Source organism: Mus musculus, chromosome 5 (genome assembly GCF_000001635.26).
Source record: "Mus musculus strain C57BL/6J chromosome 5, GRCm38.p6 C57BL/6J".
In the NCBI taxonomy this organism is placed as follows: domain Eukaryota; kingdom Metazoa; phylum Chordata; class Mammalia; order Rodentia; family Muridae; genus Mus; species Mus musculus.
Window position 1 is genome coordinate 147,002,409 of NC_000071.6, and position 144,179 is coordinate 147,146,587.

General features: G+C 47.0%; 2 protein-coding genes and 1 pseudogene across 10 annotated transcripts; 1 reads left to right on the forward strand and 2 right to left on the reverse strand.

The window, feature by feature from the left end:
• Nucleotides 1-14,246: 14,246 nt before the first annotated feature.
• Nucleotides 14,247-74,164, reverse strand: Lnx2 (ligand of numb-protein X 2). Of its 2 annotated transcripts, none has more exons than NM_080795.4 (10): nt 74,010-74,164; nt 39,623-40,090; nt 30,871-31,112; nt 30,467-30,666; nt 26,679-27,047; nt 25,645-25,782; nt 24,799-24,976; nt 21,944-22,175; nt 17,599-17,757; nt 14,247-16,648 (listed from the first exon to the last, which is right to left on the reverse strand). In NM_080795.4, exons 2-10 carry the CDS (start codon nt 40,030-40,032, stop codon nt 16,513-16,515), a joined length of 2,064 nt encoding a protein of 687 aa, NP_542985.4. In that variant the 5' UTR covers nt 40,033-40,090; nt 74,010-74,164; the 3' UTR covers nt 14,247-16,512. The 2 variants fall into 2 exon arrangements, with proteins under 2 accessions (NP_542985.4, XP_006504863.1); XM_006504800.4 differs by lacking the exon at nt 74,010-74,164 and adding an exon at nt 56,934-57,014 and having other exon boundaries at nt 14,253-16,648.
• Nucleotides 74,165-74,306: 142 nt separating this feature from the next.
• Nucleotides 74,307-108,953, forward strand: Polr1d (polymerase (RNA) I polypeptide D). 8 transcript variants are annotated; one of them, XM_030254228.1, is made up of 4 exons: nt 74,307-74,493; nt 74,925-75,285; nt 98,821-98,895; nt 108,240-108,952. In XM_030254228.1, the coding sequence occupies exons 2-4, from the start codon at nt 75,260-75,262 to the stop codon at nt 108,517-108,519; spliced, it is 381 nt and encodes a 126-aa protein (XP_030110088.1). In that variant the 5' UTR covers nt 74,307-74,493; nt 74,925-75,259; the 3' UTR covers nt 108,520-108,952. The 8 variants fall into 8 exon arrangements, with proteins under 8 accessions (XP_030110088.1, XP_030110091.1, XP_030110090.1 ...); XM_030254231.1 differs by having other exon boundaries at nt 74,307-74,489; XM_030254230.1 differs by having other exon boundaries at nt 74,346-74,809; nt 74,928-75,285.
• Nucleotides 98,113-98,685, reverse strand: Rps10-ps4 (ribosomal protein S10, pseudogene 4; annotated as a pseudogene).
• Nucleotides 108,954-144,179: the final 35,226 nt, after the last annotated feature.

The following is a 144,179-nucleotide window of genomic DNA, read 5'->3' on the forward strand; positions in this document are numbered from 1 at the left end:
TCTGGGTTTCATAGTCTCTTTTGAGAAGTTTGGTGTAATTCTGATAGGTCTGTCTTTATACTTTTTGGGAGACACACCATTCAGTGAGCCACCTTGAATGGAGAGTGCCTAGCCTGCTGGGTCCTTAATTTCCAGCTTGCAGAACTGTTAGCTGATGCTTCAGTCTATAGTATAGCGTGTGGCACTTTATCACAGGACTACAGAGCAAACCGGTATACCTTTTTCCTCTCCAGTCCTCGACTCACGAAGACTTGTCAAAAAGATCCCATTTGTGGCCAGGGAAACTGAGGCCCACAGCGCAGGGCTGGGTTTGGCCCCAACTATATTTTTTTTTCTCAGCTCTGTCTGGTTCCTCTGGACATCCCCCTCCTGCCTCCCCTCTGAGTTCACAGTATGACTACTTCCAGGACAAAACAGAGGGCAGAGACAAGGAGTCTGGGAAAGGGGTAAAAAGAGCAATGATGGCTACCCTCAGTGAGCTCACAACAGTGTGGTATGGACACACACACACTGCCAAACCTCATAAACTGTGTCATCTGGTCTTTCAGTGTTTCCACCCAGCTTTTTTTTTTAATTAGGTATTTTCCTCGTTTACATTTTCAATGCTATCCCAAAGGTCCCCCATACCCACCCCCCAATCCCCTACCCACCCACTCCCCCTTTTTGGCCCTGGCGTTCCCCTCCACCCAGCTTTGAGTCAGTTGGAAATCAAAATTTACTCAGGATAACCCAAGAACACAGCTCCGCCCCAGGCCATCACATCCTCTCAGCTCAGCCCGGCTGACTGTTGGTTCTTAACCATGTTTTGACATCTGTGAATGTCATAATTCCATTCCATACTCTACAAATTAATTTTTTGAGACAGGTTTTCACTCTGTATCCCTGGCTGCCCCAAAACATGTTATGTAGACCAGGCTGGCCTTGAACTTACAGGGATCTGCCTGCTTCTGCCTCCTGAGTGCTGGGATCAAAGGTGTGTGCCACCACAACCATCTTTTTTTTTTTTTCTTCTCTTTTTGTACCATTTTATTTTATGGGCTTGTATAGAAGCAAACCACATGCATGCAGTGCCCACGGAGGCCAGAAGAGGGCATCAGACTCCTTGGAACTGGAGTTGTGAGCCACCATGTGAGTACTGAGAACAGAACCCAGGCCCTCCCTTTGAAAGCAGCTTGTGTTCTTAACCCCTGGGCCATCTCTCTATCCCCAAATTTATCTTTCATAACCCCCAAAGGATGGGCTTTCAGGTAATTTCATGACCAGCTCTGACAAGCCAAGGTGTCAACTGTGCTGACATGTCTGCATTGTACCAAATGCCTCCCGCCCTGCGTTCATCACCACCTGTCACAAGTTCCTTTCATCTTTACTATTGTCTGTGGGATTACCCCTCCCCACTCCTGCTCTCAGCTCTTCTCCTTCCTTTTATTTTCTTCTTTCTCTTTCTCCCTTTGAGATAGTGTCTTAGTTTGGGTTTCCATTGCTGTGAAGAGGCACCATGACCAAGGCAACTCTTATAAAGGACAGCATTTGATTGGGGCTGGCTTACAGCTTCAGAGGTTCAGTGCATTATCATCCTGTCAGGAAGGATGGCAGCAACCAAGCAGACGTGGGGCTGGAGAAGCCTAAAGTTCTACATCTTGACCTAAAGGCAGCCAAGAGAAGACTGTCTTTGAGGAGGCTAGAAGGAGGGTCTCTTCCACAATAGGCAGAGCCTGAGCACAGGAGGAGACTTCTCAAGCCCACCCCCACAGTGACACACTTCCTCCACAAAGGCCACACCTCCTAATAGCATCACTTCCTGTGGGCCAAGCATACTCAAACCACCGTAGACAGTATCTATCTCACTTTGTAGCTCAGGATGGCAGTACCCACAGAAGCCAGACGAGTGTATCAGACCCCCTGGGGACTGGAGTTGCAGAGGTTGTCCTGTGGATGATGGGAAGCCAATGTGAGTCTTTGGAAGAGCAACAAGTCCCCTTAACCTGTAAGCCATCTCTCTAGATACCCTTGCAAGAAAAAGAACTTGGGGGTTTTGATGTGGGACACATTGTCACTATGCTATATATCACGTTTGGCGGCACTAGCCTTGTGGTAGAAGTTTCCAGTCTATGGACAGGGCTCTCTTTCTTGATGTCTTTTCCTTGGCCTCTGGTGCTCTTTGTGGCTTTCTGCAATGCATCTCTTGCCTCCTTGGCCTCTTTAGTATTAACCAGCTGTGCTCATCATGAATAGTACGTGCTGACTGGGGCGTGGTTACTGCTTTGTTAACTAGTTCCATGTCTGCAGCGGAGGAACACGCAGTCCACATGGAAACGTGGGGCGGGTCTGCATGAGTTATTTTCCCATCTGAAAGCCAGACTTTCACTCAGGTGGCTTTGCAACCCATATTGTGCTGAAGTATCCTATTTGTTCCATTAACTATCCACAGAGTCAACCGGGGAGACATTGTTATTAATTTCAACGGAGGGCTAAAATGCAATTCTTTCTCAGTAATTGCAGGCCCGTGGTCTAAAGAGCCCGTGAAAGCTTTTAATCTGGGGCTGTTTTAGAGGAGAATGATCAGAATTACATTGGGCATCTTTTGAAGGTGCATAATTATCAGAGCCTCAATGACAAAGGCATTCAGACAGCCCTATACCATGGATGCTAAACTCCCATACAAGCATCAGGCAAATTGCAGTCGTAGCTACTCAGAGATGAAGACATGGCCAACAGTGTCTTGCTTTTCTGTTTGATTACAGATCTGAGGCTCCTTGTACCACACAGGACATAGTCCGTGTCTTGGGGTTTGTTATCACGGTGCTAAAGATCGCAACCAAAAGCAACTTGTTGAGGAAATAGTTTACTTGGCTTACTTCTCTCAGACAGGGTCACTGCTGGAGGACGTCAGGGCAGGAGCTCAAGCAGGAACCTGGAGGCAGGAACTGATGCAGAGGCCATGGAGGAACCTCGCTTACTGATTTGCTCCTTATGGCTTGCTCAGCCTGCTTTTGTTTTGTTTTGTTTTGTTTTGCTTTTTTTCGAGACAGGGTTTCTCTGTATAGCCTTGGCTGTCCTGGAACTCATGCTGTAGACCAGGCTGGCCTCCATCTCAGAAATATGCCTGCCTCTGCCTCCCGAATGCTGGGATTAAAGGCGTGCACCACCACTCCCGGCTCAGCCTGCTTTCTTATACATCTTATACTCCTGCCTAGGGGTGGTGCCACCCACAGTGGGGTGGCCCATCCCACATCAGTCAAGAATCAAGAAAATGTCCTATAATCTTACTTACAGGTCAATCTGATGGAGGTATTTTCTCGGCTAAAATTCCCTCTTCCCAGATGACTCCAGCTGTGTCAAGCTGACAAAAGAAACCACAAACTGGACAGCCCTCCCCCCTCTATGTGAGGCCTTTGTGGCCCCCGGAGGTCTCAGCCCTGACTCTTCACCCAGATCCTAGGGCTACAGATTAGAGGTAGAGTTAGGGGTGGTATTTGCCACCTCCCCCAAGAGGGTGCTTGAATGTGTTGGCAGTTAATGAAGATGTCCCCAGGTTAGATCTTGGCCACCGGCGTTCCCCAGCGAACTCCTGGCTTCTGATCTCAGGGGAGAGATGCGGGAAGGGAGAAACCAATCAGCTGCCCTTCTTGCTGTCTGCGCACAGGCATGAAGCACATGGCCAGGGCTGCTCCCTTATGGTCAGATTCCACCAAAGACAAAGGAGGAAGGGCAGTGGCAGAAGAGGCCTAGGGAGTGACACGGGACATTGACAGCCAGGACACCTCATGCCAGGAACGCAAGGTCACCATCACCACGATTGACAGGAAGCTTGGGAAACTGCATGAAGCCCTGCACAGAAGAGAGATGTCCACTTCCATTCCAAGCTGAAGGGAGAGTTAGAAGTGAGCATAGGACATCCAGGGCCACAGAGTAAGACCCCGTCTTCCAAAAGAAAAGAACACAACGGCATCCGGCGTGTTCTTAGCTGTGACTGACATGCCTGACCAAGACAGAGGACTAGATGATGCTACCACAAAGTTCCAACAGGACTTGATAGAGTCAGCAGCCAGAGCAGGAGTGGGGAGGGCAGTTAATCCTAGTGAGCCCTGCACCTCTGCAGGGCAACCAGCCATCTGCCTGTGAAGACCATCAATCAAGCACCACGTTAAATACATTCTAGACAAGCGCTTACCCCGTAGTGCGGGCTGGTGCCAGACTCACCATGCGGCTCAGACAAGTCTTGGACTCTGGATCATTGTGCTTTGGCCTCCCAAGTGAGGAGAGATGTGTGCATGTGTGCACAGACACAAGAAAACAAACCAGTAAGTTAACCTTTCTCTATCCAGAGGGGTAAGTGAGCGCTCCTACTTCTTCCTGAAGCAGCAGTGACTAGGGAGGAGCGAGGCGCCCTGCTTTGGTGGGGCCACATGCCTGGACTTCTGCCTGTCCCTGGGTGCACCTGGCTATGCCTAGGGTTAGTGAGCATCTGACAGAGAAGGCTGTGCTGGGCACCCACCAGGTCTGATGGACCATATGGTCCATGGGACATGACTGTGCTCTGAGACCTGGATCTGGAGGCATCGCAGTAGCTGCTTCTGCCATGGTCCAGGGCCTTCTCTGTGGCAGGCAGCAGGGAGGACCAAAGGCATTTAAACAGCAAAGCCGGAACCTGTCCTGAAGGAGTACCGTCTCTTCACTTATTAGAAGGGACATAGCAATATGGGCAATGTGTCCTGGGCTACTCCTGCGCTCTTAGCTGCACAGTAAGGGGTGGAGGCTAGTGTTAGGACTCAGAGTCAGCCAGCTTGGGTGATGGACGTTTGGGGGACAGACAGGGCCTGGCCAAGTATCCGGGTCCAGGTTTCCATGGGGAGAGACTTCTCTGAGGCACTGGAAATCCAGGCTGAAGCAACATGAAATCCTCGCCAATTCTAGAGAAGCCGTGGCAATGAGACAGTTCTGGAAGGTGGGGTGGAAAACAGTGTGTTTTCCGGTCTGAGAGTGAAAGACAGACAGAGCAGCAGGAAAAGGCCGAGTGACAGAGACAAGGAGGGGCAGAAGGAAGATGGAGCCACAGAGGAACCTGTGCTGGAGAGCAGGCCAGTGAGGCAGCCTGGGAGAGCCCTTCTGTGGCCTAGTCATCCCTTGCTTCTTGCAGACCCTGAGGTGACATGTGCGTGTGCACCCTGCAGAGACTGAAGCCTCCGTAGACAGCCAGCATGTGTGTGCATCGTGTGCGTGTATGTGTAATCGGATGGCTCTGCAGTTAAGAGCACTGGCTGCTCTTCCAGAGGACCCAGGTTCGATTCCCAGCACCTCATATGTTATATGAGGTTATATGGCCACTCATAACCGCCTGGAGCTCTAATTTGAGGGGATCTGGCACCTTCACACATACATGCAGGCAACACACTAATGCAAATAAAAAAAATACATCTTTAAAAAAAAAAGAAATAGGAACTCCATCTGTAGGTCAGGTGGAGAGAAAGGCGCACTTGAGCCGGTTAGCGAGAAGCCGATTACAGCCTGGCACACCGGGAATTCTTTCCAGGGAGGGGCTGCTTCGGCTGCAGAGCCCTCTCTCTCTAGGGTACCAGCCCAACCCCCCCTCCGCTGCCTAGGCAAGTCTAATGGTGGCAAGATCTTGAAAGATATGGAGGCTGAGCAGCAACGGGAAGGCTGGGGAGGTGGCAGACTGTGACTGTACTGGCTGGTTTTGTGTGTCAACTTGACACAAGCTGGAGGGAGCTTCAGGTGAGGAAATGCCTCCGTGAGATCCAGCTGTAAGGCATTTTCTCAATTAGTGATCAATATGGGAGGTGCCATTGTGGGTGGTTCCATCCTTGGGCTGGTGGTCCTGGGTTCTATAAGAAAGCAAGCTGAGCAAGCCAGTAAGTAACATCCCTCCATGGCCTCTGCATCAGCTCCTGCTTCCTGACCTGCTTGAGTTCCAGTCCTGACTTCCTTTGGTGATGAACAGCAATGTGGAAGTGTAAGCTGAATAAACCCTTTCCTCCCTAACTTGCTTCTTGGTCATGATGTTTTGTGCAGGAATGGAAACCCTGACTAAGACAGTGACCAACCAGTTGACAGCAGACTCTCCGGCTAGTTTCACACAAAGTCAATTAAACACAGGATGCCCTGGAGTGGGCGCTTCAGTAAAGCCTTGGGCTGAATGTAGCAAAGGGCACAGGGTTTCAGAATCCTGGACGTCGCTGGAGCCCAAGCTCTGTGTCACTGGGCTAACTGCACACTCATGCTTTGGGAGATTGCAGGGAGGGGCACCAGCATGCCTGCATGGGAACAGCGCTTAGCACATACTCAGCTCTCTGCTGGACCACTGAAGCCAAAGGACCCTTGCCCACACTGAACAACTTAACCACTTGAAGCATGCTGCTGTATGCTCGGGGTTTACCACCAAGGGATCTGACTTCAGAGCTAAGAGGAGGAAGCCAGAGGACAGCTCCAAGGAGGTGAGTACACTGTAGCTGTCTTCAGACACACACCAGAAGAGGATATCAGATCCCATTACAGATGGTTGTGAGCCACCACGTGGTTGCTGGGAATTGAACTTAGGAAGTCTAGAAGAGGAGTCAGTGCTCTTAACCACTGAGCCACCTCTCCAGCCCCGCCATTTCGATTTTAAAATGGGGGCTGGAGAGATGGCTCAGGGGTTAAGCTCATCGGCTGCTCTTGCAGAGGACCACAGTTCAGTTTCCAGCACACACATGGGAGCTCACAGCTATCTGTAATCCAGTTCGGAGGGACTCTGACACCCTTCTTCAGATCTCCTCAGGCACCACGCATGCATGTGCAGGCATACATGCTGGTAAAACACACACACACACACACACACACACACACACACACACACACACACATATATATATATATATAATAAATCTTTTAAAATTAGATAGTAAAATGAAAAATTGAAAGTAAATAGCCTGGGTAAAACGAATGGGTGAGGGTGGAGAGTGGTGACCACATCTTTAATCTCGGTACTTGAGAGACAGGTGAATCTCTGTGAGTTCAAGGGTAACCTGGTCTACATAAGTGAATCACAGGCCCAGGCTAGGCAGGACCCAGTGAAATACTGAAGAAAAGAAAAAAAAAACTGCAAAAGAAGCTGGTTTGACACTATGAATGAAGAATGCTAAATTTGTTCAAAGATCAAGAATGCTAAATGTAAGATAAAGATCAAAGATAAAAATGGAATAAATCAGAAGGAGCCATGCATCGAGACATTATGTTCTACTCAAGACACGCAGGAGATTGATGTAGGAAAACTGAGTAGCTGGAGGCCAGCCTAGGCTACACATGTGATACAGTCTCAAAAAAACACCCCAAAAAACCCCCCCAAAACAAACAATAACAAAAACCCCACCTCCCATCCCAAACCCACAAATCAGAACACAGATTAGATTCAGGACAGCTTACAAACTAGGGAAGTTTATCTAAAGTTATGTACTCGGCATAATTCCCACAGAGGTTAATAATACGATTTATTGTGTCTATGAATGCCACACCCCAGGATTCAACCAACCACAGACAGATAATAGTACACAGGAAGGATCTGATTGGAACACATACAGACTCATTTTTGGCCATGGTCTCCTAAACCATCCAGCATAGTGACTGTCCCCTCAGCATCTGTGTCACGCTAGGTGGTTGTAAGCAGCCTGTAGGGATCCCGAGTCTTGTGAAGATGTTCTGTTGCCTCCCATAAGGGATCTATGCACACATGGGTTTCTGTATCCAGCAAAGGAGTATGGGAGACAGCCCCCTGACAACGATATGCACTCCGCTCTCACTTCCCTTAGGGTAGTGTGGATTAGCAGGGCTGGTCTCAGACCATCTATCTGGAAGGATGTTGAAGGGAACAGTGTTCTCCTCTTGGAGAAGGGTATGTGTAAGAGATGGGTTAATGACTGCCCCTATTTAGGTGTGAGGTGTGGTCAGGATGTGGATGAAGGGCAGAGTGGGGGTTCTCCTTCTCAGTCTTTTGTGGGCTGGTTTTGTGCAAGTGAGTCACATGACCAAATCCCCACACTCCTTATAGATCAGATGAGAACAGTATACCTTTGCCAGGCTGCTCTGAGATCAGGTGAGGCACCTGTGGAGAATACCATACTCGTGGGCATGGGCGTCTTCAGAGTAGTGCATATCACCAGCCAAAATCATGGCATCTCGGGGTTAGTCGCCAGCCAATTGCACATATTTATTTTGAGGCAGGGTCCAGGCATGTAACTCGCTATCTAGACCAGGTGGGTCTTGAATTCAGAGATCTGCCTCTGCCTGGCTCCCAAGGGCTGAAAATAAAGTCACTCACCAGGGCACCAGCTGTATTTCTAGAATGCAGTAGAAACTGCATATTTGCCTGGAGGTGATGTGGGGAAATCAGAACTAAGAGCAATCTTGTATCGCCCCGGGGAAGACTCAATGCTGCCAATCTCCGACTCCAGGGCTTTGTACATGCGACACCCCCCTCCCCCCCTCCCCCCAAACACTTCTGTTACCATGCTGCCACTGTAGTTTGTCACAGGAAAACTGCCCTGCCCTGTTCCTTTCCTCTCATCTTTCATTCTTTGACGGAGAGTTTGAAGGCGGTTCCATCCATCACAAGGCTCCTCCCACTAAGGACTACCCCAACTCTGAAAGAGTGCCCTAAACATTCCCTTTTCAATACTTTGTCTTCTCAAGTGGCCCTGCTGTGCATGGAAACCAGAATCATGTTCCTCAAGTCTCACCCCAACTTCCCAGTTCCTGGCACTGTTAAAGTGGGCATCAGGAGACACTCTGTGTGTGTGTGTGTGTGTGTGTGTGTGTATTCCAACACCCAGACCCTGGACAGCTCTTGGTAGTGGTGCAGACTCTACAGGGACAGTCAAGGACAGGGTGTACTTCCGGTGTCCCAGCTACTTGGGAGGCTGAGGCAGGAGAGCTTCAAGTTTGAGGTCTGCCTTGGTGTAGCCAGCACTTGACTGCATTGAGGCTCAACAGGATTGGACAGGCTGGAGTCAGACCAAGGAGTCAGGACAAGGTGCCCCTGGAAGCCCGAGACAGTGTAAGAAGGAGCCTGGTCACGGGAAAGTCCAGGGTGGGGTCTGGGGAATGTGAATCACTTGCGTGATTAATGCTCACGGGAATCCTGACGATCAGAGTCCTGTTTAGGAACACAGACACGCACTGCTGAGAGAGAACAAAACATCATGGCCACGGCAATCCCGAGTAGTTTTCAGATGGGTGTGGTGGCTCAGACCTACAATCCCAGTGTGGAGGCGCTAAAGTTGGAGGACTATTCCGAGTTTGAGGTCAGCATGGGTTACAGTGGAGATATATACCCGCTGTATACACACGTACACACACCAGACTGGCTATGGTGGTGCGCACCTTTAATCCCAGCATTCTAGAGGCAGAGGCAGGCAGAGCTCTGAATTCAAGACCAGTATGTTCTGGGTCAGCCAAAACCAACATTATTTCTTTTCTTTTTTCTTCCCTTCTTTTCTTCTTTCCTTCCTTCCTTTCTTCTTTCCCCATCAGATAGTTCAACAACTTCACCTGGAAACTGATGGATTTAAAGGTCCTAGGACAGCGCCTGGTATAGAGTAGATGGTAGGAAGTTACTGAGGGTCTGGAGGGATGGTTCACGTACTCTTCTTACAGAGGATCCAGGTTCAGTTCTCAGTACCCACATCAGGCAATTCACAGTTTGTAGCTCCAGACCCAGGAGGTCTGACACTTCTGGTTTCTGTGGGCACTTGTATTCATATGCACGGATATTATATGTACATTTAAATAATGAATTTTAAACAAAATACTGAGTTTAAAAAAAAAAGATGTTTTGTGTCTTGTCTTTGCCTAAATGAGATAGTGGTCTCTCTGCCACATCCTTCAGTCTGACTTACCCAGTTTTCCTTAAGTGTATGCTAATTGCCCACAGGGTCAGTATGGCTGCGTGGAGCAAGTCCACCTGCCATGGATGCCTACTTACCTCAATATGGACGCAGTATAGCTCACAGCCACCACAACTAGTGAGCGTTTCTATTCCTGCACAAACATCATGACTAAGAAGCAAGTTGGGGAGGAAAGGGTTTATTCAGCTTACACTTCCACATTGCTGTTCATCAGCAAAGGATGTCAGGACTGGAACTCAAGCAGGTCAGGAAGCAGGAGCTGATGCAAAGACCATTCAGGGATGTTACTTACTGGCTTGCTTCCCCTGGCTGCTCAGCCTGCTTTCTTATAGAACCCAGGACCACCAGCCCAGGGATGGCACCGCCCACCATGGGCCCTCCCCCCTTGATCATTAGTTGAGAAAATGCCTTACAGCTGTATCTCATGGAGGCACTTCCCCAACTGAAGCTCCTTTCTCTGTAATAACTCTAGGTTGTGTCAAAACCAGCCGGTACACAGGGGCACAAGCCTACTCTCGTGTCATTTCCCTAGGGCATTAGCTCACAGCAAACATATATTTTCATGGCCTTAGAACACAATAAAAACTTGATAAGATGAAAACTTTTTTTTTTTTTTTGCCAGACATGGAGGCTTGAGCTTGTAAGCTCAGGCAGTCAGGAGTCTGAGGCAGGAGGATGACAAGTTTAAAGCCTGCCTGGACTACAAAAGTTCAAGACCAGCTTGGTCGATTTCTCAAGACCCTGTCTGGAAAGGAAGAGTTAAGCTCCCCCAAGGCTCAGGTATCAGGACACAGGAGTGCTGAGTGAGCGCGCAGGGAGGCGCTGGTGGCTGCCGTGGACCACGGTGAGATGCGTCCTCCAAAGATGATGGGCTGGTTGTAGCCATGAAGTCAGTGTTAGTGGCTATCTGCACGAGATGGCACCCACTAATGTCCCATCACAAACAGGGGAAGTGGAAGCCCCCGCACCTCCCTGAGAAGTGGCACTTTGGTGGCTGGGGTGGGAGTGGGGAAGTCATACTGCTCAGTGTGTGGCCACAGGTAAGGTGAGCTCTGCTCATGTAAATGGTTCCCATGCCATCGACCCTAATTAATGCAATAGGGAATATTCACCTCTAAAAACATGAGAGAGGGGGAATTCAGTGGGAAGTTCAGTGAGAGGTGGAAGAGAGATAAGAAACAATAATGCAAAAAAAAAAAAAAGAAAGAAAAACAATAATGTGGGTGGGCAATATAATCAGAGCACACACACACATACACACAATTGTTAAAGTAATTTAAAAAGTCTACTATACAACAAAGACTAAGAATGGAGTTGGCAGTGTAGTTCAGTGGTAGGGCACTTGCCTAACATGTGGGTCCCAGTTTAATATCTGCAGTGATGCAAAAAACAAAACAGAACAAAATTAATAGCCGCAACCATTCTCCCAACCTTGCCATTGGACATTTGTCACTTCTGGTGACCAGAGCTGAAGCCATCAGTGCTTCTAACTTAAGCACTCTTGGTCAGTCTCAGAGTGGCACAAAGGAAAAGGGTTGTGGTTTGATTCGCTGAGTTAAGTGGGAATGTCCTGACTCAAGTCTGCAAAAACAGCCTGTGGGGCACCCTGAGGAGCTTGGAGCTGCTGCAGCTTCAGGCATGAGGGAGCCCAACTCTTGTCTCCCGGCTCACATCGGCATACATCTTTCTTCTACATGATTGACAGTTTCGCTTCTCTTTCTCAGGCACTTTGTAGCTATTAGGCATTGCACATAGAGGTACAACTTTACTTCTAAAGAGCTTCTCTGTTGCCATAGAAATTAATTGGTGGTGTAGTTAAATGGAACAGATTTACGCTACAAAGTGACAGAAGAGCTTTTAGATAAGAACTCCCAAGGGCTGAAACCTTTCCTGCAGGCGGGGAAAACAGACTCAAGAGACAAGTTCAGTCATTGAATTCCCAAATCCCCTGCGCTGCTGTGGTCTGTATGGCCTGATCAACAAATTTGACCAAATGGGGGGGAAAGCTGAATTATAAACATCACTCCCTGTGAAGGCCATACAGAGCAGGCCAATCTCTACAGCATGCACAGTAGGTGCGAAATACATTCTTTAATGACATAAGGCATTGACTGTAGGGAAGGGTATCACATACCTTAAATACTCTACCTTTCATATTTTATGCTTATTATTTGAGACAGGGTTTCTCTGTGTAGCCCTGGCTGTCCTGGAACTTGTCATGTAGACTAGGCTGGCATCAAACTCAGAGATCCTCCTGTATCTGTCTCCTGAGTGCTGGGATTAAAAATGTGTGCCACCACATCTGGCCACCTGTAATTTTGAATTCTGTATATAGTGGGCTGGAGAGGTGGCTCTGTGGCTAAGGGCATTTGTTGCTCTTGCAGAGGAATGAGTTCAATTCCCAGCACCCACACGGGGCAGTTCCCAGATGCCTGGAACTCCAGCAAGGAGTGGGTTTGGGGCAGGGGCCAGACACCCTCTTCTGGCCTCTCTGGGCACCAGCACACATGTGCATATACACATATAGACACAAAAATACACACACACAAAATCTTAAAAACAAAAATATCCTTATTGCTTCAAGTCTGAGCTTTTCAAACCACAACCCAGCTAAATCTAAATGGGGCATTACTGACTGTAACGTGGGCCCATTGCTCGAGGAAAGGGGAGAGAAACGCCCTTGGAGGCGAGATCCAGGTGTGTGAACTTTCAAGTTTAACCATCCGTTTATCCAACGACAGCTTCAGCTATCCGAGGGATCGTACTGCAGCCTGCTGTAAAACGCAGAGGACCAGAAACCAAGTTCTGAAGTTCCAGAGTTAGAAAGTAAAGAGTTGGGATGGAGAGATGGCTCAGAGGTTAAGAGCACTGACTGCTCTTCCAGAGGTCCTGAGTTCAATTCCCAGCAACTACATGGTGGCTCACAACCATCTGTAATGGGATCTGATGCCCTCTTCTGGTGCGAGAGCTACAATGTATTCATATACATAAAATAAATAAATCTTTTAAAAAAAGGAAGTAAAGAGTTGGCAGCTGGAGCAGCAGAGGGAGGATTTGGCCATTCAAAAACCAAGTCACACTGCACAGTACTCTAAGAAAATGAAACCCTCTAAATCAACTGCTGTAGCTTGGGCAAGCGTCCTCGGAGGGTCACGTGCCCTTAGCCGCTTGGCGCCTGGCTTCTCCTGCTACTGTGAGGTAGCACATCAAGGAGGCGGGCATTGGTGGGACCTGGATGCTGGGACTTTGGTCCTGTCCCTTTCCTGCTACCATCCTGAGTGAAGCAAGCAGCATCATGCCACCATAATAACGATATGCCTGCTTTAGATGCCACCTTAACACAGGCATCAGAGCAACAGCCTAACCTACCACGGCTTGAAATCTGGGACTATGGGCCCAAATCAACCATTCCTCTTTTAAGGTGGGTGTGACTTGGTTATCTTTTTTTTTTTTTTTTAAAGATTTATTTATGTATGTGAGTACACTGTAGCTATACAGATGACTGTGAGCCTTCATGTGGTTGTTGGGAATTGAATTTTTTAATTATTATTATTATTATTTTTTATTTAGGACCTCTGTTCGCTCCGGTCAACTCCATCCCTGCTTGCTCCAGCCCAAAGATTTATTTATTATTATACATAAGTACACTGTAGCTGACTTCAGACACACCAGAAGGTTGCTGGGATTTCAACTCAGGATCTTCAGAAGAGCAGTCAGTGCTCTTACCTACTGAGCCATCTCCCCAGCCCGCGGATCTTGTTTTATGAAAACACAAGAAGGCTGACGACACCTGCCAACTCCTCCACCCAGTTCTCTGCGTGGCTAATGAAATGAAAAAGCTGGTGTGCACAGCCTGTTCAACTACTTGTTCCCCTGCTAGAGAAGGAAAACGTATGCCAGTGACTCTCTGCTCTTAGAACCTGGGCAACGTGAGGCTGTGGTTGTATCCTGGGCTTTTATGAAACTGCTCCTTCAGGCTGGAACACAGTCAACTCCTGGACTGCCACCGGTCACTCTTTGCAAGGAGAGTACTGGTCTGCATCCCAGCCGGGTCACACTGTGGATTCCCCACAGTAGGAGCTGTAAGAGTCCAATAGGCTGTCCCCCAGACACTTCCAGCGCGGCCTCACCAGAACGGGGCAAGTCTAGAATGAAGGCACAGCAAGGTGCAGCGTCACCGTTCAGTGACAGACCCGATCGTCAGACAGCACACATCCTCAGTGTGAGGATATCTGGTAGTCAGTCACCCTCCCCAGAGCAAGTGGGCTAACTAGTAGAGGAAACAGAAGCCACCACGGGTCAGGACTGACTGACGAGGCGAATGCTGTGCCGAGGAAACATGAGGCGGGCTCCCGATGTCATTACAATTCAATTATTGAAAGCGGTTCTAGTAAGTAACACGAGAAAAAGTAAGAGAGAAACCGGTAATAACATATTCTATGTAACCCAATACAACCCAGTGCATCCAAGACTCTGTCAGCTCAGCACACCGTGGGGGCCAAGCTTCAGGGACAGCCAAGGGCTGGAGGTACTCTGGATGGGGAAGACATAAGACAGCATAGGCTATGGTGTGTTCTGTCTGCAGGAGCAGGGGCATCATGGGTGTGTGTGTGTGGGGCTCAGGCACAGCAGGCAGTGACTGAGGGCAGTGGCTCTGTGAATAGGGACACAGCTCTCGGATGAATGCCTGCGCTGCTCCGAAGCGGATGGCATTTACCTCCACCCAGAACGGCCGTTGCACCGCTATGTAAACATCTGAGAAATTCTGGAAGAATGTAAGCTGAAGGCACAGAACAAATCAAAATATTCAGTTATTAAGTGCTTAGCTGACAAAGTACAAATACATCAACACTAACAGATCAGGGAGAAATTCCATTACAGAGACCCCGGAACAGCCAGTGTCCTCTGAGATTTTCATAAGAAAAATAATATTGAAAGAATCCTACCCCCCCCCCCCAAATATTCACCAGACCACCAGGTTGGACATATTTTTATGTATAACAAAGTGGCAGTTATGATTATCTGTTGGATGGCCACTCCCCAGAGAAATGACAGGTTTTACAAAGTCTTTAAAAAGTAGCAAGGCTGGTTACAAAATTGTACCTGGGGAGCAGGACACACTGTTTCACGTCAATTGCACTTCAGGATCAAATTGCTTCATAGGTGATTGGGGGGGGGGTGCTCGGGCCGCATCCCTCTCTGGGGGTCTGTGTGTGTGTGCTGGCTGCGTGGTGACTGGGGAGCTCGGGGCTGAACAAGCCAGTAGCAACCACCATTGCAACCCTTATCTACCACAGAGAGACCTGTTTGGCTTCTTACTATGAATTTAACTTGGAAGAACCAGCGACAGGGATACAAAGCCCAGCAATACTGGCTGAGGAGGTGGCTCGCCCAGCGGCACCGCAGCCTGTACGATTATCGATGCCATCTGTCTCTGAGCTCACGTGTAAGTTAGCTCTGACTTTGAACGAGGTTTCTAAGTGGAATTTTTCAAGTATAAATATTAACCAGGCAAAGGTTGTTTCCTCTTATTTACTTTCTCATTATGCCGTCTAAGGGTCATCTGTGTTGAATAAAGGACAAACAGCTTTCTAAACATTAAAAAAAAAAAAAGATAAAGAAAGTTAAGTGACCAACAGCTGAAGACACTAACATCTAAAATCTACTATTTCAGATTAAAAAAACAAGAACAAAAACAGAGCTTTTTGGTCTCTTGGGGGAAACTAAGGATTTCTAAAATACACAGGAACAAAAATCAAAGGCTCCCTTTCAACTTAGCTGTGGTGTGTGTGTGTATGTGTGTATGTGTGTGTGTGTATGTGTGTGTATGCGCACTCATGTTTAAGAAGTAATGTTATTTAATCACCTAGTTCAATTGCATAAATCACAAAAACTTCTCCAGACAAGATTGCTGATAAATATAAACTCTAGAAATGACTTTTAGAAAAACATCTCCAAACTTTTCCTACGCAACAAAGCTTTCCTTTTGAACAGAGTCTTCGTGCTTCTGGGCTGTTCCAGGCAACATAGCTTTGCCAGTTCCAGAAGTCGCCTCCCAGGTTGCTCTGTCCCTTCAATAGCATTATTCTTGACTCTCTCCTATTTTAACCGCAGTACATTATTTAAGTCTCATCAGTGGTGTTCGGTTTATGTCTTCAGTTGAGGACTGAAGATCAGCCGCAGTAGAAACGAGCCCAAAAGTCACTTTATAAACGGTATAAAAATCTTGAAATGTTGGCACCAATGGAAAATGAGGAAAACCTAAGATGCGCCCCTCCGCAGCTCTGTCTCCGGGGCAGGGGGTGCTGCGGACGCTGCAGCAGCGAGGTGCTGCGGATGGAGGAGTTGCGGGTGGAACTCGCTTCATGACTGAGCTGCTGCAGGCTGCTGCAGGCACAGAGGCCACTTCCGTCCAGCCAGGGACAGTCGTGGCAGCCACCGAGAGCATCTGAAATGAGCCCCTGGGGCTGGTGGGAGCCGATTCCGAGCCAAGGGGAAACACAGGATGATGTCAGTATTGCTGTCCTGTGTCGCTGCCCAGCAGATATGCCACCCTGGAGGGGCTTCCTTCACGGACCTGCAGGAAGAATTGAGACTGGAGTCTGATGTCAAGACTCTATACGAGGCTGCCTGGCCAGCAGATGACCGTCAGCGTGACCTTGTTCCTCTGTTCTTTCAACATGGGCACCAGAGCAGAGTGACTCATGCCCACAGTCGACAGGCCGTTTACTGCTACGATCATGTCTCCACACCTGAACAAAACACAAACAGGGGCAGAATTAGTGCCATTATCTCAATAGCATCACAAACACAGTCCTGGTGGTCCAGCATCGAGATCAGTTTGCTCTGGCTAACTGTCACAGGGCAGGGGTATTACCAACTGAGAAATGTCTCAAGTCTCTCCCTTGGCAATCAAAAGTAGCCGAGTCAACCTTCCCACAACTGGTGGGGACTTAAGGGCATGAAGAATAACGTCATTTGCGAGTCCTCTCTCTAAACAGTACCAAGTTAAGGCTGAGGAGACGGCTCGTGGTATGAGCGCTTGCTCTTTCAAGGGACCTCGGCTTGGTTCCCAGCAGTTCACAACTGTCTATAATTCCGGTTCCAGGGGATCTGATGCCTCTATGGGCACCCGCACTCCTGTGCACACACCACACACACCCCATTGACTAAATGAACACACAGACCCCAGTGTTGTGCCTGCCAGCACATTCACCCACATGTGTTGAAACCTCACTACACATGGGGCCCACAATGGGGCTCTGGTTGCCATTCATGGATCTCACAAAGTCAGGCAGACATCGAGCCTCGGGAAATATCAACTGGCAGGATCAGACCTGCACGAGCTGCATGGGAAACGCTCAGAGGCCACTGCCATTCTGAGGCACACTCAGAAGACTCGGGTTCAGATCTGGTCTAGACAAAGGCAGTATAGCTCCAAGGGGCAGGGATGGTACAAGAAATGGCTTCAGGCTCGCTCAGGGAGTAGCAGACCTTTCCTGTGATGAGGCCCCGTGGCCCATCCATAGTCTCCAGTACAGAAGAACTTAGCTTTGGAGTGTAAGTAGGCACATACAGCGAACACATGAGTGAGCATGGCTGTGTAGAAATAACACTACGCAGAGAGCAGAGCCGAACCCTCAGTTAGGTCAGGTCTGGTGTGACACATGCGATCTGCACCGTTGACGAGAACGAGACTTACTTTAATCTTCCGTCATAGTAAGCAGGGGTTCCTAAGACGATGGTCTTAATGAAGAAGGGCTGATTGGTGTGGTTCTCTTCGTACCCACCCACGATGCTGAAGCCCCAGCTTCCCAAGTAGCTTCTGCGTAAGACGATGTCGTGACAACTGTGAAGGGCACTGTAAAACAGCAGAGAGTGCTGGTTAGTTCATACTGTTGTTAGAGCTCGTGTCTCTAGCTGCACATGTAGCAGAGGATGGCCCAGTCGGCCATCATTTGGAAGAGAGGCCCCTTGGTCTTGCAAACTTTATATGCCCCAGTACAGGGGAACGCCAGGGCCAAGAAGTGGGAGTGGGTGGGTAGGGGAGCAGGGTAGGGGGAGGGTATAGGGGTCTTTCGGGATAGCATTTGAAATGTAAATGAAGAAAACATCTAATAAAAATTTGAAAAAAAGACAATGATACAGACAGGAAAAACAAACAAACAAACAAACAGCAGAAAGACTGGGCATGGAGGCTTCCCGCTCACACGTGTGAAAAACAGGCTAGTGTAACCCCTCTGACTACATGATTAGTGTGTGTGTGTGTACATGGGCACTAGGGTCAGACCCAGGGTCCCACATGTGCTAGGCAAGATGTACTGGCCCTGTCTGTACTATTGTCTGACAACCCATTCTCCAGCACGGATGTATCCCGAGGCAGGCTTGCTTTCTCCAGCTTTCCTTAGGTTTCTCTTGCCAAGTGAAGACATGATCACACGGAGGGAGATGAAGTCAGCCCAGCTGCCAAATATACTTTAGAAATCTGCACAGAGATCGTGTACTGGGACTGCTTACAGCACTGTCAACGGCACCTCGATTCGAGAGCTGCACCTACCAAGGGCGTAAGGGAGGCAGGACAGCTGTTCACGGCAGAGGGGTGGCAGGTGGCAGGTGGCGGGGGTAAGGGGCTGTGCAGGTGTCATGCTACAACCACGAGACCCTAGGTGATCCTCAGTGCCCCAAAAATAAGAAAAGGAGGAGGAAGAGGAAGAACGGAAGGGACAGGAAGAAATTTGGACGGTGGCCCTTTCTGGAAGCATGCTACAGGGTGGTGCTTTAATTTAGAGGAGGGGCTGATATTGTCCCTTCCCCTGGACTCACAAGGACTCACACCTTTCTGGGAGACTCTAACGGCAGCTCGGCCTGGAGAACACCAACAAACACATTGTTCTCCATGAGCACAGAGATGCTACAGGCAAAGTGCTGCCTACTCATGGCTTGGAGGATGCTAGCCAGGGAGGGAGGGGGCACACTACACTTATATGTCCAGCGGTCTATGAACCTGGGAATAAGCAGCAAGTAAGATCTTAAAAACAAACAAAGTGAAATCCTTTTAATAAAAGTCCTCACTGGGAGCCGGGCGTGGAGGCGCACACCTTTAATCCCAGCACTTGGGAGGCAGAGGCAGGTGGATTTCTGAGTTCGAGGCCAGCCTGGTCTACAAAGTGAGTTCCAGGACAGCCAGGGCTATACAGAGAAACCCTGTCTCGAAAAACCAAAAAAAAAAAAAAAAAAAAAAAAAAAAAAAGTCCTCACTGGGAAGTGAAATCGGGTATGCAGTGATCTTCATCATCAACCTGACTGGGTTGGGAATTACCTGGGAGACTCACCTTTGGGAAGATGCACCCTGAGTGTGGATACCACCACCCCAGAGTCCCACACTGAATAAAAAGGGACAAAGAGGAGGTGTGCTGAGCACCAGCTGTCATCTCTGCTGCCTCAGGATGTCATGTGACCATCTGCCTCAGGATGCCGGTGACTAGCAGTTGCCTCAGGCTCCATCCTCAGAGCCAGCCCTCCCTCTCTGCCTTGATGGCCACAGCCTCAACATGTGAAACAAGCCTTCCTCCTCCTCCTCCTCATGTTGCTTGTGATTTGTTTGTCCCCACCGGAACTAATACAAATATCAGAGACAAGGCTATCTGGTTTCTAATCTGCTACAAATGACAAACAACCTCCAGCATGGTGCCACAACCCTTAGCTCAGGGGTAGGGACTTCTAAAGAGGCTCTGGCAAGCCGGAAGTCTCACCCCTGGCCCAGATCCTCAGGCACAGTACAGTCACCTTCATAGCTCTGCATCCTTTACAGCAAGCAGGCCAGCATCCGGTGTAGCAGGGCAGTGCAGGGGAACTCAGGCCACACAATAGCCTATATGTATAGGCATCCATTCAGGCAAGCTCAAAAATGTATCTCACTATACTGTCAACTTGTGACAACTTGTCTAAAACCCTTTCTGAGCTGAGGGGAGGGGCTGGCTCAGTTGCTAAAGTTCTTGCCTGGTAAGCTACAGGACCCACATAAAAAAAGCCGGACATGGGGCAACTTACATCTGTAACCACAGTGCTGGGCACGGGGCGGGGGCAGCAGCGCTAGGCAGACCCCAAAAGCTCACTGGCTACCAGCCTAGCCAAACGGTTCAGTGAGAGATGCTGCCTCAACAAGCAAAGGTGTAGAGCCATCAAGGAAGACAGCGGATGTTGATCTTCAGCCTACACACACACACACACACACACACACACACACACACACACACACACACACTCACTCGTGGACGGGGACACACACACACACACACACACACCCTCACACCACACACACTGATGCAAACAGATACAAACACACAGATACATACAAACACACACACACACGCACACACAGATGACACAAATCCTTTCTTGCTATGCCTGGCGTGCCATAAAATGCAATGCACAACAGTGAGAACATGCAGCCCCCAAACCAGGCTGGCACAGAGCCAGCTAAAGGCAGCACCAGGGTCCCGGGATTTCCTAGGAGGTTGCTATTCTGACCGATCCCCCATTGTCCGGGCAAACAGCTTCTAACCTCTTTATTGTTGTTTTGTTTTGTCGTTGAGACAGCCCTGGCTATCCTGTATCTCACTATGTGGACCAGGCTGGCCTCAAAATAACAGAGATCCACCTGCCTGTGTCTTCGGGTTCCATCCTTGTCTCCCAGCCACTCTGGGATGAACCTGACTACCCAGGTATCAGCTGAACAAGACTCCTGAGTTCCCTGGTTTAGACAGTAGCTCTTGCAGCAGTGGGATAGTAATCATTTGCGCCCGGTTTTCAAAAAGGATCCATTCTATGTGAATGTCTGTTTCCTACATGTATGTATATGTGCACCATGTATGTGCAGTGCCAGCGGGGACAGAAGAGGGTGTGGGAGCCTCTGAAACTGCAGACAGTTGGGAGCCGTCATGGGGGTGCCAGGAACCATACCAGGGGCCCTTGCAAGAACGCCAAGTGCTCAGATCCACAGAGCCATCTCTGCAGCCTCTGACTCCCAGGGCTGATGCCCTGATAAACATGCAGGACACAAGAAGGTCACTTTCCCATCATCAATCCCACTCCACAAGGTCCTGCCACGTCTGCGAGACATCACTTCTAGGCCTTGGGATTGAAAACCAAGAAACAAAACCACCAAGAGCTCCCGGGAGCCAGCCAGAGAGCTGGGGCAGGAGCGAATGAACGCAACCCCTCGGAGGTACCTGCTGTTCCTCATGAGAGAGTTCTTCACGGAGCGCACAGCGTGCGGGAAGCGCTCCTGGCTGTACACTACCTTACCCCACATGAGGCAGATGACTCAGAAAGTGGTGCAGCGTTCTGGTTTATTTTTATTTAGGAACCAGCAGCTTCGTACTTGGCTAATAGTCAAACATGCTTCACCATGCTTTTTATAGATAATGAGAATCTAAATTACTTTAGACACAAATAAGCACAGTAACACACGCTCTTCCTATCTCAGCACCAGCAGCAACCATCTGGAGAAAGGCAAGCACCCCAGGGTGCCAGGGAGGTTCCAACGTTTCCCTGGTCCCTACCGGCCAGCCAGAGAGCAGCTTGCTGGTCACGTCTCCTTTGTTCAGTACAGACTCAGTTCTAACTACCTTTTTACAAAATGATTCTAAGCTCTTGGCTAGCCTAGGCTACAGAGTGAGACCCTGCCCCAGAAACTCTCCTGTACAAGTGTGAGGCCCTGAGTCTGGATTCCCAGAGCCCAAACAGAAAAGCCAGGTGTGGTGGTGTGTGCCTGGACTCTCAGCCCATGTACAAGGGGGAGACGCAGTGCCGCCCCCCCTCAAAAACACTAAACAAAACAAAACCCCCAAAACAACAACAAACAAAAATCCCTCCTTAAAGGGAATTGTCTTCGTTTTACAAGAAGATACACTTTTTTGCTTTTATAATTTGGTGCACTTTACCTAACTAACGCCCTCTCTACGCACTGGGTGAGTTAACCGTGTAACTGATAAAAGTTAAAACACGCTCACTCTGAGACATCAGACCGAGAGAGCTCTTGGTACCTTGGCAGCCCGAGCCACATGACCCAGGACGGGGACCAGCTGGCGTCGTACTCGTTCTCACTGAAGGCGCTCGGCTGCTCCTCGGTGGCCTGGGCTGCTTCCTCGGCGATCTGCACTTCCAGGGCCTTGAGGATGACGGCCGGAGACGCAGCGCTGGCTTTCAGCATGGCCACAGCCTCGCTGTGACTTAGGTTGGTCAGGTCAATGCCGTTGATGTTCAGCAACACGTCACCTGTGCCGTTGGGAAGGCCAGGAGAGTGAGTGACCCTAGTACCACGTGACTCCCCGAAGCTCCTGCTTGCCAACTAATTGATGGGGCGGTTTCAAGAGCTTGGATGGGTGGAAGTGGGGTTTTACAAAAGCATTTGTGCTTTTCTGTGCTACCAAGGACAACTCGTAGGAAACATTTTAAAACAGCTTGGAACTCAAACAAGGTCAGACTCCAGAGGAGCACACTGTGGCTTGAAGCACCTTGTGAGGCCCCCGAGTCTGAGTCACCATCTGGGTAGCTGTGTACAGGATGAGGGTGACAACTTCCCTCTTGAGCTTCTGAGAGCTCTACAGTTCTTTCTGAACACCAAACCATCTGATCCTTTGCTTTTAGAAATCACTTTTTTTTTTTAACAGATTCTATTTAATATTACACAATTTTATACATACAGGGCACACATCCCAGATCATGAGAGCAGCCACTCTCGGGACACTTGGTGATATGAAACATCTTCCCTTGCTTGAAGGGGAGCAGCATGTTTGTTGGTCTCCCAAGTTAGATGAAATAAAATAAGATAAAACAAAACAATAAAAAGGAGACACGGGGATTATTAAAGGATACAAGTGTAGGGGGTTGGTCTGACGCTGCTATATATTCAAACGTTAAGTACTGCTCCCCAAGACATGGCTGCCTCCATGAGCAGATCCTCCCATATACCAAGTGATGCTACGAGAACCTTGCTCCCCAATTGGTCAATAAAAGGCTAGAGCCTGTGACTGGGCAGTGGAGGGAGAAAGGTAGAACTTGAGGACCGAGTGAGGAGTCTCAGGTGAGGCCAAAGGGAGGAGAAAAAAGAACACGGAGGTGGTGGCTGCCGCCATGAGAGGAGACGGACCATGAACATGTGGCCAGGAGAAACAGCAAGTAACGAGGGACATAATGGCTGGGATGTAAGTTAGAATCGCTCCAAACCTGCCTAGGCTTCTGGCTTATAACAACCAGACTGTGTCTTTTGTGCAGGCTAGCTACAATGTTTTCCTCCTCTTACATAAAGGGGCTGAGAAAGGTTAGAGTTGTTCAGATGGTAGTGGTAGCATGTGTGTACAGAGAGAACATAAAACTGGGAGCTTGTTAAGCTGGGAATCTGCAGGTTTTTTTTCCTCTTCATTGCACTTCCTGTGTGAATCAGGTATTTGGCTTATTTTTGCTGTTGTGTAGAACAACATTTTGCTCCGTGAACCTGTGCTCGGAGCCCACTGCAGGTTAGGGGACGGAGGCCCCTGTCGGGCTTCATTGTTTGCTGCAGCATGGAGTGGTGGCAGGGCTCCTGCAGTAGCTTGACTCGGGAGCCACTATTTATGGAGGAGTGGCTGTCACAGAAACAACCCTTTTGTATAGTTCTTGAGGAAAGGTGGGGTTTGGATTGTTGTTTTGTGTAACTCAATTTCTGAGAGCACTACAAAAATAAACAAATAGCTGTGGAGTCAAAAAAAAAAAAATCTCGGGAAGCCCTTGTCCCATGTGTGCTCAACAACAAAGCCAAAACCAACCAAAACCCAAGAAGGAACTGAACTGTCACCAAATTCTATAATTGGCCAAGTACCTTAAGAAAAGATAGTAGCCTTGTTGAAATACACGCCCAGCACTGTGGGCTTTGGTCTGCCCGCCGCAGAGCACCACCACCGTGCCCGAGAACATTTTACAGCAGTCTGAGGGCATCAGAACCCTGTCTCTGGCAAGCAGTCGGGTGAGCTGTTTTCCATGCAATTGCCGCCTTAGGAGAAATGTCTATTTCTGTCCCTAAATTAGGTAATGTATGGTTTTAACTGATTTGGAAAAGTTCTGTACAATTCCTTGCTATGGCACGTACACATACATAAATGTATGATTTGTTACTGTTCATCCCACTCTGCAGGTTACCTAAGACATCACTGCCTAATTACAGGCCATAAGACTTGGCCTGTGGGCTCCTCACAAGGGCCTTAGTTTTTACACGGGGTCTTAAATTCATTGTGAGCTTGCTTGTGTGAGGTTGGGGAGGGAGCCCACCTTCATTCCTGGGAAAATAACTTTTCAGCTTTAATTTTCTTCCCATGTGAACCTCACCATAGAGACGGCTGCTCCGTCATGGCAACAGTGCTCACTTATATGGTTTCCCTTGTGCACATTAACAGACTTGAGGGGGCCATGGTGTGAAGGAGTCAAATCTCTGAACTAGCTTTGTCCTCCACACACGCTCTGCAGTGTCAGAACCCTGTCTTCTTTGCTGAGTTCTGGGCTTGGACGGCAGGCGCTTTTCCCTGCTCGGCCATCACACGGGTCCTGGGTGCTTTACTGTACCCAGCGCTGTATTTCAGGGACATGGTCTTCAGCACTATCTGCCAGGGCCGGGGGCGCAAGAATCTCAGAGGCTCTTTTCCAAGATAAAAATCAGCCGATGGTCCGAGTAACTGCAGAGTCTCGAACCACGGTCAGGGTTAATTCCTAACCTTACAGGAGAACACGACGTTTTCTATACAAGGACCCTTTTAAAAGAGTTTTAAAAGTCAGGTTTAACATGAAACACAGTAATTACTCCTTAAAAATGTGACTGTACTTCTGAGATTGGACCTTGCAGAGCTTCCAGGACTCTTGCCTGCCTTACCTCTCTTGATCCTGCCGTCTCGAGCGAGGCAGCCGTGGGGTGGCACGCTGGTCACAAAGATGGGCAGCTCACCACTCTTGCTCCCTCTGCCCCCAGCAACCGTCATCCCGAGGGATTCATGCGGCTCCTTCTTTACAGTGATGTGCTTCTCCTGGCACGTGACGCACCGGGTGAGGTCCTACGGTTCGAGGGAAGGCCTTGCATTTACCTGGAACTCACTCTGGCTGGCCTTGAACTCACAGAGATCCGCCCGCCTCTGTCTCCCGAGTGCTGGCACTGCAGCCTGTGCCACCACTGCCCAGCCAATAGATGGGGATTTTAATACCATGAAACCACACACTATCCACGTGTCTGTCAAAGCCTGCGATCCCCAGTCTCAGTGTTCGCACAGCTAATTCTCTTCCCGTAGGCAACGTGCCTAGCTGCTAACCACGGACTTTATCATGTTCTCACGATGCATTTTTCGTGGTAAATCTGATGATCACATCTGAGCAGGCAAGCCGAGAACCTGCTCCCAGGTAGCACTAAGCACAAGGACTGTCCTGGAGGGTCACTTCTTGTCACTCACCAGACAGATGAGAAACTACAGTGGCTGACGTGGGAGGAGACTCTCGGATTGCGAACCCCAAACACCTAGGCTCAGACCCCCAACAGAATGACAGCCTGCATTTCAGGCTTAAAACAAAAAAACAGACAAAACCCAACCAACCAAACAAAACCAAAAAGACCTGACTTTACGTTGTGTTGTGACTGGCAGGCATACACAAGGCCTACGCTTACACCTTTTTCGGGGTAACGGTGATCCTTAGAGGGCCACAGGGGTTGAAGGAGAGACCCGCCCCTCACCTTGTGTGAGCCCGGTCGGCTGTGCGAGGGTGGCTGAGCGTGGTTGCTGCTGCTGTGTGCTCCGGCCTCACGGCTGCCATTGCTGGGCTGGGGCTTCCCTGGTCTGGCAATTGTTAAGTTCACCCTCTCTCCACTGGCCTGGGGAAGACAGTTCATCAGTACCCATCACGGATGATTGCTTAAAGATTGCCAGTGGAACCCATTCTCTTCTCTCTCATCAAGGCAAGTTCTCACTGAGTAGCCCAAGGCTGGGGGCTCCAGCCTCAGGCCAGTGAATGCTACCACTTCGCAGTGCCTGGGATACTGTGATTTTCTGTGTACCAGTTAGTCCCTCAGCAAAGCCTCATGGGCAGTCACTACCTGGTGGCAGGAGGGTCACAGGCTAGTATTTTCAAACCTTTTACACGGAAACACACAGTCACTCTCACACACACACAGTCATACAAATATACACAGACACACACACACATGCAAAATTAAATTTAATATAAAAATTGCTGTGTTTTCTGCTCTTCAGTTGGAAAATAAGTGACAAACAGCTTTGATACTGCACTAAGCCATTCACCCACCAGCAGCAGCTCCAGGCTCTGAGAGGCAGATGATTGCTACGTCGCACGGTGGGGAGTGTCAGGTGGCTACTGGGCTTTCTTATAATACACGCTCATTGTCATTACTGTTCATACCCAGAGCTCCAAACCAGCATTTCAGCCGTCCTTGGAAACTGCTTTGACAAGTTTACTGGTTGACGTGAACCCTTGCTTTTCTTGAAATGAGGTAAAACTGAGGTGTCAACACTGTACAAACAAGTGCATGGGACCACAGGCTCTAGGAAAACAGTCCACAACACCCTAAGCAAGTGGCACACACACAAACACAGCTCTGTTTAGGGAGTTATATATAACAGTGTAGATTCTGAAGGCTGCTTTTTAGATAACCATGTCTGATTTTCCAAAGAACCATCGCTGGTCCTGGTTATGCGCCAGTGAAAACAGACACGGCCGTGTGAGGATCCAGGCTCAGGACAGGGCATTTACCTGAATAATCTGGGCAGCGAGCTCTGGGGTCCCATGCTTCAGGTCATGCCCGTTGATGGCCAGCACCCGGTCATTGCTGTTGAGCCTGCCGTCCTGTGCTGCCAGCCCCCCTTCCAGGAGGTCAAGAATGAAAACGCCCGGCTCATCTGTCCTTCGGACTAGTTTAATGCCGAGCTGCTCTGTCGAGTCTCGCTTGTGGAGCAGCACCTGGAAGACCTCGTCCCGTGGCGCGCTGCCGTCCGCGTGGCTGTTGGCACGGCTGCCAAAGCGCCTCTCCCGCAGCACTGTCAGCTGCAGCGTGCTGCAGGGCTGGGAAAGCACGGCCCGGGCGTGGTTGTGGGACACGTTGCTGATGTCATAGTTGTTGACCTACGACAAACAGACAAACAGAACTCCTATGACCTTATATGTATATGACATTATAGTATTCTATATTCCTAACTTGCAGAAATGTCCAGATGACATCTCCAAAGGAAAGCAATATGGAGAAAACACTACAGGATCCCTATCTACAAGGAAAAGGCCTCTAAAGACTTTTACAGCAGAGAATTTAAAATGCACTACAGCACAGTGTTGTACTTAGGACACAGAAGTCGGTGACACTCTGGGATTACAGTCCTCGGGTCTGCTAGTTATTTATTGGTAACCTGGGGGAATATGGAATTTGGCTCCTCAGGGTCCACTCTACTTCCCAGAACCAGTGTGAGAGAGAGCAGGCTAGCTACATCCTGGCAGGGCAAGCCACATCAGACAGCTCTAGTGCTCCCAGGCTCGCAGGCTCGCAGGCTCAGGTTCCTGGACTTCAAAGCTGCTTTACCTAACGAAACACACTTACTTTAGACAAAATAAATCATTTTATTTCTTAAAAAGTTGCATATTCTGAGTGACTTTTAAAGTATGTAATTACAATTCCACTCTAATTATCAGCATACTCATATAATGCATATTTAATATGCTGAGTGTAATTCAATATTCATGTACTCATTAGAATGTACAGCCTTGATACAATTACAGTGACTGATCTTTGAACATGTAACATATCACTTAGGAAAATAGTCCAGCTTCAATTACCCATCTAGGAGGTGAGTATAATTTTCGTATTTATCACAATTAGAGTTCTCTGAATCCATCAGAGATAAAAACCAATGTTGTCTAAGCACCTCTAATGGGAGAGCTAAGGGTTAGTACTGTGACATCAGGAGCCCGGGCATGCGTGCGCACCGCTACACAAAAGGCCTTCTTCCTCTTACCTAACTCGGATGGGCAGTTAGAGCTCTTTGAATTGGGCTGTTTGCTTTATTCTGAGTTTTACAGTTTTGAACACTATTGCCTTGTTAATTCTTGTCTACAGATGGATACCTTTTAAAATCCAGTCATCAAATCTTCAGGCACTGTACATGAGCTTACTGTTCTCGCATGTTTACAGCATTTGTGCAAGCAGCAGCAATTCCAAGACATTGACAGAATTGATAACACTGGATGGAGGTCAGAACTCCAAGGCATGTTCTAGAAAGCCAGGCTGCCGACAGGACCCATGGGCCTGTCATCATTTTAGTGGCTCTGCTGCGAGCTGATACCTCTGTGTTCATCTTCAGACGGTCACACGGGATAAAAATGCTGGGCTGAAAACCCGGTCTGTTCTGCATCCAGAAGCATGCAGCCTGCTTTCTCTGCAGAGCAGGCTGGGGGAACCCAACTATGAGAAGACTCCTTCTCTAAGAATGCATGCACGGCTGTCGGTGAGCTTGAGAGAAGACCGACTGCAACAGACTGTTTCTTGATTTTATACAAAGAGCAAAAACAGTAAGCGCTGTTGTGCATTTTGACTAAATATGGTCTTTGTTTGTTAACCAACAGGACGTCAGTCACTGATGTTTCCGGTCAAACCAAAAATATTTACTTTTAATGTTCTAGAAGTTGTATCTCTGTTAATAATATTGACATACTTTATAAAGAGCAGCATTTTCCCTCTAAAATTACTCAAAACCTGCATATGAATCTCTGAAGAGGTGTATGAAGCTGTGAGAGCAAGGCTCCCCTTGGAAAGATGCCACTGCATTGAGTGTGTGCGTGTGTGCATGCACACACACACACACACACACACACACACACACACACGCTTTAATATGGAAAACTCGAGTTACTCCATTAACTGCATGTTTACTGAGATAAAACTATAGTGTAGCTGCCACTAGTCTGTAAACGAACCACTTCATTGCACGGGGATTTTCAAATTGGCACACTTCGTTTAAAAAAAAAAGACAAAAGTATCCACTTAAAAGTATTGTTAGAAAGGCCGGATGAGGAGCGGCGGGGCTGCAGTAAAGGCCAAGGCGTCAGGCTGTGTGGGAGGAGTGTACCTGGGAAACAGCTTTCAGACGGCCTGTAAATGCGGGACAGGAGGTAGGAACCAGGAATACAGGCCAACTGTCCTCAAAGTGGTGGCAGCCTTGTGCAGCCAGAGGACACACATAGATGACAGGAAAGATACAGTACGCGCAAACGGTAGATCAAAAGCAATTCGAAGTTCAGTCTGTGCCAGCCACACCAGTGGCCTGGAAGGGCGTGGGGCCTGAGGACTAAAGAGAAAACACGCGGTCGAGTGGACAGACACACTAATGCTGTGGATCCCCAGTGAAAACCCCTTCCCTGCCTGCTGCCCGAAGCCTGGCCCCTTCTCTTCCTGGTCTACAGATTCCTCCCGGGACAGCTAGGTTCCTAGACATTGCAGATTTCTTTTGCTACAGGGGACGACTATTCTCAACAGGATGTCACAGCCAAGCTTACTCTTCTGATGCCCTTTGGACCAACTGAGTGTCTTCCCTGTCATACCTGACAAGTCTGAACCACAAACCGGACCACTGGGCACTGTGGCAGACACCGGAGAAAGACTGTGCACACCGTTAAACTCCAGGAGTGCCTTAGTGTGGTGGATCGTGCGCAGAAGTGTGATCAGTAACCAGGGGCACGGGATCAGTGTGGGAAGAACGGCTGGTCAGCGTGCAGAGGAGAGCGCACAGACCGGAGCACGGCCTGAGAGCAGGCTCAGGAGAGAGAGCTGGTTTCCCAGAGGAAAGGCAGGAAGGCTGGCATGCTCGACCTTCCAATGGGAAGAGATGCTCTGCGAGGGCAGGACAGACTTTTACTTTTAAAATGTATCCCTGGAGCACTGTAGGGAAGAACTCTGATTAGAAAGTGAGACTACAGCCAAGTGGTGGCGCACACCTTTAATCCCAGCACTAGGAAGGCAGAAGCAGGCAAATCTCTGAGCTTGAGGCCAGCCTGGTCTACAGAGCGAGTTCCAGGATAGCCAGGGCTACACAGAGAAACCCTGTTAAGAAAAACCAAGATGAGGCTGCATGAGGTGCTTGGACCGTGACTGCCGTTGGCAATGAGGGCTGCAGCGGCATCGCCCTGTAAGTGAACCACCTGGAATCAGGGAGGAGAGCGAGAGTCAGGATACTGGAAGGAGCGTTGCACTGAATCAGGAACGGAGTGTTGGAGGCCTGGACTGGAGAGGTAGCAGGGAAAGAGGGAGGCCTTGGAGGAGGGAGACGGGCGTTGAGCTGGAGCTCTGAGAAGGCAGTCTTCCTCTTGTGCGTATATTCATTTATTTCAATCAATTCAATTTATTTCATCAGTCAGAGCTTCATAGTAAGACCTGCCTCAGAATAAACACACACACACACACACACACACACACACACACACACACTTAAAACCAGCAAAACCAACTTTCCTATAATTCAGTTTCGACAACATCACAGTTGTCGTGCTGGAGCTGATACCTGGAGAATCTGGTCTCCGGCAAGGAGCCTTCCATCTCTGGCGATGACCCCGTCCCGGTAGACTTCCTGAATGACGATGTTGATCAGTGGTGTCTCGTTGCCGCCCACGATGCTGATTCCTAACTGGATGTACGGGTTAGAGCGGTGGATCTCAATGGTGGTGATCTCTCCTTCTGGTAAACTAAGCGGCTGCTGTACAGCTGCCAAGTCAAAGAGAGAGCAGTGTTTACGTTCAGGTATTCTCCAGCTCAACACAGGGGGGTCTTGTGGATGAACAGTGACTATGCCAATAAAACCACACTCCAGTGCAACTGTCTGGACAGGACACGAGCGCATGCTGGAAGGAAGGGCAGGGGAGGAAAGGCAAGGGAGGCCAGATATACCAGGGAGAGGTGTGCACCTACAGTCAGCTGCAGCGCTCTCCTCGAAGGCGGGGTTGTCCAGGCCAGGCTCCTCGGTCCACACAGGAAGAGATGCTGGTGTCAAGTTCCTCTCGCCAGGCACGGTGCCCGAGCAGTCCGTTTCTGGGGGCAAGGTGCCTGGAGGATCTATGACAGTAGATCCAGTTTCACCCTCAATCTGTGTTTGAGTTTGACTCGTTTTCCTTCTCTCTAGATCGACTCTCCGGTGAGAGGCTCCAGGACACCTAGAAAGAGCAGCAGGTGCTTTTCAGATGAGAAGAAGTTGGGTATGGAGAAGAGGGTAGGTGGGGTTGATCAACAGCGAGCGCACACCTGAACAAATACACAGCGACTGCTTATGCACAAGGGAGCCTGGAGTACCCACAATTCAGCACACGGTTCTGATCCTAATCTCTGTCCAAACTAAGTTCTCGCTACTCTACCTGGCAGTCAGATCCAGGAAAGACACGAAGACAACAACAGCCAAAAGCCAATACTCAGGTAGACACTAGTTGCCTGGAAGCATCCCAAGAGTCCCGACTGTCTGCACTGAGAGAATGGGTGCGAAACCTGGACCAAACAGTGCTTTTCCCAGGCCAGGGTTCTCAGCCCGGGGCGGCAATCTGCAGTCTTCTTCACGTGTCTGTGCCACTGTGCCACACTTGTGAGCACGCACACACAGGAAGCTTTACAACACGTGAAGGGCTCCTTAGTTTGTTAAATCTGAATCTCAAGATAGGCAATGTGAGCTGAATAAGAACTGCTACCATGTTTTTATTTAAGCACATGACAGGTAGAGGCTCATTTATACTCGGAAGCAATGACACGTTTAGACAGAAGCCCCTCTTGCTGGTCTGGCTGGCCAGAGTATGCTGACACCCCTTTTATCTACACACCGGCTGGCTATGGCCATCGGTAACATGCAGAATGAAGGGTGGGAGACATGGACAGAGTCAGTGAAGATCCAGAGCCACAGCAGAGCACATGCTGAGGGTCACAGACTTGCTTTCAATGATAGTATTTAGAAATTCCGAAATTTTCACGGTCACAAAGCACAGGACAGATTCAGTTAAAACTGAAAGCTAGCCTGGGCCATAAATCAACACGTTTCCCCCAGAAGCCAAGCATGGATATATAGATAGACATAAAACTGCTTTCGAGTACTGTGAAGGGTGAACAGGGACGTGCCTCCCACTCCTCCCCCCCATACCCTGCCGAGGAGGGACTCAGCTGAGACTCCGTCTTGCGCTGCTGAGCAACACTCCAGGAACTGTTCTCGAGAATGCCTGGCAAATCATTTTGAAAAAGAGATCAAGGAACACAGGACCGTAGGTGGATTAACCAGAGCCACGTTTGAAAGCTACCTCACAATGAGGGAAAGAAGCGGAGGCAATGGAGTGGTGTGACTGCAGATGGGGTCAGAGCTGAGTTCCCTAAGACTGACAAGTAACCCCCTCCCCAGGAGTCTACAGAACAGGGAAAAACTGTCACCAGGAACACATCAGCCAGGTGGTTCATTAGCAAGCTCTCAAATCATTGATGAATGAATACTTGCGCTGATGAAAAGAACAGACAATTCATGCAGAATGAACATGGGTGGCCAGTATCACTCAAGTGCTGAAGTGTCCTTAGCCATCGAGGCATCTTCTCACCCCAGCGGGAATGGCCTCCCCCGAGAAAACACACCAGAGGTAACGAGCTTGCTCGGGAAGGGTGTGCAGGCAGAGGGGTCTCAGATTGCTGCTTCCGAGAAGATCAATGTGCAGCCTCAGGGGTCAGTGTTGAGGCTCCTCAAAAATCCAAACCAAGACCACAGAAACAGCAAGTGAAATTCGGAAGCTGGCGATACCACTCTTGGTACACACCTCTGGCGTATGTGACACCAACGCCCCAGAGACACTTGCACGTCCCTGTTTGTTGCTGTGTTATTCACGATAGCTCTTGAGATAGAACCAGCCCCGGCATCCATCAATGACGGATAAAGAAGACGGCATGTACACGTAATGACATTTTCTTCAACCATGAAAACTGAAAACCATGACACCCACTGGAGGATGGATCACACTGTACAATAAGTCAGCTGTGGAAAGACGTCTACTGCACGCTCTCTCACATACACTCTCACGTGTGGATAAGGTCAGGAGAGTAGACAGAGGGTATGAGAGGGTAGCCATCTTATGGGAGGGGAGGGAGGAAGGACACGTGATGGAATACGTGTGATATGAAAGTACGATTATTTGGCAGGAAGCCAGGGATGGAGAGTCCTGGAGGAACAGAAATAAGAACAAGATATAATAACATGTCAGTATACTTTGTTCTGTTTATGTGCAGACATGTATGAAAATGCCATGACAAACCTCTTGCTCTCTATGCTCACTTGAAAATACTTTTCTAAAAGCCAGGTATGGTGGTCCACACCTTTAATCCCAGCACACAAGAGGCAGAGGCAGGGAGAACTGTCAACTCAAGGCCAGCTCAGTCTATAGAATGAGACCCTAATCTCGAAGAAAAAAAAATTTTTTTTAAAGATTTAATTTCCAGAACATATTATTACACGTAAGCATCCATGTTAAATGGGTAACAGCTCATTTCAGTGGCAGTACATACCTTTTACCCCAATACTCAGGGGGCAGAGGCCAGCCTGATCTACATGAACAGAGTTCGCTGAACTAACAGCCCTACAAGGTATACAACGCCTATCCTAGTGCTATTGAATACATTAAAAAAAAAAAAAGAATTTAAAAATGGAAAAATCTAAGCTTGCTACAAAGGAAGAAGCAATCATGCTCACATTCCCGATGGGACAGGCAGATCCTTAACAACAGGAAACCACCCATAGGACAGGAAAAGACTAAAATGGCATCACGGGAAAACATTGGGATAACGGCTTCAGGGGAGGAAGTCTATAGATAGAACTTTCGGGAACACCCGCACTTCGACAGGACGGCAGGGCCATCGTGAGCGGAAGACAGCAAACTATTCAAGGCAGAGCAGAGGGCCCACACAGAGCAACAGCCAAGAGAGCCAACTGCTACAAGGGACAAACAGTGAGACCCAGGGCTGCAGGTGTGGCCTGAGGCAGGGTTTCCCTAGTAGGGCTGAGGTCCTAGTTTCAATCCCAGGGACACAACCGTGCAAGACACAAGGACCAAAAAGTGTCAGTCTGAGGTGAGTGAAAGCTGGTGTGCACACCTATGCTCCAAGCACTCAGAGGACAGGGTTAAGGCAGGGGGATTCCACAGAGAGATGGCCAGAGCACTAGCATTTCTTGTCCTAGTTGGCTCTCTACTGCTGTGATAAAACATTACAACCAAAAGCAGCCTGCGGAGGAGAGGTCTTATCCCATTTTACAGTTTACAGTCCATTAGAGTCAGGACAAGTACCTGAGGCAGGAAACTAGACGCAGAAAGTGAAGCAGAGGCCGTGGAAGACTTCCCCTTCATGGCTTGCTCAGCCTGACTTTTATACAATCCAGGACCCACCCAGGGGTGCCAATGCCCACATCAATCGCTGATCAATCGCTGCCCCTCCAGGGCCACCTGATGGAGGTGGCTCCTCAGTTGAGGCTCCCTCTTGCCATAGAACCTTAGCTTGTGTCAAGCTGATAAAAAGTCCACCAGCATAATAGCAAGCATCCTACAAAAGACCAAATACTGGAAATGACAGAGTCTAAGTGGAAGACTAAGTCAGGGCAGCTTGACCCAAGCCTGGGCGTGTGAGAGCAGGGAGGGAAGGGGAGGGGAGGCTGCTAATGGGTTTCAGGCTCCTTTCCAGTTGTTGGAATGTTCTAGAATCTAGATGATACACAGCACTGGGAACACATAGAGAAGAGGCACAGACACATACACTTTAAAGAGGTGAATTTCACACGTGAAATGCAAAGCGAAGCTGTTAAAAGGCCAAGGATGGAGTAGTTCTTGGTGGGCTCGAACAGAGGAAAATCCAGGACCACAGCCTACTCAGAGCTATGCCCCTTGCTTGGTACACACAGAACTGAAGCCCCAGGAGGCTGCGCTCTGCTAGTCCCCATGTGACAACCACAATGTGCACAAAGCTCCTGCATCCTCAGAACTGTTCTATTAATATACACGGGACACCTGAAACCGAGCTAAGCCAACATCACAAAGCAATTGAATTGTAGGGGTACAGCCCAAACACACTCTGATCAAATTTCAAAGGCTTTTAGCATTTTCCTCAACAGCAATACTAAGTTTATTTGTGTGGAATTCTTTTTAAGTCCTAAAAAAAACAAATTGGATTTGTTCTACTAACAAGTACTTCAAAACACCACTATGGGATATCAGGGGTAACCAGACCTAAGCGACCAAAAGGCTGAGGTGGGTGTGGTGGCATGTGCCCACAATCCCAGCATTTAAGAGCTACAGACAGGAGGATCAGTTCAAAGCTAACCTAAGCTGTACAGAGCTCAAGGCCAGCATGGTTATGGGAGACCTTCTTAACACCCCCCCCACACACACACAAACACATACACACAATCATGCAACAACAAAACCAAAGGGGTGGGGGGCGTGGTGACACCTTTAAGAAGCAGCAAGTGAATCGCTGAGTCTGGGAGCAGCCTGGCCCACAAAGGGAATTCCAGGCCAGTCAGGGCCATCCATGCTCTTTGGAGAGCCTGTCTCTAAACAAACAAGCCAAGCCAACACTGAGAGGAGATAGCTCCACCAAATGCTTGCTTGCCTTACAAGCCGGAAGATCTGAGTTAAATCCCGGAACTCATATTAAAACAAAGCGGGTGTGGTGGCACATGTTTCTAACCCCAGAGCTGGGGTTACTGAGCCGGGCAGCAAGGCAGCCCCCCACCCCCCGAAGCCTGCTGACCAGTGAGAACCCCTGCCTCAGAGACAAGCAAAGGAAATAAGGAGCAGGCAGACAGTGTCTCAGCAACACCACACCACACCACACCAGGCTGTCCTTGGGCTTGACATGCACGTGTGCACACAGACCAAAACAAAAGGACCCCAAACCTCCAAGAACCAGGTGTGGGACAGGGTCATCCCAAGAGAACCACGTACAGCCCAGCTATTCAGAAGCTGAGGCAAGTGCATCATTTGACTTCGGGAGCCTGAATCTGGCTTAGGTAGCACAAACATCAAAGCCCCTGTGTGTCTATGTGTCCTTGGAAATGGAGCACTCAATAGTAACACAGACTCCTTCCTGCTTGCACTGCAGGGGCAGCCTAGCGCATATGGGAAGCTAGCACAGAGGACTGAAAGCAGAAAGTAAAGTCAACAGACTATAGACATGCACGCACGGCTGAGACCACACTGGTCCAAAGCAGCAGTGGTCGGGACAGTGCAGCCAGCCACAGGCTGGGCGCTGCACGGGGCCACACCAACCCCCGATGAAAAAGAAACCAAAGGGCTCAGGTAACATCAAAGAGCCCAAACACAAGTTCTCCTTTCCTGCTGGCTATGTACCTGCTCCATGAAGGGAATCCTGCTCTCTAAAGGAAATCACATGCAAAGTAACTAGTTTTAGGCTACGGGGACATCTTTCCCTGCTACGAGGTGCACAGGGGCGTCAGGAGACATGGCGCAGCAGAAGGCACTGTGCATTATTATGTATGCATCGTGGTAGGGAGATGGCAAAGGGATGCTTGCTAAGCCCCGTGCTGGAGACTGAAGCAGTGAGTGGCTCAGGGTCAAGGAAGATGATAAAGACATATAACACAAACAAAAATCAATTTGACAGAGAGCAAAAGGACCCAGCAAGGCTACCAGAAGTCTCCCCTCCATAAAAGCAATGAGAAGCCTGGAGAAGTCATCAGAACCAACCACTTCTGGATTCTGGAAACCAGCAAAAGTGTGCAGCGGTCTAGAAATACTTGATTTAAGAAAGGTGGCAGGTGGGCGGGGGAGCTGGCTTAAGTCCTGCAAACCTGAGCTTGGACCCCAGAACCTGGGCAAAAACCTAGTGCTGATGGAGTGAGGACCTGGGACCCTAGGGATAAGGGCAGAAGTGTATAAGGGCAGCTAGCCTGGCCCTCACGGCAGCGAACGAGGAGACAGACACGGGCAAATCATTACTCTTGTTCTCAACATTAAAACCAAACCAAGCCAGACTGACTGCTGGCAGAGTGCTTGCGTAGCAGATCGGGCCCTAGGTTTAATTCACAGTACTTATAAACAGATCAAATAAAGCTAGGCACGGTGGTCCATGCCTGTAATTCCAGCATTTGGAACTGAGTTGAGGCAGGACTGGGGGTTCTACGCCAGCCTGGGGCATACAACAGGAAGACTGATGCGCAATGAGCTGACACACTGCAGTGCTCAGTGAAACAGCCCAGCACTGGGCATGGAATAAAGAGGAAGTGAGGTCCAGGCACAGGGCAAGCAGCAGCAGCAGAAACTGACCAAAGGATGCCTGATACTCCTCACTCAGACAATGGCAAATTTGTAAAACCTCAAGAACTACGGAGAACCACTTCTGCATGACTGGAGGCCAACAGGAGAGTCCAGCTCACTGGAGACAATGAAGAAGCGCAGTCACAGGGAAGCCCAGCGCTGAGGGGCACGGTGAATGAGATGGGAAACGCACTGAGCTCCACAGCACAGAGAGGCGTTGGCAGACTCGAGGCTGCTTGAGACGACCTAGGCTGAGAACTTCTTAGCTTAGCATGCGCATTATTGCTTGCACCTTTTGAATGTTAGGTGTTCAGACTCAGGCTGGAGGGACTGGAAAGGAGAAGTGCTGTATACAGAATGCTGTTTGGCAAGTACCCAGCACAACAGTTTGGTCACAAATGTTTGGTATGACACAAAAGAATCCTACCCTAATAATAGTTTTGAGACACATAAGAAGCCTAGTATGAAGATGTCATGATAGTGCTTTGTGTGCTAATTTAAAAAGAAAATAAAAAGACAGGAAGGAAGGAAGAAAGGAAGGATGGACAGAGGGAAGGAAGGGGCAGGTCTGAAGTATTATTCACACACAATTAGGCTTGACTAAGATTAGCACACTTGCGCCTCTGGTGGGTCCTCGGACTCTGCCTGCTGGTGACGGAGACGGAGAATGCAAAGCCACGATCCCTGCTTTTCCAAAGGCACACACCCTACTATCTCCTAACCTCTGTTGTAGGCAACATACCTTGGGGTCAAGCAGTTTCTCTGTAAATCTCCACATTTCTCATATTTTAAGACTTTTGTTCCCTCCAGTGCAGGGAACCAAACCCACGACCTTGTGTCAACACAGTATGAGGTTCTCATCCCCAGCTGAGAGACTCAGTTTCTCACTTCTCAATCATTTCTAATGAATAAAGTGAGATCCCTTTATAACGCTGTGATCTCCGGGCTGAATACACACATGCAGCCACTTGCACATGAGAGGCCGACCGCTCCCTCCAGCAGAGCAGTGCACAGACTCGACGGCAGAGTAGCCTGGTGCACACAGCAAACTTTAAACATGCGCATAGGTTAACTAGCTCTAAATCTCCATGCGCCCAGATGACAGGATTGGATCAGTCTGGTTAGCTCTAGGACCTTATGTGCTATTCCTCATTAGACCTACGCTGTATCTGAACCCAGTGTGATGTGCGATGTGCTGTTGGCCAGAGTCAACACGACCACACAAGTTCTTTCAACGGACGCTTAGAAACAAATACATGTGTTTCTGTCACTTGAGTGTAAAGACGTGGTGGTTGCTATTTACGTCTTCATGTGTGTGAGCATGTGTCTCTGTGTGAGTGCATGCACCAGCAGGGACCCCGGTGCCCATGAGGAGGTCGGAAGACAAGCTGAGGGAGCCCCTTCTCTCCTTCCACCCTGTGGGCTCGAGGGATCCAACTCAGGCTGTCTGACTCAGGGTCTTTACTCAATGAGCCCTGGGGCCAGCTCAGGTTTTTACAATGTATATCAAAGGCCAAGTCTTACTAAAATCATATTGTGAGACTCAGAGGCTGGCACAAATACATTACTTAACATTTGAAACAAATGTTTATTAGAACTAAAATCACCCCTAAACATTTCTGTCTCTAATTCCTAGTTCTTACTCAGTCAAGGCTCTCAACACAAAGTCTTCAAGACCTCAGCAACTTAAATCAGCCGACCCATTCCTGCCCTTCCCCGCTAGCGGGACTGCTGTTTTCTCTGACTGTGGGTTACAGTTCTGGGGTATATTTAACTCTTCGCCTCTCTTTTTGTTGTTTGTTTTGTTTGAAACAGGGTTTCACTCTGAAGACCAGGGTGGTCTAGAACTCACAGAGGTCTGCCTGCCAAAGGCCAGTGCAGCCCCGCCTGTCTTCCCCCACCCTTAGGCAATTGGACTGACTCCAGCGTTCCAACCATGCCTAAGGCTGCGTAACAATCTTCATGCGAGGCTCTTCCTTGTGGAAACAAACTAGACAAAAGAATTTATTTGCATTTAGTTCCTTTCTTGCTTCTTTCCTTTGATGCCAACCCGGCTTGCAAAAGGACGCTAGTGTTTTACCTGACGTCCATTTGAGTTTAAATTGCATGGTATGGTGAAGAAAATATTAATAAGTGCTTCTTGCTTGTTGTGGCTTTTAGATCCATGCCTTTGAGGTATATTATTAAATACGAACCAATGCAACTTATTTATCGCACCTCCTATTTGACTGGTTCATGGATTTACCGGTGCTCATCCCCCTGCCTCAGCACACCTGTGAGGGGAGTTTAGGCACAGGCATCATTCCCGGCCCCGCATGGCGTGTGGCTACTGGTTGTAGCGGCTCTCTGGCCCACTTCCTTGGTGCCTCTGACGCCTTCCCGCTCACCTGTTTTTAAGATGTGCCTCTAGGTCACAGCGCTGCATCACATCTTGGCACACGGGAGAGAACGGACACAGGACCAGCAGTTTGTCCAGCAGCTTGTGGACCAGGATGCTAGACTTCTTACACAGCTTGAAATGAAGCCGCTTGCGGTCCAGCGGGCAGAAATCCTTCTCCTGCAGGAAGTTTCTGAGGCACTTGTGGCAGAACGTGTGTCCGCAGGGCGTGTCGAGCGGCTGGAGCAGGGGCTGGAGGCAAATGTGGCACACGAGGTCGTCGTCCACCTCCCCCTGGTAGTTATACAGGTGGTTTTCTCTCGCCCAGTGCTGCTGGCCGCACTCGAAGCACAGGGGATCTAGGGAGGAGGTCGAGGAGGCCTGCTCCACGGGCACCATCTCGTCACTGGTTGTTCCCATTGTGAATCGGCAGTTCCCGGAGGCTCATGGGTCTAACACTTGCGGGGTGCGTGTCTGCCTAAAGCCAAGTGCCAACAAAAGTGTATTAGAAACAAAGTAGTAATAAAAATAATAAAGGAAATTAATTTCCCCGGTGAGTGAGAAAGGTTCTCTCTGCCAAGCTCTGCACAAAGAACTTGCAAGCCAAAGCAAAGGCCCACGTGTCACCCAGAGGAACATCGGCACCAGTGAGAGCAGCCGGCCTGCTCTCCTGACTGGTGCACGCTAGCACCTCACTGTCCCCTGGGACTCTCAAGGCTAATTAATCAATTATGTTGCCTTGTTCCACCGACTGGTGTTCCCCGCACATCGATGTCCCCCGGGACTCTCAGGGCTAATCAATCCCCAAGGCACCGACAGTGTGGCATTCACTATCGGCTCACTTACAGCTCCTCACGCTGCTGGAGCTGAGCCCTCAGTAAAGGCAGCGCCTCTTAAATGCAGTCAAGGATAATTCTGCTTGCCAATGAAAAGAAGAAGACTTTGCTCTGCATGATGGGGGAAATACATTTCAAAACATGTATGATTTGAAAACTCTCCCTATACAAAATACGGGGAAAGACACATTTGACTGTACATCGAAATAACACCTCTGCAAACGCTGGAAACACTTCTTATGCCAAAGGGAAAAAAATGCTACAATTCAATTAAACACATGAAAGAGGTTATAAATTAGTTCTTTCCGTTAGCTCCACTATCACTTGGTCTTATTACTTAGAGCAGCTAGCTGTGCACGCATGCCTTCACTAACGTGACCTGCAGGTGAGGCCCAGAGGATGCTCACCATCTGAAGGCCTTTCGTCCTCACTGCTAAGGCACTAAGGGTTAAGAACTCAACTCCAGAGCAACGGCTCCCTGCCTCCCTTCTGCAGACACTGGCAGAGCCTCCAGTGTTTGCTGAAGAGTGAACGTGGGCAGGAGAGGCAGAGCAGACAATTACAGAGCGGATCATAAAACTGCACGGGATGAGTGCTCTAAGGCGTGAAGTCAAAGGCAGGATAGGATAACAAAGTAGGAGAGAGTGAAAAACTGCCATTTGATTGTGTTTGTGGTTGGGGATATTTTTAAAAGGAGAAAAAAAAAAAGCAACCAAAACCAAAAAACCATAAAAACTGTACTGCTGAGTCGTGACTGGAAGCATCAGGCAGAGCAGGGATGTGGGTGTGGGATAAGGGCATCTCGGGAGAGAAGCATGCCACATAGTCACACAGGCAGAGTGGCCACGGGGCACAGCGCACAGCCAGGAGACGGCAAACAGGCAAAGCATCTCAGGTACGAAATGCACTTGGGAACTCCAAAACTGAGAGCCCCTTCCGGAGAACAGAAAGGGTAGTGCCACGTGGATTCCCTGTGCTCCAAACCACGTGCCAGCACTTGCTATTTATTTATTTAGTGTGTGCATAAGTGTGTGTCTGTGTGTCCAGCACATGTAGAGATCGGAGAGCTGTGGGAGTCAGTTTTCTCTCAGCATGTGGAATCTGGGGATTGACTTCAGGTTTCCAAGCTTGGAGGCAGACTCCTTCGCCTGCTCAACCATCTCGCTTGCCCAGTGACTGATATTTTACGTAGCGTAGTCATTTTAAAAACAACATAAAAATTGAGCAGAGTGGTGCACACTCATAATCCCACCACTTGGGAGACTGAGGCAAGTTCAAGGCCAGCCTGGACTACAGAGGAAGACCATATCTCAAATACACCTAGCTCAGCAAATAAAAACAAGTATCAATTAATTCTAAGGGATTTAACAAGAATGGCCATGATTGGGAGCAGGATTTAGGCAGGACAGCTTGACCCAACCACAGATAAACTGACAACCGTGCCTCCCCTTAGTTCTGACTGCAAGTCCTTCCTGTGGTGGCTCATGGGTCCTGGTCTCCATCCTTTGAACACGGCAGTTGTTCTGCCAGTGAAGGATGCAGGAGGTGACAGGAGGAAAGCAACAGCGCTAACCCAGAATTCCTTCCTGCAGCCTCTTGTTTCCCACCTCATTTGCAAGAAAACTCTCATATCCTCTGCTCTCCTCTGATGTGACAGCGTTTATTCTAAGTTTTCTTTTCCACAAGAAAATATATGGTACTGCTAACCTCCCACATAATGACTAAGACAACATGTATCTTAAGACTATTATGTTTTAGCTGTTCCCTAAGTCTCTAACTATTTTTAGTTCTTTATTTTCGTTTTATCACAAAATCTTTTCATAAGGAAAATTAACATAATAACAACTACATTATCTCCGCCCACAAAACATGCCTTTGCTGCCACGAAATAAACGCTCATTTGAACTTGCAGCACTAATTAGGAACACAGACCCGGAGCGGGCCTGGGGGGGGTCAAGTCCTTGCTGGTCACTGAGCAGACTTGAGACCTTCTGTGTCTGTCAGCGGGTGACAGTGGCCTATAGAAAGAACATCACACGTGTTCAAAAGCATTAGTTATTAATACGACAAAACTGCAGAACCAGCCTGCCCTTTGCTCAATGCTAACAACTTACAATTAGTAAGAGAAGAAATCCCGAGTTCTTCCTCGCTTCCAAATGGTGAATGGTGAACTAAATGATTTCAGCAGGAGAAGGATTTCCTGAGGTGAGTTCTGTGCAGTGCAAGGCAGGCCTGGCCCTACTTTCCAATCCCTATTGCTCCCCCATCGGCAGCCTAACAGGGTCTTTCCCTCCTTTCTGTCAGAGTCCACTATGAGCTTTACACACACCTCAGGGTTAAGCCTTGTGTGTCTGGGTGTCCCCTAAAGGCCCTAGCGCCGGGATCTTGGTCCCAGCATGATGGTGCTGGGAAGGTGCCTAACAGAAGTGTTCAAGTCACTGAAGATATACGCTGGCAAGAACTGGACGCAACCTCACAAGACCCTGGTTAGTTCCCACAAAAGCGAGTAGGTGCAACAACAAGCTCGGGCTGGTGAGATGGAACGGTGATTAAGAGCCTTTCTGCTCTTGCCAAGGACCCGGATTCTGTTCCCACCACTCACATGCTGGCTCCCAAGGCCTCAGCCTCAGGCTCCCTCTTCCGGCCTCTGCAAGCACACACGGTGCACATACACAAGCGCTGGCAACATCTGTGGTCCCTCTGACTCACCAAGGCGGGCATTTGAGCATACCCTCTCCCTCCCTCCCTCCCCGCCCCCCCCCCCCTCTCTCTCTCTCTCTCTCTCTCTCTCTCTCTCTCTCTCTCTCTCTCTCGTCCTCTGTGAAGTCCCCTCTCTGGAACCCTGCCAGCTCTCCGGCGACTCCTTCCCCATCAGCTCTTACAACCTCTTTACACACCCTCATTTGTAACTCTTTTTATAAGGTGTGTTTGCTTATGTATATTATTTGTCTCTTTAAAATTTCTCCATAGTTGGTAATTTTTAAGTCTGTTGAGAATCTCAGGCGTCCTGGCTGCCCTCTCCCACCCTTTTATCCCCCTCTCACCTCTTGTTCCCATACCTCTCTGCTAGTCCCTTTCCCACATTCGTGTCTTTTTGCTTCATTTTTCGATCCACTGATCTGGGGTCACCTGTGCTTGGATCTATCCACTGGAGGCTGGGCGGTTCATCAGTGAGCACACAAAGACACCAGCTGTGGCTCCCCCAGAATCGCTCAGGAGCCAACAGGCAGTACGGCTGACTGCTGACAGGCCTATTGAAGGAAGTCACAGCACCGGGGGGAAACCACTGCAGCCCTGGCTGTGTCCTGAGGAAGACGGCGTTTCCCAGCCCTCCTCCTTGCTCCTCTGTGATGTCCCGTTAAGTGAGGGTGGTATAAATGCCATTTGGGACTGCCACTCAGCCGTCACTTACTCTCAGCATCTTGAACAGCCATGTTCTTCTGCATTCACTGGCTCTCATCGTCAAGGGAAGCTTCTCCGACTAAGGGTAGGAGCAGCAGTTGTCTATGGCTGTAAACATAACCACCTAGGAGCCTGGCGCCTAGCAGTTCTGCTAAACAGCAGTGAGCTCTCCCATTCCCGCTTCTTGGCACATACTATACGCTAATAGAAATCTTACAGGAGTTTGAAATATGTGACTATGTGTCACATGAGGAAACTGTATGCTTGTGCCTCCACAGAGCAATGGAGCTGACCCAGCAACTAACTTACAAAGAGCAAACACTGCTCCTTTAGCTCCACGGCTAAGCAAAAGGTTCTCCATGATGCCAGCACCAATCTCTCCTTATGGTTCCCATGGCCGTCACCTCTGACCGCTGACTCTCAGGAAGCACTGGTTGTGGAACTGTTTGACCTCAAAATCTCTTCACCCACTCTGCAAGTTCAGCTGAATAAAAAAACCAAACAAAAACCAAGACAGAAACTTCCCAGCTCCCATAGGTCACAGCACCTCCAGCCCCGTGCATCATCTCAAAGAAGCCAAAAAATCTTGCTTCCCACAAAAATCTGCCCAAGAATGCTGAAATGGCCCCACTCAGAAGGAGGGCAGCTGAAGGGACGGACCCACAGACCCTGTACAGCTAACCAGCCACCAAACAGTGACACAGCTGTACCTTGGGATACCACTCGGCGATAAGAAGGAATGGACACAGCCCATGGATTTTCAGAGGCATCTTTTGAAAAGAATAAAAACTGAACAGAGTAAAATGTCGGGATGAGCCCTGCCTGCTACAGGTCAGGTCTTAAGTGTCCCCAACAGGCCCACGAGGCAAAGCTCTGGTTTTCAGCATGGTGATAGTGGAAGATGGCGGGCAGGTCCTTTATAGGTAGCATGTCACATGGGAGCTTCCCATAAATTCTATTCTTCATCAACCTTTCTTTCCTAACACACAACACCAAGAGCTAGGAAACCATCAAAAGTAAGTTTCAATAGTTCCACATTCACGGTTTCCTCGCCTCTGTAACTACTTCAGTGCATCCAGCTAGCTACTCATCTCCTGCCCCTCTCAGCAATAGCAGGGAATCATTTCAAGTGTCTGGAGAATCACTTTTGACTAATTTTTAAGTTATTACTTGTCATTAGATGTACCCCTATTTAAAAATCTACAAAATTAGTAAGCTGAACAAACAAAATGCTAGACACTGTGAAATTAAAGCCCAGAACTCTATGCCAACCTGGCCACCAGGTCACTCCACAGTGCGCTCCTTCATCGCCACACTCATCTACCATCCACTGCAGGATACTCTAGGTAACGTTCCCTGATGCCCTGGCTTCCTGTCTTTAACCAGTAGCCGGGACTAACTAGTTATTGGTCATACACACACACACACACACACACGCATAGCCACGGCGAGTTAAATAACTTTAATTTTATGTATCACTACCATTACTGCGTGCGTGCAGGAGCACGTGTGGAGGGTCAGGAGCATTCCAGAATGGGTCTTTCCTTCCAGCTTTGGGTAGGAACTGAACTCGAGTCATCGGCTGGTTGTCATCCACGAGCCCCTTGAGCCATCTTACCGGCCCACTCCACAGCAATTTAATTCACAAGTGCTTAGCATCTTCTTTCTTTCTTTTTTTTTTTTTAAAGATTGCATTTATTATTTTATGTATCTGAGATTTTTGCCTGCATGTACACATGTACAGCACACACTGCCTGCTGCGAGGAGGCTCTGGATCCCCCTTGAGCTGTTAGCCATCACGTGTGTGCTGGGAACTCATCTGTGTCCTCTGCAGAAGCAGCAGCAAGTGCTCTTAGTTCCAGGACTGTCTTTCCAGCCCCGATTGGGTTATTAAAGTTCAAACTCAGCTACATATCAAGCTTGAGACCAGTCTTCTATATACTAGATCCCGTCTTTAAAATGCAAAAACAAACTGCAAACATATACAAAAAGTCTCTGTGGAAAGAATGCAATTGCAGAGAAGCCCACAGCACATGGCTCCTTCCCAGGGCATGCCTTGCCATCCTGCTGAACAGTGGCATTCCTCACATCTCAGACAATGCCACAGCCTCACTAGCATCCCATAATATACAGTGGGGCGGGGGAAGGGAACTGTGGTATCCCCTGCCTTGGTTTTATTGCCGTTATCTGCTGAGGTGATAGACAGGTATTAAATGCTGCTTTATAAGACACTCAAAGGTGAGGGTTCAATTTTTAATCAAATAATCGCCTACTTTCTTTTAGCAGATGAAAGCTTTCAAATGCTTAACTCCTAGAAGAAATCCTTTAAAAATTATCTTCAGATAGCTGACAAATTATTTAAGGCCTGTCTCGATGTCTACTTCCTATAATTTTTACTCAAAATTGCACAAGGCAGGAAAGGTCATCAAAAAAGTAATGATTTGAGTTAGGGCCCTAGGTTCAAAAACTCAGCTCTGCAAACCTCCGCCGGCCCTGTGAGGCAGAGATGGTGTCATGGTGTCATGGTGTCGTGACATGAGATAACTGTGGAGTACTGTGTCACTGGTGTAGAGCCCCTCAGGGCTAAGGTAGCACTGATGGGAGAAGGTGACAGAGAGCTGGGCAGTTGTGCTGTCCCACCAGATGGGTGACCAGGAGGTTCACACAGGACTCCTAGCTTTGCGCCATGAGGCCTGGCCAGCCCCATCCTACGACACCTGTAAAGTAGCTGCCTATCTAGGTGGAAGTAACCTGCCAGGATGGGCTCAGGGGGGCAGTCTCAGTTTAATCAGTTAGGTTAAGCCTTCATTACCCTCACTACAGACAAGATGCCAACTTAAACACCGCAGCTCTCAAACTGACTCAGTGACAATTGAAACAACAGACTCAGTTTGCTCCCATTATAGCTTACTGTAGATGAGACTCATCTGATCAAACGGCTTTGGGCCAGACTTCAAAGGCATCACCTTGATTCCCCACAACAGCCATGGGGCTCGGGTCAGGGACCCCGCAGGCCTAGTGCTTCCTCTGAATGACCTGTGTTTGGGCCTTTGGATGAGTAAAGGGAGCAGCCAGCGTCTACAGTGTTGTCACAGTTCAGCATCCATGCAGACACGCCACAGACACAACATCCCTTTAAAATACACATGACTAATGCTCCATGACTGGAAATAGACCGTTTGCTGTCAGACCAGAAACACAAAGAGGCTGGATGCAACCAATTACATTAATTTCCCAATTTTCAGAACCCGTTCAAGCCTCCAGGTTTTATGTTGTTAGTTCACAAATGACTACGCCAATTTACTGTTTTTTTGACAGCTCTGCTAGGTAACTTTCATAAACAAAATATATTCAAAGCAAAATATTTGTCTCGACTCCAGTCTCTTTCGTTCCCCTCTCTTCCTCCCACTCGTTCAGGACTTATGAAGTCTGTCCTGGTGGTGCGCACCAACAGTGCCGGCACTGGATGGCTCAGGGGAAGGACTATAAGTTCAAGGCCAATTTGAGCCCGGAAAAGACAGACCTGCTCAAACCACCTCTTCCCCAACAAACCAGCGCAGACTCTCGTGGGCCTTCTGGCTCACTAGTGATAAAGGTTTAAAAAAACAAAAAGCTCTGTCGGGCTGTGTCTGTGTTGTTTACATTGGGTGGGTGGGGTACTGGTGCCCATAAATAACACGCGTGTGGCCTCACTTTCTCAGTGCTGGTGCACGCTCAGTGATTCATGACGCAATACGCCTATGTTCTAACCACGGAACCGTATCTCAGCTTTGTATTTTAAATGCTGTAAACTCAAGCCATACAGATCACACAAAAGCAAGGGGAACGGAGGCCTAAAGGGCAGCTAGCTTTGGATAGGGTAGTCAGGAGGGAACTGGGTTAACATTTTTTTTTTTTTGACTTGAAACAAACAAACAAAAGGCCAAGCACCTAGGCATCGGCCTGGGATTACTTTATGTGTGGGGGTGTTTCCCCCACACACGTGTCTGTGCACTGCGTGTAATTGCTGTGTTGGCTCAGGCCAGAAGACGGTATTGGATTCCTTGGAACTGGAGTTACAAATGGCTAAGAGCTGCCCTGGGAGTGCTGGAATGAACACGGGTCCTCTGCAAAGGCAGCCGGTGCTTTGACCCGACTTTCCAGCCCCCAGAAAAAAATACTTTTCAAAGGTAAAATTTACAGATATCAACACAAAGGTAACAGGGATTGAAACATTTCGGAACAAACAAACAAACCATACATTGCTCACAGGAATCAAAATTGTGCTTACTATCTAGAGTAATGGCTCTCAACTTTCTCGATGCTAGGACCCTTTAATATAGTTCTCATGTGGTGGTGGCCCTCAACCATAAATTTTCAATTTTGCTACTGCTATGAACAGTAATGCAAATATCCCAAAGGAGTTGCAAGCCACAGGTTGGGAACCACTGATCAAGAGGGTAGTTTGTATAATATAAATTCTTTTTACTCTGGCCTGGTTATTTTAGGTGTTTTTTGGTTGGTTGGTTGTACTTTTGCCTGTTTTGTTTTTAGTTTGTTCACAGGAAGTAACTGGTCAGCGCTCACGAAAGAGTAGTAGGTAACTCAAGAAACAAAACATTATGGTCTAAGAATGCTAGCAGAACTGAGGAGAAAACGCAGGGGATGGGGATGGGGGTGGGGGGGATGTAGCTGTTCAGCTTCTGTCCACACTATGGCAATCACAACCCCCAAGCTAACCACTGTGATAGCTGGTGGGGAACCCCTTGGGTAGAATGGGACTCTTACATGCAGGGGAGGGTAACCCTTAAGGAAGAATACTTTCATTTTCGAAGTTACTGAGACATGAACTTTCTTCATGTGAAGAAATTGAAGAGAGTTAGCCAGGGGATAGGATATTAAACAGGAGGCCCTAAGAGTATCCAGAGATATATGTAATAAAGCTTTATATGAGGGGGAGTCCGTGCTGTGGAGGGGATGAGGACGGCAAAGGGATTAGAGGTCGGCACCTCTCATACTCTCATTTCCTCCCAGAGTGCGTGATTTCTGCCTACCCCAAATGGTGCAGTTTCTCACAGAACTGCCTCTGCCCTGGCTGCTCTCCTGCGTCTCCCTCTTGAACTTTATACTTCAGGAGCTGTCGCTTTCCCCATCGAAACTCTGTGTCAAGGTCACCAGTGAATTCCACGTTGCTAAATCCACTGCTTAATTCCCAGTCCTAATCTTATTTGACTGGCCTTGTCTGCAAGACTCGACACAACTGACTATGTCCTCCTGCATGAAACCCTTGCGCCTGGTCTCTCCGAGTCGCATGCTCCTCATTTCTCTCCAGTCGCTCTTCCTGGCTTTCTCTTTACCTCTAAGGACTTCTCACTGGGAAGCATCCCAACGGGGGACAAAGCTTATTTATCTACTCTCCTGCCGGGGACTTTTCCAGTCTAATGCTCATTCACGCAGTTTGTACACCCGGCCCCTGAATTCCAGTCAGATTCACTCGTTGGTGAGCTGTCTAGCCAGCGAGCGTCAGCGTCCCAGGTCTAAACCTGAGCACCACCCTTAAACCTGCTCTTTCAAGTCTCTGTCACTCAATTTCTACCTTTCCAGTTGCGTAGGGCAAGAATCCTGGAGTCACCTCGACTTTTCTGCCATCGGCAGATCCCATCCTCCTCAGCAGCAAATGGTGCTGAAATTGCCTTACGTGTATTTGAAATTGAGTCACTTCTCGTCGTTGCAGCTCTGTCCAGCGCGGCTCCCTAGCCTCATCGCTGCTTGGATGGCTGCTTCAGGAGGCCTCTCTCGGTTTCTACCTTTACCCTTCACTTTGTTTTTGACACAGACAGATCTGTTAGAAGTAAAAGCCGACAGTGTCGATCCCTTCAAGGCCGTGTGGAGGACTTTCTGCTTCCTGTTTTTATTGCATATGGGAAAGATCTGTTTTTCCAACAAAGAGGGCAGGGGAGGCGAGCAGCATAAAGACCCTGAGCGCCTGCCCACAGAGGAAAAGAAACAAAGGAAAATGAGGACACCGGTTGTGAAAACTACTCCTCTGACAACGGCATTAAAATCCCTTAGCCTCCCTGTGACACAGCAGACACTCACTAGCTTAGCTTACTGTGCGGGAATCTGGGGCGTCCCCTTGAGTGCCGTGTGTGGATGCATGCTGGCTGGTTTAAGTCTCCTGGGGTGCACTCTGCCTTATGCAATAGTGAAGATCATATTCCATGCAGAGGCATGATGGGACATGTGATACATGAAGAAGCTTGACCAGGGGGAACACAGCTCCACCTCTACCTGTGCGACCACCAGGGGACTAGGTCCCTACCCTCCTGGGGAAGCTCTCAAAGGAGTGGATTCCGGGAGATAACAGTTACTGACTGTTCACTGTGTGACAGGCCTGATGAGACGAGATGGGGTTACAGGTTTAACCCACATGATGACACCAAGTTGGGATCACTGTCGCCTTCTTCCTTACTGATCAGATGAAGAAACTGTAAGAAACACTAGGCAGTTTGCAAAGACCCCAAAGCTGTAGCTGATGAAAATGGGACTCAAATCAGGGAGTCTGATTTCAGTGATTGCGAGACACACACACACACACACACACACACACACACACACACACACACACACTAATCAAACAATACTCAGAGATTGCACATGGTATGCTTTATACACACATATGTACTACTTGTATATACATATATAAGTATATATTTTGCATAAATAACTGGATGGCAGACCCACAGGCAAATTATTTCTTTTATACTGTTAGCACCTGGGTGACAGGCTTTCAGAAGAAACCACATACTCCTATTTGTACAAAGGCCACAATGCCAGAAGGACATTGAGGTTGCTTATTTAAATAATATGTGTGTGCATGCTTTGCCTGCATGTATCTCTGCGTCCCATTAGTAGGCCAGAAAAGAGCATTGCACACTGAAGTTACAAATGGCTTCCTGACACCATGTGGATGCTGGGAATTAAATCTGGGTCCTCTGTCAAGAGGAGACAGTGCTCTTAACCGTTGAGCTATCTCTGGCCCCTTTGACAACCACAAAATTCAACAGCGGTTTCTGCAGTCAGACAGCAAAACCAATCTGAATGAGCATAAAGCTGGGTAGCAGCTCAAATCGGATCGGTTTCTCCAAAATCTTCTTAAAAACATTCCCTTGTACTTGCCTCGAGGCACAAAGTTTTTGAGCTACAATAGGGACTGAAAAGAAAGGTTTTAACCGGGCTTAGGGCTTTCTCCCTAGGCTTTGCCCACAGAGACCTAAAGCAAGACTGTGTTTCCTCATTTAAAACAAACCCATCATCTACGGCCACTCAGCATCTAGATTCTCGCCTGGTCTTTTCAGGTTAGTGGCCCCAGGTTATACACATAAATGGCTACAAACCAGGACCTTGATCTCTCCTAGCACTCTCAAAGCAATCTGAATTTGTGTTTCTAACAAACATTCAATTATATAACGGTCAACTGGCAATGTGTATTTACAAACAGTGATAAAAGAAAAACTAGAAGCCATAAAGTCATCAAATAGAAGTAGGCAGTCCTTGTTTTGGGTGTTCTCTGCTTCCTGGTTGGTTGTGACATGAATAGTCTCAGCCACACTCTGGGCCTGCCATAATCTAAACTGCTCTGTCCCCTGACCGTGAAAAATGAAGGGTCGCCTATCATAAGCCAACATAGTTCCTGTCGTAAGCTGTTTCTGTCCGAAGCCTCAGAACTAGGTGGCAGCGGGTCTGGAAGAGCACCCACCTGCCATAAGGGCCTGAAAGATGAGACGCTGCAGAGCCAAAAATCAGACCAGTGGTACTTGTGGTCTGGGTCAGAGAAGCTACAATGGGTGGCTGCGACTGCAGAGACAGCTAACTGATCAGAATGAACCCACGGACTGGACAGAGCATGGTTCTAAACAGGACTTCCACCCAAACCTCCATGCCTCAGGGACACTACAGGAAGCTGTAAGAGCCGAGGAAGGGCTGAGTGGTGTGGAACACTGTATCCGGGCATGCTAGGAGTGCCGTCCTCTTGAACCCACAGCAGTGTGATGATTATCTGACAAGCCCTACACACTTGGGTCCCTCGATATTTCAGGATGGAGGGAAAGGGGGCTCACAGGTTCCTACCCTCCTCTTTGAGGACATACGGGCAGTCAGTGGTTAATGGGAGCCAGTCAGACATTTTCAGGGCCTCAGATATCAGAGTGGGCTCAAGCCCCTGTAAGTATCCCAGCGTGGGCTTAGGGACGCAGCCTGCAGGAAGCCCATTGGTCACGAACAAGCAGAAGACATGCAAGTAGGAGGAAAACTGACAGGGAAGGGGACCAATCGGTGTGGGTGTGGATGGGGTGACAAGCTAAGGGGCTCGAAGAGCATCAAAATATGTTAAATATACACATAAAACATCATAACAAAACCAATTATTATATAATTAACATAAGCCAATAAAATTAAAACAATGAAAATTATTTTAATAGAAAAATTTCCATAAATATAGGGAGAATGTGAGCATTTAACACCTTTTTTTTTTTTTCAAAGCAGAGTGCTATAATTTGGACTTCAAACCCAAGAAACACCTCCTATCCAAACATTTAAACTTTCATGCATTTGGTTAAATAGAGAAAATGCCATCTGAAGACTACTACAGAAATCCTGGCAATCTTTTGGGTACTGTTTCCATGGAAACGTCAGGAAGAAGAACACATAGCATGGAATATGTTCTTAAAACCACTTTATCTTGTTTCTTCCTATCAGTTAACTAGCACGGTACATGGCAGGTACAGAGATTAAGCCACCAGAACACTCACAGCTCATTCAACAAATATTTGTTGATTATATGCTGCAGGCTGGGCACCAAGCTTAAGAGATAGGGTTACTTTGGCTAAACAAATAGTCCCTGCCCTCACAGAGACTAGTCTGGTACAGAGACTTTAATTAGTCAGTGACACAACAGAAAGATAATGTGAGGCACATACAACTTAAATTTTTCAGTAGCCACATTAAGGAGAAACAGATGGTATCCACTACAATATGTAGCGATACTTTAATCTAATAAATCCGAAAGTATCAGTTACCATGTAGTCACCATGTAAAACGAATACTGAACTATCATAATACTTTCTTCATGCTTGGACCCTGAAATCCAATATTTATTTAAATTTTTTATAGATTTGTTTGTTTGTTTAAGACAGGGTTTCTCTGTGCAGCCCTGGCTGTTCTGGAACTCACTCTGTAGACCAGGCTGGCCTCGAACTCATAGAGATTCACCTGCCTGTGCCTCCCAAGTGCTGGGATTAAAGGTGTACGCTACCACTACCTAGCTAGAATTATTAATTTTTTAATCTTATGTATATGAATGTATTGCCTGCATGTATGTATGCGCATCATGTGAGTACCTGTTAGGTACCCTGAAACCAGGGCTATGGATGGTAATAAACCACTATATGGAAGCCTGGATGAACCCAGGCCCTCTGTAAAAACACGTGCTCTTACCTGCTGAGCCATCTCCCCAACACCACACTACTCTGTTTATGTCACAGTCCAGTTGGTACTAGCTATAGTTCAAACACTGGATAATGTTGGCCACCAGACTAACCACTTAGAGGAGCAGAGCATCTGGGCAGAGAAACAGAGGCATACAGTAGTGTTAGTGCGTGAGGGAGTCTTGAGCAATGCAGGAGACGGCAGACTGCCTGGTGATTAAGTGGGTGTAGGATTCTCACTCCGCCTCATATGCCAGAAAACTGAGTAAAAGTGGCCAATAGGACAGGTGTGGCTGACTCAGACAGCCCTGCCTCCTCTGAGTTGGGTACATGTGTGGTCAAACTGTGGGTGGCAGCTGCTGCAGTAGTTTTGGGAGAGTACAGAGCCCCTTGCTCAGCCTCCACAATATGCAAATACCCAGAATCATGGCTTGCTGACTCTGCAGTTTGGCTTGGGACATGTCTTAAGTTTAAGACAACTTGAACCAATCTCAGTAGCAAGGAGCACGTGAAACTTTAGTGGGTTAAACCTTGGTTACTTCCAAAACAGGGCCCAATGTTAACTTTCCCAGAAGCACGGAAGAGAGAAGGCTGTAAAAATGAAACTGAGGACTGTGGCTGGAGGCAAGGTGTTGAACAGTGGACACCGAGCCAGGCTCCTTCCCAAGCACCACTTGAAATACCAGGCTTCACCATACCGAACTCTTTCTGTGGTAGCCTACTGGTCAAAATCCTCAGAGAAGACTAGAGACTTCCCAGGTGCTGTTCCAGGAGCACAGTCACTCACACACACACACACACACACACACACACACACCCCACACACACTTTCATTTAAAAACATTCATCTTTCTACTTTCTCCAGCAACTCAGAACCCACTTCCAGTGACGTGAGGAACCCCTCACTATTACCAACTACTCCACAAGCACCGCTTCATGTTATCACTGCCATGAACAAGCCCTCTGGAGAAGCACCATCATTTTACAGAGGAAGAGAGGGCTGAGAGGTTAAAGGTCAGGCTGAAAGTGACTCAAACCCTGGCCAGTCTGATCCCTGAGTCCATGTCCGGGGGACCTGAAATTGGGAAACTTCCCAGAGTTCTCGCCCTCCTCCCTGTCAGTAAAGAAAGCCACGCCACAGGAGGAGGTGATACAGAGGAGGAGAGGCCACGTGATGTAGGCTATGGCTGACGGCCTCAGGGTGGGAACTATGATCGGCCCAAGGAAAGGCGACATTGCTCTGTGATGCACCTTCTCAGGTAGCTGATAATGTTATATAATTAGCAGGAGAGATAGATTCTCAACAGTCCTCAGACAGGCACAAGTTCACGTGCTGAGGATAAAGATCAGCGAGGCAAAGAGTCAAAGAGTAGAAAATAACAAACCCTTCATGAGAAAATGGGCCCAGTAATATTCCCAAACAGCCTATCGTGAGGAATTTCAACACACAGCAAGCTACCTTGATCTGAACCTTCAGAGAGGGTGGCACAGGTTACTGAGGTGGCAGCTAGGGAGCCAGGGTCTGGTGCCTTGACTGGAGCTCTGAGACAGGCTGCCCCAGGTTTCCCATGTGTCCACCGGGGGAGTCACCCACAACCACGCTTTACTGTCATTTAAGTTCCCTGTCAAATCACAGCTTCCAAACCTTTTCCAGCAACCTGGAAGTCTCTGGTGTCTCTTTATAGGTGAGTGTGGCCATTCGAAGGTAATCATGAACACTGAATATTCTTTCTTTTCAGTAGTTCTTCTATTCAGCAAAGATTTTTGTTCATGTGTTTTTTTGAGTTATTTTTCTTTCAGTCAGGGTCACACTTAGTAGCCTTGGCTAGCCTGGAACTCATACGCAGGCCAGGTTGAACTTGAACTCAGAGGACCGGGATTAACCACACCCCCAGCATTCCCAGCTCTGCGAATGTTTGAGATCCGCCTATTTCTGACATATATCAGTGTTCCCTCCAGCCGCTTAGGAGTTCCCCGTGACAATATGCTCCTTACAGAAACACAACTGGACTGTTTCCATTTTTGGTGATTATGAACAAGAGCTTCCATGAACCTATATTTTCCTTTCTCTTGGGTGAATACTTCAAAGTGGAAGGGTTGAGTCACAGGGCATATGCTTAGTCTCCTAAGCAGTCATAAGACCTGTCCCCAGAGAGTTTTACATTTCCAAAGATAAGCTCACATTCTTAGCCAACATTCGATGTTGTCAGTCTTTTAAACTTTAGCCACTGTGTAAACTGCAGGTGAGCAACTGATATTTTGGTTACTTTTTGAGTTGGATATTTTTGTTAAGGAATAACAGAATATAGTTATAAAGAATAAAGTACGATAAATAAAGCCTTATAAAATATACAGCAAAAAGAGAAATTATAATTTTAAAACTTTAAAAAGCTCCTTAAGGACTTTAAAAGTTGTGCTTGTTTGTTTTACATTCGTGGATGTTTGCCTGCGTGTGTGTCTATGTCCCTGGGGAGTGCCTGGTGCCTGCAGAGGCCAGAAGAGGGTGTCGGACACCCTGGACCTGGAGTTACAGATGGCTGTGAGCTGCCAGGTGGGTTCTGGGAAACAAACCTAGGTCCTCTGGAAGAAGAGCCAGTGCTCTTCACCATCTTTCCAGCCCTACTATAACTTTTAAGTACTTAGATATAAACTTTGTGGTACTTTTCAAGTCATGTGACTGAAACTATACTTCCATTTAGCACCTCATTAAAAAATTATGTTGCCAAATTTTAGCACTGTTCCTCGGGGAACTAGCACCAGAATAACTTTCCTCTCTGCTGATCTCTCACTACTTACACCACCAACAATCTATGGCTTGCTTCACTCATAACTCAGACCTGTGACAAAAACCTGAAACCCACCCGATGAGCAGGACACTGTCGTCAGTCTCTCTTAGAAGTGCTATTCCTACTTCCTACATTGCAAGAACTGACACCTTCTCCAACACAGCTCTCTTAGAATTCAAGCGACTAATTTTAAATACGTTCTGAGGAAATAAGGTAAGGACTTAATGTCAGCCTTAAAATTAAAAAGCACCTTGGTAAGACCACATATCCTGAGCAAGGCAGCAGAGTGTCCTAAAACTAAGAGTGAATCACTCTTGAATGCACTATGGCCATTCTCAGTGTGGCCTTACGTAACCAATGTCATTACAGAACCCAGTGGGTGACTGTCCAAATTAATAAAGTACCATCTGCCCCATAACCAAGAAAGAGAGACGACAGCAGGTTACACAGACCCAGACCTCTCTTTTCAGGCAGCTACCCATATAACGTGCCAGTGGGCAGTTCACCCCTCAATAAGTAGATTTTATTTTTCTTCTACACAAACACCAATGATTGAACACAGTTTTAAGAAATGCCTGCTGACTAACCTGATGGCATTACACCATCCAATGACAAACTTTAATTCAGTAAAGAAAAAATGAAAGAAAAAAAAAAAAAACTACTACAGTCACTGTACTCCCTCCATGTGAGAGCAGATACCCAACTGAACTTTAATACAGACATTTTATTAGCGCCACTTTACAAATAGCCAACTTGCCTAAGTTTTCTTTAAAAACAAAACAAAACAAAACCACCACCACCACCACCACCACCACCACCTCTGACACAGTTACCTGCAACACAGCTCAGCTAGTGGGCTGCATGGTGCAGACGCTCCCAGCTGAGGGGTGCACAGTCCAACCCTACACACTACACAACTGGCAAGAGCAACTGCTTCCTTGTGTTGGGTCTTCCCCTTTTCACGTAACAGCTGAGTAACAGTTTGACCCACCCGCCACACGCCACAGACGAAGGCTAGGACAGAGAAGCTACACAGCGTAAGCTTAGGCTTCTGGGAAGCCGCACACACCAAGGAAGCAGGCTGGCAAGGGCTCAGTCAAAGTCCTGACCTTATAAACAGTGCACAAATCTCACTCATCATAACGTCACTGGACATGGCAAGAATGTTCCGTAATTAAGAATGGGAACAAGAACATACTATGAGCAGAGACAGAGCTCTTCCTCGCCACTGCCTGTCTACAATGGATTTGTAACACTACAAGCCCACTGAGTTTCTTTTGAAAAGAAATCACCTATGACGATCCATTACCCAGGCTCTATTGCTGGATTACTTCACGACAAAAACATGAAAAATTCTATTGCTTCACAAACTAACTGAGAAGGAAGGAAGGAAGAGAAGAGAAGAGAAGAGAAGAGAAGAGAAGAGAAGAGAAGAGAAGAGAAGAGAAGAGGGGGAAAGGCAGGGAAGGAGGCCTTGACAGAAGGCCAACATCTAAGATGTTGGTGGGCCTCTCCTGGCACTAGCTAGCTCCTGTGCTGCCATTTTCTACTGAATTGGTGAGGAGAAGTCTTTTCTGAAAACTCCATATAAAACACAGTTCCACACTGGTGTGCATCTCACTGAAGGGCTGCAAGCAGGGCCTGAGGAAAGAGAAGTCAGCCCTTGCTGACAGCCTCAGCCACAGCCAATCAGCTTCTCTCCCTCCCCGCGCACCCTCCCAACACCAGCTCAAAGTCAGGCAGTGGGCTGAAGCAGAGCATTAAGAAGGCAATGATGCCCTGACACAGATGATGAGAGAACACACACCCTCCCTTGCCATAAAACTTTTACTTCCTCTTCCTCCTCCCTCTTTAAAAAACTATATATAAAATACATTTTAATACTAACTCAATATTATTATTAAATTATATTAATATGATTAACACACATATCAATGTGATTAATGGTAAAATATATTGATAATTTGATATATTAATAAATATATAATATGAATGTTTTATATATAAAAACATAATGTATATGTCTACAGAGTGAGTTCCCAGGACAGCTGCCCTAAAACTATGTAGCCAAGGCTGGCCTTGAACTCTGATCCTCCTGTCTCCAGTTCTCCAATGCTGGGATTCCAGGTATGTGCCACTATGTCCAGGCAGGATACTGGATTTGAACTAAATAACCATTCTGAATTTCTTTTGCTTAATAAACTGAAGCTCCCCTCCTCCTCCTTCTCTTCCTCCTCCTTCTCTTCCTCCTCCTCCTCTTACTTTTCCATTCCCTCTTTCCCTCTCCTCCTTCTCTTCTTCCCCTTTCTTTCTTTTAAAGTTTTCCAAGACAGGGTTCACTGTGTAGCCCTGGTTGTACGGGCTCTCAGAGAGCAGAGTGCTGGGATTAAAGGTGTGCACCACCACTGCCCGGGTGAAATCACCCTGTTCCGAGTTTAAGCAGATTTTAGACAGATGCAGATGTTCCACGCGGAGCCTACCTCTTCACTAGCTAGCAATGCCCTTTCCAGCCGGAAGGAAAGACAGTTAAGAGTCTATCAAAGCCTTCCCTTCTCACATAGCCCGCTGCAGTGCAGAGGAAAGGGGGCTTGTGGTAAAGCCGTTCTGGTTTCTAAACACAGGCAGCCACTGTACCCTGTGGGAACTACAGACTGCCTCCCAGTCCATGGTGCAGAGTACTGCCCGCATGGGATGCCTCTGACAGCTGAGGAAGATGGAAAGCCTCCAGCTGACCAACAGCAATGCAGAAATCATGGAAACGGTGATTCCTATTATGATTGAGACTGGCAGTTAGGCCAGGCAGTGGTGGCGCACGCCTTTAATCCCAGCACTTGGGAGGCAGAGGCAGGTAGATTTCTGAGTTCGAGGCCAGCCTGGTCTACAGAGTGAGTTCCAGGACAGCCAGGAGCCAGGGCTACACAGAGAAACCCTGTCTCGAAAAACTAAAAAAAAAAAAAAAAAAAAAAAAGACTGGCAGTTAGACGACTCCATCCACCCATCAATCCATGTCCGTAGAACCCTGGAGATTCCCAGACCCTCTGGAACGACACTTGGACATTTCTGAAGACATTCACTCCCCTCCAGGGCTGACGTTCTATTCTGATTGAATTCAGTAGAAAGACCACCTTCTAAAATGTACAAAACAGATGCAGTCAACAGTGCTACAACGCAAACATACTCCGAGTGCCCTTGACAAGCATTAATGCAGAGGAGGTAATGTGCAGAGCTGGTGAGCCCTGTAAACCACACTAAGGCATTCTTCAGCTAGCAATCAGTAGTGCCAAACAGGCAAATTTTAAGTTAGGCACAGTTTATACTATAGTATTCTCTAAAAATCTGGCTTTTTAGAAGAGTTTAAAACATGGCCAAAGTAGGTATTTTCTCCCATGATTGATTGCACTGTGTATATATAATATCCCAATTTCTTCTGAGTTATACAAATGAATGAAATTCATTTTGTGCTTGGCATTCCTCACCCTTTCCTGCACAGTTCAGGCTGGCCTTAGCTTTGACCTTGGTGATCCTCGTACCTCAGCCTCCTGAGTGCTCGAGAGCACAGTGCTGAGATTACAGGTGTGTACAGTCGCCCTTGGCTTCAGCACTGCCTTTAAACAGAAGAGAGCATCCATGCACTGGCATGCACCTATAATCCCAGCCCTAGGAGGCTAAGGCAGAAGGATCTTAAGTGTGAGGCTAGCCTGGGCTATACTGAGTCAAGTCACTATAGGCTATATATATAGGAAGACTTTGCCTCAGAAGACCAAGAGAGAGCTGTGGATGTCACCCCTGTGAGGCAGCATCCCTTGAGTTCCCAAGACCACTGGTTTGGATTTCCAGGACCAGTACCCCATCCCCTAAAATTCAAAGTCATTCCTGTCTGTATCCATCAAAGACAGTCTCTACACGGTTAACACCTACATGTAATCAAGAGATGAATGCGGTTTTGTTTGGTTTTGTTTTAATGAATACCATTTAGTTGCAATCTGGAAATTAAGAGATTTCCAAGTGAAAATTCAATTGAATAAGCAGTTTAGAACTAATGTTGAGCTTATTTAAATCAAGGTATAAGATAACATGTTTTAAAATATCTACACATGGCTGGAGAGATGGCTCAGTGGTTAACTGCTCTTCCAGAGGTCCTGAGTTCAATTCCCAGCAACCACATGGTGGCTCACAACCCTCTGTAATGGGATCTGATGCCCTCTTCTGAGGTGTCTGAAGGCAGGGCAGTGTACTCATATACAGAAAATAAATGAATAAATCTTTTTTAATAAAACATCTACATATACAAAACATATACATCTACACATATAGAGATGTATATGCAAGATGTCACACAGCAAACAAGCCTGCTGGGATATAAAAGAGCCTGAATCTATGTGCGACTTCTCATGTAATATCCTGTAGCAGGGAATAAAGGAGTGTGCGCTGAAAGTAATAGAAGATAAACCAGCTGAACTAGATCCTTATATACATGGTTAAAATTAAAGACAAAGCAGGTGAAGAAGGTGTCCACATCAAAAAGAAAGGAAACGAGACAGTTCCCCAGAACCCTCATGATGTGCTATCTCCATCATTGCTTCATCTGCTTGGTTTAAGGTGAGTACACAAAACAAACCCAAATATGTAAAATAAACCTAAATAAATAAATATGTAGACAAGCCTCACATTCACTGGCAAAGTTACTTCATACTTAAAACTGGAGAAAATGCAGCCAGTTTGCTGCTAATGTGAATCTTTTTACAGGAGACAAATTTCTTCCTGGGTCTACTCAGAATCACGGAAGCATCTGGAATTAATGCCTTTCTCAGAATCACTCAACGCACGGCTCTAACCACATCGACACGGTAGGGCGACATCTTGTTTCTCTTGTATTTACTTCTGCCTCTGGGGAAGTCTACTATCACCCCCTTTGTTTCTAAAACTGCACCAGGACGTCAGCTGATGAGTCATGGATCACACTCTAAATCCTTATCATCAAAGAGAGCAGAGCTCAAAAGTTTTGCACATCAATTTTCAGACTAAGTTACATATTGCAGCTTCTATGATGTGACAGAGATGAGCTTTAAGAAGTGAGAAACTTCAAAACAAACTGCAAATTCAAGGACTGACAACGTTATTTTCCTTGTTCCCCTAGTAACTGGTGGGGTTTTGTTTTTCTTAATTCAGAAGAGAAGAACAGAAAGTGAGTTTGAGATGCTGACAGACACAACTAAACAAACGCCTATCTTCGAGAAAGCTAAAACTCCTCTAGAATTGCCTTCCCCAGATGCCTGGCTTTTCTTCATTCCTTCCTACGCTTGCTCTTCAATCATTTCTCCTGTGTGGGAATACCTCCAGGACAGGGTGTGTAGAAGGAAGAGAATGTGGCTGGGGCTGGACGTGTGGCTCAGTGGTAGAATGCACACGGCCCTGAGCTGACTTCCGGGGACGACTTTCTGGGGCAGAACTGCTCACAGGGTTCCCTGGTGAAAAGGACAAACAGCCAAAAGGAAACTTACAGACTTTGGCCACTAGAAATAGTTGGCTGAGATCTGACACATCGCCTTCTTTCAGGTGAAATTCGCCATTAACGCTCCATAAGTGTGCTCACCTGTGTAATAAGCAGCACATGCCACCACCCACTCCTGGCTCAGTGTGTTCATTCTCTTTATAAATGGCTTCCTTGATCTCAGTCTGCCACACTCACCACAGCCTGGAACATACTACATACTCAGTAAATATCCAATAACAGAATTGGGTGTGGAATGCCACCACAGTAGCAAGGAAAATATAATCAGTTACATAGCTACCACGGGACTTGCAGAACTATGAAATTTATTTCCACTTAAGACTGCTCTTTACCCACAGTTTCTGAGCTTCATCTCAGCCCCCACAAGGCTGTCTGCGTTAGTGTCACCATGGTACATTTGGAGTGGTAAGAACTACCTTACAGTCCGTTTTGCCTCCTTCAGTTACAAGCTTTAGTCCGGCTCAAACCACAGGAAAGCAACCTGAAGCATGTCAAGTCTGGAAGGCTAACGTCACACTGAGGAACTTGATCACAGGCACATTTTGGAAGGGAAGCAGTTAGCCTTATGAACATCACTTGACAGTTGGGCGTGGTGTGTAAGAGTCCTCTGGTTTGGGAACTGAAGGGCTTTCATGACTGTGAGGTTCTCACCCATCAATGAAGAGACATCTTTTTGTTGCAAATGGAGGTCACCATGAGAAACCACAAGTGATCAAAATTCAGAATGTGTGGCTGTAGGGTGTCCATCTCCAAAGGTGACATCTCTAACACAAGCCTTGCACCCAAGGCTCAGGGGACATCGCAGGAAAGGGAGGCAGAAAGAGTCTAAGGACCAGAGGACCAGGAGGACTGCTGTCAAGAGTCTTCTGGCCATAACAGGAATCTGCATCCACGGACTCTCACCAGCCATGGCTACCTGCACAAGACCTGCCAAGGCCTTGCCAGTCTACCTACACATGGATGATGGATGGCTAAAGGAGTCACAAGGCCCCACCCCAGCTTAAATAGCCACAGGCAGCCACAGCTGCTGAGGGAGGGAGAGTCAACAACAACAACAACAACAACTACTACTACTACTACTACTACTACTACATCATCATCATCATCACGATCACCACCACCACCATCATCACAGAAAAGAACATGAATTTGAAAAGGAGATGTAGTGAATGAGCATACAGGAAGAGTTATGGGGAGGGAAGGGTTCATCTAATGAAACTCTCAAAGAAAAATTTTTTTCCTGATCTCAATCCCTAGAACTCACTTGGCAGAAAGAAAAAAAGAGAATCAACTCCTTCAGGCTGTCCTGTGACTTCCATATGCATTCGTTACGCACTCACTCATTTAAAGGGGGGGTGGGGAAGAGTGCTCTGATTTGGCCATCTGCATTCATTATCATTTGTTAGAGGTATAACAAAATGCTTGAACTAGGCTGCCTTTATGAAGAAAAGAGGTTTGCCTGGTTCACAGTCATAGATCTAGAGAGTCAAGACCATGACAATAGTGAGAGATTGCTGGTCTTCTGGAGTCTCAGTCTCTTTCTCATTCTCTCTCTCCCCCTGTCTGTCTCTCTCTCCCCTTCTGTCTGTCTGTCTCCCTCCCCCTCTCTGTCCGTCTGTCTCATTCCCTCCTTCCCTCTTACTCCAGAAGAGCAGAATTTCCCTTACAGAAAATGACAGGCACAACTGTGAGAGAGTGAAGTTATGACAACTTGACAAGTTATGAAGTTGTGACAACTTGAAGTTATGATAAGTTATGACAACTTGATGTCTTTAAAAAAAAAAAAAAAAGCCCACTCCAGAGCAGGGAGGACAGCTCAGTCTACAAAGCTCTTGTCTTGCCAAGGACCTAAGTTTGATCCCCAGAACTTCCACAACAACGATGGGAATGGTAGCATGCTCTTGGAACCACAGAAATACGTGCTCATGGATGTGTAAGAATACATGTGTGTACACACATAAACTCACGGGGGTGGGGGGTGGGGGGTGGGGTGGATTTCAGAAGACCGGTAATCCCTTCGAAAACTTTTCTCCAATAGACCTCAAGACCACCCATTAGGCCTCATCTCTTAAAATGTCCACCACCACACATAACATCATCCCCTGTATTCTCCAAAATGCCATTCCTCAGAAGTACCCAGTGATTTCTACTTTGTTGTTCCTTCTTTCTTCCAGCCCTCTAACCCCTTAACCTTAGATAGAGTGAAAAAAGGCTAGGCAGGAAAACGAAGAGATACCTGAATAAGGTCAGAGGTCGGAAAGGAGGCAATGCTATTGTTAGACTACTTCCTGCTGATGGGGGTTGCCCAGCTCCTGGGGCAAGTCTGATTGTTGCCTTCAGAATATTTAATTTCTTCTTTCATCTTCTTTACACGTGACTACTTAACCAACACCAACCCTCCGACAACTCTTAGGGCCCTAGCATTTATATACCCTCTGAAAAGTCCCCAGAATTCCAAATGTCACACTATCACAGAGACTATCTGCAGCTGGCAGATTCACACAGCTGCTAGAGCCCAAGGCAAATCAGCATCAGCTGCTGCGGACCATCTAAAGCAGCCCCGTACCCCACACCTCGGATTAAAACGAAAACATTCTTATATACTTCTGAGGCTTTTTTAAAGAAACAAAAATTCTAGAGCTGGAGAGATGGCTCAGCAGCTGAGAGCACTGACTGTTCTTCCAGAGGTCCTGAGTTCAATTCCCAGCAACTACATGGTAGCTCACAACCATCCATAATGAGATCTGATGCCTTCTTTTGGTGTGTCTGAAGAGAGGGACAGTGTACTCACATATATAAAATAAAGTTAACAAAAAAAAATCTTAAAAACCCAAATTAAAAATTCCTAAACTGTCACTATAATCTGCTATAAATAAATAAATTTTATATACATATGTTTTTCTATAAATAGTTTCCATACTGTGGTGATTAATAATTGTCAACATGACAGGCTTAGAATAAACCAGAAAAAGAACTTCTGGCATAATTACAGACGGACTAGCTAGTGTCTTATTTATGTTTCTATTGCTGCGAGGAGACACCATGACTAAGGAATTTATAAAAGAAATGTGCTAACAAGTTCAGAGGGTGAGTCCATGGTCGTCACAGCAGGAAGCACGGCAGACAGGAAGACAGGAAGACAGGTACAGCTCTGGAGCAATACCTGACAGTCCACATCTGATTCCAAAGTTTCGTCAGAGAGTGGGGGGCTGGGGGAGATTGGGCCTGGAATGGACTTTTGAAACCTAAACCCATTCCCAGTGACACACCTCCTCCAACAAGGCACACCTCCCAATCTGTCCTAAACAATTCCACCAACTAGGGATCAAGTATTAGGACATACAGGAGCCTCTGTGGGCCATACTTAGGCAAACCACCACTAGGTTAGCCTCTAGGCTCATCTGGGAGGCAAGTCTAAATTAGGTTCGTTGAGATGAGAGCACTGCATCCTGGGCCTACACTGAAGACAAAGAAAGGGGATGCACATGAGCACCCGGACCGCTCTGCTTCCCGGCTATGGGTGAAATATTCTCACCCACCTCAAGCCCTGCCGCTCTGACTCCCTTGTCATGATGGGAAGTAGCCTAGAATTGTGAGCCAAAACACATACCTGTTCTCCATTCAGTTGACACCTATTGTTTTCTTTAAAAATTTATATTTGCAGGACAAACCCATGCTATTATATTTCCTCAAAGGTAGAAAAGTCATCCAAACGTGATATAATACCCAGAAAAAGGAGTGAGCCACCGTTTCAGACAAATTATCCCTTTTTTTTTTTTTTTTTTTTTTTTTTTTTGGTTTTTCGAGACAGGGTTTCTCTGTGTAGCCCTGGCTGTCCTGGACCTCACTTTGTAGACCAGGCTGTCCTCGAACTCAGAAATCTGCCTGCCTCTGCCTCCCGAGTGCTGGGATTAGAGGCGTGTGCCACCACGACCAGCTAATTATCCCTATTTTTAATAAAAACTGAATCAGTCTATTTAAGCATATTAACTATCTCATCTATAATGGAAGCACAAAGTCTAAAATCAGAGAAATGCTTGGAGTCACTGCATGCTTCACACGAGACCTGCTCAGCTCGCTCTGAAATCCATCCAACAGTGCACAAGGATGCAGATGCTGACAGAACACATTACATACCCGTCACGGGGACACAGGGCACACCACTGGCTCTCCTATAACTAGCTGGTCCTCACTGGTTTTATTTCAGATTCTGTTAAGCCTAGACAATTGCTTCCATATAAGAAACACAAAGGATAAAGGAATCTATAAAACAGTACACAGGGGCTGGGCGGTGGTGGCGCACGCCTCTAATCCCAGCACTCGGGAGGCAAAGGCAGGCGGATTTCTGAGTTCGAGGCCAGCCTGGTCTACAAAGTGAGGTCCAGGACAGCCAGGGCTACACAGAGAAACCCTGTCTTGAAAAACCAAAAAAAAAAAAAACAAAAAACAAAAAAACAAAAAAACAGTACACAGGGATGCACTCTTCAGGAGCTATGTCCTAGCCCAGTCCCTGCCACCAACCACCCCCATCTGGCGTTGAAACCAGTCTATGTATTTCAGAACTTCTCCTTCTACAGCTACAGTCTAAGAGACTGTATTTTATGGACCTTAATCTTATATCATATATAAAAATAGACTCCAAATAGATTAAAGACTTCACTGTAAGACCTGACACAATACAATTCCAGGGATTGGGTTGGGGGAACAAGGAAAAATCGTCATGAGAAACATGACCTCAAAGGTACGGGCTGACCAATGGGGCACACCAAGCTAAAATCTTCTGCACACCCATGGAAACAGCCGGCAGGGTGAAAAGGCAACTGTGCAACTTGAGAGCCAGTATTCACAAACCAGATCTGCCAAGGAGTTAATATCCAAAATGCATTCAGAACTCCAAGTACTCAGAAGTGGATAGAGAACTGGAAAGCACTTTCTACAATGATATACAGATGGCCACCAAGTATGGCAAGATATGCAAAGTCACTTGCTGCAGAGATGAGATCAAGCCAGAAAGGTGTTGCCTCATATCCATTAGGATGGCTCCGACCCAACAGAGCAGAAGGCTGTAAGTGCTGCGGAGGCTGCAGAGAGGTGGGAGTGTGCGCTGTTGGCAGGGCTGTAGGGTGGTACAACCAACTGTGGGAAACAGGAGGGGCTTCAAACGTCACAAATAGAACTGACACTTCATCTATCAACTGCATTCCTGATGGATGATATTTGCACGCTTATGGTCATAGAAATGTCATGCAAAGCACCAAAGAGGTAAAGGAAGCCAGAATTCCATTGGCACATAAATGGCTAAACAAAATGTGGTATATTCCATATGGGAAATTTTTCTGTCATTAAAAAAAAAAAAAAAAAAAAAAGGAAGGAATTTCTGTCACATGCTACAACACAAAAGAACCCTGAGGTCATGCGGCTGGCAAAACAATCTGCAAACATTCCCCATCTTCCAAACGAGATGCCTAAAGTTGTCAAATGCATTGAAACAGAAAGGAGATGTGTGTCGGGGCTGGGAGGGCGGGGATGGAAAGCTGCACATGGAAAAAGTTTCTATCTGCAACACAAAAAAAAACCCTTTGGTGATCTGGTTCACAATATATTAAGTACAATATACTCAAACATGCTTAGGAAAAAATGAAGCACCATAAAAGTGTTCCATTTGTACTATTCTGGCAGGATTCCTTTCAGTAAACCACTCAGTAAATGAAGCATTTGGATTGACACATGTTATAAGTGCTAAATATTTTATCAGATTTCAAATAGTGACAGACATAAAATAATGCGAACTCTCGGTAGTAGCTTGTGATGGCACATTAATGCATCTTGTGAGACATTTATGCAAACTTCAATATAGGAAAATCTTTAAGAACGTGCGCTGCTGAGAACAATGAGGGGAGGCCTGGGGTCAGTGGAACTGTCCTGTCTGCTGTGGGATTAATATTAGACCGTCTTTTTTCCCGACTGGTGTGGGAGAGGAAGAAGAGAAGGAGCGGACGGAGTTAAACCGTGAGGCTTCCCTGAAAGAATTAAAAGCATGGAACTGAGGAGCACATCGGGCCTTCAGCAGACCTGAGACTTCAGCAGGAAAGCTGGGAAGGGGAAAAAGAAGCCCGAGAGAAATCACAGAAGTCACTTCAGGTTCCCACCAGCTTGCCTGTGCGCGACCCAAGGGGCTGGGTTAAAGCTTGTCAATGGTGAGGGTTTGGAGGAATGCATGAGTTAACCAGATTGAAACCCTCACTAAGACTAGCCAGGCACATAAGAGCAGGCCCATCCACCTCCCTGGCCTCAGCCCTTGCTGCTTCAAGTGTCACCACCTCCAATTCCTTAGGGAGGGTTTATCTTTCTAAGGCCCAATCATCTACATAGCCCTCCAACTAAACTTACAAAGGGCAGGCATCAGTGATCCCCTACTCTGCAGAAAATGGCTAGTTTTCCTCATCAACTTGACAGAGGACACCTTAGGTAAGAAATATGTAAGCCTATCCTATCATTTTAAGTGCTTGTTTAAAAAAAAAAAAGAGAGAATGGGTAAGTGTCTTATTTTAGTGTTTTTACCTCATCCAATGTAACCAAAAATGTTGCCAATTCAAGATGTAATCAACATAAAAATTACTGAGGTTTTTATGGGTTTCCTATTTTACACTGTTGTATTTCTCAGCACAGGGCGGTCACATTTCAGAGCGCCACAGCCAAATATGGCTAGTTGGTATAATACTGAGAACACAGGCTTGCACCACTTCAGAGCGCTTACTAGCTTGGAACTGTGTGATGCTGTCTCAGTTCTTAGATGAATTCTGTCTCAGGTCAGTGTCAGAACACTCTGTAGACACAGAATGGACTAAGGGGAAGGAAGGGGCAGAAGGGCGGCTGAAAGAATTCCCAGAACTGAGGAAAGGCAGTGCAGGGGTGAAGACAAGCTGGAGAGAGGCTAAGGTGCCAGGGACAGCGGATGCCAGATGCTTGCTTAAGCCAGGGCTCTAGATCAGGCCATGCAGACAAGCAAGCCTAGCAGATATTACCGCCACAGGGAGGGGCAGACGGGAGAGGAGCAGACAGACCGGCAAACTGTCTCTTTGAGGAGGATGGGCGCTGCGCTGCACTGGAAAGTGTGGGCCTAAGAAAGGGCTGGTGGGTGACTATGGGCAGAACAGGGACACATGTTTAATGGGACATAAGTTCCTATTGTGGAAAACACCAAGGTACCAAATGAAGAGGAACTGGAAGCCAAGGGGTATGTAGTCACCCTGCTTTCAATCATTATCGGCTCCTCCCTGGGAGGGCTTCTAAGATTTGCATCTCTCCAGAGGTAGAAACCCTGTTCGTGGTGTTTCACACTCAGCACCGACCACGTGGCACAGGCTTACAGATCTGGCAGGCAGACTTGAGTTGAAAACTGAAGTTTAAAGATTGAAGTCACACAGAGGAGAAGCGTGGCAGTGTCACGACACTTAATCCACAGGATCAGAGCCATGGCGGCGTGCGTGGTTTAACTGATGAGGGGCGGTTCTGATGAAGAATTAAATTTTAAGTTTAATTGAGGCTTTGTGGCCAAAATCTGACGGGATGGGTAAGTTTTTCTCAGATTTACTAATAGTCAACATAAAAATCTTTATTATCATGAAGTACAACTTTTTTTTTTAACCTAAGAATATATGGGTCCTCAAAATTTGGTTATCAACTTTTTTACCACAGTCCACTTTTGGGTACCATATTATTTCAACCCCCCCCCCCCATGCCTCTTATATAGACAGGGTTTCTTTAGGACCCTATCTCTATCTCTAGGCTGTCCTAGAACTAGGCATATGTCTCTACTTCTCATTTCTGCCCAGACTAAAAAACTCCAAATTTTCACTCACAAATTTTCTCCTGAGGGAAATGGCCTGTTGAGGTAACATTCTAAAACGCCCAGGCTGGGGCAATAGAACTATCTAATAACCAGCCTTCTCTGGACACATTTCTGTCTAGATCCTCAATCATCCCCCACAGAGATGCCAGAGGCTCTCCCGGGGAGCTCTCCCAGTAACTAGGAAGCTGTGGTCAGTAACCTATGAACAAGGTTATGCCCTGTGTGTCATGCAGTTAACACTGAACTATGACACAGAGGTCATCTCTCCATTGGAGAACTCACCACACCCCACAGCTATGGAGGTGAACTGTGAAAAGCGAATAATTACAGTATCTCACGTGGAAACAGCTGGCTCAGACAACCATCAGTTCTCACCCACAGTATCTTCTTAAAGGCTTGCAAATACTGTAGGGCCTCTTGTCACAACACATTCTTTTGTTTCCCTCTGAACAAACATATGCAGAAAGGCAGACCAAAGCTGGTGGGCTCATTCCTTCATGTACACACACACACACACAAACACTTTCTTTTTTTTTACATATCTGGGGGATTTACAGTGAACAAAACAGATGGAATCTTTGCTCTAGAAATCAAACAATCTAAAAGATAGAAACTATAACACTTGGGGTTTTTTCAGGTCACACAAACTGGGCTTTCGAAGGGGGTTGTCACTCTGTTGTAAAGAACTAAAAGGTCCTCTGAATAACTCATTAGGTTAATAGCGCTCATCTTCTGGATCCAACCAGCCCAAAAGTTTACATGACCTCAGATCTTTCCTGTTTCTGCTGCCTAAGGGAAGCTAAAGGAGATTTGTTTTCTGAAACTTTCTAGGTCCTTCATCAGTCAAGCTTAGACCCGGAGGACACTACAATTACAATCCTATGTGTAAGGTATGTGCAAGTGTGTGTGTGTGTGTGCGTGTGTAATTTTTCACTTGGCACCACTTTTTTATTTTTATTTAAAAAAAAATTTTTTTTTTTGAGACAGGGTTTCTCTGTATAGCCCTGGCTGTCCTGAAACTCACTCTGTAGACCAGGCTGGCTTCAAACTCAGAAATCTGCCTGCCTCTGCCCACCAAGTGCTGGGATTTAAGGCGTGCCCACCACTGCCCGGCTGGCACCACTTTTAAGTTAACCTATGAAGTAAGAGCTCTTCCATCCTTCTGGCCTAAAAGAAGGCAGATATGGAAGGATCTGTAGTTCAGGAAGCATGGGGGAAATGTTGCACATTTCTGCATAGTAAGGAGGATTTGAGCTGGAAAGTGGGGGATGGGAGAGTGGTGACCAGAAAGCAGAAAAAGAGAAGGAATCAGAGCCAACTAGTGTAAGAACTTGGGATTCTCCTCTGATGATGACCAAAATTCATCTGGTGGTGTCGGGGTGGGCAGGCCAGGGTCTTGCTATGTAGCCCTGGCTGTCCTGAAACTTGAAATACAGGCCAGGCTGGCGTTAAACTCTGAGATCAGCTTGCCCCTGCCTTCCAAGAGCTGAGATTAAAATACATGTGTTGCCACACCAAGGTGTGGTTTTGTCATTTCATTTCTTTAATTTTGGGGGTTTGTTTGCTTGTTTAGACAGGGTTTCCTGTGTACCCCTGGCTGTCATGGCTTTCACTCTGTAAACCAGGATGGGCTCAAACTCAGAGATCTGACTGCCTCTGCCTCCCAAGAGCTGGGATTGAAGCCCTGCCACCACCACCACCAGGGCTGTTTTTGTAATTTTTAAAGACAGGATTCCACTATGCACCCACAGGCTGGCCTCAAACTCATGGCAATCTTCTTTCGTCATAGTCTCTGGAATGAATGAGATTACAGTTGTGTGTCTCCACACCCAGCTCCGAAACGCACCTACCATTCCACATGAACACCCCACCAGCACTGCTCTTAAACCCCGCCTTCCCCTGTCCCCAAATCTCACAGAGTTTACCACACACATCTAAAAAGACTTTATGCAAAAGCCTTTGCTTTCTCTCTTCTTTCCAGGCTTCTCGTGCGATGTCTATCCAACATGCTGGGTTGACATGTCACTCACTCACTCACTCGTGGCAGCTCACTGGGCCTGAGCTGGACTTCCAAGTGGTTTAAACTGCTCCTTCTCAAGCCTCCGCCATCCCACTACCTCACCAATACTGTTGTCACTGAAGGAACAACTAATATTTATTCAGCACTTGGAATGCACCTCAGACTGTGTCAAGGGTATGACATTCGTAATTTCACTTGATCCTTAAACCTTACTAAACAGTACCATGACGATTTCCTGGCTGTTAGGGAATTGAAACCCAGATGGAATAGTAATTTGAAAGGCAACTGGAAGAACCTGACCCCTCTTTTGCCCCCATAAGCAGCTTAACTAGTCCCTCCCTGCCCCCTCACCTCCCAAAAAAACAGGAATCACAGAGCATAGTGGTGCATGCCTTTAATCCCAGCGCTCTGGGAGGCAGAGGCAGGCGGATCTCTGTGAGTTTGAGGCCAGCCTGGTCTCCAGAGTGAGTTCCAGGACAGTTAGAGTAAAACTCTGTCTCTAAAACAAAAACAGAAAACAGACAAACAAACTAACAAAACCAGGGATCATCTTTCACTACTCCTACCTAGTCACTCACCTATGAGTCCACCCCTCCTGAATGCCACACCAGCTTTCTTCAGACTGGTGGTGACAAGCTCTGGCTGAGGTTTTACTGAGCCAGGGCCAAAACTGTTTTTATTTTTTCGGGTTTCCAAATCCTACCAGACTAAAAACCGCTAAAGAACAAAGAGAGGGTAATAAACCCTTTGCAAACACATATTATATGCACGGAGACTATGTAGTAGTCTCACCTACTGCCTGGCCCCCACTGTCCTCCAGCCTGCTGCAGTTATCTTTATGGAATGCAAATCTTACCACAGCATCTTCCTGCTTGAAATGAACACCTCACTCTCACTGACCAGATGAAGTGTCCAAACGTCTTGAGGAATTACACAAAATCCTTTCTTTTTATTATTTCAACAGATATCTAAGGGTCCACTTGTACAATGTACCATGAACCCCTAAGATAAACAACAAACCAGCCCCCAACCCCCATTGCTTTAGCCCCAAACATCAAGTCCTTCAGACCAACCATATGCACAGCAGATGATGTCGCACTTTATGGCTATAAGCATTTAGGATGCTCCCAGAGAAAGCCCGTGCCAATTTGAAGACTGCCTAGGATTTCTCTGGCACATTCTAGGCAGAAATGATTTTAAGTTCCCACATCACTTTGTTCAATTTCCTTTCAGGTAATGGACTAAGAAGTATACAGACACTGACAACTCTGGGCAAGAAATTCCCTTTCACCAAAGTCTGGAAAGCGGAGTAGACACGGAGTAGCTAAATGTTTATACAACGAAAAGGCTCAAACTTGAAGCTTAGAGGAACAAACCTTGGACTTAGTGGATGGACTGAATTAAAAACAATGTGACTCTAGAGCTGCTTTGACTTGGCCTACATTTGACCCCTTTGGGAAAACTCACATGGAATTTGGACAGGCTAAAACGGCAAAACCTTGTTAGCTCAACAATGATCTGCCGGCCAAATAGGACACTAGATTCCCCCATCTTCCTTCTTTACCTGCCAAAGTCCTTTTCTCCAAAGGTGGGTGGGTGGGGGAGGGTTTTCAAACCTATCAAAGCAAACAGGACTGACCTACTGAGATCCTGCGTCTGTGCTATGTCACTGAACAGGCTAGAGAAAACGCAAATTGTGTCCTGGGAAGGAGGCCAATGTCTAAGTACTGTGACTGAAAAGAATGTGACATTCTTAAAGTGAAGGCAGTTTGGATAAACTGGAGCTCACGGTTGCCTCCAACTACCCTTGCCATTGGTTTCTGGGCTTTTTTTTTTTTTTCCCCAAAGAAAAATTGGCGGGGTGTGGGGCACACGCCTTTCTAACCCTACAGCACTCAAGAAAGAGGCGGATCTCCGTGAGTTCCAGGCTAGCCAAGGCTACAGAGTGAGAAGAAGAAAAATTGATTCGATAAAGCCACGCGGAAGCGTCCTTAAGGCTCCTGGCAAACACACACTCTTAAATGCAAACGGAAATACTAGAACACTCCATTAAAAAGTCCTTGCGTGAAACGTGGCAGAAAGCTTTGAAAAGCCAGCGATGTCTTTCCCAAGAGGTGCTTTGTGCGCAAATGCTTCCAAATCGGGACTCATATTTTGGAAATTATACCCCCCACGCTCCCAAACATGTCAAATCTGAAGAGAAAGGTGAGAATTCCCCCGCAACAGGCTGGGGCAAGGAGGAGGGTGCCTCTCTGCTCATCCCTTCCAGGAAACAAAACCAGAGGGCAACTAGCTAGCGCCACTCTGGCTCCAGACAACGTGCAGACGCAAAGTGCAAGAACTCGTTCCCAAACCTCCATGTCTTGAAAAGCGAGAGGCGCGCAGACCTGCATCGGGGTTCCTGGAACCCGCACCCGCACCGGGCCGGGCCAGACAGCACGCGGCCCCCAGCGGTCCCCCAGATGGTCCCCCCTACCCTGACGCCACACCCCGTCACCGCCCGCACCTGAGGCGAAGTAACTCACTGAGGGAAAGCGGCGGGCTCCCCGCGGGAGCGCTGACGAGGACGCCGCCCGGCTCCGCTCCGCTGGGACTCGCCGCCGCCGATTTCCTGGCGAGAAGCAAAGTCCGGCCAAGACTTTACTTCTCAACCGCCCCTGCTGCCTTTCCCCTAGGGGGCGAGCGCAGAGGCCCAACCCGACACGCACCTGAGCCAATCAACGGCGGACAAAGGCGGGACTAAGAGCGGGCTCGGAGCCTCTCGACCAATCAAGGAGTTCGAGGGGCCGAGTCGGCCCTGCTCATCACCCCCGTGTTAGAGTGAGCGCGTTCCGCCCTCCGCCATCGCTCCCGGCCGGATTCTCCCTCTCAGACACACAGAGAAAACGCTCGGGAAGTGTCTGCGTGCACCCCTGGAGCGCCGCGCCGGGCGTGGGACAGCTGAAGGGAGGGGAGGGCTGCGGGACCAGGCTGAGGGAGAACAGGTGGCGGGGGGCGGCTGACGTGTAGGTGTGCAGGGCGAGGGGACAGCTGGGTGGGGCGGGGACCCAGCCTGGCCAGGGTCAGGTGGGAGCTGGGAGGATGCACCTGAGAAGAAGGGCGGTTCCTTGGGATCAAAGGGAAAAGGAGCTGCCAGTCCCACAGCGTGAGCTCCCGAGGAAGGAGGGCGGTGCTCCAAACTCTCACTTCTCTCGCAAAAGAAAGACCATCGCAGCCCTTGCACCTAGTGGAGATGTACATTTGCACCCCAGGGAGAAAAATTTTTAAAACCCACAGTATCGTCAGGAGAGTCATCTCTGCACAACAGTCTCTCTGCTTTTTCAAGGTGCCCCATGAAAGGCCCCTGAGGACTCAAGTCCTGGGAATAGCCAGCCCTGGGGCAGTCGGGTTCCTGGAGAGCCTAGCAGGCCAGAGATCCGACTCTGACTCTTTTTAAATAGCAGGTGTCTCGGGGCGACAGGTGAGAGCCTATGCTCTTCAGTGGCACTTGGGGACCGGCTGGCTGTGCCCGGCAGCTGGCTTAGCTTCCGCAGTTCCAGGTGAACCGTCCTGCCCGCGCCTGGGCGTGGTCGGGGGCGGGACCCGGTTTAGCCCCGCCCACAGAGGGCCCTGCCGCGCCGCTGCGGCTCCGCCCCCCTCCTTCCGTCATCCGCTTCTTCCGTCGGTGGTTTCTTCCTTCCTGCCTTGTCCCGCACCTTTCGCGACATGGGGAAGAGCTTCCATTTCGCCAGCGCCACCTGAGGATTTCCTGGAGCCGCCACCCCCACCTCCCGCGATGGAAGACGATCAGGAGCTGGAGAGGTAAGGGTGGAGGGGAAGAGTGGAGTGGGGCGGCGGGTCGGGCCAGCGAAGCGGGTGGCGAAGGGGCACGCGGCCGACTGCGGCCCGGCGTGGCGGCTAGGCCTGACCCCAGGCGCTGGGGAAGGAAGGAGAGAGAGTAGAGCGGGCCGGGTTGGGAAGAGGGAGGAGCCGTGGGTTTATTTGTAACAGAAAAGCCCAGAGGGATGCTAGCCATCCGGGAGGGGAGAGAAGTTGGGAATCATGCTGTAAGTCCCAAACTGCCACCACCCCCATTAGAACTGCCTCGTTGTAAGGTCACGCACCGGGCCAGCCGTCCCGAGTGGCGGGCCTGGCGTGTTTAAGTTGGCTAAAGTTACTGCAACTCCGCTCTGTGCAGACTGCTCGTAAATTCTCTCTGTCCACCAAATTCTCCCTCCTATTAAACTTTTCACTTCCTTTAACTTAGTAGTTTCCTTACCTCTTTCAAATGGGAGCCGTAACTGAGCCTGCCACCCTGATAACTTGTGGTTGCCATTTTTATGCTAAAGTAATCGTGTTTTTTATACCTGTCAACTCCCTTTTCATCTTGCAGCAGGGCCTACCCTATTGTAACTCTGCCCCTTTCTTTTGCTCTATCCCAAGAAAGATTTTGCAAACATTTAACTTGGTGGGGTTTTTTTTTTTTTCTGAGATGACACCCCTCCCCCTCTTTGCTGGAGTCAAATGAAGTAGGGAAAAACTGGAGTTAAATATCTATGGCTAGAAGTGTGGAGGCAGGAGAATGAGGCAGTGAATCATAAAAAGTTAATCAGAAAACGATATTCCATGTGATCTTATTCTTACAAAAAAAATATGTGTGTAGAAAAATATCAGGATTGAAGACCTCAATGGCTGAAGGCGAGAGGAAGACAGCCCTGGAAATGGTCCAGGCAGCTGGAACAGATAGACAGTGTGTGACATTTGTCCTGCACGAGGAGGACCATACACTAGGAAACTGTCTGCGGTACATAATCATGAAGAACCCGGAAGTGGAATTTTGTGGTTACACTACGACCCATCCTTCAGAGAGCAAAATTAATTTGCGAATTCAGACCCGGGGTGCCCTTCCAGCTGTTGAGCCGTTTCAGAAAGGCCTGAATGAGCTCTTGAATGTCTGCCAGCATGTGCTTGTCAAGTTTGAGGCCAGCATAAAGGACTATAAAGCTAAAAAGGCAAGCAAAAAGGAGCCCACATTCTAGTCCCTCGTGCAGGGTACAAGCAGGACCACCCTCAGGATGGTGCAGAACCCAGAATTGTGATTGCAGCATGTACTGTCCTGTAGGAAAGAAAATGTGGCTCTAGCTATTGACCCATACAGCTGTTGGAATCTCTGCAAGTATATTTGCCTAATAAATTCTCTCTTTTGTTTAAACTAGTTTTGAGTGGTTTCTCTTCCTTGAACCTAGATGAACCCCAAGGATGGTGTCACCCTCTTAATTGAACCAACACTAAAAGTGAGCAAACAGATAATTGGGCCAAGGTAGGGGTTTTGATCATAGATTTTTTTTTTTTTTTTTGAGACAGGGTTTCTCTGTGTAGCCCTGGAACTCACTCTGTAGACCAGGCTGGCCTCAAACTCAGAAATCCGCCTGCCTCTGCCTCCCAAGTGCTGGGCTTAAAGGCGTGTACCACCACGCCCAGCTTGATCACAGCTCTTAAAGAGTCTCTTTATTTCTATATGATTGAGGTGCTAAGGAAAGGAGAGGTGACATAGAACGAGACCCAGGAGACTGTAACTAGAAGGGCTGGAAAGAAGACTGGCAGAGGGACTTGAATTTTTTTTTTTAACATTTTACTCATTATTTGTGTACACAAACTTGCCATGGCACACAGATAGGAGTCTCTTCTCTCCTTCCACCATATCGGAGCTACTTGGTGATTGCTGGGCTTGGCAGCAAGCACCTGTACCCACTAAACCATCTCACCAGGTTTTTTTTTTTTTTTAACTAATGAAAATGCATCTTTTGATACGATTAGTAGACTACCTTAAGGGTGAAGATAATATGAAGTGCTCTTCAGAATTTTAATTGGTATCAGGCTCTACTTTGTAGCATTAGTAGGGTAGATGTCAGTTTACTGCTTGAATTCCAGAACACTAATGAAATGTATAGGTGCAACATGAGTAAACCAATTTTTATTAGGTTTTGTGCAGGCATGTTTGTGTGCATATGCATGTATGCATATGGAGGCCAGAAGTTCCATAAGGATGGTTCATCAGGAGCCAGCAACTTACTTTTGGTTGGTTGGTTTGAGGCAGTTCCACTAACTAGCCCTGGCTGACTTAGAACACACATGGTAAGCTTGCCTTTGCCCTAGTTTCTCACAAGCTGGGTTAAGGGCTTTTGTCAGTTAGGCTAGACTACCCTAGGGACCCACCTATATCTGTCTCCTGAGCACTGGGCTTGGCTGCGAGCTTAACAAATCTACTCAACTTTTAAGTTCAGGAGATTAAAATCAGATCCTTACATTTTGTAACAAGTGCTTCAGCAACTGAGCTGTCTCGCCAGCTCTAACTTTAATCATTGGGAAAACTGGAATTACCAGGTAACAATTGCAGTCTTTAGGTAGGTATATTAAATAGAGCCCAGGGTTACATAGAAGAGATAATATTTGATAGAAAGTCAGGATTAGGAAGAGCAGAATTCTGTACAGAAGAAATGACATTTTGGGAAACTTGAAATATTAACAAAGCATATCACATCCAAGAGTCACCTGGTTTCTCTCCTTAATCCTGTCTTGTAAGCATCCTACCCAAGTGAGACTTAATCCACCCGAAATATCTGCCGGCCCTTGAGCAGAGTCACCTCACGCTCTAGAGCTTTGTTGCTTTGGGATCTTTAGTAATGCTTGTCTTCAGTCAGAACTTCATTGTCTGCCAGGGATGATGGTGTCTGCCTGTAACCTTAGCATTAAAAAGATGCAAACAGAATTGCAAGTTGAAGGCCAGACTGACTGTCTTAACAAGAGCTTGCCTCAGAAAAACACCACCGATATACTGAAGATACAGGACTCTTGGCACACGCCTTTAATCCCAGTACTCTGGAGACAGGGATCTCTAAGTTTGAGGCCAGCCTGGTCTTGAGAGTAAGTTAGGAAGGCCAAGGCTACATAGAGAAACTCTGTCTCGAAAAGCCAAAAAAAAAAAAAAAGAACCTTTAAGCTATATTTGACCTCTTCTGCCCTGTCAGAGCCTGTATTTCCTATACTTGGCCCGCTTTTTACAAAGATACTTTTATACTCATTGAGTGCCTGGATGGTACCAGGCCTTGAAAACAGATAACTGCAGGAACTTGTTTTTGTTTTTTGAAAAAGGGTTTCTGTGTAGCCCTGGCTGTCCTGGAATCCCATGCCTGGGGATTAAAGGCGTGAACTACCACTGCCTGGCTCGACAGTAGGAATTTTTTAAATCATAGTTCTGTGAAAGAAACAAATACGAGGCCAGATAGAGAACTTGAGAAGTATCTGCTTTGAGCACAGAAACCAGGGAAGGTCTTCCAGAGATTGCAGGACAAGAAGGAGGTGGCTATGCAGAGTGGAGAGCAAATGCGTGCTTGGGGGGGGGGGGGGGAACGACAACAGAAACTGGTCCTGAAGTAGAAGCTAAATGTAGGAGAACTGAAAGATTTGCATGATTTAGTATAGCAGATAAGGAGACGGGCCCGTTCTCCTGATTCGTTGAGGAAAAGGGCTGGAGTGATGTGTTATTTCAATTACAGTGTGGGATGTGACCAGAAGTGGCCCAAAATGTTGATAGACGACAATAGGGAGAAGGGTGAAGCCCTAGGAACGGGATGTGGAGGATACAGAACCAGATGTTTCTATCTCTCATCTAGGATGGGGGCCAGTTCCTAATACAAGGAGCTTACAAGTCAACTGTTGTGTTGTGAGGAGCCAAAAGTAAACTTGGTGAGTCCTGATCATAAAGATGGAAGTCCACAGAGTTACAACAGAAAGTGATAAGGAAGGAGCTGGGAGCCAAGCCTCAGGCAACCTCAGTGAGCAAGCAAGGACAAAGAATAACTGACGAGACAGTGAAGTCTGCTGCAAGTGAAGCTGTGGGAGCCAGGGAAAGTGATGCTGAGTAACTCAGCCCCGAGACGGAGGGAGAAAAGGCCCTTGGAATTAGCACAGAGGCCGCTGGCTGTGGGCCGATTTCATCCGGGCCTAAGGACAGGACTCTGCTGGGGAATGGCTTGGTTTGAGTTTTCCAAAGATAAAATATACACGGCCATTACAAGTAGGAAAATTGGAAGGTGTAAGAGTCCAGTTAAGGAAGACAGTGAACTGTAAATCCGTTTAGGGTGGCCATAAACAGGCTCACATAAAAATGTAGAAGGCAGATGGACTCAGGGGAAAAATAGGGTAATCAGGAGTGCCACATGTGTGGAAGGAACTGTGCTGTCTGTAGGAGCTAGAGGGCTGAGAGAGACCTCGGGGTGTTGGTGCGTCCTCTTAATACCTGCAGGCAGAGGCTGGTAGAACTCTGAATTTGAAGACAACCTAATGTATATAGTGAGTTCTGGGCCAAGGCTGTGAAAGAAAGGACAGGGAGAATGGGGGAGACAGACTTGTACTTGAATCATATTTATTTATATAAACTGAAAAAATTTCTCACTACCTCGCTTGCTCCTTAATGACATTGAGCTCAAACCACTACAGTGTTAATGATTCAAGATCAGAAGTTCTGTTCGGCCGTAAAATCCTGTGCCCTCGAAAGAGCTAATCATTAAATACTATGCCTATATGCCAACGGCTTTTAATATCTAATAATTCTGAGTATCTGGCTTAGCACTTGCCATTTTCAAAGCACTTTACAAACTAGTTCTAAATTACGTATAGCAGTAGCATCTAAGTGCCCTAATTAATTGGCATAATACAGGTTTGTGCAGTATCTCTGTAGAGAAGGAAAAGTGTCTACATAAAAAGTGATCCATTTAGTTGTGACCCAGAGCATCTTGCACTTCAGGAGATAGGAAAGCGTATTGGATTCTTTGGTCCGTGATTGATTACTCTTCTTTTCAGTTTATTTATTAAGATCACAGTGTCCAGGGGGAAGGAAAAGAGTAAATCAAAATAGAGATGGAAAAATTTTTAGTTGAAAAGAACTATTTTGAGGATGAGGTTTAAGACAGGGTCTCTACATAGCCCTAGCTGTGCTAGAACTTACTGTGTAGAGCAGGCTGGCCTCAGACTCACAGAGATCCATTTGCCTCTGCCTCCCGAGTGCTGGGATTAAAGGTGTGCCACCACACTCAGCTAATAAAATATATATTTTTAAAAGATTATAGTCTTCCAGGTCTTTAGACAAAAGTCATATTTCTGGTTAACTTCGTTTACAGATTCCAATGATCTTTGGATCATCCTTCAAATAGAGTCCCCAAGAGATGCCTCTAGTTCCACCAGCCTACTTTCAAAGATCTGTAATAACTCCAGATCTGGCCTTTTCTGATCAAATTCTTTTTTCTTTTTTTTTTTTTTTTTTTTTTTTTTTTTTTTTTTTTTTTTGGTTTTTCGAGACAGGGTTTTTCTGTAGCCCTGGCTGTCCTGGAACTCACTCTGTAGACCAGGCTGGCCTCGAACTCAGAAATCCACCTGCCTCTGCCTCCCGAGTGCTGGGATTAAAGGCGTGCACCAACACGCCCGGCTCTTTTTACTGTTTTTTTTTTTCTTATTTTTTTTTCTGATCAAATTCTTAATACTGTATTTTCTTTTGCTGCTTAGATTTTATAAGACATGTGATACAGTTGCTGTTTGGGTCTGTTTATTTCAAGGATGGAGTGCTTATTACAGCTAGCCTTCACTGGACCTCACACTATCTACACAGCAAGTAAGGCCTGAGAGCACCATCCTGAGAAATAGTGATGAGAGAGTCTAATGAGTCCATTCTAACAAGCCTGCTGTGGTTTGGATGGGGCAAATAAGGTGTACATAGGAAAAAGACTTTGTTTTAATGTGTGGTGTTGCATAGGTAAGTATAGAACATAAAATGTAACAGATAAGGGCTGGAGAGGTGGCTCAGCAGCTAAGAGCACCGATTGCTCTTCCAGAGGTCCTGAGTTCAATTCCCAGCAATTCACAGCCACCTATAATGGCATCTTATGCCATCTTCTGGCTCTCGTTATATACAAATACATTAACAAATCTTTAAAAATTAACAGATAAGACAGGATTGAGGCAGTCACTGTTTGTGCACTCCCACCTGCTCTTGGGATGGGAACCTAGGCACTGAGGACAGCGAACAAGGCAGGTGTGTTCTGCTTTCCAGGAACTCGGGAAATACTCGTTAGTAGGTTGTGAAAGAAGACCAGTGTTCAGAGATGTATGGCTTTCCTCTTTCCTAATGTAAAGGAGCTGTTAGCTGGGCCTGGTCTCTCTCTCATGCCTAGTAGTACTCATGTAGGAGGGTCTCAAGGTCACGGATAGCCAGGACTACAGCAAAACATCCAAGCCCAGCCTGTACACCTCAGTGAGACCACGCTCACACCATGGGAACAGCTCCACATGTAGCTCTGCAGTACAGTCCTTGCCCTAGCATGTATAGGTTTGGACTTGACTACCACCTGGGGGTGGGGGGGGGGGGGAGCAACAATGAGTCCTGAGTCAGTGCATGCCACAAGCTGGTGTGCATCCCGTATCTGTGTGGAGAGAACAGTAGAGTCAGCAGTGAGTTCAGACCATTTAATAGAGCAGGTATGGTAGACTAGCAACATAGATAAATGTAGGACTAGAGACTTGAGCACCGGATACAAGAAACTTCTAGAAAAGGAACTTAGATTCTGTATGGTAAAGATGCAGAGAGAACACAAACTTCTCAGGAGCCTATATCCATGTTCACTTAGTCAGAGGCTTTTCAGCCACTCCCTCACAACCAAAAACCAGTAAGGCAAGATTTACCTCTCCCAGGGCCTGTCCTACTAATAAGAGTTAAATGATTCAACTGCTTTAAATCTATCTCCTTGCCAAACATGTCAGAATAATTGGCATCTTTTAAAAAGGATGCAACTCCAGGGCTTCCAGGTGTAAAAACTAGAGGTAGAAAGAGAGAGGGTCAGGGAAGTGAGCTGACTGCTGCCGGCCGTTGACACTAGGTTGGTCTCTTCAACGGAAACCAGCCAGGCCTGGTGGTATACAAAGCTATCCCAGTCCATGAGAAGCTGAGGCAGGAGAATGGAGAATTTGAGGCCAGCCTGGGTCACAAAGCAAGACCTTGCCTTCAAAATATAAAAGAATATTTTGCTAGTTTCTTAAATAACTATTGAGCACAGGGATATAGCGGGAAACAAGCTGGCCTGCATGCAGCTTAGTTCTAATGGCACAGAGAGGCAATAAATGCACGTTACCAATCGACATTAGCAGTTACTGTGATTATTATAATTACACATTATTGTTAGGTATGTCGAACACGCTGGTTGATTTGTTTATCTTCTTGAGTGAAAATCGTGTAACAAACAAAAACTCAGTAGCTCTGTGACTTTAGCCCCAGGGAGCACTGTAAAGAGGTCTGGTGGGCTCCCAGACTGTTCAAGCTTATAAGAAAAGCCATTCTGAAATAGCATCCCTATTAATAGACTATGCATAACAATCAGAAAGAAGTGGATTGGATTTCTTCTCTCTTGAAGAAATTGAGACTGCTGGAACATTCACAGTCTTCCCCACACTTGGAAATGAGGCGGGAATGGCAAGGCCTGCAGCAGACGAGCGCCTGGTGCAGCGCCAGCTGTCTGCAGTGTTGGTTGGAAGCCAGGGCTCAATCTAGGCCGGTGAGCATAAAACAGCGTAAAGTAGACCATATGTAGGCCTCAGTCAGTAATTCCTGCTTGTTGTAAGTAATATTTTATACCTGCATCAAAAAAGTTCCAGCTGGGCATGGTGGCGCACACCTTTAACCCCAGCTCTCTTGGGAAGCCGAGGCAGGCAGGAATCTGAGTTCAAGTCTAGTCTGTGCTGTGCAGAAAGACCCTGAGAGAGACAGAGAGAAGAATATGTGTGAAGAGCCTGTGAGAAAATCAATCTGCTTAGAACATCTGAGGAAGAGGCAGCCAGGTTGCTTAGCTACGTGAGGTTGGATTTCTTTCCCTTTTCAAGAGGAGAGTCTTCTCTGTGAGTCCTTTTTCAGTATTCTATAAGGGCCAAGATTGAGAACTGAGGTGAGAAGGCCTTGTGGCCCTACCACTTCCCAGGCTTTTCTGAACCTCTGGTTTTCTTATCTATAAACTGGGTGAATAATAACACTCATTTGGTAGGATTATTATAAAGGATAAATGAATTAAAACAGCACAGTACTTACAAGATACACACTCTCAGATGTCATCTATTGTATTGGTAGTCAGTCAATCCAGGTAATGGTGGTTACACTAATGGCATCCACAGGCTGTGTCTTGTTATCTATGGGAATATCAGGGTTGGCTTAAGTCCCATCTTTCCATACTGTCATTGTAACTGTCTACCATCGGTCACTGGCCTGGCTAGTTTTATGTCAACTTGATGCAAGTTGTAGTCATCTTGCAGGAGAGACTCACAATTGAGAAAATGCCTCCATAAGATCAGGCTGTAGGGCATTTTCTTAATTAGTGGTGTGGGAGGGCCCATCTATTTGTGGGTGGTGCGACTCCTGGCCTGGTGGTTCTGGGTGCTATAAGAAAGCTGGCTAGTTTGATGATGGTGGAGTTTACCTTTGATCCTAGCACTTAGGAGGCAGAGGCAATCGAATCAATCTGTGATTTCAAGCCAGTCAGGTCTACATAGTGAGTTCCAAGACAGCCAGAGCTACACAGTGAGACTCTGTCTCAAAAACAAAACATTAAGGAGAGAGAGAAAGGGAGAGAGAGAGAGAGAGAGAGAGAGAGAGAGAGAGAGAGAGAGAGAGAGGAAGAGGAAGAGGAAGAGGAAGAGAGAAGAAAGCAGCCTGAGCAAGTTCTAAGGAGCAAGCCAATCCAGTAAGCAGCAGTCCTCCGTGGTTTGTGCATTGCCTCCTGCCTCCAGGCTCCTGCTGTGTTCTATGATTCACTGTTATATGAAACTATGACTGAATGACCCTTTTCTCCCAAGTTGCTTTTAGTCATGGTGTTTCATGCGGTGTTTCACAGCAACAGATCCCCTAAATAGGCAATCATCTTTCATAGACACCTGACTTGTTTCCTGTCTCAGGGCTTTGACCCTTGTCCCATTCTTGCCTAAGATTCTCTTCCCTTACCCTTTCATATGGTCTGCACTGCAAGGCAGTTTGCTCAGGGACACCACCCTTGACTGTGGTGTTGATCGCCCATTTCCATGTAGCTAGTTACCCCAAGACCTAGGGACGGGAAACAAACACTTCTGCATTTTGTGGATCAGGAATGCTGGTGGGGCTTAGCCAAGTGCTTCAGAGTCAAGGTCTCCGAGAAGACTGCAGACTGCAGTTCTGGGGCTTGCATGGAGGAGGACTTGTCCGGGGCTGACATCAGGGACTGCCTGGTAACCTTGGCTGCTTGTTTCTCCCAGTACAACTACAGTCAAAAGGGGGCACTGCTACACTAAGGCTGTCCTGTGTATTCCCAAATCTCAGAAGTGACACCTCACCCATCCCACTGGTAAATGTGAATCAGTATGTCTAGGCCGCAGTGCAGAAGTGGTTACTCCAGGATTACTCTAAACGTTGGCAACTGAAACCACAGGGCCACTTTAGAGGCTGCCTACTGCAGTGACCTCTCAAACAGCATCTTACATCCTCAAGAAAACCTTACTTTGATGGCCTTTCCTTAGTTTGTTCCTTCACAGATCTCATCATGCAGTGAGTTGGGATGGACTTGTTTATCGTCTCTTTAACTATAAACTGTGGAGGCGAAGAGTGCCTGGTGTGCAGTGAATGGATGACAGTGTGTGTGATGATTGCCAGCTCTCCATGGGGAGGAAACAACCTAAAAGACTGATAGTTCCTAACGACATGATGTCGCATACTCATCAGGAAGACAAGAGTATGTTTGTTGATGACTCATCGCGGTGTACAGGAGGCACTCAGAATGCTAGGTATCATTTCTAATAACTTTTTTTTTTTGAGACTGGATTTCTCTGTATAGCCCTGGCTGTCCTGGAACTCACTTTGTAGACCAGGCTGGCCTTGAACTCAGAAATCTGCCTGCCTCTGCCTCACAAGTGCTGGGACTAAAGGCGTGCGCCACCATGCCCGGCCCCATTTCTTCTAACTCTTAATTGCAAGCTGTTTCCCCAAGCTCCTCCCTGCAAGTCCCTCTGCCCCTATAGTACTTACTGCCTTCAAACTTAAATACATGTGTGTGTATATATGTATACAGATAGTTAGATAACTATATACAGATAATTTACATATTTATTGGCTGCTTCCTTTTATCCAAGCCCCCCACACACACACACACACACACTTGCACACAATCCAGTTCACTGTAGCATAAAACTCAGTGTAGAGATTTTTATCTGAATGTTCACTGATGTGTCTGTTAGTGCCTTAAAACACTGCCTGGCCTACAGTGAATGCTTGGTAAGAGGAACTCTTTTTTTTTTTTTTTTCCTTATTAAATATCTCAAAGAGCTGAACTTGGATTTCAAAGGTTGGAATAACTATTGGGTCAGTTTGTAGCCACATGTCTATAGCTCCATAGTCTGTCGTATGGACAATAAGAGACTGGCCTTTCCAGGAGTTCACTGAGGTAAAGGGTGGCCATGGTTAGACAAAGAGTGTCAGGGAAGTAGCCGTGTAATAGGATTCGGGCAGATCTGATGGGCAGAGCCAGGTAGGTGAATCCAGCCTGAGCACAGGAGGATGGGTAAATGAGTAGCTCACGTTAGCGAGAGCTGAGATGAGGGCACACTTGGACTTGTGAGTTGCGTCTTCTGCTTTGAACACACACAATCTGGTCTCAGAGTTGGAGTCTCACAGACAGTAATATTACAATAAAATAAAACAAGATGACAAACTTTGTAGGACTACTCAAATGTTAGTTTGCCCTTGCATTATAATACAGTTTCAGAAATTCCATCCATTAGATATAGTCTTGAGCCTTATGAAAAATAAAACCAAGAATCCTCTGGGGTATTTGTGATGGGCATTTGTCTTACCAACTGGACACGTTTGCTTACAATAAGACGAATAGGGCTGGGCAGTGGTGGTGCACGCCTTTAACCCAGCACTTGGGAGGCAGAGGCAGGCAGATTTCTGAGTTCAAGGCCAGCCTGGTCTACAGTGTGAGTTCCAGGACAGCAAGGGCTACACAGAGAAATCCTGTCTCGAAAAATCCCTCCCTTGCATCCTCATGGACATTTAGTGAATAGATGTTCATTTCTGCCTTAATTATAAGTTTTCTTTATTCTTGAGACTGTCATTCATGAATATAATGAAATATGTGCCCTCCACCCCTCCATATTACCCTAACACGCTCTGCTCCCAACTCCATGTGATATATTTTTTGATAACCCACTAAGTCTCTCCAGTCTATCTGTACTGACCATGCATGACTGTGGGGGCCGTCCACTGGAACATGAGAGATCCTTCCCCAGTAGCTGGCAAGTGCCAGTGGCTCCACATTAACAGCGAGGCCTGGAGAGTGCCTGCTCTCAGCTGTGCCGTCATCCTGACTGGCTTGATTCTGCGTGGATAACCACAGCCACTGCGAGTCCATGAGTGAATAGCCGTGTGGTGTCCAGAAGCAGCGTCTCACGGCACGCCTCCCTGTCCTCCAGCTCTGACATCTCTCTGTCTCCTTTCAAGATATTCCCTGAGCTCTCCGGAGCCAGGGGTGCTCATGACAGAGATATCCCAGTTGGGGCTGAACGCTCAGTCTCAGCGTTTTGATCAGTTAATGTGTCTCTGCATGGACTGCTGCCTGCTGCAAAAAAGAAACTTTTCTGATAGGTTGAGAGCATCCCAGATATGTTGCTATAAACATAAATATCTAGAAAGCAATTTGACAATGTTACAATTCAGTGAACTAAAAATAGCAAGTTCTACCCTTGTGCCTATGATCTCTCCAGTTATGGGTGTTTAACCAAGATTAAAGTACCAGACATGAAATTCTTGCTGTGGAATGGCCCTCAAGTCCAATCAGAAAATGAGAATGACCCTCTAACAGTACTACACGATTGCACTAACAGGTCCATCTTGCCTAGGCAGGTTGGCATTATGGCAGGCAGTATCTAGTGCTGGGTAAAGCTACTGATGTCTTTTCTCCCCCAACAGCCTGCATAGATAGCACCTTCTGACATGGAATGCTAGCCAGCAGGAAGGAAATTTCTTGCTTGGTTGAGACTGTTTTTCCTAGTCCTGTAGCCAAATAGGGTCTTAGCATGTAGTTATTATGGAGGGCAGCCAAGGACAATGGTAATAGCCTGTGTTGTTTTAGAGACCTTTGGGGCCTGCCTCACCAATAACTCGTAGGGAGGTATCCCATGCCTTGCACTGCCGTTTTCATTTAATAACCTGTGTCTTCTGGGAGCAGCATTGCATAAGTGTTAGTTTCTAACCAACTGGGATCCCAGAATAAGTTGTAATTGGAACGCAGAGTTCAAGGGTCACCATCATTGAGGAGATTTAAAGTGGTCTCAGATCCTGGGCTGCTCGCTTACACTGTTCCGCGTACTTAAGCATAAATCTTGGTGCTAAGAACACTTAGCAGGATTTTTCTTCAAAAGTGATTAATCTATGAAATTGGAGACATAAGTTTCAATTAGCACTGCATTCCAAAGATGAGGCATGGAGCAGGGCCATCATCTTCTTTGTCAGAGTAAATGAGTTGGATTTACGTTCTGTGTCAGATCCTGTGATCTAAGCTCTCAGGCTTGATGCCACAATTTTATTTCTGTCTCCATGTGAAGATTATACTTTGTCCGTAAATGGATAGTGAAATGGGGTGGGGGGTGGGGGGCTTTAGAAGCTGATGATTAGAAACCTTGATTGAAAATGTCTTGTCTTTAGAATTGTCAGCCTAAGGGTGTGTCCCTGTCTGCTGCCCAGACTTGAGGCAGGCAAAGCAGAAGGTTCCCTTCCTGTTGGCCTGTCCCAGTGGGCCAGCCTTCTCTGAGCTGTGTGCTTCCCAGCAAGCCAAGACTTGAGAAAGCCAACTCGGCTTATTTCTAGCGAAAAGCAGATGGCCTCCCACCACGTAGCTCTGACTGCAGAGGGAAACCGACTCAAGTAGGGAAACCAGTTTAACCCTCCTTTCAGAGTTGATGGCTTCCCACCTCTAAGAAAGGAAACCGAGGTCTGTACAAGTTAAGGGAGCTGACTGAAGTCAGACAGCTAGCGAGTCTTAGCCATGCAGAGGCCGGTGGCTTAGAGGCTGCCTCAGAACCCTTGTATGGCTTTAATAGTAACACTCAGTTTGTGAAAATGCACATTTTCAATCTTATTAAGCTTTATGGGCACCATCTTTAAATGAATTCATTTTAACTTTTTCACTTATATTTCTCCAAAACACCTCTTGAACAGCCTCAAAAATGCTGGGATTATCTTCATGAATGAGTAAAAATAAGAAAGTTGTACAGACACAAGGTCAGAGCTTTGCCCCTTACTGTTAACCTAGGCATATCAGCAGCACTGCCCCAAAGCATTAGCTGTTCACCACTAAGGGGGGGGGGGGGGGACAGCCAGATCAAGGGTTCTTCTGGGAGTCCATGAAGTGACATGCTATAATCACTGTGTATGTGGTGGGTATCAGAAATATGTGTGTGCTTTTCTTAACACATGTACAGCCATCAATACTCCATTGAAATTATACCTACAAAGTAGTTATTTAAAATCTCAAAACAGCACCTTTTATATACTCAGGGCCTTAATGTTGCATTACTATATGTATAATTACATTTAACCCCCCATAGAAGCTCTAAAAGCCTGGTAGGAATGTCTCCATTTAGCAGATTTCATAGTTATGTTGAAGCTATCTAGCAGCCCAACTGGGACTCATTGTCTAGTCAGTGTTATAGATACCATCTCCTCTTAGGTAATCTCAGTATATTCCCAGTTCAAGACTAATAGAAACTGTGTGGTTCCTCGTCTCAGAGCATCGAGAGCGCGTTAAGGCCAGTAATTGGCTAGTTCTTCTCAGTGTGCGTTTTTCAGATGGAAAGTTTGCTGTGCAGCTTGTGTTTTTCAGGGTGTCCTTAGTGGGTGTGAAACAACACTGAGTCAGTGTTGATGTCCTTAGCGGTGATGACAGTGCGCTGCGCTGTCACAGTGAGGTGCTTTTGAGGCTTCTCCCTAGCGTGCTTGGCAGCCATTCTTGCTTGGTGGGGTGAGTGATACAAATTTGGGATTAAATATCACCCCAGTCAGGAACTTATTTAATCTTGGACAAGTTAACCTCTCTAAACCATAATCTCCTTGGCCTTGTATGGCAGTCACGCTAACTCAGCTCTGATGGTGGCATGTACCTTTCACCTTGCAGTTATGAAAACGTGTGACAGTGTATTTAATGGGTCTTTATCTGAGCAGTTTGCTTCATCTGGGGCTTTCTCACTATAAATTATATTAAACAGAAAACTATAAATACTTAGATTTGGGGCCTTCTTGAAACACAGTGTATGTAGGGACGAACACAGAAAGTTGATCGATGGCCTGTTTCTGTGAGTTGTGTTCCAGGTGGTGTATAACAGGATGAGCAGTTCCAAGCACTGCCATGAAAAGGAGTGTGCACAAAAGTGTGCGACTTGGGGGGCCACACTCCACTGTTGGAACAGCCAGTGTGCTCTTTCACTTACAAGTGCCCCCATGAGGGGATTGGGGGGGTGGGTATGGGGGACTTTTGGGATAGCATTGGAAATGTAAACGAGGAAAATACCTAATAAAAAAAGAGGAAAAAAAATCATATGGAAAATCACAAAAAAAAAAAAAAAGAAGAAGAAGAAGAAGAAGAAGTTCCCCCCGTGGTCTCCGCTGTGCACCTGTTCTGGTTTTAATCCCATCCTGGACTCCTTGCTAGCATGGCTCCATCCCATTCAACTGCAGCTGCTGCTCTGCCTGAAGGACGGTTCGTGTTTGAGTATAGAGGAGATGTTCTAGGATGCACAGCTATTTAAAGTGTGGCTTTAATGAAGGGCTAGAAGATTGTGTTGAAATAGTTTAACCTTTTAAATCGCCATCTATGTATTATAGAGTACTACTTTAGTGTGTGCTGGGTCTTGGTTGTCGTACTGCTGGCTTCTGATGTCCCAACACTGAGTGCCTTGCCCTGGTGGTTTCTTCTGGTTAGCAGCTGCTGTGTGATGGGATAGAGCCATGAAAGCTGGTGTAATCTCTACTGGACTCTTCTGCCTTGAGCTTCTCCACTTGAGCCGGTTCCTTTCTTTTATTTATCTCTGAATCCTGTCTGTTGTTTATGTTTTTATTTAAAGAAAGGCTCTCACTGTGTAGACCTGACTGGCCTGGAGCTCACTGCATCAACCAGGCTGGCCTCAGACTTGCAGCTATCCTTCAGGCTCAGCCTTGGGTCTATAGGTGTGAGCCACCATACTAGCTTTGCCATTGAACTAAGTGTAGATAACATATTTGCATTGCATCAGAGCCTCACAGCAACCCTCAGCTTGAAGGTAAATGTTTATATCCCTTTACTTTTCAGTCCTGACCACTTGTGCAGTGGGCTACTTCAGTTCTGTGAAGTTCTCATCTTTGGAGGGCCACTCGGCTCCAAGTTAGGTCGTGTGTGTCTGTTTATGTGTATGTTTCCAGCTTCTGGATTCTATTAACCTACTATGTTACGGAAAAGGAGTTCTCTCTCCAAACCCTGGTATGTGTTAAGTAGGACGTTTTCTTAGTTGTGAAAGGGGATTTGGAGTTGCCTTGCTCTACTTAAGTCCATTCTATATGAGTTAATACCTGGAATAACAACTGAAACTTGACACAGCAGAGCTTAAGGAGTCAAGAATTTGCTGACTTGTTTTAGTAAATTATTGGCAGAGTAGAAGTTTGGGCTTAATTCTTGGTGTGGAAAACATTTGTATATGTGTTCTGCTTTGTTAATCTCTGCTGCCTTTGTAGAGGAGATTAACATATCCCTCAAAGCAGTGTTTGACACCTAGAGTGTGGAAGATGGAAGTGCCCGGTGGCCTGGCAATCCATGAGCCCTGGCTCTGGTGCAGCCCCCGTGCTCAGTTCCTGAGGCTCTTCACCATCGCTCTAGACCGCTCTAAACCTCTGTAGTGCCAGCTTCCTCTTCTAGATCTTCTTCTAGATATTCTAGATCGCTCTAGACCTCTGTAGTGTGCCAGCTTCCTCTTCTCATGGTGTACTGCTAGACTTGTGTTTAAAGATCAGTTTGTTTGTTTCTTTATTGTGTTACGAGTGTTTGCCAGCAGATGGATGTGTGAGTGTATCACATGTGTGCCTGGTGCCTGTGGAGCCCATAAGAGGGTGTTAGACCCCTGGTGACTATAACCACAGGTGGGCGCGAGCTGCCCCCTTTGGGTGCTGGGAACCAAGCCTAGGTCCTCTGCAAGAGTAGCCAGTGCTCTTAACTGATGCGTCATCTTTCCAGCCCAAACTTAAAATGTTAGATGTTCAGATATTTTATATCTGAGTTAAAAACCACACAGCTCAGTTAGTGATAGGTATATTATTTTCCTTAAAAACAGCAGACTCAAGGGACTAGTTTCTACATGTGTTAAAACATGAAAGCACTTTTTAAGGAGCCTGTGGCTCTGGATTGCTCTCTTATCTTCATTGTTTTCCATAACTGGGCTTTTAGCTCTGGGTATAATTTATGGTCACCCGATGAATCAGTGGCTGAGCTCTGTGGGGTGGACAGCCTGTTTTCCAGCGTATGCCACAGCCTTGACACACTGAGGAAAACAGCCCCGGCAAGCTGACCAGACCTTCTACCGCCTGCCATCCTCAACGCCAAGAGCCAAGAGCTCTGCAGCGCACTTAGGACAGTCTGCAGGCCTCTGTGGAGAACAAAGCTCTTGAAGGATTGGGAGAGTGACTTACACAGACCCAGCTTTCTGTGAGGTAGTTTTCTTGAGTCTGTTATGTTTATCAAAGGAATACGCCAAACTTCTGCCAGAGTTTACAAGAGCTGTGGTAGGAAACTCAGAGAGAATTTTCCTTGTGGTATTTTCTTAAGTACAATTTCTGTACCCTTTTCTTGTTGGAATTGAGCTGCTGCTTGGTAAAGTCAGACTTTTATTTTGTCTCTGCTTTCCAGTCATTAGCCATTTCCTAGCCTCTGCTCAGTTCAGGCAGCTGCCATATTAGCTGTTCGCATTTGAGGGCAGGGAGCGCTAGATATTGGCTCCCCTCCACACTCATTTTTCTAGGCTATAAATCCTCCCCACACACACACTTTTTTTTTTGTCGGCACAATTTTGTTTTATCAGTCTTCTTGAAGAGTAAGCAAATACTTTTCGTTGAGTAAAAAGGCTCAATAATTATTTTGACCTTATTTCTCTATTTGGATATGTTTCTCCCAGCTAATATTTCAATAGGGCATATACATATATTTTTTCAACTTACCAGTTGGCCTATCAGTAGATGGGTTATATAATCCATGGACTTTTCTATTTTGAGTTTATTATTTCCTAAGCAACCCCATGCTACCACCTCACAGTTTTCAGTAAGAGGTATTTCTTTTTGTTGTTGTTGTTTTTTGTTTTTTGTTTTTCGAGACAGGGTTTCTCTGGATAGCCCCGGATGTCCTGGAACTCACTTTGTAGACCAGGCTGGCCTCAAACTCAGAAATCCACCTGCCTCTGCCTCCCAAGTGCTGGGATTAAAGGCGTGCACCACCATGCCTGGCTGATATTTCTTTATATAAACACGCATATATATGGCATGTTTACTCAGATATTACAATAGGAAGCCAACACTAATGCCTATTCTCTGTATCATGATTTAGAGGTAAGTATTTGTAAGCATGCTTCTGCTTTGAAAATGAGGTCAGTGTTTGTACATATGCACATCAAGCAGGTGGCCTATAAACTGAGTAGTGTTTCCTTTTAAACGCTGAGGTAGTAAGAATCAGCCCACACAAACTGTTGACTGGAGAAGTCACCTCTGTGGTAATAACTCCCTCTCAGCCGTCACCTAACGTGAGTAGCTGCAGGGACTGAGAACACAGAAGCCCAGGTCCCTTGTCCCCATGGTGTTTCACTTTAGATGTTTAAATTGTACACACACACACACACACACACACACACACACGCACACACATCCCTTTACGTGGCTCCCTCTGTAGACTAAGTTCTGGAGGTTTTCCACACCTTGTAGTAGAACTGTGATGACAGGGTCAAGATCCCAGGTCCTAGAGTCAGCCTGCTGGTTATATCACAAGCACCATTACCTACTTGTATTGTGACAGTAGGCGTGTTTTGAAGCCTCCTGGGTTTGCTTCCTTCTCTATGGGTCGGCACAGAGAAGCTGTGAGGGTTAGGCATAGGTACATGGTACGTGCATAGGTACTATGGTCATTATTTTGTATTATGTCAGTATCCATAGGAAAAGTGCCTGGAACAAAGTGGGTAGCCTCACAGATCCAATGTAGTGTTGCTATCATCGGGGCCCTGTACTTGGTGTGGCTCATAACATAAGAAACACCATGATGTGTTTTGACCTGCATCCTTGAATGAGAAGAGCTTTGTATTATGAAAACATTTCTGGCCCCATGGAATGGCGTGTGCCTTTGATCCCAGCACTCAGGAGGCAGAGGCAGGTGGATCTCTGTAAATTCAAGGCCAGGCTAGTCTACATAGTGAGTTCCAGAATAGCTGAACCTACATAATGAGACCCAATCTCAGAAAAAAAGAAAGGAGAGAAGAGGATTGCCCAGTAGTGCCCAACTTCCTTCTCTTGTCCTTGTAGTTCGTGGTTTTGGAGGTACACATGACTCAGTATACACTAAGGTTCATCTTAAATGCCTCCTAAAGGTCCGTCTGTTAAAGGGTTGACTCTCAGCCTGGTGCTTTGAGAGGTGGAGGAACCTATAGGAGATGGAGTTGGTGGAAGTTGGGGTGTGGCACCTCCACCCTTTGGAGGGACAATGGGACCCAAGTCCCTTCCCTTTCCTGTGATGTTTCATCAGCCCTGACCAGCTGTGCTTTAACACCTGCTGTCACCATCTGTGCCACCTTCCAGGACTCTAAGAGCATCAGGACAGCTGGTTCCGCAGTCACAGTGCTGCTGTCAGTTAGGCTTCTGCGCTGATGGGCTAACCGACACTGATGCTTCCGTTTCAATAGCAGCATCTCTAGGAGCTGGGGTCTGAGGAGGGCCTGCAAGGATGAATGAGGATTCTGCTTGTGTATGGTGACTCCAAACCAAAGTAGGGTCCTGCTCTCTCTGATGGGTCTCTTGCTCCCTAGGAAAAGGCTGTTTTCTAGTTGTGCATCCTTGCTGAGTCTTTTGGACAGCCCTAGAGGATCAAAACCCTCTAGCATGGAAGGAAGAACTCTACTTGGCCTCATTTTGCATCTGACTGTAATTCCTCTCATCACTTGGATCAGTGGTGTGGTGTGGTTTCTGCCACTATACTGCAGTCAATTGCTTGGCCAGGGCCTGTGGCCGTTCTTGGTCTCTGGCCCATGTCGTCACCCAGGGATGTGCTCTGCTGCTTGTTAGCTTCTACTTCCATGCCATCGCTTGTCTACTATTCTGCGTAGATACTGCAGTGGTGTAGTCAAGAGAGTTAGCTTGCACATTGCTTCACATGCTTTTTCTTTCTGTGATAAGAACACTGAGATCTTCAAGGATTAACAGTGCTAGCTGTTAAAGTCGCTACTCCGCCCATTGACTCATTTGAACTCTTCCCCTGGGTACCATCTCCCCAAACTCCCCTCCTTCCTTCCCTCCAACAGACCCGGTTAGCGACATTCTGCTGTCGCTTCTTAGCTTAAACTGTTTTGGCTTCCAGTATAAGTAAGCTGACGGAATATTTGTGCTTTAGCACCTTCCCATTTCCCTAGTCAGCGTCGTGTCTGTGCTGTCTCAGGGACGGTATACAGACAGTATTTCCTTCTGTTCTTAAGGCTGAGCAGAGCTCCTGTGCACAGGTCCATCCATTTCCTCACTGATGAGCCCAGGTCGAGTTATAACTTTGCTGCTGTGAAAGGCTGTGGAGGGCATGGGGATAAGACACTTTCCAACTTGACTGTGTCTTTTCCTTTCTGTTGCTGTGGTATTTACCAGCCAATGGCTACATTTAGTACAACTTATTCCATGCCTCCTCCTCTTGTCATTTGAGACGGTTATGAGCTGGGGGTCTTACATACATCCTTATAGCTGAGATCGACCGTAAACTGGTCCTCCTGTCACCTTCTGAGGTTACAGGAGTGCACCACCTCCGTCAGCTCAAAGCTCATTCCCAGAACTCCACTCATCCTTTGTCATGGCTTTAGGCAGAGTGCCATTGTGTGTCCCAGGCTGGCCTCACACTCCGTGCACCGAACCTTCCTCTCTCAAGCTCCTGAATGCTAGGGCCTCAGACACAGGTCATCACACCCAGACCTTAATCTTATATATAACTGCCCCAGTGTTCCAGTTGAGTTTTACCTGTTTTCCAAACCTCTGCAATGTAGACTTTCTTCCTTGGATGTTGGCAGGTGCTCCCACACAATCGAATGGTTTTCTGAAATTAAATTCAGATATCCTGAATTTCTTCATCTGTGTCCTTAGACAGTAAATCATGAAGAGCCAGTACTGTGTCTTGTTTACAGATCCACAAGACCGTGCCACTAAACTACTCATCACCGCTGGCTCCTTAGAAGCTGTGGGTGGCATTTTGCAGGTGTCCTGTGGAATTCCAGTCGTCTGCTCATGTGTTTTTGTTTGAGACCGGACCTCTCTGTGTGGCCCTTGGAATTACAGGGATCCTCTCGTCTGAGACTCTAGTGTGGGGATTCCAGGTGTTCCATCACACCCAGCTTCCCTCCCACTTTCCAGGCAGAATTTTCTCTGGGCTTCCGGCCGTTTTGGAAGATCAAGCCAACTGTGTGCTTCCTTTCCAGGTCTTCCCTGCCCCGTGGGAAGGGGGTCAGGCTGCTATGGTCGCTCAGCTTCTCGAGCATTCTGCCCAGAAGGTTCTCACACGTGCTTGACTGAGTTACAGACTTGAGGAATGGTAATGGCCAGGGCCTGTCAGAGAGCATCGGTGAATGGTGCAGGTTCCTGCCAGTTCCCTAAGAAGCCTACGTTTTGTCACCAACCCCTGCTTGTTAGAACATGTCTGTTATCTGAACCTGTTTTTCCATCCACCATGTGACATATCCTGTACTTCATAGTTAGTTGATCAAAGGTAACTTCTTAAAGACTTGGGAAGGCACCAAGCACTGTGTCCCTTGTGTTCTTGTCCCTCAGCTCTGGTGTCTGCAGGTCACCTGACTCGGTTCCGAGCCACTGATTTGAGGTACAGCTATTGTGACTTTAGTCCTTGTGAATTCTCTTTTTCCTTTGTTCTTTATTATTTACCTTTCATTTTCTCCTTTGGTTAGTTGCCTTAAATACTTACTGCTGCATAAATGAATATCATTTCACTCAAGAAATGGGGGGGGGGGCTGTGAGGAAGTCTACCAACCTTGATCTGACTGGGCTCCCCAGAACTCACATGAAGGAGAGAAGCAGCTCATGAGAGTTGTCTCCGATCTTCCCGTGCATGCTAGTATACACACATGCAAATAAATGCTCAAAAGAAACACAGGGCCCCAGTTATCTCAAAGCCAATTTCGTTGACTTTGGTGCTAGGTGGTTCTGACAGGCATGCAGCCTCTCTACAGAAGGCTCAGCCACCGTCTTAGCAGACATGGTTAAAATGAGTGCAGGATGGTGTCTAGGATTTGTTTTAAAATGGTTAAGGTAGAACCTTTGTAGACCAGACTAGACTTGAACTCAGATCTGCTTGACTTCTGAGTCCTGAGATTAAAGGTGTGCACCACCACGCCTAGCCATGAGTGGAGAAAAGAGGAAACCCTCATTAATGTTGGGCAGAAATATTTATCATTGTTTGGGTTAACTGACATTTTCAGGCTTGTTTAGTTTCTTGGTCTCTGTTGTTATTTTGGGTTTTCTGAGACAGAGCTGGGTTGTCTCCAAACTCACAACAATCTCCCACACCTGGCTAGACTGTATGTGTGTGAGGGAGAGGGAGGAGGGAGAGGGGCAAAGTGAGCGCTCTGGGGACCAAACCTGGCCCTTGCACCTCATGCATCTTAGGCAGGCAGGCGCTCATTTTTGAGCTGTGGCCTCAGCACTGCCATTTCTTTCCTGTTGTAAACATTATAAACGCACACACACACATCTGGCAATTCCTGTATTTTGGTTGTTTTTCAAATTAAGATGAAACAGATTTCTTATATTAAAGATATATAACTTAATAATTTATATTGCAATTTCTAGTTTGTCTCCTCCCTCGTAAAACACTTCCTTTAATTAATTTATTTAGTTTACATCCCAATCAGAGTTTTTCCTCGCCCTCCTCTCCCACTCCCTTCATCCTTCTCCCTGTCCCTCCCTTATACCCTCTCCCTTTCTCCGCAGAGAAGGAGAGGCCTCTAATGGATATCAGCCCTCAGCCTATCAAGTTGCATTAGGACTAGGCTCATCTTTTCCTATTGAGGCCAGACAAGGCAGTCCAGTTGTTAGAAGTCTCACATGAAAACCAAGCTGCACATCTGTTACGTATGCCAAGAGGGCCTAGGGAAAACACTTCTTTTTCTGAGCTGGGGACATAGTTCTGTGGTAGAGTGCTTTAGAGTGCTTACCTAACATGTAAGGCTGTAAGGCTCTAGGCTTGTTCTTCAGTAACACACACACACACACACACACACACACACACACATACACACACACGGAAGGAGGGAGACACAGTTTCTGTTTAAGTTTTTTTTTTCTTTAAAGTTTATTCAATACAACATAATCTCCAACTTCACTGAGGTGGCTGACCATGTCTGCAACCAAAGCTGCCTCTAAATTGGAATTCAGTTGCTGAGCCAGCCCCCAGCCTCAGCTTTCTTGTAAGTTCCAGGGGGCACAGCACTCCTTCTGTAGGTGTCTCTGTCGGCCTCCCCTCTTGTGAATCTTGCAGGCCACTCACCCTCTAGACCTTTGGGCCAAGGCCTGCCAGTCTTGGGACGGCTTTGGCGCAGGGTGGCAGGCACGATTTCTGGGGGTAGGTGCAATTAATCTCAGAGATATTGGATGCCCTCATTCGTAAGGTACCAGCAGAAATGTCTCCAAGCAAACTGCTCCTTCACATAGTCTCTAGACTTGAGAGACTACATGGCCTTCATTACATGAAGGTTGGGCACATTCTTGTCTGCCAGCTCAAGGTGTTTGGACATTCTTTTTGGTGACCATTATGCCTTCCTTAAAAAAGGGTTCATAGATGGCAATCCGATTCTTCTTAGGCATCAATATTGCGGCGGCTGCAGGGTCCAAGTGGGTGGCTGGAAAGGAAGGGCCTGTTTAAGTTTTGTGTTGGAAACTAATAGCCATTTTAAAGAAAGCTATCCCAGCAAGGTTCTGGTTATGCAATGATGATTTCCAGAAATTTGTGCATGTCTGCTTCTCAGACATATTCTCTCTCCCAACAGGAAAGCCATAGAGGAATTGCTAAAGGAGGCAAAGCGTGGGAAAACCAGAGCGGAGACAATGGGGCCGATGGGCTGGTAAGTTCCTGCGTAAACTCCTCAAACCTTAACAAACAAACAAACAACGGGAGGGTCGCCACAGGGGTGATGCCAGCCTGTGATTCTGGGCTGGAGATGACAGGATGTGAGTAGAGGTTCTCAAACCTCCGGAGCTGTGGGAATCACCCAGAGGCTGGTGTAAGATAGGAGTGTTGCGGAAAGCTGAGTTCTGAGGAGCTCCAGCAGGCACGGTGGCAGTGGGCATATGTAGACAGTGTGGGGTGGAGTTTATAATTTATTTGGTTCACCAGGCCCTAAGATTTGGAGATATGTCTGCCCAAATAGCAGCGTTATGCCTGTGATCATCGGTTTAGCCACTTGAACCAACGTTTACCTCGGAGTTTCTATACAAGCTAGAGTTTGTTCAAACTTAATAATACGAGTGGATTAGATCAGGCAGTGGGGAAAGGTGATTCTTGACTGACAACCTGACTTCAATCCCAGGGACCCACATGGTGGAAGGAGAAAACTGACTTCCTCAGGTTGTCCTCTGACCTCCACATACACACAAAATAAATGTGACATAACACCATGAGCAGAGGAAAATGCAGCCTCGCGACCTGACTCCATCGGGCATGCGTGTAGTCACAGCAGATAGGCGGCAGTAGCGACTCCGTGACTGTGCTGACACTGGAGCCTTCCTATGACGAGCAGTTCGCCACAGAGGACCCCAGGGAGCCCCAAGGCAGCACTGTGGCAGTGGGGGAAGAGCAGGCACTTGGGCTTCCAGTGTATCTTGTTTTAGGCCTTGTTTCTTCTCTCCCCTTTGTAAAATTATTTCTTTTTGAGGTTTCCATACATGTGTACAATGAAATATGATCATATCTGCCTCCAGTCTTTCCCTTTGAGCTCCCACTGTGTCCCACCTGCTGCAACCCCTCCCAAATTACCTTTCGTTTTTTTGTTTGTTTGTTTGTTTTTTGAGACAGGGTTTCTCTGTGTAGCCCTGGCTGTCCTGGAACTCACTTTGTAGACCAGGCTGGCCTTGCACTCAGAAATCCGCCTGCCTCTGCCTCCCAAGTGCTGGGATTAAAGGTGTGCACCACCATGCCCGGCTTATCTTTTTTTTTAATAACCCACCAAGTCTCTAGTAAGTGCTGCCCATATGTGTGTGGGTGTGGGCATCCACTGGAGCATGGGAAACCTAACACCTCACCAAAGACTGCTTCTCTCCCTCCAGTGCTGCCAGCTTCCAGGAGCCGGGCAGTAAAGCGTGGTGTCTGGAGATCCCCTCCCCCACCTAGGCTAGGGTTCCGGCTGGCTTGCTCCCCTGAGGGTGACTAGCTGCTTCCAGGTCATGAGTGTGACAGCCATGTCATGTCCAGGAGGCAGCATTTCACGTACTCCTCCCCACTCCATATCTACTTTAAATATGCCTGTATTTCTTACTTATTTTCCATGTGTGAGTGTTTGGCCTGCTTGTATGTCTGTGCACTGGATCCCAGGCAGTTGTGTGGGAGCTGGGAACAGAACTCCAGTCCTCTGCAGAAGCAGCCAGTGCTCTTAACCACTGAACCCTCTCTCCAGCCCTTGGTTCTCTTTTGAGACGGGGGTATCTTGTATCATAGGTTGTCCTCACGCTCCCTGTACAGCCAAGAATGATTTTGAATTTTTTAAAATTGTGTGTGTGTGTGTGTATGTGTGTATGTGTGTATGTGTGTGTGTATGCGTGCGCTCTCTGGTATCCTCCAGGCAGAAGAGGGCATTGAGTCCCCTGGAGCTACAGTAATAGCCTGTTGTAAGCAGCCTGACATGGATGCTGTGAGTCAAACCAGGGTCTCTTCTACAAGAGCAGTGTGTCCTCTCAACCCCTGAGCTGTCTCTCTACCACTTAAAATCCTGATCCTGCTGCCTCTACCTCCCAAGTGCTAACTTTACAGGGATGTGTGATGAGGGGGCTAGCTAACCCAGGCCAGGCAAGTACTCTGTCAACTGACCTACTTCCGGTCCTTTGTTTTGTAAATTTGGATTTTAAACCATGCAGAGCATTTTCTTACATTATAAAGCTAAATTAAATCAAAATAAAGAAAATATTTCTAACTTCTAAAAGCCAAGCAAAATAAGGCAAATAGACCCAACTAAACCAATTGCGTGGGGTCTCTTGGCTCATGGGCACACAGAAAAAAAGTATTTCAAGTAATCTAAAATTTGACTCTATTTCTAGGAGCCCCTCCTCCCCCAAAAATAGCAAAAAGCAAAATAACTTGTCTCCCTCATTGTGGTGTTGATGCTGAGATTAACCCCACGGCTGCCCATGCTTCTGAGTCCGTCAGTGGAAGTGACAGGCACTGCCACATTCCCTGCCCAATCATCATAGAGTAGGCTGAGAGTATAGGACAGTCCACACGGAGTGCCAGGACGCCAAGTATAAGAGATAACAGTCAGAGGTAAAAACCTCACCAAGACCTCACTGCCATCCTAAATTTGAATTGGAGTGTCCCTGGGAAGCTGTGCTGCATTTTTTTTCAGATAACACTTTTTTTTTCTTTTAAGTTCTAAGACACAGAAATACTGACTGCCCAGCCTTCAGCAGTAAGGCTTGATTCACTGGTCCAGGACCAGCCCATAGGAAAGTACTATCTCTCAATGAAAGGAGATTGGGGGCCTTTGAGGGACCGTCGCTTGCACACCTGAAGCGGTGCTCAGAATAAGCCAGACTGCAGGGTTAGAGACGGTCTGGCAAGATAGCCGTCATTTCTAATACCAAGATTCCCAAGGTGCCTTCAGGCTTCAGTGGTTCGCTAGAACTTGCAACATTGCTAGACTCTGTAATACTCATGGTTATAGGGGGTTACAGGGAAGAGATAGAGATTAAAATAAGGCAGGATAAGAGCCTAGAAGCACGGGATCTGGGAGGGTCCAAAACCTGAAGCTTCTTTGCCTCTCCCTTGAGGAGTCAGAACACGCTGCCTCCCGACATGAGAGAGAGGACTGGAGGGTTGCCAGGCAAGGGAGGGCCCTCGGGTCTTCATGTGCAGCGTTTTCACTCTGGCCCCATTGTGTAGGTGTGGCCGACTGATTGATTACATGGTTGACCGATTGTTTACATGGTTGACTGATTGATTACATGGTTGATTTTTTTTTTTTTTTAAGTTTCCAGGTTGGCCCGTATCACATGACCTAAAGCTCTCACCTTACCTCAACATAGTTGTTCTCTCTTGTGTGGCCAGCCCTCCTCTAGGACTAGAAGGTGCCAGCTCCACCCTCAACAAAGACATTTCTGTCACGTATGATGTAGATTACTTTCCAGAAGCTGAGAGCAAAGATGAGTGAGCCCTCCCTTTAGGTCAAGTCAAGCTCTTACTTCATGGGAACAAACAGTATGATCTGGAAAAGCTTGTCGTGCCAGAAAACCAAAATCTGTCAAAGACTAACAGCAGGCTAGGAAGTCTCTGGAGCCAATATGAAGTCAAAGATAGAATAATTTGATCCAAAAAAAATGAAATTATAATGATTGGATCACCTAAAACATACTGAAACCCTTAAGGTTGTATGCCGGCTGGTTTTATGTCAGCTTGACACGAGCTAGCATCATACTTGAGGAGGGAGTCTCAATTTGGGGAAATGCCTCTATAAAATCGGGCTGTAGGCAAGCCTGTGGGGCATTTTCTTAATTAGTGATTGATGGGGGAAAGCACAGCCCATTGTGGCCCTGGGTTCTATAAGGAAACAGACTGAGCAAGCCATGGGGAACAAGCCAGTAAGCAGCATCCCTCCATGGCCTCTGCATCAGCTCCTGCCTCCAGGTTCCAGCCCTGTTGGAGTTCCTGTCCTGACTTCTTCCAGTGATAAAAGTGTAAGCCAAATAAACCCGTGGCTCCCAACCTACTTTTGCTCACTGTGTTTCACCCTCAGTAGGAACCCAGATAAGACAGGCTGTGAGAAATACCACATTCCAAACCCCTGGTCCCTCTGAAGAGTGCCAGGAACCCAAACCCCCATCACAAAATGGGCATGGAGAGGTTCAAATACATCTCAGCACTGCAAATACCTACAGAATAACACTTAGGAAAGAGCTGCTCCTCACCAGGCGTGGTGGTGGCTCATACCTGTAAGCTCGGCGCATAGGAGACCAAAGCAGGCAAGATAGTAAATTCCAGACCAGCCTGAGCAAAATAGCCACTTCCAGATCGACCCCATGGACATTAAAAGATGTCTTCAAGGCAGAGCAAACAAGCTGATACAGAGTCCTAGATTTAATTCCCAGCATCTCCCCCCTCAAAAGCATTAACCTAGCTAACGTATGACAGAAGTGTGATAGAACAGAGAATCATGGGCCGATAGTTTGGTTCGGTTTTCTACGAGACTGGAGGTTGAACCCAGGGCCTCATGCAGTTCTAAGCAAGTACTCTGCCACTGAGCCATAGCCTTAGCCCCAAACTGTATAAGGCAAACAATCCTGCTTAAGAAAAAGTTTACTGATGTAACTAAAGGACTAGCCAGCAAGCAGATCCTCAGATTAGATTGAAAAATTAGCATCAACAGTGCAATGACTTTTGCCGTGAGTGCACTCACAGAGTGAAAATGTGAAAAGATTGCCAACCGACCGAGTGAAGCTGAAGTGTGGAATAACCAGAAATGTAAGTCATACAACTGCTTTGAAAGCAGTTGGCAGTTTCTCGTAAATATACGCTCACCACACAGAATCTTCAAGCAGATTACCAAAGAGAATTCAAAACAGAAATCTAGGGAGAGCTTCGCTCAATGGCGTTTATTGCAGCTTTGTTTGTAAAAGCCCCAAACAGAATGTATACATCTCAGCAGCATCATGAAGACTCCAGACACAAAACATGGCTGCGTATGGTTCCACTTATTTGGCATTGGGACATAACAGACATCACCAGTTGTTGGAACCTAGGGGCTAGAGAAGGACTCGGAGAGTGTTCCGTATCTTGACTCTGATAGAATCTGATTTCCTGTATTGATTGAAGACCAGAAAACTAGTCACTTTAATAAATAAACTTGGAGACTAGAGAGGTGGATCAGTGGTTAGGAGCGCTGGCTGTTTTTCCAAACCTGGGTTTGCAGCGCCCATATGGTGTGGCTCACAACCACCTGAAATGCCGTTGCTGGGGCTGGCACACTCTTCTGGTCTCTGTAGGCATGCGTATGTGCACATACTCTTATGCAAGCAAACACTCCACATATGAAATAAATCTTTTAAAAAGAGAGAAACTTGCGTACATTTTATACAAATTATGCCATAGCAAAACCTGTATTGACAGAGGAAGGCTGGGAACGTAGCTAAGCACTTGCCTAGCGCACACAAAGTTCTGTGTTTGATTCCCCGGGACAACAGAAACATTTATAAGCTCCGGTCTTTGACTGTGACTGTGTAAAGGCCGTCAGTGGCTGCTGAGTCTGTCGGTGAAAGGGGGTGGTGCACGTCTGAGGGTCTGAGGTCTCCACTGTTGCAGTAAAGCATCACTCACAGAAGTGGCCTGGGGAGGAGAGTTTGTTTCCTTTCACTTCTCTCAGCCACAGTCTTATCCCTGAGGGGAATGAGGGCCGGAGCTCAGGCAGGGCAGGAACCTACAGGCAGGAACTGATGCAGAGGCCGTGGAGGGTGCTGCCTACTAGCCTGCTCCTCCTGACTTAGCCCTCTATCTTACAGACCCCAGGACCATCACCCGGGGTGGCCCAACCCACGTAAGCTGAGTCCTCCCACATCAGTCAGGAAAATGTCCTCCAGACTTGCCAGCAGGCCGGTCCTGTGGAGGTGTTTCTCAGTTGCAGTTCCCTTTGAAACAGCTCTAGCTGTGTCAAGTTGGGGGAAAAGGCACTTTGTGCTGAATGTTGGTTTGTGACAAACCCAACCATATTAGTGATTATTGTTTATAGTGCTGGGGATAAAGCCTGTGTGTGAGTGGCCTCACACAGTGCTAGGCAAGCTCTCTTCTACAGAGCCACAGACACAGCATTCACATTGGCGAATCTTCACAAAAGGCTGCAATAAAGAAGCAACAGAGAGAGAGAGGACAGACACAGAGAGAGAGAGAGAGAGAAAAACAGACAGACAGACACACACAGAGAGAGAAAAAAACAGACAGACAGACACACACACCTTTCTTTTAAGACATGAGGGAGTGAGGGAACAACTCAGTGGCTAAGAGTGCACCTGGCTCTTGCAGAGGAGCCACGGTTGCTTGCCAGCACCACAGCGAGTGGCTCAGAGCAGCAGCCGGTATCCAGCTCCAAGGAAGCCAACTCCTATCCTGGCTCCTGGGAGCACCACACTCCTCCACACACACAGATGTGCATGCACATAATTAAAAACAAAATCAATGTTCTTAAAATATGTGAAACAACTAGAGATAGTTGAAGATATTAAGGAAATTCATGGTGGGTTTTTAGTCGTGATAATGGTCTCGCTGTTTTAAATTATTTTTGTTACTGTGTGAGCATATAATACACATGAGGTCAGAGGTCAACTCTGTACAGTCGGTTCTCTGCTTCCACCTTTATGAGTTCTGGGATCCAGGTTGTCAGTGTTTTGTTTGCTTGTTTTTGGTTTCGAGACAGGGTTTCTCTGTGTAGCCCTGGCTGTCCTGGAACTCACTCTGTCATCCAGGCTGGCCTTGAACTCACAGAGACCTGCCTGCCTCTGCCTCTCTGCCTCTCTGCCTCTGCCTCCCACGTGCTAGGGTTAAAGTTCCCCAGTGAGGCTGTCACTCTCACATAACAAGCATTTTACCTGCTGAGCCAGGTTCATTTGGTGTGTTTCCAGCTTTATCTACACATGTGGAATCATCTGTCAGATTTTAACTTCTGTCATTCAGAAAACACTACTGACGGCGTATGTCCCACTATTGTGATTTTGGAGTGGAATTTGGGCGTTGGCACTCTAACCACACATCCAAGTGATTCTAAGGGTGCAGTCATGTTTGAAAAGACACTGATCCTGCTTCACTGAAAAGAGTTGGAACTCCTTGCTAGGCAGATGTAAAGTGGCCTTGCACCAAGGCTGGAGGCAGACAGCCCAAAGCACTCAGCAGCCTGGTATGGGGTATGGCCTGGAGAACGACCTCTGCACAGACCTTAAAGGAGCAGAGAGCAGTTGCTCTAACATAAACCATGCTTTGTTTTTCTAAGTGCATAGAAGACTTTATAAGTAATGGTTTTAAATCTGTAATATAGAATGTGAGTGAGATTGTTTAATTTGGAGTGTCCCATAAGAAAGACCATAGAACCTTGAGCAGAGGCTGTCTAACCAGAGGACGTATGAGTGGGACGCCATTTTTATTTTCTAAAGAAAGGGACCATTTGGTGCCTGGGCGCACTGCCTTGGGTATGTCTCAGCAAACGCACTTCTGAGGTTCTTGTTGGGAGCCATTGCGAGTGAACTCCTGGCCCATGTGGCTTATGTTAGTGGGCATAAAGGAATGTATAGACACACATTGGAGCTTGCCTGCCTTCCTGGTCTGCAAAGCCAGTTTTGCTCTGCCCACAGTCCCCGTAGCTTCTCTGCAGCCCAGTTATCTTTCTGCTCCAATGCCTGAGGGGAAGAAGCGGCAGGAGAGGGACCACGGAGCAGCAGCCTGTGGGTGCCTGCAGGGTGCTTTCCTGAAGGGGTCGGGTCCCACTGCAGGCAGAGAGGAAAGACCTGCCTCACCTCTGCTGTGGTCTCCAGCTTTTCCATTTCTAGCCTGCTCCCTGGCAGGCCTGTCGGTCATTGGAAAGGAGATCGCCTCTCATTCTCTATCAAGATGTGGCTTTCTGATCCATATGGACTCGCTGCTTGCCAGGCCTGAGGAAGGGTTAAGGAGACTTGTTTTTCTGGCCTTTGGCTTTTTACGCTCTGGTGGATAGACAAACAGGAGTGATCTCAGTTGAGTGAGGAGGCTGGGAGGAGTGTGCATTTGTCACAGATAAGCCCTTTGTGATATTTCAGGACCACAGAAATCCAGACTTCCACTTTATGCTTCAAAACGATGGGGCCCAGAGAAGTTCCCTGAGACCCCCGCCCCACCCCAGGTTGACTCTCTGCTGTGGGTCTGGAACATTGCCTTGTGGTCAGCTCCTGTGCCAAGCCACCATTCTTCCCTCATTGCCTGATAACACTCTGCAACACAGTGCTCACTGGCCTTGCGTTCTTCTCCTGTCTCTAATGAAGGGGAACCGGGGCCCTGAGTGTGCTGCTGAGCGGTCTGGGTCTGGACCAGTGGCCCATGTGCTGCAGCTCGGGGCCTTCAGTCCATCGCCACAAGCCTCTGTATGCCCGCCTGCTTCTGTTCCCCTCAGTATTCTCCACTGAGAGCCTGTTTTGCCTTCGCTGCACAGGCCTAATATAATGTCCCGCAGACAGAGGTTTTGAACATAGTAAATGCTTTTATGTATACATTGTGACACAGGCACACATATACCCAGTGTTTCACAGTACTTTTAGGTGCAGTGCTGGGCACACGGTAAGCCTTGGGAGTGTGTAAGTCATGAAGGAGGTCCATTTCTCAGATGGCCACGTTCTGAGGCATCTGATTGCCAGATTGGAAATGCACTACCAAGGGTGATTACGGTAGCTGTGGCGGCATTAAACAACAGCATGGTTGTAATCAACTGTAGCTTCGAGATAAATAGCATGGAGATAACTGCGTGGAGGGCCTGCCTCTGCCCCAGCCCTTCCATCCATTCTAGACTCAGAATCTCCAGGCTTGTAGCCTTCGGAGTGCAGAGGGTGGATGTGGAGCAGAAGATGGTCTGCCATCGCTGGTGTGGGGACGGCACGCAGCTGCTCCATAACCAAGCATCTGTGTGTCAGCTATAAAGATAACTGGGACTCAGCGCTCTCCGGGGCCTGTCGTGCTCTTTGCCGCAACATTGTCCTATGTCCCTGAGTGGTCAGCTGTCCCTGCTCTGTGTGCCTCTGCTCATCTGCTAGAAGGAACCTCAGCTGTAAGCGCACTGATTCACTTCGCCTGCAGTTGCTTCCCTGCTTGCTGGTAGCTAGGCACTTAGGCTGTGGTGAGCTTTCCCCAAATCTGCCATGGCTGGGCTGTGGTGTGGCTGTGGTGCTGATGAGTGTAGAGTCTAATGAGGTAGCGCTGTAATTAATGTTCAGGCATGGGGCCACTGCATCACCTTTCCAGAGTCGTCTTGTATAGTCTTGACTAACCTGGTACTTGAATTGTTATGTACCCCATGCTGGTCTCAGAATCATGGCAGTCCCCCTGCCTCAGCACTACATGGCAAGGGAAGCAAAACAAACTCAGGAGCCGGGTCTGTGGGACCTGAATTGTTTTGTACTGATCTGCATAGTGGGTCAGCTGGGGAGGGAGGGAGTTTAACTCTCGCATTTCTGATGTCTTCTTCCCTTTTCACATCCACAGGATGAAGTGTCCTCTTGCTGGTACAAATAAAAGATTCCTAATTAACACAATTAAGAACACACTGCCCTCCCATAAAGAGCAAGACCATGAACAAAAAGAGGGCAGTAAGGAGCCTGGCAAAAGCCAAGACCAGAAGGAAGCAAGTGGGAAGAAGTACCGAAGTCACTCGTACAAGCGCAGCCTTCACTCGTCCCGGGGCTCCGCAGGCTGCTCTCCTCCACGGAAGCGGACCTCCCGGACCTCCCGGGACAAGTGCGACCCACGGCCCAGCAGGCGATGAGACAGCCGCAGGGCTAGCCCAGCCCAGCACTGCACCTGCCACTGAGTGAAGCAAGGAAGACAGGGAGGTTGGCCGGCTGGCACCTGAGAGTGACTTTCTCAGTGGGTCCTTTGTTTTAAGGAGGCTGTTGGTACTGTGTGGTTGTTCTTGTTGCTGTTGTTGTTGTTGTTAACGGGAGAAGAAAACTTTACTAAAACAAATCTTAACTACCTTATCCTGAAGGTGTCGCGGTGAGAGCAAGCTGACTCGGCATGGCCCCCGCATATCCGTGGTGTCTTTATCCTACCTTACTTGGAAGTTCGTTTCAAAACAGGCAGTTTTAGAATTTGAGATTTTGAGATTGTTTAAAAACTCCTAGTTTTTTGATGTACTGCTCTTTTGTGGTCATTTCCCAGAATTTCTCAAAAAAATCAATAAAATACTTAGAAACGCGGTGCTTTCCTCTTTTGGGTGTCAAACGCTAAGCTCACAGTCTGAGGATATCAGCCACGCTGCGTGGTTTCTGAGTGACTGGAGTGAGGAGTCCTCACGCAGCTTTGGGCCTTGTGCTCTGTCAGCTCACAGAGGGTAAGAGAACGGCTCTCGCTCCATTCCCAAGTTCAGCCCGTAGATAAGGTGCGGTTATAGACTTGCTTTTAAATATATGTGGTTTGGGTGGTTCTGTTTAAAACCCGCAATAGTGTAATTCTTTTCCCTAGCTAGCAAACCCATCTGTGCCGATCTCTGCAAGCAGGCACGGCTGAACTCCAGAGGACGGTGGTTGTCAGGCCTGAGAATAGGGCTGCACAAGGGGAAGCAGCCAGCCTGTGCACTCACTCCTGCAGCCTGTGGAAGGGTCATCCATGCTGCCAGACAGACAGACAGACAGACAGACAGAGACAGACAGGCAGCCAGCGCTCACTTGGAGAAACAGGCACAAGAGCAAGCACAGGCTAGCTCCAGCCCTCTTCACTCTAGCGCCCCAGACACTAGGCTCTGGGTACCAGCCATGGCTAAGCTGTATGGTGCTTACTGAGAACAGCATTTGCTTCCCCGTGAACATTTCCAGACCCTCCCCGAGGGTTCCAACCTTCCGTATCAGTGAACTGTCTAGTTAATGACTGCAGATTCTCTCATTTTCATTTAAAAACAACAACAAAGCAAAACAAACAAACATACAAACAAAAACCAAAAAAACGTTTGTTCCAGTGAGATGACTCGTAAAGTTGCTTGCCACAAAGCCAATGACCTGAGTTCAATCCCTAAAACCTACCCAGGAGAGAACCAACTCCTACAGGCTGGCCTCTGATCTCTATGTGTGAGTGCACACATACACAGTTACCTTCATGCACACAAGTAACACTCTGACTTTTATGTGCAAGCACATATACACACACTAAATGAATAGAACGGTAATTTTAAAGAATCTCTTAAAATTAAAAAATGTCGATTTAACAAATTCTAATGTAATGACTCAAATATGTGCATCTCAAAAATATAACCAAAACACTTAACAGTAACATCTGAAATGTGTTAAATGGGGATTAATGACAGATGAGACATGTACTGAGGTGACAGTAATAGACACTGTTCAGCATAAACAGAATGATTGGGTTGGAAGAGATAGAGGACCAAGGCAAATTCAAAAGACCAAGTATGCTCATAGTTGGTGTCTAAAAAGACAGGAAGAAATCATGAAAAACGTGCAAAAGTACTGACAAAAGTTTTCCAAATATAACAAAATCTAAGCCACACCGACGGCTTGCTCACACCAACGGCTCACACTGATGGCTCGCTCACACTGATGGCTCACACCGACGGCTCACACCGACGGCTCGCTCACACCAACGGCTCACACTGATGGCTCGCTCACACTGATGGCTCACACCGACGGCTCGCTCACACCAACGGCTCACACTGATGGCTCGCTCACACTAATGGCTCACACCGATGGCTCGCTCACACTGATGGCTCACACCGACTGCTTGCTCACATCGACAGCTCACACCGATGGCTCGCTCGCACCAACGGCTCACACTAATGGCTCACACCGATGGCTCGCTCACACTGATGGCTCACACCGACGGCTCACACCGACGGCTCGCTCACACCAACGGCTCACACTGATGGCTCGCTCACACTGATGGCTCACACCGACGGCTCGCTCACACCAACGGCTCACACTGATGGCTCGCTCACACTAATGGCTCACACCGATGGCTCGCTCACACTGATGGCTCACACCGACTGCTTGCTCACATCGACAGCTCACACCGATGGCTCGCTCGCACCAACGGCTCACACTAATGGCTCACACCGATGGCTCGCTCACACTGATGGCTCACACCGACGGCTTGCTCACATCGACAGCTCACACCGATGGCTCGCTCGCACCAACGGCTCACACTAATGGCTCACACCGATGGCTCGCTCACACCGACGGCTCACACTAATGGCTCACACTGGCGGCTTGCTCACATCGACGGCTCACGCCTGCAATTCTAACACTTTGGAAAATGAGGTAGGATTGCTGTGAGTTCAGGACCAGCCTAAGCTACATTGTTCTGGATCTGCTACAAGTGAGACACTGTCTCAAAACAAAATGAATAAAACTGTAAATGCACAAACACAAAAAGCTCAACAAACTCCAAGGCTAAGAAACACAGAGACGTGAAGGAAGACACAGCAAGGCACACATGATGGCTGGCTAGATAGATTAAGAAGTGCCCAAGACATTAGTGAAGCACACCTCTGTGTATATCTGGGAGGGTGTTCCCAGAGACGAGTGGGTACAGCAGGCAGACCACCATGGATGTGGCTGTACCATCCCATAGCTGGGGACCCAGATAGGCGTACAAGGCAGGCAAGGAGACCGAACACAACACACAGAAAGGCGTACCCACTTATTCTCAGATGCTGTCTCTCCTTCTCTCCCTCCTAAAGGTCTTCTGTTTGAATATCCTATCACATCTAAGACTTCGCCTCAGTCTCCAAGGAAGCTTTGAGCCTGAGCTTGCTAATGCCATTGGCACTGCTGAGGCTGTGGAAGCTCTTGGAGGTGGCCTGTGTGTGTGTTGTGGTTTTGAGCCTTTTGGGGGCCAGAACTGAAATCTGATCGAAGGCCACTGATGTCAAGTGGGCACAAGGTAGACTTACTCATCATCATGCTTGTTAAAGTGGCCAGCTTGGGAAGCACCTGGGAGATTCTCAATGCTTACCTCTGGCTGTGTATGTGGGAGTTCTAGAAAGAGTTAACTAAGAGGTAAAGACTCTCCCTGAACCATTCCACAGGCTAGGAACCCAGAGAGAATAAAAATGGGCAAAGGAGAAAGCTTTGGGTGGGGGTGTTTTCTCAGTTTCTTGGCTCCAACAAGGCAAACTCTGACCCTGCCTCCCCCTCCTTGCTGTAAATGGAATGAACTCCGAAGCTGATCCAAACTGCCCTCTCCTTCCTTACGAGGTTTTGCTCAGTTCTCTCATCACAGTACTAAAAAGTTTGGGTAGGTAACACGATGGCTAAAACCCAAACCACTTTAAACCATCGGTAAAGAGACATGACAAACAGCCAAAGGAAGTTGCAGTGCATGCAGGCAAACAGAATGATGAAGAACGTCATGGCTGGGCGTGGTGGCCCATACAAGAAATCTCGGGACTTGGGAGACTGAGGGAGGAGCCTAACCATTACATTGAAGTCAGCGTAGACACATAGTAAGTTCCAGGCCAGCCTGGCTACAGAGTGAAGCCATGCCTTAAGACAAGCAAACACAAAATGTCACCGGTACAAGCCAGACCAAAAGACAGTGAGGTGAGACCACTGAAATGAGGAAAGAAAATGACAATGGTCAGCACAGACTGCGCCACCCTGAGAGGAATTTTTCTTAAAGCAAAATGGCTTTGCTAGTGTCCTCACGTTCAGTCCTTAGCATCCTTCCCTGCCACTGCACACAAAAGGTTTCACAGCCCAAGGATCGCCCCGAGCTGCAGCTGCTGAAAGCCCGGAGCCCTTGTGACTTGTGAGGGAAAGTACTGGGCAGAACCACAGAGAGGCGCTGTAGTCTTGGGAGTCTTTTCTTTTTTACATACTCTTTTTTTTTTTTTTTTTTTAAGGTTTTGTTGTTGTTGTTTTTTTGTTTTGTTTGCTACAAAAGTTACACATTTTTTTTATTCCTAAGAGACAAAAAGAAGACAAATGTATGTCACATTCTTTCTTTATATGATTTTAAACGGCAAATTATTAGTACTTTCTTTATAGACAGGGTCTCATCTATCCCAGACTGGCCTCAAAGTCTACTTAAGGATGACCTTGAATTTGTAACCCTCCTGCCCCCACTTCCTGAGTGATGGGGTTATAGACACCCACCACCACACCTGATTTATGCAATGCTGAGAGTCAATCCCAGGGCTTTATGCACCTACATGCCCTACCATGTATGCATGCAGCTACACTGCATTGCATATGATTCTGGAGGGTCTGGCCAAGTGCCATAGTTCAAGGAAACTTAGTGATATATCAGAATAGAGTAATTTAAACTCTTGATTTGAAGTACATGCTTTTCTATATGGAAGACACTGTAGTGTCTTCCAAGACTATTGTCTAAGGACTAAGTAGCTACCAGAATTTTAAGGAGTTTACTGTGAGAGCCAGGTGGGGTGGTGGATTCCTTAAATCCCAACACTTGGGAGGCCAGCGGATCTCTGTTAGTTCGAAGACAACCCAAGTGTAATGGTGAGTTCCTGGACAGCCAGGATTACAGAAAGAGACCCCGGTGGGTGGAGAGGTTAGCTGTGGGTTTGGAGAGATGGCTTAGAGGCTGAAAGCACTGGCTGCTCTTTCAGAAGGCCTAAATTAATTCTCAGCACCCAGGCAGCCGACAACTGCCTGCAACTCCAGCTGCAGGGGAATCTGATGCCCTCTTGTGGTGTCTAGAGGCACTGCACACATGTGGTGCACATATAGACCAAAAGGTATGCTCACAGGCATACCCATCATACTCACGCATCTCACCCACATGCATGCACAAACACATGCACATCACACTTGTGTATGCACGGAGTAATAATAAGTTAACATGGAAAGTCAAGGCAGTGTAATTCTGCTTCCTAATACCAGTTTTACAGTGATATCTCCAACCTCTTCCCCCCACAAATGTAAATTAGGGGGCTGGAGAGATGGCTCCACATGCAAGAACACTGACTGCTCTTCCAGAGGACCTGGGTTCAATTCACAACATCTTCATGGTAACTCACAGACATCTGTAACTCCAGTTCCAGGGGATCTGACACCTTCTGTGGTCTCTGCCGGCACCAGGCATGTGATACATAGACAAACTTTCATACAAATAAACATAAAACACTCATACAATTAAATAATTCTAAAAAATATTTTAAGAGTAAATTACATTAAATTCTCAACAAGGACTTTATTATTATTATTATTACTACCACTATTATTTAATGGATGAATACACTGTTGCTGTCTTCAGACACACCAGAAGAGGGCATGGGATCCCATTACAGATGGTTGTGAGCCACCATGTGGTTACTGGGAATTGAACTCAGGAGCTCTGGAAAAGCAGTCAGTGCTTATAACTGCTGAGCCATCTCTCTAGCCCCTTGACAAGGACTTTTAAGGAGAACAGAAGATTGTCTAACCACGTCAAAGTAGACACAAGTAAAGTTGTAAATGAATCCAAAGAGGACACAAATAAATAGCTGAATGGAAAAGCAAGCAATACAGGAGAAGAGAAAGGAATTCAGTAAAAGGAAGCATACACTGAAAGCTTAGGAATACGAGACACAGTAGATAGTTTCAGCAATAGAGAGAGTCAAGTGGAGAGGGGATAGGAGAGATGGAAGACACGCGAACTAAGAAAACGGGTGACACACTAAAACCCAAGATACGGTGAGAGCAGTCCTAAGAGCGATGTGCACAGCTGTAAGCACCTTCACTTTTTAAAAGAAAAAAAAGATGTTTTTTAGCTGTTAAGCAAAGAGTTAACTTTGGGGGCAAACATATCCTTACCTTCAAAATATACTTTTCCTTTGTTTCAGCTAAAGTCTTTTAGAAAACAGAGCAGAGGGCTGGAGAGATGGCTCAGCGGTTAAGAGCACTGACTGCTCTTCCAGAGGTCCTGAGTTCAACACACACATAGACACAGAGTCATCTCCCAGTAGACCACACCTCTTAAAGGTCCCACTCCCTCCCATACATAACAGCACTGTGAAGAATGAAGAAAACAGGCTGGCTGGGGACCTCGGGATCCAAAGAACGACAGTCTCCTCCCTGCCCGCTTTGCTTTTGAGTCATTGTATCCCTGCTTTGCTTTTGAGTCATTGTATCCTGGCTTGGAAATGAGGCAAGCAGAAAACAGGCAACGCCAGTGGCTGGCTACACACTGGAGAAGCTCATCCCTGCAGCCTGCGCCTGGCTTCTCTGTTTCGCATCTGAAGTCTTCCTGAGCACTGGCTGCCCCACCCCCACCCCACCCAGCAATCCCCAGCTCTCAGGAGAGGTCCTTATTCCCAGTCACCATAGAGCTTCTGCTTCCAGAAGAAAATGGTAGCTGATGCACAGTAGCAAGCTGCAATGACTCTGCTCAGAGAAATGCTTTGGGGAAAGGACATGCAAGGGATTGGTTACTTTGAAAATATTTTCAGAGTTATTGGGCTTACTCAGGTCCCATCTTCTCCAACAAGTGACTCTTAAAGGTGTCAGAAGTTGGCTAGTGCCTATCTCTTGAGAAACATTACCACTGGGTTGTCTTAAAGATATTATTATTATTATTATTATTATTATCATTATCATTATCATTACTATTATTATTTAGTTATTTTGGATTTTTTTTGAGACAGGGTTTCTTTGTGTCCAGCCTTGGCCATCCTGAAACTCTCTCTGTAGACCAGGCTGGCCTTGAACTCACAGATCCACCTGCCTCTGCCTCCAAGTGCTGGGGTTAAAGGTTAAGTCACCACCACCCAGCAAAATTTATTAATTTATTTTTACTTATGTGTTTACCTGCACATATGTATGCACATCACACTCATGCCTAGTGCCCTAGGAGGCCAGGAGAGGGCGTTGGATCCCCTGAAACTGGCATTACAGGCAGTTATGAACCACCATGTGGGTGCTGGGATTGAAATCCAGGTCCTCTGTATGATCATCCAGTGCTCGCTCTCAACTGCTGAGCCATCTCTCCAGCCCTGCCAAAGCTCTCTCTCTCTGTCTCTCTGTCTCTCTCTCTGTCTCTGTCTCTCTCTCCTGAACAAAAACTAGAGTTAGAAAAAAAACAAAGTCAACCCACAAAACACTGATTTAAATCTTGAAGTATTTTTATTCATTTAAGTCCCCCTTCCCTCTTGAGAAATCCACTTGACAATGAATATTATTATAGTTCCTAGTGCACAACATTAGGGTAAAGCATCCCGCCCCGCCCCCCCCCCATCCCACCCCGCCCCGCCCCGCCCCGTCCCGCTCTTGTGAAAAATCAATCTGAGTTATTTACAATGAACTTAAAAACCATGAACTCTAGTGGAAAAGCTTGGCAGATTTGATGTATGACAGACTAAAGTTTAAGGCCACAACTTTTTGGCTCTGGAACGAAAACATGCGCCTTAGCCCCTCAGCCACACGTCTCAGGGAACACAGCAACCAAATAGAGCTGCCTTGTGGTTATAAAATTTCTACAGAAAACTGACTAACAAAGGAGATGTAAATGTTTTCCATCAATGGGATAATGTAGCAGGAGGGGGTTTCATCTCTCAACAAACAGAATCAGGACCCTCTGTGCGTGTGTGTGTGTGTGTGTGTGTGTGTGTGTGTGTGTGTGTGTGTCTGTATGTGTGTGCCCAGAGGCTCTCCGTGTCTGTGTCTGTGTGTGTGTATATAGGCACAGAGGCTCTCCGTGCATGTGTGTGTGTGTGTGTGTGTGTGTGTCCACTGGTATTATTACTTACTGCTTACTACATTGGTTTTGGGTAGCTCCTAATGATTACGCTCATTTTGAACAGTCACAAGGATGTCCAGGGCCTCCTTGGAGATGAGTCTGGATCCTGGCCCTGGATAGATAGATGTTTCTAACACCAGCCTTGTGATATTTGCATCCCAGCTCGTTGCTTGCCCAGTGCCTCCACATTGCTGCTCTGTGGCTTCACAAGCATGGTCTTCAACCAAGTCTTTAACCACAGACCCTTGATTTAGAACAAAGTGTCCGTCCGTGTCCCCCTCCCCCCCGCCCCCCGCCCCCCCCCCCCCCCCCCGCCAAAGGAAACTCATGCACTCCTCCTGTGTCAAATAATTGTGTCACAACACTTGGGCCTAAGTCCTTAGAGCTTTGAAATGATCCCCCAAATCCTGTTTTACAATAATCATTCAAATGACTTCACTACCTGGTCAGCTAATTAGTGGCTGTTTTAAATAGGAGATACTAAACAGCCACCTCAGCACAGCCTTCCCCCTACATGAGAAAGGTCAGGAATCTGGGTGAAGATGGACGACAGCTGGACGCTCCAGCCCCGCTCACTCTGGCCCCTTGCTTGTGGTTTTCTTCAGCAGCCTTTGTACCTGTCTTGTGGCGGAAGTTCTAGAAACAAACCCAAAGCTTTATGTGTACCAGTGAAGCAATCTATCTCTGAGTTACCGCTCTAGTAATTGAAGCTGGAGAGATGGCTCCGCAGTTAAATGCACTGACTGCTCTTCCAAAGGTCCCGAGTTCAATTCCCAGCAACTACATGGCTCACAACCATCTGTAGTGGGATTTGGTGCCCTCTTCTGGTATGTCTGAGGACAGCTACAGTGCACTCATAAATATAAATACAAATATAATAAACAAATCTTTAAATAAATTAAAAATCATCACAGTTAAGCCGGCCGTGGTGGCGCACGCCTTTAATCCCAGCACTCGGGAGGCAGAGGCAGGTGGATTTCTGAGTTTGAGGCCAGCCTGGTCTACAAAGTGAGTGCCAGGACAGCCAGGGCTATACAGAGAAACCCTGTCTTGAAAAACCAAAAAAAAAAAAAAAAAAATCACAGTTATACATTATAATAAATTACCATAACATAATTATATAATATAATATATTATATATAAATATGTAATTATACTATATTATAACATGTTATATATTTATATCTATTATAATATATAATTTTACGTGATTAATGATTTCAAACTAATCAATATTAAGTCAGTGACTTTGCAGTATAAATGCAAAATTATTACTTAACTGGGAGAAATCTGAAATTTGAGTTTTATTCCTTGTATAACTCCTTGGACTCTTCTGCTTAGTTTATTCTCTGTGATAAAGCTGTTCTTTGGCTTGTTTTAATATTTAATTTTCCTCTTCATTTTTATTTGATGGGTGCAGTTATTTTGCCTGCATGTATCTCTGTACACCACATATGCACAGGCTCTCAGGGCCAGAAGAGGGTCTCACATCTCCTGGGATTGGGGCCAGACAGTTGTGAGCCACCACATGGGAGCTACAACTCCAACCCAGATCCTCTGGAACAATATCCAGCACTTTTTTTTTTAACTATTGAGCCATCTCTCCAGACCCCTTAATATGTAAACTATGGAAAGAATGCAGACACAGGTCTCTCTGAATTAGATTTGACTATCAATTCATGTGGTTGTTCCTGGTCAATTGTGGCTCCTCTTGGCCCTAAGCTAGGACAACTAATCATACCACCATTGGGCTATTGGGGGTCTGCGAGTACAAAAGGCATAAGTTCTTAAAGCAAGGATCACTAGCATCATATGTCTAAGGGGAACATTGGAAAGACTGAAAACAGATAACAAACTTGTCACACACACACACACACACACACACACACACACACACACACTTTAAATGAAGATAGGGTCCCACTATACTGTAGCTGTCCTAGAGCTCACTACATATGTCAACCCGGCCTTGAACTCACAGGGATCTGCCTGCCTTTATCTCCTGAGTGCTTGGACTACTGGTCTGAGCCACCACACCCAGCAAAATTATATTTTAAAGAAAGAGGTGTTTGGAGGCTGAGGAAATGGCTCAGAGGTTGAGAGCACTAGCTGTTTTCAAGAGGACCTGGGTTCAACTCCCAGCAACATGGCAGCTCACAACTGTCTGTAACTCCAAGACCTGACACCCTCATACAGACATACATGCAGATGAAACACCAATGTACATAAAAGAAATAAGTTATTTTTGAAAAAGAGAGAGAGGAAAGAAAGAGTTGTTTTGTGGCTGAAGATAAGGCTCCACGGTAAAGTGTTTGCCTAGTATGTGTCAGGCTCTGAGTTCAATCCCCAGCACTAAAAACAAAACAACAATACATGCAAACAAACAAAAAGGACATAAAACAAAAGTTGAACAAAAAAGTTGTCTTTATTTGTCTACTGGATGTCTGTATGTGTATATGTGCAATGACTGCATGCAGTTCACACAGAGACCAGAAGAGGGCACCAGATCCCCTGGAACTGGAGTTGCAGTGAGTTGCGAGCCACCATGGTCTCCTGCAAAAGCAATTTAAGTGGTCTTTACTACTGAGCAGCCCCCTCTCTGGCCCCCAAAATTAAACTTTAAAATGTTTTGTTTTCTGACACTTCTTTGGAAAATGCTCACGTATAGAAAGGATGCTGGGTGGTGCGGGCAAATGCCTTTTATCCTGGTGCTGGGGGTGGAGTGGGGGGGGAGAGGAAGGCAGATCTCCATGAATTTGATGCCAGCCTGAACTACAGAGTGAGTACTATTACAACTGGACTATACAGAGAAGCCCTGTCTCAAAGAAACAAAAACACAAACAAAACAAAACAAACAAAAAACAAAACAACAACAAAAAACAAACAGCAAAGAGAGAGAGAGAGAGAGAGAGAGAGAGAGAGAGAGAGAGAGAGCGCATGAGTGGAGTGCTCAGAAATGAAACAGGAGGGAGAAAGATCACAAGCTCCAAATTGGCCAGGTCTACACAGAGAAACTGTCATTAAATAAATAAACGAACAAATAAATAATGTTGTTGTGGCAGAAGGTCACAACACTTTGGCTCTGAGCAGGTCACATGCAAGAACACCTGACCAGGTGCTATCTCAAATCCCCAGATGAAAGACACCCACATTATTAGCTCATTTTTAACCCTCCCTCCTGGCTTAGTGGCTGGGCTCTTCTAAGCCTCCTGTGGTCAGAAAGCCCTTCCCTTAACTCTTAGTTCAACACTTCTAAATCTTCCCTCAGTTTAATTGCCGGTTACCTTCTGTGAAGCCCACTGGCCTTGCTGCCTGAGACACTTTCAGGCTGCCCTTCCGTGGGCCACTTTTCCTTTCCTCCTACATTTTGAAAGATCTTCCCTGTAGCTCTGAGTCTATTCTGCCCTCTGCCTGCCCCCCCCCCCCCACAAAGTATCTCGATCCTCTCTACCTGCCCTCTCCTCTCTCCTAGCCTGCGGGAACCCTGGTGTGGGGTGTGTGTGTGTGTGTGTGCGAGCACACACACACACACACACACACTCCTAGTGTGGGATGTGCTCTAGGTGACAGTGGCTTTGCTCAGACTAATCTTTCCCTGTCCATTACAGTCAGCTTTGTATGGAAACACTGGTTAGATAGCCTAGCACAGCTTTCCTAGTCAAAACCCATTTTCAGAGGTCACGATCCTGAATTCAATCTCATAAAAGCTGTGTGTGTGTGTGTGTGTGTGTGAGAGAGAGAGAGAGAGAGAGAGAGAGAGAGAGAGACAGAGACAGAGACAGAGACAGAGACAGAGACAGACAGAGAGACAGACAGAGAGAACATTTGCATGTGTATGTACAGGTGCAATTGGGCCCAGAAGACAATCTCAGGAGTTATTGCTTGCGTACTGTCCACCTTGTATTTGAGACAGGATCCCTCACTGGCTGGGAGCTTGCCAATTTGGTTAGACTGGCTGGCCAGCAAGCCGCCGGGATCCACTTGTATCTACATCTCCAGCTAAGAATACAAGCCTGTGCCATCACATGGGGATTATTTTTTTTAAGAAAGAAAATTTTGCTGACATAACTATTTGTGAGATATATATGCATATAGTATATTTCATGTGTATGAATGTTTTCCTGTATGTATCTGCAGTATGTGCATACAGTGTTCATGGAGACCATTAGAACATATCAGATGCCCTGGTCCTCAGATTGCAGATTGTTGTGAGCCATCGTAAGTGTCGGAAACAGAACAAAGTTTGCAACAAAATAGCCTTGCCACAGGTAGAAGACAGACAGTTTCCATCTGTTTGGCTGGAGGCACGCCTGCACAGTACATAGTGAGGATGTCCTCCCCTCCCCCAGTCTCCTTTATCAGGAACTGAACACACTCTCCCTTCCACGGTACTCTGCTTCACCCACGGGGCCAGCAACAGGGACTGTGGGCTGAACCCATATCAATCAATCCTTCCCTAAATTTGGCTGTTAGGCATTTTGTCACAGCACTGAAATGTCTGCTGGATAAGCCCCTGCTGTTTGTTCCACAGGGTCTGGTGGGCTGAGGATGGGGACCAGAGAGGGTTCGCCTCGCCCTACCTGGAAAGAAACAACAGACTGTGATTCACGAAGGAGGCTCACAGGCTTTCTCGGCCATACCGAAAGGACAGGATCAAAGATGATTCAGAAATCAGAGAAGTGGTTCCCTCTGATTCTTGTGTCACCTGTGAAACCTCACACATACACGGAACTGTTCCCAGTGAAGGGACTTCCAACAGCAAACATGGGAACTTCATAAGACCTCCACTCTAAGGAACAGGTCTCGTGAGGCCACCCAGGGAGCCTGGGAGTATCAGTGGTTTGGAACCCCTGACCTCCAAGCCTGGGCATCTACCATCTCAGTTCCTTCTCGGTGGTGGGGAGGGAGGAGATGGGGGAGGGTAGCAACCAAATCCCTTGGCTGTTTCTTTGACTTACACCATATTTTTCCCCTTCAGGAAGATACAACAAAAAAACATGTCTCCTTTCTCATAAAGCAGCCGGAAAGGGATGCCGGGTTAAAAATCCTCATTTTGCAGCAATCGGAGTCCACTTTTCCATGGCAAGAAAAAGGGGCAAGCTGGGACTTGGATGCCTTCTCCTTGGGGGACCACCGTTAACAAATAAGAGCTGATATTGTTATCAATGAACGTTTACAGCGCTTTACAGTTCCTGTTTGTCTCTGCCTGGGTGCCAGGCAACTGACAGACTATCAGCTGTGCATTTCTGATGGACAGGGCTGTACAGAGACCACTGCAGAGATGGAGAGAGAGAGAGAGACAGAGAGAGAGAGACAGAGAGAGACAGAGAGAGAGAGACAGAGAGAGAGAGACAGAGAGAGAGAGACAGAGAGAGACAGAGACAGAGAGAGACAGAGACAGAGACAGAGACAGACAGAGAGAGAGACTGAGAAAGAGACAGAAAGACAGAGAGAGACAGAGAGAGAGAAGAGAGAACACTGCTTTCATGGCTACACTTTGCTTTACAATCCTTGAACACAAATGTTTCCAGCGCCAGCCTTAAAACACCCCCTGTTAAATCAGTGCCCTGCAGCTCAGCACTCTGCCCAAAACAGTTCGTGGTTTTGCAGCTCAGCAGCCTGAGCCCCAGGAGCCCCGAGTGCTGATTCAGATAGTTCGGACCGCTTTTTCTTCATCTGTGATAATTAGGGCAAACTCTTGTCCCAAAGAAGCAGAGGTTTCGCTGAAGCTTTTCATGCAGGGGCGAGAAGACGATGAAGAGAAGAACCGGTCGAGGGAGGCCCGGCCAGTGAATTGTTCCAACTATATGTCTGTTCACTGTAGCAAAGACATTCTTGAGGCAGGTGCTTAAATTCACAGGCTCTTTAGAGAGAACTTAGCAGCCCCAGGAATATATTGGTTAAGAAGAAGAAAGGAGGGGCAGGGGGAACATCAGCTGCCAGGAGCAGGGGTGGGAGTGGTGGGGGTGGGGGGTGGGGCAACGGAGGAACTTCTCTGCCAGAGAGAGGTGCAGCTGTCGGAGCAATAAGGTAAATGAGCCTTACATTGAAATGGATTTTGCAGTGTAACTGTGCTCTCTGATCAATAGGGGAGATTGAACCCCGGCATCATCCCGCTATTCCTTGGTAATGCCCCATTTGGGCGCTGACTGGGTGGTCTTAAGCCCACTGCCACCCTGGCTAACGTCGGCCACACCAATCAAGGCCCCGCAGCTGAGACCCTTGGTGACCTGCTTCGGGGTCTTTTTCAAACTCTAATTCACTCATTTGTGTGGGATGCTTTTTTTTCTCTACTTTATTTATGGGATTACATAAATGAGCCATTAAAAATGTAAATCTTCAGAATGGTGGAATAATACAGATTTTCAACAATAAGCTCAGGACGGTACAGTACAGAAACCACCCTGCACCGTCGCTACTGCCCCAGCGTGACTATGGCAACAATAAAGGGTTAAGGGAAGGACAGAGGGGAGAGAAATAAAACGTCTCCACATTGAAGCTGTCTCCAGCACCAGAGAAAGATTAGAGAAAGAGGTCTGAGTGTGTGTGTGTGTGTGTGTGTGTGCGCGCGCACGCGCGCGCACGCGCGCGCACATGTGTATGTGTGCATTTGTGTGTGTCTGTGTGTCTGAGTATGTATTTAAAGGAATATTAGAACAATAATGAAGATGTACCGTTATATTCAACAAAAAGGGCAGGGCATCCTACACAGTATGGTGTCAGGACAATCAAGTCGACTGCAGATCCAAGTTTATCTACCACACCGCAAAGTCTTTAACCCTTTGGTGTCTTTTGCAGAAGAAGGAGGGGGGGGAGAAGGAAAGAAGGAAAGAAAATGGAAAGAGAGAAGAGCAGGAGGAGTTGAGGTATTGTTGCTCCTGGAGGCAGGAACTGAAGCAGAGACCTTACTAGGCTGGGCTGGTTTAAGGGTTTTGTTCCATGGCGTTGGCACGTGGACTCTATGGGAGCCTTGTAACCCGCTTACCATTGCTCTTGACTCCTCCCTGGGTAGTTTGCGGCTGATAGGAGCGAGGTTAGTGTGCAGGGTTCAGGTGATTTGGCCTGTAGGGGCAGAGACAGGAGGTATTAGCCCTTGGATATTAGTCCACAGGCTTTTTCCCATGATGGCCAGCCACAGCTCAGACTGCAGACCTGGGAAGGGTAACGGATGTGAAAGAGGAAGCTACTCTAAGCCAAGATAGAAGGCTGGGAGGGAGAAAAAGATGCAGCAGGGTGGGTGCTACACACGATCATCGGAAGGCGACTGGAAAGCGGGTGCACAGCCATGTTTAGGCAGCTTTAGAATGCCTCAGAGCCATTCTAAGCAGCTCGTCATGTCTGAATGTGTCCGTGTGGCCATCCATGTAAGAGTATTATTTACCTTTGCAAAAGGAGCCCTTGGCACAATGGATAGTTGGCTTTGTTTGTTTGTTTGTTTCGATAACTTGACACAAGCTAGATCATATTGGAAGTAGAAACCCGATTAAGAAAATGTGTCCATCAGATTGGCCTGGAAGCAAGCCTGTGGATCATTTTCTTGGTTGATGACTGAGGTGGGAGGGGCCCCCCTGCTCCCCCCTCCCCCTCGTGGTCCTGACTTGTATAAAAAGCAGGTTGTGCTGGCCTTGGGGAGCAAGCCAGTAAGCAGCATTCCTCCTTGGTCTCTGCTTCAGTCCCTGCCTCCAAGTTCCTGTCCTGCTTTCCCTCCCTGCAGGAAGAACTGTAAACTGTAAGGTGGAGCAAACCCTCTCCTCCCCGAGTTGTTTGCAGTCATGGTGTTTATCACGGCTGCAGAAGAAAACAAAACAAAACAACAACAACAAAAAAACCCACAACCTAGAACAAGATCCTTATGCTAACAGCGATTCATACTCAAAAAGGAAGAACAGCATGATCCCACAAATATGAGGCATGGCTGGGTAGAGTAGGTGTCTTAGTTTCATTGCTGTGAAGAGACACCGTGACCATGGCAACTCTTATAAAGCAAATCTTTTAATTGGGACTGCTTTACAGTTTCTACATTATCATCAAGGCGGGAACATGGCAGAGTCCGGGCAGGCATGGCACAGGAGGAGCTGAGAGTTCTACATCTTCATCTGTAGGCTGCTAGGAGGAGACTCTTCTGTACTGTGTGGATCTTGAGCATAGGAAGAGACCTCAAAGCCTGCCAACACAGCTGCACACTTTCTCACCAACCCACCCCAACAAGGCCACGCCTCCTAATAGTGCCACTTCCCATGGGCCAAGCGTTTTCAAGCCACCACAGTAGTCAGAGTCATAGAGAGAGAAGGTGGAGAGTTATCAACAAAGCTTGGGGAAGGGCTTTAATGGAATTTTGGTTTGAGGTGATCAAAAAATTCTAAAAAAAATTAATGATGAAGATAGTTGCCAAGAAGAAACAAAAATGGTGAGTGCATTTAATGCCATTGAATTTAATGTCCTAAATAAGATGTCCCCAAGTAGCATACATGCTGACCTTCTTGTGTATTTTGCCACAAGTTTTATAGAGCAAATATTCACATTGGGGAGCATTCCATTGGGGTTGCGGGCTTAAAGGAATGGGTAGCCACCAAGCATAGTGTGTGGTTTCTCTTCTGGTGTGCATGAAAACAGAGCACTCATGTACATTAAATAAATACGTACATAAATGAATCTTTAAAAAAAAAAATCTGTAAAAAAAAAAAATCTGAGCTTTCAGCTGTGCGCATCAGTGCTTGCTCACCACCATGGACTCGAGCTCTCTGAAACCATAAGTGTGATTAAACACTTTCCCTTAAAATTGTCTTGGCTGGGGGCTGGAGAGATGGCTCAGTGGTTAAGAGGGAGGAACCAGATCAGTTACAGTCAAAGCAAAGCAAAGCAAAGACAAAGTCCAACTGTAAAGAACTCAGTAGCCAACATCTGAGCTCCACTAACAATCTTCTGAGCTCCTCCAAAGGGCTTGGGTCTTCTCCCCAGTCCAGCCCTCTGCAGCACACACAACTTGTTTTCTAGACTTTAAGTGGCTCCATTCCACCACTGCTGCTGTCCTTGGTGAGCATCCTACTGGCATCTCCAAACCACTAGGGTCTCTACTGCAACTGAGTTGTACGTTCACCACCAGCATCTCACAGGCTCTCTCACAGTGCACGGTCAAACCTCAGCTTCTCCCTATGACCCCTTCAAAACCAGTACTGCTGTGAAACCAAAAACAGGAACCGCATTGTTGTTAAGGAGCAACATTGTTACACAGTATTATACATTGTTACTAAGTCTCAATACCTTACAAGAATAAGTTTCTGTTTCCTAAACCTAGTGTATCCTGCAAACCAGGTTTCTCAATCTCTGCTGAACTTGTAGCCCTGTGATGCACAGCCACCCCTATGCCTTGCTAAATTCCTGAATAGCCCTGACGTCTCTCCTTCCACATGATGTATTCTTATACTTCTCTATCCCACAGGCAACCTTGAGCCCTGAGTCCCCACCACTCCTCTGTGCAGGTGTGACAGCCAATTATCTCGTCAGCTGTTTTCTAACAACCCTAACCCTTCCCCATAAAAGGGGACCTCAGAAACCAGTGAGGGGGCAGCTCTCTGAAATCCCAACCCAGGGTAAGGCAGCCTGTCTGGCCAGTCTAGATAAAGATTGATTAACCAGACAGTCGCAGAAATGTATTTTTTTTCCCCTTACATCTAACACCACCTGGGAGGTTCTTAAATATTGCCAAGCTCAGCTGCCAGCACAAGGTGCAGCCTAGGCCACCTCCAGAGCACAGCGTCTGCACTCTCAGGAAGCGCTTCCTACAAGTCTTCATCTCAGTGGTGCTGGTCGTCAATTGTCTCAGCAAAGCAAGGGTTTCACTTCACTAGTACTGCGCTCTTGTTAACGACGGCCCTGACTCTTTAGCCCCAGCTGACCGGAACCACAGACTCTTAATTCAAAATAGCAAATATGCAAAGGCTCTCAAACGTCCCTCTGGAACTCCACAAGTCAGGCCTTCATCTTCTGCATTTCTCTCAACACTTTTTTTCTCCCGACCTCCCACAGAACAGCCTACCATGCTTTGAGCAATCAAAAAGTCAATGGCTTTTCTTACCCAAAGTTCTTCCTCAGTCCTTCCCAAAACACACGGTCAGGTCTGTCACAATAATACTCTGTAATCCTGGTGCCAATTTCTGTCTTAGTTAGGGTTACTAGTGCCATGATGAAACACCATGACCAAAACAATTTGGAGAGGAAAGGGTTTAGTTGGCTGACATTTCCACATCACTGTTCATCATCAAAGGAAGTCGGGACAGGAATTTCAAACAGGGTAGGAATCTGGAGGCAGGAGCTGATGCAGAGTCTGGGGAGGGACGCTGCTGACTGGCTTGCTCCTCCTGGCTTGCTCAGCCTGCTTTCCTATAGAACCCAGGACCACCAGCCCAGGGAAGGTGCCACCCACAATGAGCTGAGCCCTCCCCCACTGATCACTAACTAAGAAAACACCCTACAGGCTTGCCTACAGCCAGCTCTTATAGAGGCATTTTCTCAATTGAGGCTCCCCCTCTCAGATGACTCCAGCTTGTGTCAGGGTGACCTAAAAGCAGCCAGCACAAATCAGAACAGAAACATTGTCGTCTTCACTGTCATCGCCATTTACCTGACTTGTCAGGTTGTCAGGTTAGCTGCAAATTTTCTATCTTCTGCCTCAGCCCCCCACAGTACTGGGATGCCAGATGAACAATATCAGCCCCCCCCCACCCCCCGCCAGTCTTTAGTGTTTCTATCTCAGATGTCTAAGTTACAAAAGTGTGGGCTGAGGAGATGGCTCAGTTAGTCAGATGGGGTATAAGCTCTTGCTATACCCCATGAGGACCTGAGTTTGTGTCTCTAGCACCTACATAAAAGCTGGGACATGCATCAACACACCCAGTGTTGGGGAGAGAGACAGGCAGGTTCCCAGCTCACTGGCCAGCGAGAGCCTGGATTGGTGGGAGATCTTGTCTCAAAAATAAGATGGAAAGAACTGAGGGAGACAGCTGACACTGACCTCTGACCTCCACACATGCCTGCATGCACTGACATCTCTCTCTAAAAAGCTGCTGATGGCCTATTTTTGTTTTTTTGTTTTTTGTTTTTTGTTTTTTTGTTTTTTTTTTTTTTTTTTTTTTTTGAGACAGGGTTTCTCTGTATAGCCCTGGCTGTCCTGGAACTCACTCTGTAGACCAGGCTGGCCTCGAACTCAGAAATCCGCCTGCCTCTGCCTCTCGAGTGCTGGGATTAAAGGCGTGCACCACCACGTCCGACCACAAAAAAAGTTTTAAAACAAAATTCTCATCTATTTATACCTTTCACTTAAGTGTCTGAATCTTAACTGCTGAGCCATCTCTCCAGCCTGTGTCTGAATATCTGATTGGGTGTTTTTAAGATCTGTTGCTGGCTTCCTTTTCTGGGCTGTCCTTTCTGTCTACATACATTGTGTTTGACTTGGGAGATTCCCCCCCACACCACCCCACCCCAGTGGACCCCACCCCATCCCAGTTGGAGGAAGTCACACATAGAAAAAGATTCGAGGTAACCAGTCATGTGTCAGACATAGAACGATTTAAAAGTGTTATATAAGTTACCAGCTAGTCGGGGAACAAGTCCAAGCATATGGCCCAGGCATTTATTCATAAATAATTAACTCTCAGAATTGTTATTCAGGAAATGAGGTGCTGGTGGAAAAGCCTACAATTATAGCGTCCCTCTGCATTTCCCTTGGCTTCTGTATCCCTCCCTCACATACACACACACACACACACACACACACACACACACACACACACTCACACACACAAAACCTACTTTTATTTGTGGCAGTTCATTGACCCACATCCCTATTGCTGCCCAAACCCCATCATGGGCTGGTGCCCTGGGCTGAGCAGAGAGACAGCTCTCTCTGCTCATATGCCTCCAATGTGTGTTTAGAAAACACATTGGGGGGGGGGGGTTCTTTCCCTCTGGAAACAAAAAAAGATTCTGGTTACTGCCACCACCCCCAGCAGAAGAATATTGTAATTTATAGTCTGAAGTCAGGAGTAATCCCAGCCCCTGTGTGGTTGAGGCAAACGAGTATTATTCTGAGTCCAAGACCAACCTGGACTACAGTGTGAGTCCCAGGCCATCTGAGCTGCAGAGTAAGTGTCAAATGTGTGTTCTTAAGATGCAGTGGCCACAAGCATCTTAAGTGCTTTGGTCTGAGCACTTGGGAGGCAAAGCAGGGAGATCTTTCTCTGAGTTTAAGACCAGCCTTGATCACATAGCGAGTTCCAGGTCAGCTGGGACCACACAGTGAGACCCTATCTCAGACAAATTTTTAAAAATGTGTGTTCTGGTCTTATAAAGAATGCTCATTCCTGGGCTCAGTGGTTAAGGGCACTTGTTGTGAAAGACCTGATTCCCAGCACGGATATGGAGGTTTGCCATCTTCTCGGGCACCAGGCATGCACGTGTTCCACAAACATACATGCAGCCACAACACACACATATAAAGTAATCAAAATAAATCTAAAAAGGAAAAAAGAGAGAGAGAGGCAGGATGCTTGTTCCCATAAGGCTGGCAGTGCTGTGCAGTCTGTGTTTTATAAGCACACAAGCAAAACCCTGGCATCTCATCATGTTTTCCTCCCTGAATGTTAGGAGATGGAACAGTTAGGCAGGGGTGAGTGTGGAGGGAGAACGGTGCTGGGGACAGAGCTCTTGTCCTGCGAGGCCCAAGTCCACACTTACCTAGATTGCTGCCCAACCCTCCTTCCCATAGCCTTGGCTCCTCCTGAGTTACACAGTGGGACACATGGATGGAATTCACTCAACCAAACTTTTGCTGTTAGCTGAAGAAAATTTATAAATCAGAGAATTAGGCTTCAATAACTGTGCCTACCATTACCTCTCTCATACTCAAGTTGAAATAAAAGCTTTTGATACCTTCTTCCATAGTCTTGGCGAGCAGAGCAGATTCAGAATAATACTAATATATATGTAAACGTGTGTGTGTGTGTGTGTGTGTGTGTGTGGGTGGGTGGGATCATGGAGATGGGAGGGCATACCATCTAGGGTGCACAGGTCTCCGTTACAAGCAGGACACATTACAAGCCGTGTCCCCCAACCTGGCCACTGGTCTGGGCACGGCTAGGTTCCATCACCATTCCTGAGGTTTCCCCCGAGCCTCTGAAATGTGGTCCTCAGTCCACAGAGGACACACACACATCACAGACTGTGTGACTCATAGAACACATGAAGCATGCTCACAAAATGGTTAACAAGGAAGGGCTCTGGTGAGGAGGCCCTTGGTCCCTTGTGACCATTTGAGTGACTCACAGCAGAGCCAGGCAGAAAAGCCAGGGTGAGCTGCTACTTAGTTTGGGGATGTGATTTTTTTGGCCTTATGAGACATAGGGTGAGAAGCTTAGAAGTCATTTTGGGGCCAGAGATTGGGGTTTTCAGTCTATTAACAAAGAGACTTATAATAAGAAAGCTGTCAATCTCTGCCACATGAATTCGTACAGAGAAAAATGCTGGGATCGCTGAGTAACACCTTATTGCCACAAAGGGCACCTTCCCCCCACCACCACCACCCGGCTGTGCACATTCTGAACACTTTTGTCTCTCAGTCCTGCCCTTTCTGGCTCCCCAGCCTTCTAAATTCCAAACTGTTCCCCTCTGGGTTTGACTGAGTGCCTCTCTCTTACACACACACACACACACACACACACACACACACACACACACAGAGAGAGAGAGAGAGAGAGAGAGAGAGAGAGAGAGAGAGAGCCTAGTGCTCTCTTTAGCAGGTGCCACTCTTCTGGGCCAGGGTCTTTGTGTTGTGCCATCAGTGTGGGGCAGGGTTTGTCCAGCCAGTCCCAGAATAGGGCTGCTGCTGGTGGTGATGGTGGTGGTGGTGGTGGTGGTGGTTTCAATATTAGGAGTGGAACCAGACCCAGGACAGTTTAACCTCAGTGTTTAGTGCTGTGCCATGCTCAGTCTATACTGTCCCTGAATAAGTGATGAGATGAATAAGCAGACAATCCCAGCATTCCAGGGGAGGAGGCAGGAGGATTGTCAATTCTAGGCCAAGCCTGCCCCACTGCGAGACTCTGCTCAAAAGAAAAAAGAAAGGTGAATTAATGTAAGAAGAATTCTATGCAACCTTAATTTTTTTTTTTTTTTTTTTAGCCAGGCATGGTAGAGCACGCCTTTAACTCCCAGCATTTGGGAAGTAAAGGCAGGTGGATCTCTGTGAGTTCAAGGCCAGCCTGGTCTAAAGACTGAGTTCCATGACACCTAGGCTTTGCCTCAAAAAAAAATTGTTTTAAATTTATTTTTACATTATGATATACAAATATGATATGGGCATTTGCCTAGATGTAGGTGTGTGCCATATGAATGCAGTGCCTGCAGAGGCCAGAAGAGGACGCTGGACTCCCTGCAATTGGAGTTACAGGCCGTTGTGAGCCGCCATGTGGGTGCCGGGAATCGAACCAAGGTCCTCTTCAAGAGCAGCCAGTGCTCTGACCGTCTGAGCCATCTCTCCAGCCCCTGTATTTTTAACTGGTTAAGAGGACCACAAACTTACAGAGTATCAAAGCCACTTTTTCAGGCTCTTTAGTCTTCTGATTAAGGGCATGTGTTGCGGCCTTAAGACCCTAACTTAATGCTTGCCGGCTCATGTGTATTTACGAATTGGGAATCCTGCACCAGTTGGTTGTCTTCTTGTTGCTCCTTCAGTTCTCAAGCTGAGGCAGAAGGCTTCTAGTGATGTAATTTGAGAAATGAAGTTCGCGACTGAGAGCTTCTACTGGACTCTATGCTGTGGAGCTAAAGCGACAGGAATACGCTCTGCCCGGGGCCAGGGAACAGAGAACGGCTGTTATCCAGGCACCTTCAACTCTGCTTCGCTTATGGGGCAACGTGTAACTAAATGCCAATTAATTTTCCCCCATCCTGGCAATACTGTGAAACCGCAGAGCATTCTGAAAGGGTTGCCATTTGGTCTTTTGTGCCCCGTGTTTTCACCCCGCGCCTTCACCTGGGTGGTACCCTGCAGTTTTGTTCATTTCAGCGGCGGCGTGAGGGGGCGGGGGAGGGGAACGACCTGGCAGGCAGAAAACAAGAGCGAGGCATCATAGTTTTTCAACGATTTTAGCAGGATCCCCCATCAGTGGCTTTTCTGCCTCTCTCTCCCTCCCAGTGAGCAAGGAGGGCTGATGTTTTTAGTTGTTTATCCACAAATAGTAAATAAACTCAGTGGCCGTATTACATCTTCTTTCATTATCTCACTGAACTTTGAAAGCCTCGACCAATTCATCCTCTGGATTCGGCCTTTTTTTAAAATTAAAAAAAAAAAAAAAAAAAAAGGAAGCACCAAGTGCCATCTAACTAGTTTAAAAGAGAACAACAAACAAAGCAGGCTTTTTCCTCCTCCTGAGCTGTGTATATAATTACTTGAATAATGTTGAATTTCACCCATATGCTGGGGAAGAAAAAAAAAGACACCCCCCAAAAAAAATAAATAAATAAGCAGTGTGAATTCAAACTGCAAATGAATGGAGCCAGCCTCATTCATAAATGTCATATGAGGCTTCAGATTAAAAGGAAACTCTGTCATTCCAGGGACGGCAGCTGTTGTTACGTTGAACAAAATGGATACAAATGGGTATTATTTTAAACTGAAATGCTTAATTTTAGACCTAACAAGCAAGCTGTCCGCTGTGCAGCCAGAGTCACAGGAGTCGTGGTCCCCAGTAGAGGGCTTGATTGCACAGGAAATCAAACTCCCAGGAGCTGCTGACCAGGCACTGCAAACACACTGGCAATGTTTGAGTTACTATGGCAATCACAAAATAGGAAGGCCTTTTCTTCTCTTCCCCATCTCTGCATGCAGCCTCGGGCTGCTCCTGAATAGGCCACATCTGCAAAAAGTTTTAACACGGTACTCAGATAAAGAAAGGGTCCCCAAAATGGGCACTGACCCGTCTCAAAAAATGTTGCAAATTTTACATACAAGAATTGGGGAGCTGGGCCACTTTGGGCAGGTTATGTCATAATGCAGACACAAAGAGATGAAAGGGCACGAGGTTTTGGCTGTCAGGTCCTGAGAGGAGGGGACAGCAGCAGTCAATGACAGCTTAAATGCAGATGTAAGGAGAAAAGTCAGGGCTTGGTGACAAAAAGTTACTGGTCAATGAATGAGGGAGAAATTTCAAACACACATACACACACCAGACAAAAGGGGGAAATACAATATATGTGTATATATATAAAATCTATCTAGAGAGATTTACTGAGAGAAACTCCAAAGCATTTTAGCAAATCTTAGAACGATCAACCCCTGTGAAGCCAGCACATGGCTCTTTGGAGCAGGCCTTTGTAGATTTCACATCCCATGTCTGTGTCCACACAGCTTATCCACAGCCCTGGGTGTTTTCAAACAATGGCAGAGCCCCCCAGGGGACTAGTATTGTCCACATGGCTTGGTTAAAAAGAATGTTTACTGATAAAACACATATGCACACACACTCATATACACACATGCACACATCCACTCATATGTGTACACACACACACACACACACACACACACACGCACACACGCACACATGCACGCACGCATGTATAGATGGGTTTCAGAGACAAGCCTTTTCTTGGAATTAAGGGGCCATCAGTTCACAGTTGGTCTGGGTTGAGAGGACCTCCTTCCCACTCACCCTTTCTGGGTCCCCACACACTTGTTAAAGACATTCCGATTTTGAGTCTCCCAGATTGCAAGGCAGCTTGGCCGTGTCTTGGAATGGAGCTGCCTGCCTGTGCCCTTGGTGTGAAGGGTAAAGGAATTGTGGTTAGGCAACCATTACCCTCTGCCCCTCCCCAACTCCTCCTCCATGAGCTAGCAGTGAGCAGTCAGGCATCCTGCGTGAAAAATCCAAGCATCCAAAAGCAGAAGAAAAAAAAAAAAAGCTAAAATTAATCTTCAACTCTTTCAACTTCGGGAGCTATTCATGGCATGAAAGAGTTTGGAAAGACCTGGGTGGGTAGTGGGGCTGGGAAGCCACCCTTCGCAAGAGTTAAACTCGGAGCTAAGAATACTTTTAAGTAGCATGAACTCGCCACAAAAAGTCACGTTCCTGAAAGGCGGCCAGAGCCCAGTAAAACTGACACTACACTTCACGTTCATTGATTCTTGTTCTTTGGGAGAAAGTTTTCATATGGAGAGAAAGCGACAATGGGAGACAATGGTGCTACCTTACCAAAGTCCATTCATGCAGCCACTTCAAATACATTTAACTGCTTGTCAATAGGTCTCGCGAGCCTCCGGGCTTCTGACTTTCTGTCGCGTTTGTGTACCGACCACTTAAGTTTGGCTAAAGCCTTGTGACCTGGACTGCCTCCCCTTTATGTGGGTCAAAATGCAAGGCGAAGCCATTGTGTCAACGGGCCTTCATTAAATTCATTGATTTGACCTGTATTTTAAAGACCAGAAGTCAAATGGGACGGGAAGTTAAAATTCCCATACGAGAAGCTCCTCTTGGACCACTTTTCGGCTTTCTTGTGTGCTCGCCAAAGGGCACTTTAGGTCTATTTGAAGTCTGCCTCCAGGCTAGACAAACTGTTGTGTATGTGTCTCTTTGGGAGAAGTTAGGATTTGTTTTATTTTTTATTTTTTATTTTTGCAAAACAGAGAAGAGGCACCAAGGTTGAAGCGGGGCTAGTGAATTTGATTTTCTCCCCTGCAAGAATGATTTTGGCCATCTGACGGCCCCTGTGCTGTGACTGTGAACTGCTCTCTGTTCCATGCAGAACCCTCTGGTAGGGAAGGGTTGGGTTGCTTCTTTGTCTGTTTGCAGTGTGCGCTCAGGAAGTGAGATGGGTTGTAGTTTTCTTTCAGACCTTATTGAGGAATGGCAGCGTTTAAAACCCGGTCTTTCCCTGGGTTGGAGCAGCAGCTCAGCAGTTAAGAGCACTGGCTGCTCTTCCAGAGGGTCCAGGCTCTGGTCCCGTCACCCACCCACATGGCGGCTCAGTGTTGTTGGTAACTCCAAGTCCAGGAGCTCTGGCATCTTTACACAGATACACATGCAGGCAAAACACCAATGCACACAAGATTAAAAAAAAAAGTAATCATTTGGAAAAGTCTTTTCCTTCAAATGTTTTTGGGACAATATACGGTGCTGGTTCAAAAGATGGAAAGTGGAGAAACTCGGGGAAACTGCTAGTAAAAACCAGAATGCTGGGTCAGAGAGATGGCTCAGTGGTTAAGAGCACTGGGCAGTTCTCCAGAGAACCCAGGTTCGATTCCCAGCACCCACATGGTGGCTCACAATCATCTGTAACTCCGGTTCACAGGGAACTATCCTCTGTGGGCAGCAGGCACACACGTGTCCCCCAAAGCTAGGATGTTGCCCTTCACCAACCCAGCTCTAGTCTCTCTCCTCCCTCTTCCTCCCACCTCTCCTTTTCTGCCCCCCCTTCCTTCTCTTCTCCCCTGACTCTTCCCTCGTTGTTTTCAGCCTTAATATTCCCCACTTTGTCCAATTACAAACAGCAGAAAACATACCCACCTAACTATGGAACGTAGCATTAGTCAAACTGTTGACTCTTTTTACTTAATACTTCAGTTCTGAAGATAGATATATATATATAAACACTATATATATATATATGAACACTATATATATATAAACACAAAAGAAGTGATGAGGGGTCAGAACCCACTGAGATGAAATCCCAGAGACAAGCAGAGCTGTGCCCATGAAAAACAGGTGCAGAAAGCCCAATGTGTGAAGATGCATGTAGAAATCTCAAAACCCAGGGCCAGTGAGGTGGCTTAGAGAGAAAAAGAGCTTTGCTGCCCAGCCTGACAACCTAAGTTCGATCCCTGGGACCCACATGGTGGAAGGAGAGAACTGGTTTCAGCAGGTTGTCCTCTGACCGCCACACACGTCCTGTGGTACAGGTACCCATATGAGAGGTGGGGGAGGAGGAGGAGGAGGAGGGGAAGAAGAAGAAGAAGAGGAAGAAGAAGAAGGAGGAGGAGGAGGGGGAGAAGGAAGGAAGGAAGGAAGGAAGGAAGGAAGGAAGGAAGGAAGGGAGGGAGGGAGGGAGGGAGGGAGGGAGGGAGGGAGGGAGGGAGGGAGAGATGGTTGGAGGTAGGGAGGGAGGAAATGAAAGAAATGTAATTTAAAAAAGAAACTTCAAAATGCAGAGGCAGCGTCCTCCCAAGTCATATAGAAACATCTCTGGATCTGCAAAGATTAACCCTTTGCAGCCACGCTCCCAGCACAGCGACATGGCTGGGCCGTGTTCTTATGGGTGAAGAAACTGAGACTCAGAAATCAAGTGACTTTGCAGCCAGCAAAGTGAGAACCAGAATGGAACCGAGATCTATGCCACCCCAAGTTCTCACTATGGGGGAAACAAATTCCAGCTTCCATGGGTGCAGCCGAGAGCTGGAAATAGCATGGACGTATTGACCAGGGCTGATGGGGGTGGGGGAGGGAAGGGTTGTCTTCAAGTTACCGGATTTCTTCCTGTTATTTATTTATTTTTCTATTTCCCTTTAGATAAAATACAGATACAGCCCCCAGAAACAGTTAACTGATGGCAAGCCAAGAAAGCACACTGCCCTTGGTTTTTCTGTCCTGGAAGCCATTCTAGGGAATGTTCCCCAAGACTAAGATGAGGGGTGGTAATGGGACCTGCCTGGGTCATGATCAGGGCTGCCACTCAGTGCCATCATGGTCTATGTCCCTGGCTCTGATGGCCTAAGGATTAAGGCTCTGTCACTTCCTGTCAAGACAAAGCCCCTAATGGGAAGACTCCCAGAAGGTTATCATTTCCTGGAAGTCAGAGGTTTTCTTTATATTTTTACACCGACCGTCGTTTTCCTAGGAACAAATTTCCTAGTTCAATATCCTACTTCTACAAGGAAGGGAAGTAGCATCCGAGGCACTTAGGACCCGCGATCACAGTCCTTTGTGGCCTTGTATTGGAACCATAGAGGATTATTCTCAAACTTTAAAATGTAATGGGATTTGCCTGGTTGAATTTTGGACCTATTTGGGACCTGTGACCCCTTTTCTTCTTACCAGTTTCTCCTTTGGGAACAGAAATGTTTCTTTCAGACCCGCTTAAGAGGAGGTGGCTACCATGGTATCTGGTTCCTGCAGGTTCACAGCTGAAGAGGAATTTTACCCCTGGATAAATACACTTCAAGTCACACTCATACTTGACTTGGGCAAGATTTTGCATTTAAAGTTGAGAGCAGATGGATTCTGAGAGAAGCTGGCATGATGTGAATATATTTTCCCAGGAGAGGGCATGAATTTTGACAGAGCTGGAAGGCCAATGCAGTGGCTGAATGATGTCCCCCACCCCTACCCCCACCCCCACCCCCACCCTCACCCCCAGATGATGTGGCCCTATGCCTCTTCAGTACCTCAGGATGTGTTTGTGTTTGGAGCTCGGTGTCTTTAAAGTCACACCAGTTGGGCAGAGCTTGGTGGCACAAGGCTTTAATCCCAGTACTCACTCAGGAGGCAGAGAACAGGCAGATCTCTATAAGTTCGAAGCCAGCCTGGTCTACATATCGAACTTCAGGTCAGCCAGGGCTACACACAGAGAGACCCTGTTTCAGAAAACAACAGCGACAACACATCACAATAATCTACCTTTATGCTCACGAGACACGGTCCAAGCAAGTGACTGAAAGCACGGTTCAGCTCAAATCTATACATAATGTCTCCTCCCCACACAATGGCCATGCTGTGTTAGGTAAATGTGGCTTTTAAAACAGAATGGGCCACGATCCATGGTGCTCAGAGTATGGAAGCAGATGCCTCCGTCATTAGCAAGCGTTTGCAAGAACAAGAACTAGAGCTGCAAGATCTGAATTACTGCTCAGAGCAATGGAGACTTCAGCAGTGTCTGTGGCCCTGGGAAGACTCACATTCTGAACTGCCGCGAAGGTCGCTAATGAGTACCTCTCTACAGCGAGTCCGGAAACCTTAAACTTTACCTGCTGAGCAAGGATAATCCAGATAGAAAAACACCATCAGGAACAGCAGCCTGCCCTAGAGACTTTAGAGATGTTGCTGTGGTTGTTTGAATAGGTTTGGCCCCCATAGACTTAAGTGTGCCAATGTTTGGCCCATGGGGAATGGTACTTCCTAGGAGGTATAGGCTTGTTGGAGGGGGTGTGTCACTAGCATGGTGGGCTTGAGGTCTCCTAGGCTTAAGCTCTGTCTGACGTAGAATTCCATTCTCCACCTGGCTGCCTACAGAAGACAGTCTCCTTCTGCTGCCTTCAGATCAACATGTAGAACTCTGAGCTACCTCTCCAGCACCATGTCTTCGTGAATGCTGCCATGCTTCCTGCCATGAGGATAATGGGCTGGACCTCTAAAACTATAAGCCAGCCCAATTAAATATTTGTCTTTGTAAGTGTTGCCTTGGTCATGGTGTCTCCTCACAGCAATAACATGCTAACTAACACAAGTACAAAGCCCCTTTTTTTGTTGTTTGGTTGATTGTTTTTTGTTTGTTTGTTTGTTTGTTTTTTTGAGTAACCCTCTGTAGGGTTTCTTTGTGTAGCCCTGACTATCTTGGAACTCACTCTGACCAGGCTGGCCTCGAACTCAGAGCTCCCCTGCCTCTGCCCTTCTCGAGCACTGGGACTAAAGGCAGGGTGCCATCACTCCCCTGCCTCCTCAATGCCTCCTAAATGTGTAGAGAAACAACCTTTTGGCTGTTGTCTGCTCTCATTTCTTCAGAGTACACTTCACTTTATTCTACAATAAGCTTCTCCTGTCTTCTGCCTTGTGTGATTGTCTGAATTCTCTCCGAGGAGGATTCTCTCAACTGGGGGTCCTGGAGACATAGTACCTGAATAATTAATCTACCCTCCCATGTTTTACACTCTTTGGGTGTGCAATTTAAAACATATGAATTGTTTGTTTCTGGAATATTCCATTTAATACTTTTGGACTGCAACTGATTTCGGGTAATTGAGGCAGAAAAAAAAGAAAAACTTTAGTCAGTGGCTCCTTAATGTAACAAACATTCTAGTTAAAAAAGAGGAAATGCGGAGGCTGGAAGGGTGGCTCAGTGGTTAAGAGCACCGGCTGCTCTTCCAGAAGACCCAAGTTGAGTTCTTAGAACCCACAAGGTGGCTTATAACACTCTGTGGTTCCAGCTCAAGGAGATCTGATGCCATCTTGATTTCCCTGGGTACCAGGTGTGAGAGTAGACATGCATGTAGGTAAAGTACCCATATATGTAAAATAAAAAGGGAAATTCCACAGAGCACAGTGATCCATGCATCTCAACGCTCAGGGCCATGCATTTTAGGTCTGACTGAGCATCATAGCAAGATTCTATCATAAGAGAGAGAAAGAAAGAGAGGGGGGAGAGGGAAAGAGGGAGGGAGAGGCCAGCTAGGTGTGGTGATACACACCTGCAATCTTACACTTGAGAAATAGAAGAGGATCAAGAGTTTGAGATAGCCTGGGCTACATAAGATTCTATCTCAAAATAAATAAATAAATAAATAAATAAATAAACAAACAAACAAATTAACTAACATGTACTGGAAAGATAACTCAAAAGTTAAGAGCACTTGCTGCTCTTGCAGAGGACTTGAAGTTTGGTTCCTAGCACCCAGAGCAGTCAGTTCACGCCAATCTGTAACTCCAGTTCCAGGATTCTGACTCCCTCTTCTGTTCTTCAGTGATACTGCATGCACATCGTGCACATACGTACATGCAGGCAAATGCTCATAAAGAAAAAAAAATTATGAATCTTTAAAAAATAAAAATGAAGAAGAGGAATTCAGATACACGTGCATAAAGGGAAAATCAAATGAAGACAGAGGGGGAAGAGAGCCGTGTGAGCGAAGGAAAGGGCCTCGGAAGACACCATTTTACTGGTGCGCTGACCTCAGATTTCCACCTCTAGAACTGTGAAAAGGTTCCCAGGAAGCTACAAGGGTGACTCTAGCAGTGGGGGATATGGAGCCTGAACTGGTCATCTTCTGTATCCAGGAAAGACTTCCACTGGAACCACTGGGACACTCACCTAATCACAAAAGCTTCACCTTACATTTTGTTCTGCCCACGAGATGTGCTGGGGTAAAGGTGGTGCAGAAATTAAGGGAGTGGCCAGCCAATGACTGGCCCAGCTTGATACCCATACCACAAGGAGCCCACCCCTGACACTGTCTGGAGAACCAGGAGCCAGAGGCTGGATAGCCCAGAGACCTAGGATACAAAAGGATTCCTAACGATATTCTGCTATATTCATAGATCAGTGTGTAGCCCAAGTGTCATCAGAGAGTCTTCACCCAGCAACTGATGGGAACAGATGCAGAGAACCACAGTCAAACATTAGGCAGAGATTGGGGAACCCTGCAGAAGAGGGGGAGGAAGGATTGTAGGAGCCACTGGGGTTACAGATACCACAAGAAAACCCACAGAATCAACTAACCTGGGCTTCCAGAGACTCACAGAGACTGAACTGCCAGCCAATGAGCATGTGTGGGACTGACCTAGGCCCCCACACATACGTTACCGTGGTGTAGCTTGGCCTTTGTGTGGTACTCTGGACAGCAGGATCAGCGGCTGTCTCTGACTCTGTTGCCTGCCTTTGGGACCCTTTCCCTCTCCTAGGCTGCCCCATGAAGTCTTACTAGGGGAGGAGGTGCCTAGTCTTACTGAAACTTGATATGCCAAAGCTGGCTGACATCCATGGGAGGTCAGCCCCTTTCTGAAGAAAAAGGAGGAGTGGATGGGGGTTGGAGGAAAGAGAGAAGTGAGGGGAAGAGACTGGGAGGAGAAGAGAGAAAAGAAATCCCGATCAGGGGTGTGATGTAGATGTAGAAGTATGTGACGTAGATGTATATAATGCATATGTGTATGGTGCATATGTGTGTGTGTATATATATATATATATGTATATGTATATATATATATATATACATATATATATATATATATATATGATGTATATGATGTAGAGCAGGTTGGCCTCATGGACATCTGCCTGCCTCTGTCTCCAGACTGCTGGGATTAAATGCACACACCACTATGGCTTGCTCTTTGAAACAATAAATAAGAAGGTATAGAGATAGCTGAGTGGATAAAGTACTTGCCCTGAGAGCGTGAAGACCCAGGTTTGAATCCCTAGCATCATGGAAAAAGCCAGGCATGGCTACAGGGTCCTGTAAGCCCAGCACTAAGGCCCGCAAGGGGGAATAGACACGGCGATTATCGGGGTTTCCTGGCTTAGGCAAAGCAGCAAGCATCTGACTCTGTAAGAGACCCTGTCTCAATGCAATGCGGTGGAGAGTGAGAGAGGAGACACTCAATGTCCTGGCTTGTGCACATATGTGTGGGCACACAGACAGCACACACATAAAACACAACACACACAGGCTCCCAAATACAAATAAAGGGAGAAGAAAAAGAAGCTTGGTAGTCCCCTAGTCAATTGAACCAGAAGAAAGAAAGAGAGACTCAAATTCAAAAACAAATTAAACATGGAAAATTGGAAATTAGTAGAGATTACCCTTAAGTCTATAGAATTATTAGGGAATAGTTCGAAAATGTATTTTAAGACACTAGAAAATCTAGAAGAAATTGATAAATTCTTAGACAGCTATGATTTTCTGAGATTAAATCAAGAAGATATAAATAACTTAAATAGATTGGTGAGATTCAATGAGATTGAATCTCTAATTAAGAATCAGTTTCTTGGCCAGGCAGTGGTGGCACGCATCTTTTATTCCAGATCTTGAGAGGTCAAGTCAGGCAGATCCTCGAGTTTGAGGCCAGCCCTGATCTATAGAGTTTAGTTCCAAGACATCAATGGCTACACAGAAAAAGAAAAAAATCCAGTTTTGACTCCCCACCAAAAAAATTAAGTTCTGGAAAGCCACTGAGGGAAATATCAGAAGCTGGCCTCTAACCTCTGCATGGTCATCATCATGCACAAGTGAACAAATTACGCGCATGCCCACGCACGTGCACACATGCAAATAACATGCTGGCTAACTAAAGTGTTACCAGCTATTCTTTGAGCTGGTTGGTCCTAGGTGAACCAAGAGGGAAGGTGCTGATTGTGAACTGTGGAGTTCCAGTACACTAAGCTAACAAAGCGATTCAACTACAACTTTGGGGTGTCTTAGTAGCATTCTCCAGTGTCAACACTGGGTAATTACCTCTTGGTAGTGGAGTCTGAGAACCTGAACTTAATGTCACCGTATGAGCAGAATGGAGACTGAATACAAAATGGCTGCAGTTATGTTAGAAGGAGTGGGTCTCAACATTCCCTGCTTTGAGTTGTTGTTCCAGTGAGTCAAATCATTGACTCTTAATTTTTCTCTGGGACCAGGGGGACCAATTAAATGAACTTTTATACTAGCCTTTGTTGGTGTTTGTAATTCTGACAGGGCTTGATCAATTCGTTGACTTAAACATTTGAAATGTTGATCTCTCTTAGTAAGTGCTGTTGCTTCCATGATGGCAGACCTGCTTTGCCCATGTCTACCAGGAGGGGTACTAGAATTGGAGCTGCCCTGGCCATCCGGGATCAGGGTGGAAGTCCCAGGTGTTTCCAGACTCCCTCTCTAGAATACCTGAGACAATAGATGTACCAGTAAGCAAAAGTCGGAATTTTCCCCGAGGACACAGTGTTGAAGATACTGAGACTCTGGTCTCTATACGTGCCTGCATGTAAGCAGAGGCCTTATCCTTCGATTTCTCCCAGAATCAAGGCAGGCTTATGCCCCCAAAGGCACAGTTGGTCCATTTGTCTTCTATTTCTAAGGTGGAAGGGAGAACGCTTGAGGTAGAGAGAGAGAGATGGCCAGGACTGAGAAGAGGCTTGTGAGCCGTATAACAGCAGAAACAGATTGTTGCGTGGTTAGCTCTTGCTTTGAAGCTGTCTCCTAACATTTTATTGGGACTAATGATGTCTAAGACCCCACTATTAGTGGTCTGGAATCTATGGATGATGAACGCCATCTTAGGGTCATTACCAGACACATAAAGGTGGAGCCCCAAGTCTTTCCTGTATCCCATACAGCATCCCATACGTTGGAAACAAGCTGAATACAGCCACTGATAGGTCCCATGTCAGGAGAAGGACCCTGCAGCTCAGGGCCCTTGCTTCTGCCCATCAGCTAGAGTCTGGCTGGCAGTGTCGGTCTCCAATAGAGCTCACACTCGGGCAGGAAAGGCAGAAGCAGGGATGTTGTTACCCAGAGTGGGCTATGGTGTCCAGTGAGGTAACAAAGCCCATGTCTGGCAGACGAGGGCTGGCTGGCCTTTTCTGTCAGACCAAAACTGCTTATTGTGTCCTTTGTCTAAGTGGGGACAGGACTCTCTTCTTCCTCTTCCGGGTGGTTGTAATGACCATTCTCGTAAGGGCTATGATTGCTCACCACAGGTGGCCCTGCCCAAAACACATCCTCTGTTTCCCGTATGATCCCTACATTATTTATGTTATTTTTATCATTTATATTATTCATCTTAATTTGAATGGAGTTGATTTTCCCCAGTTTTTCTGAGTGGCTCTCAATCCTCTGTAACTGACTATAATTATCCTTATCAGTTACCCAGGAAGCCAATGTTTCACGGCCCCACGTAGCACAAAATTACGTATCTGGTTGCCCCCACAGTCAGGGTCTCCATTTGAGGGACAGGCATATATCTGAAAGGTGGTCAGGCTATTTTTCATACTCTGGGTCCCACATCCAAAAGACCTAGAGAACGAGGGAACAGGCATGTTTGCAGTCTTTAGACACCTATTCCATTTTGGCCCAAACACCTTACATAAGTCAACGGTTAGGGTGGGGGAAACCATAGGCAGTGATGTTAGGAATTGGGCTCCCATCTGTAGTTCCAATCAAAGTTCATATGTATTATACTGGAACGTGTCCCTCATCAGTTCGAGGCAGCACAAAATAGAAAACTAGTGTCCAGAGTCCTTTGCCAGTCTGACTTGTAATGGGTCCTGTGGGTTGTCTGACAATCTGTCGATGGTCTGGGTCCTGATGTTTCCAGGGTGTGAACTTCATACGAGAGTGATGAATCCACCTGATTGATGTTCAATAAAACATTCCCCTTCACTGTAACCGTCATATACCCAAAAAAAAAAAAACATTCCAATAAAACACCCAACAAATTTTAAAATGCCCTATAGCTTTATATGTTTAACTATGGTTTTGGAAAGTTCCTTTTGAAATATCAAAATTAAATATCTTTTTAAAAGAGTGAAATCATAGAGCATAACCATAGTTTTTAGAAGACAAAACCAAGTTATTGACAGTTTAAAAAATCCAGTGTCTCTAAAAATCAATACCAAGTGCATTATTGTCTTCTCTTCTCTTTTCTTTCCTTTTCTTTTCTTTTTTTTTAAGATTTATTTATTTATTATATGTAAAGTACACTGTAGCTGTCTTCAGACACACCAGAAGAGGGCATCAGATCCCGTTACAGATGGTTGTGAACCACCATGTGGTTGCTGGGATTTGAACTCAGGACCTCTGGAAGAGAAGTCAGTGCTCTTAACAGCTGAGCCATCTCTCCAGGCCAAGTGCACAATTTTCAAGTTACAAAGTTTGGCTGCCAGCAAGAGAAGCTCTTGTATACAAATGCATGAAGGTGCAGGCTTAATACCTCATGAAAGAAATTCTTTTAAACCCCATCTTTTTAAGTCTGGTCGTTAGGAAAGAAATTACACAAA

Excerpts from the sequence above, each read along its gene's own strand:
- Lnx2 (NM_080795.4), bottom strand. The coding sequence starts at position 40,032 with ATGGGAACAACCAGTGACGAGATGGTGCCCGTGGAGCAGGCCTCCTCG. Across the intron at positions 30,667-30,870 it reads GGAGAGCGCTGCAGCTGACT|CTGTACAGCAGCCGCTTAGT; the intron begins GTAGGTGCACAC and ends TTGACTTGGCAG. Across the intron at positions 25,783-26,678 it reads TCGCTGCCCAGATTATTCAG|GCCAGTGGAGAGAGGGTGAA; the intron begins GTAAATGCCCTG and ends TGTCTTCCCCAG.
- Polr1d (NM_009087.2), top strand. The coding sequence starts at position 75,260 with ATGGAAGACGATCAGGAGCTGGAGAG. Across the intron at positions 75,286-76,126 it reads GACGATCAGGAGCTGGAGAG|AAAAATATCAGGATTGAAGA; the intron begins GTAAGGGTGGAG and ends ATATGTGTGTAG.